The sequence below is a fragment of the Anolis sagrei genome, chromosome 4 (assembly GCF_037176765.1).
Source record: "Anolis sagrei isolate rAnoSag1 chromosome 4, rAnoSag1.mat, whole genome shotgun sequence".
Classification (NCBI taxonomy): domain Eukaryota; kingdom Metazoa; phylum Chordata; class Lepidosauria; order Squamata; family Dactyloidae; genus Anolis; species Anolis sagrei.
In genome coordinates, this window is record NC_090024.1 from 100,245,290 (window position 1) to 100,389,468 (window position 144,179).

Genomic DNA, 144,179 nt, shown 5'->3' on the forward strand with positions numbered 1-144,179 from the left:
CAAGAAAAATGGCTGTTACAATTTGATATTCCCCCCCCCCCTCCCCAGTTTATACATGGGAATCATATCATTGACCAGAAAGGGACCAAAGGCTTACACATGTACATAACTCTTACTCCCTTGACATGTGCTTACTTTCACCAGAGCTAAATATACTAGCTATAGGACTCTGGGAGTTGATATCCCCTGAAGTACTTTTTCTAAGTTCTGCTTTCAACTCATTGTTTTGGCCAATTTTATTTATTATTTACAGTATTTATATTCCGCCCTTCTCACCCTGCAGAGGACTCAGAGCGGATTACAATGAACACATATATGGCAAACATTCAATGCCAATTTTGACATACAACGTATACAGACATACACAGAGTCTATTTAACTTTTTCTGGCCGCCAGGGGAGCTGTCACTTTCATCGTCCATCTGCGACACTGATGAAGTACTTCCGCATTCCCCGCATGCTTTTGCTGGAGTGCTTTGCTGGAGTCTTTTTTATGGCCTCATAAATTAGTTAGTTTAGCCTCCCCACACAAGGTGGTACCTAATTTTCCTACTTGACAGATGCAACTGTCTTTCGGGTTGCAAAGGTCAACAACAGGCTACACAATTGGTTGGAAGCCCACTCCAACCTGGGCTGGCTTCGAACTCATGACCTTTTGGTCAGAGTGATCTTAATACAGCTGACACTCAGCCATCTGCACCACAATCCCGGTGCAATTACTTCCTCTGCTCAAAAACCTATATATGGTACATCATCAAGTTTTATTTAGCATACTTCTATTGTAGGGAAATTTCACAAATTCCAAAATAGTTTTAGAGACAGCAGTTAGGTCAAGGCTACCCAGTCATTTGATACGGTGGAAACATCAAGCTAAAGCCATGTCTACATGACCAAAATAATATGGACTTACTGCTCAGTTGTTGTGGTGAGCCCACATGATGCACAGCCTGGATTTGTACCATACCCGCTGCACTCAGATGTTATCTTTTGACATCGGGAAAAGGGATTTACTCTGGATCTTCCTACAGTGATTCCATCCCAATTTGCTGTCCGCAGTGCCAGCAGGCTCATCCTTCCCTTGCTGCCAGCAAACAGTTCTTTGACAAAACCTCGCTTATGACCATGCATTTTGGGAAAGGTCATGTTGGGCATGTGACCATATGACTAGAAATGCAATATTGGCAGCGTGCAACAGGGAGAAAGCTGCTTGCCAGTGGTGAAGCATCAGCTCCATAACACCTTCAGTCTGGCCAGCTATGTGAATAGATGCCCTCTGTATGTGGATGATGCTCAGCTCTATCACTCCTTTCCACTATGTGAATAGCCAGAAGACTCTAGGGGTTGCATCAGAGTTTTCTGGTAAGTGCAGACATGGCCTAAAACTCCCCATCTTGGCTACCCATCTTGATGGCTATTTATAATCTCTAGTATCAGAGGCAACATACTATTCTATACCATTTGAATGAAAAAAAGGTCAGAACAGTGTTATTGGATTCATAATCTTTTTGTGGACTTCCCATAGACATGTTATTGACTCACTTTGAACAGATGCAAAACTAGCTTTGGAAAAGTTCCTGCATTCTGGAATGTAAGTCCTAGGTCTTATTAGCTGTACTATGATGTTATTTATTTAATTATTTGCGACATTTATATGCCGCCCTTCTCACCCCAAAGGGGACTCAGAGCAGCTTACAAGGTATATACAATACACCGGGATTGTGGCGCAGCTGGCTGAGTGTCAGCTGCATTAAGATCACTCTGACCAAAAAGGTCATGAGTTCGAAGCCAGCCCGGGTTGGAGTCGGTTTCCAGCCAATTGTGTGTAGCCTGTTGTCGACCTTTGCAACCCAAAAGACAGTTGCATCTGTCAAGTAGGAAAATAAGGTACCACCTTTAAGTGTGGGGAGGCTAAATTAACTGATTTATGAGGCCATAAAAAAGACTCCAGCAAAGCATTCCAGCGGGGAAGCATGCGGGGAATGCGAAAGTGCTTCATCAGCGTCGCAGATGGACGATGAAAGCGACAGTCCCCCTGGCGGCCAGAAAAAAAGTTAAATAGCCTCTGTCTATATCTGTATATGTTTGTATGTCAAAAATTGGCATTGAATGTTTGCCATATATGTGTACACTGTAATCCTCCCTGAATCCCCTGCGGGGTGAGAAGGGCGGAATATAAAAGCTGTAAACAAACAAACAAACAAACAAACAAATATATTTATTAGCATAGTACAATATCAGCATTAAACATTGCTATATTGCACAATACCACTATATTAGTGGTTCTCAACCTGTGGGTCCCCAGATGTTTTGGCCTACAACTTCCAGAAATCCCAGCCAGTTTACCAGGTGATAGGATTTCTGGGAGTTGAAGGCCAAAACATTTGGGGACCCATAGGTTGAGAACCACTGCACTATATCGTAATATTATTAGTAATGTTACATGTAATATAAATATATAATTATAATATCATATTGTTCTTGTTATTATTATATAGCATTACATTATAATATTATAAATATTATATGTATATACTATTATATTATATTATATTATATTATATTATATTATATTATATTATATTACTAGAATAGCACAGGAGACAAGGTGGAACTGTCCCCTGGCCCCTCTCTCTTCAGTCTGGCCGAGAGCAACAGTAGGTGCTAGGGAGAGGGGTCTCCAGCTTATAGCATATCCAGGAGACAAGATGGAACTGTCCCATGGCCTCCCCTCTCTTCACTCTGGCCCAGAGTGTTACAAATGTTACAAAGGTTCTTTTAGCAAACATTAACCTATAATGGCTCATGCACCTATGCATGTCATCTCTTGATGTGATGACATGAATGATGTCCTTTTACCAGTGATTCTTAACCTGTGGGCCACAGACCACCAGTGGGTAGCGAGGACTAAAATCTGGTCCACAAGCCTCCATCCTCTTTATTTTGTTTTATTTTATTTTATTTCCACTCCTTTCATGCCATCTGCCACTCCTTCCCTGTTGCTGACCATGGCATATGTTCTGCATCAGAAACTAGAGCTGATATGGTCCATCCAATGCAATCCCGACAAGACAGAGGTCCTCCTGGTCGATCATAAACTGGATCGGGGTATAGGGTGGCAACCTGTGTTGGACGGGGTTACACTCCCCCTGAAGCCACAGGTCCACAGTTTGGGAGTCCTCTTGGATTCATCGCTCACGCTTGAGGCTCAGGCATCGGCGGTGTCCGGGAGGGCTTTTGCACAGTTGAGATTCGTGAGCCAGCTGCGACCGTACCTTGCGAAGGCTGATCTGGCCGGGGTGGTCCATGCCTCGGTCACCTCTAGATTGGATTACTGCAATGCGCTCTACGTGAGGCTGCCCTTGAAAACGGCTCGGAAATTCCAACTGGTCCAACGGGCAGTAGCCAGGATGTTAACCGGGGCTCCTTACAGAGAGAGGTCAACCCTCCTGTTCAAGGAGCTTCACTGGCTGCCATTTATCTTCCAAGCCCAATTTAAGGTGCAGGTGCTTACCTTCAAAGCCCTAAACGGTTTGGGACCATCCTACCTGCGTGACCGCATCTCCGTCTATGAACCCACACGTTCACTTCGCTCATCCAGAGAGGCCCTGCTCGTGATTCCGCCTGCATCACAAGCACGCTTGGTGGGGACTCGAGACAGGGCCTTTTTTGTGGTGGCCCCCCGACTCTGAAACACCCTCCCAAAAGATCTCAGACAGGCCCCTACATTGGCAGTCTTCAGAAAGAAGTTGAAGACCTGGCTGTTCCCATGTGCCTTCCCAGATTAGGAATCTCCAATACCAAGTCCTAGAAGCACTTTAGTAGAACTAAGATTGGTGCACACCGCACACTGCACTTACTTTATAATCCTACATACCCCCTACCACATCAGCACTTTTAATCTTGTACCCATTACTCTGGCCCGGCCCAGTTTTTACAGTGTCTTGATGTATTGTTTATTGCTTGTTGTTCATATTGCTTAACTGTTTTTAATTTGCTTTAGGTGTTGTATTGTTGTGTTGTGTTTTGTTTTGAGGCCTTGGCCTATGTAAGCCACATCGAGTCCTTCGGGAGATGCTAGCGGGGTACAAATAAAGTAATAATAATAATAATAATAATAATAATAATAATAATAATTTTCTGAATCAGCACCACAAACCAAATCTAAAGTTGATCAAAAACTGATTCATAATCCTTTTGGTACTAATGTTGGAGAGTGGTTCCTGGTCAAAGTGGTCCCTGGTCAAATAGTCCCTGGTCAAGTGGTCCCTGGCCAAAGTGGTCCATGATCAAATGGTCCATGGTTAAAGTGGTCCCTAGTGATGTGGTCCCTGGTCAAAGGTTGGGAACCACTGCCTTATACAGATGAACCACTTTGAAGGAATAGGATTATATGCAGGAATTAGGATTGGGACCAGGGAATCTGGACCTGGGAAAGGATATCCCAAGAATACAAGTGAAGAAGAGGCTTTCTATATTATGCCATATCCTGTTACCTTTCATTCAAACAACTGATCCCATCTTTAAACCATGGGGGCAAAACCTATGGATCCAGAGGGACAACTGCTCATATTTTGCTCAGAGTCTACAAAGCAGAGATATCCTCAAACAAGTAGAGGATATCTGTTAAAAGTTGTCATATCTGCATATTGATAATCTATACTCAGACTTCAGTGGATAATAATAAGATATTTAAATAATAACATCAGAAATCATGGCCCTGTGAAAGGTTATTTGGGTTTAATGGAGGCTTAAATTGCCATTTTATACCCTATTGACTAATAGCTACTATAGTTCTGCTTCTTTGAACAAGAAAACGCTAGCTTGGTAATACATCCTTTTATATCAGGAGGAAAAAAAACCTACACAGGGTGCAGCTGACCAAATTAGGATAATCTGATAGAGCAGCAGGGCTTAAAACAACAATGTGTTTGGCTCATAGACATGTGATATCTTTTGAAATCTCTTCAGGGACGTGTCAGTTTGTTAAATGCTCTCTCGAAGGCCAGGGTTATCAGAAAATAAAAGCATTGCTCTTTTAACCTTGTGCTGATATACATCAGCATAAGAGTCTCTAACCTCTGCCACATGCACTGTCCTAACATTTGACTTGCCTGCTCACATAGCAAGGAGAATGGCTCTGGATTCCAGCTGTTCTACAACATAATCATATACTAAAGGTAGAAAAAGTAAAATCTAAACAAAAAAACTGCCCATATATATTAGCTTTCTGTCTCCAGAACAACTTTTCCTTTTGTTTTAAAGGGGCTTACATTGGGGAGAAGCTTGCAACACACTATGGATTTCCCCTTCCTTCTCTCTCCTTTCCTATGTCTTCTTTCCTACCCTCTGACCACAGCCACTGCTCAGCATGAGAAATAAGATAATGGGGGCAAGTGTAGTAGTAGTAAGGCTGGGGAAATTAACCCATTAAAATGTCACTTCCATAGCATTCCACTAAAAATTCCCTTGAAATCATAAAAAAATGGAAATGATATTCCTATATATTATATATATATATATATATATATATATATATATATATATAATACCAACACGTAAGTTTTGATTGCTGTACTGTATCAGATAGATCTTGGGTCTGATCCAGCGTGTATCTGGTAATGTTCTCATATGATTGCAAAGTAGTTCCAATTATATATTAAGCTCCCCCCCTCCCCCAATTCAATAGATGACTGTGGTGAAGTGTACATTTTTAACTTGCAGTTATGGGTAATTATTAGGCTTGGGTAACAACAGAAAAATTTTGTTCTAAACTCGTTTCGTTTTTAGGGGGTCCTTGCGTTTCGTTTTTTTTAAGAATTCTGAAATTTTCCTTTAAAAAAGTTCGAAATATACGAAATTTCATAAAATTCCAAATCAATTCGTTAATGGCGGACGCGATTACGCAATATGCTAAAAAACCCTCCAAATGGGACAGGGGGAACTTCTGAAGCTTCCCTCTCCCTCTGTTGTTGACTGTTGGTGTGATAATTTATATTTTATCATTGATAAAACAAACAACAACTATAAAACTTGCACCAGACATACGGAAATAATTACGAAACAATTACGAAACAATTTCGAAACAATTTTGAACCAATTACGAAACAATTACGAAACAATTACAAAACAATACGAAATAAATTGGAAAAATTGTTTCGATTTTTAATTACTCCTCACAGTAGTCCTGCATGGCTCAATATTGGATCGTAAGCTAATTTAAATACGAATTAATAACGAATTACGAAATTAACGAACGAAACCGCCCAAGCCTAGTAATTATAGATGTTATGTATAATTATAGACAGATGTTTAAAGGATTAGTAATGGTAATGGTAAGTATATAGTGTTGTATAACCAAGGAAGATGGCAGCTAGTTCAGCTTATGTTGAGCTGGGTTACCATGGAAACAGGGGCGGAGCCAACTGCCACTTGGCAGGGCTGCCATTAGTCTGTAGTCGGAGAGCTACGGGAGAAGACTGATACTCTAGGAGGAGTATCAGGGAAATAGTCTACAGTCTGTGAACTGTAGGAGAGGCTGTTCTGTTGGGTAGAGAGAACCAGAAGGGATCTGTAGTTTAAAAACTACAGGGAAAAGACTGATTCTACTTAGTAAGAATCAGGGAGGTTTGGGCTTTTAGCCTGAGTAGTTAAATAAGTTGAGTTGGCTTATTTATATCAATAGTTAGTGTTGAGAGTCTCTATTGTAACAGAAACATCATAAAGAAAGGTTAAGCGTGTAACTGAAGTAATCTATTAAAGAAAGAAACCCAGTTTGAAGAAAAATAAGTGAAACCTGTTTAGTGGAAGGAAGAGTCTTTTCCAGAGTTGTTTAAGCAAAGTTATAAATGTAACTTTTGAAGATCTGTATCTCTAAGAGAAGAAAAATATTGAATCCATCACGTTTCTTCTACATTTCAATAAACTTGTTGCTGTTCTTTTACTAAAGCCTTGCCTCTGATACAATTTCTTTCCAAGTTAAGTCATGCTACACAGAAGAAAGACCAAATCAATATTATTAGCCATAAGCTACGCTATCAAGTTAATAAACCCTCACAAAGTGGTGGCTCCTTTACAAATGGTTGCAAATTGGTGGCAGTAATCATACGCTTCGTCACAACACAAGCACAATGCAACAGAACTCAAGTTCTAAATCTTTTTTAAAAGAAGCATTGGTACTACTTCTATAGAAAGGCAAATATATTTAACTTTCCATGCAAGTCAGAGTAGAAAATAATATTTTTTCCTACCAGTGGCACTACCTTTTGTGGTGATGAGATTGTGTGGTCCTATGTGGCAAGCAAGAGGTTATGCGGATGGCCACAATGCTGATGGTAGGGTCTCCCATATAAAGCTGATGTCTGCTAAGGAATCAGGCTATGGATCTCATCGTATTGAAGTCCCTAACACACGTGACAGAGGGGATATTTGTTGAGCAGCATGGCAAATCCATGGGGCAGTGGGAGAAGCCATTGTCCCATGTCCCACAGCACTACCTTCCCCATCACAGGGGAAAATGTCACCACCCAGTTTTCCCCAACTGGCTCCATTGTAGGCTATCAGAACATAGCCACCCATGCTCTCGGGGCTCTGTCCTATGACATTTCCAGGAGGGAACTAGGACAGAGCCCCACTGGAAGTTACCCTGTGTTGAATAAAGGGCTGTGGCAGACTCCGTCCCAGCTCCATCCTGGAAGCATCCTAGGACTGAGCCAGAAGTCATGTGATGGGGTCGTAAGTGTGAAACACCTACTAGACGTCAGCAGTAGTAGAGGACAGCACTGGTGAAAGGTTTCTCAGATACAATGGCAGTGGCAGTATGGCTAAGTAAGAAGCACAATGAAACCCTCTTGAATGTCTTTTACCATGAAAACCTTTTAATTGAATAATCCATTATAAACCAAAGGTGATGATGAAATTCAGAGTGAGATGACACTCCATGAGCAACTGTGGAAGAATAGAGAGCATGTATGAGGAGCACTGTGGCTAATGATGCAACAGAACTCAAGCTGAAAAGATGTCAGCAATTAACATGCTCAGAGCTGAAACTCCAAAGCTTCACCACACATTATAGGAACATGGAATGTGAGAATCTGAGGAAGCCTGGCATAGTTTTAAAAATTGAATGTATAAACAATACAATACTTGGGATGATCCAGTTAAAGTGGACAGCAATAGGACATTTTGGTCAGTTAATCACACAATATTTTAGTCAACAAATGAAGATCTAAGAAGAAATGGGGTAACATTTCTAGTGAAGAGAAATGCAGCAAAAGCAGTCTCTTATCTCTCATCTTTTCACATTAATTGTTTTTTTAAGTATGGCTGTAATCTTATATGAATGGTATGTATGTGTGTGCACATAGTTACAGTGTAACTCAGTGAACCCCAGTCCATCCATCCCTAATCCCAAATTACAACAGTCACAGTTATCAATGGAAGCCAGTTCCTTTGTTATTTGGAAAGCTGATGACTATCAATATTCTTAAGTTTTTAACAAATGCTCCATGCAAGTGTGCTCTTAGAAAAGTAGCAAGTGTCTAACCAGATTATATATAATCTCTATGTGTTATCTAGCTGCCTGTCTCTCTATCATCCACCATCATCTGTAATGGCTTAAATACTTTAAAAGGCACCATCTGATCTTGGAAGCTAAGCAGGGTCAGTTGTGATTCATACTTAGACAGGAGACTGTCAATAAATACCAAGGATTCACCTCTGAGGATGCTTGCCATAGATCCAGGCAAAACGTCAGGAGACAATGCCTCTAGAACATGGCCATATAGCCCGAAAAAAACCCACAAGAACCTAGTAATTCCAGCCATGAAAGCCTTCGACAATACAATACCAAGTGCTGTGGACTATAATTCAGAGGAAGGAAATGGCAAAAGCATTGTATTTCTTGCCCAAGAAAACCCTATGAAAATCATAGGATTGCAATAAATCAATAGGGGATGTGAAGGCACACACACTATCTGTATATACCAGGGATGGGGAATCTCCTTCCCACAGATTTCATCCATCCAGCTGATCAAAGGGCATTTAGAGATATGCAACTTTTAAGTAGCATACCTGGAAGAGAATTATACCTATTAGATAGGAAAATGGTTGTATGGAATTGACTTCTGCTTTGCTGGAAGTAAAGATATTGCCTTTGGACTTTTCTTCATGTACATTATCACTGTTGGAAAAATTTATGGGGAAATTACATCTGATCACATTTGTTTTTCTTTGGCCCAGTGACTCTAGTCCTACCATGAAATGTCATCTGTAAATCCCCTTCAGAACTGGAAATTTGTCCAGTCATTTTCTAGTGGTTTCTTGTAAGAATCTCTTTTCGCCCTGCCAGGAGATGTCAAAGATTGGGCATTGTGAAACCCTGACAAGTGGTTTGTCCATGGTGTACAACAGAATCCAAATAATAATGAAGTGTATTGCTATTGACCTCTTTATGTACAATGTATGTATCTTGGGAGGTAGCTTTCTTGAATCCACTCCAACCCAGCAACATAAGGTCTTAAAGCTATGATCCAAACCCCAGGCATGGAGAAGCACCTAGAGGTAACAGAATATTCCCTGCATGCCTGAGCACGGAATACAAGATAATAGATAAATAAGGATTCTTTGAGCCATGAGAAAGAAATGGATCATCTTTCACACACTTCCCAAAGAGAGTTTTCACCTGAACTAGTTGCTGAGCACAGTTCCAAGTTTACCAAAAGCATGTGTGGCCTTCAGGAGTAGCCCGAGCTCAAGCAAATGAAGCTGTTCAAGGAAAGACTACGGCACTTTCTCTCTCACCACATCCATTTCATTGTAAGGAAAGCATAGGCATGTTTGTAGGCAACAAATATGTCTAGGCCCCTGACATTCTCCAGAAGATGGTTTAAAAAGCTATGTTGTGGCTGATATGAGAAATACTCCTGGCAACAGCTTTAAACAAAAACTGACAAATAGCCATTGATTCCCATTAGTTAACCCCCACTCCTTTTTTTTACTTCTTTGGTTGCTTACTACCTTAAATGGTGTGGATTCCTTCCTGGATGTTTATTCAACGGGGACACTGAAGAATGAGAGCTCTGCCATATATATTTCCAGTGGTGAACTCAGAAAAGAATGATGACTTTGTGAATGGTGTTTTCAGCTTCTGAAAAAAATAGACTCAACCCTGAAGGACTTGCCTACATCAGTAGAGAGAAGTTCTCTGGCCTGTTGTAATGCTTGGATTGTTATTATAACTGTGATTGAGAGGATGGATACACCTTTACAATGAACAGAGTTTGGGGAAGTTATTTTTCAACAACTCCCAGAATCTCTCAAACTTGGGAACTGAACCAATAGACTGAACCATGGAGACTGAATCTATTGATGAAGCTCAATTGTACAACCCCACCCTGACAGTTTCTTGTTTGATCATGTTTTGCAAACAAGGAACACAAACATAGATCTCTTCTGAATCTGACAATAGTGTCCAATAAGGTTTTCACTCTCTGACTGATGGGTTGATAACCATGTGGACTTTCTTTCATGGGACTATCAACTCAATTCTTTGACTGAAAATGAATCCTAGTGCTGAATATGAGCTCAGAGGCACCCTGCTATTTAATTGCCAGAGCTTGCAAAAATTACATCCTGGGTTACAATTCTCAGAATACCAAGGAGGTCATAATAAATGCTTGACAATAACAGATTACCTCCTATTGTAGAACAAGGGAATATATATACCTATTCTCCCCTATGAACCATCAAGATTATTAAGATCGTCTGGAGAGGCCCTGCTCTCGGTCCCACCGGCCTCGCAAACGCGTCTGGTGGGGACGAGGGACAGGGCCTTCTCAGTGGTGGCCCCTCGACTCTGGAACTCTCTCCCACCGGAAATCAGAACTGTCCTTTCTATCCTGACATTCAGGAAGCAGGTGAAGACGTGGTTATGGAGACAGGCATTCGATGAGTGAGCCAACACCCTGAGATATGGATGGAGGATGATGAACATCAAATTTAGTGGGACGACTGACCATTGTATTTATTGAATGTAATTGCTGTTTTGCTGTTTTAATGTTTTAATGTAATATGAAGTATGATGTTTTATTGACTGTATGTGATATTATGGTTGGAAACCGGTCTGAGTCCCTCAAGAGAGGTGAGAAGGTCGGTATATAAAACTTTTAAATAAATAAATAAAACCCCTGTGCCGGCAGGACTGAAGACCAACAGGTCGCAGGGTCAAATCCAGGGAGAGCGCAGATGAGCTCCCTCTATCCACTCCAGCTCCTCATGCAGGGACATGAGAGAAGCCTCTCACAAGGATGGTAAAACATCAAAACATCCAGGCGTCCCCTGGGCAACATACTTGCAGACGGCCAATTCTCTCACACCAGAAGCGACTTGCAGTTTCTCAAGTTGCTCCTGACATGACAAAAAATGGATCTCCAGATGTTTTGGACCATAATTTCCCCAATTTCTTATCAATTGTCATACTGGGTGGAACTGATGGGAATTGCAGGCTGAAACATTTGGAGTTTCCCCAGTGGTTCCCACACCCATCCTGGTCCTTGACAACAAATTCATATTTTATTATTTGGACTTCATGAGTTTATCCCCAAAAGTGTTTCTTGTGGTATTTTAAAACATCTCTCCACAGCATACAGCTGTTAACTTGCATAGTTGATATGCATTTCTTCACATCCATAGATAAGGATCTTGGAAATAGCTGAGTTACAATTCAACCCTTAACACTTTTCCTCATGAAGGACTAGCCACAGTAGCCAGCAGGCTAGTTGACACTTGTTTGTGAGTAATTCATACTTTTTAAAAAGAAACCGTAGAGCTTTCTGATCTCAGCCCTTATACCCAATTCCATATTTTCTGTCAACTGCCATGGTATTCCAGAAAGCAATGATTGAGTGATTGCAACTGTCGGGTGACTGATGATTTAAATCTCTTTCATTCTGCTTTTTTTTTAATGTGTGTGCAAAGGGACTGGAAAAATACTTTGTAAAAATGTCACATCCCTTTGAAACTTAGAAGCTAAACAGCACCAGTTCTGGTTAATACTTGAATGGAATGATAACAAATACTAGGTGCTGTAGGCCAGATTTCAAATGAAGGAATTAGCAAAATGCCTCTGATTAGTTCTCAACTAAGAAACTCGTGTGAATTTTTTTCGTGTCAGGAGTGACTTGAGAAACTGCAAGTCGTTTCTGGTGTGAGAGAATTGGCCGTCTGCAAGGACATTGTCCAGGGGACGCCTGGATGTTTTGTTGTTTTACCATCCTTGTGGGAGGCTTCTCTCATGTCCCCGCATGGGGAGCTGGAGCTGACAGAGGGAGCTCATCCGCATTCTCACCAGATTCGAACTTGTGACCTATTGGTCTTCAGTCCTGCCAGAACAAGGGTTTAACCCATTGTGCCACCGGGGCTCCTCTCATGTGAAATGAATGGGTTGCAATAAGCCAATGTGGAGACACATACAATATAGTTCACTGGGCCCTCAGGCCTTGTTGAGGATAGCAGCAACTTTTATTGCTCTGGTCGACAAATGGGGCTATTGGGGGGGGGGGGCTACAACAATTCTTTGTTTTTTGCGCTTCTCAGTGTCAAGTTAAGAGTAGAGATCCTGGCTGAGCAGAAGTTCCATTCCTTCTTGGAAAGCAGATCCAGGAATTAGAATATTGTGCTGGGAAACGGTTGTTGCTCTCCAAGACAATTATTATATATGGAGTCAACAGTTTTCAGCTTTGTCTCATGTGCTTTTTTTCATGAAATTGTTGAGAAAAATCACTTGATAATATGAAGCTTCATCAGTATGCTGATAAGTGTCTTCTTTTCATTGAAGAGAGATGGCAATCACTCCTCTGGAAAATGAAGCCTTCAGGAAATTGAAATTAGCTGCTAAGAGAAGGGTTTTTCCATTGTAGCCTGAAGCGATTTAATACAACCAATGTTTTTTCTCTTTTTGAAAATATTATTTTGCTTTTAAAATTGCAGTTTATCTAGCAGTGTGTTTCTCTTAGTTTTCCCTTTGAATAAAGAGGCTCATTGGGAGATGAACCAATTAAATCTCCATTCAGGGAAATCTAAGCAATGTTACTAAAGAACTGGACGAGCTGAGAAATTCATTGTTTCATATGGAATCAAATGTTGCCCTATGGAGGCAACGTGCTTGCAGATAGAGTTGGACTCCATGTTTCTGCAGGACAACTGCGATCCACAATGTTTTTTTATAAATGCACTGATACCTTGCCTAAATGGCACCTAATCACTGTGCTTTTTGAGTCTTTAGGCTGGACTATTGCAATGTAAGATTGCCTTTGAAAATGAATCAGAAACTTAAAGTGGTATAGAATGTGGTTTAGTTTAGATGTGTGCTGGAGAAAATCTTCCCAGTTCTGGAACATAGGCACTGTTTTTGCAAGTTGAGTGGAAAGTGCTGGTTTTGAGCTTTAAAGTCTCACATATCTGGAGCTTTAGTTCTCTTCCTTATATAAGCATTTGGAGATTAACATCTGCCAATGTGGCTCAGTTTTGAGAGTAAACTTAGTGGAAATCAAAATTAGCAGCTAAGGGCAGGGTCTTTTCAGTTGTAGCCCGGAAGCTATGAATACAGCTTGTTTTCTCTTTTGTAAAACCTTCTTATTTTGCTAAGAATTCGTAGTTTTATCGGAAGCATGCTTTTCTCAGTTGTATTAACTCATCCTATAATTTAATGTAATATATTTGTCATGTTCTATTCCACAAAATCTGTTTTTAGAACTAGGTTGTTCTAGATTTTTCGTGCTATATGGCCCGAAGAACCTACAACAACCCAGTGATTCTAGCCATGGAAGGCTTCGATAATACATTGTTTTTGGAACTGTTATATTAAAATGCAAAAAAAAATATTCAAAAATAAAAATATGAAAGAAGAGTTAAAGCATGGCTGTCCAGAAGTTTTGGCTAACAGCTCTCATAAGCTCTACCCAATCATAAAGGATGGTGGGGATTATAGTCTGGAACGTTTGGAAGAGCAATGCTTTCCCAGTATGGATTAATGAAAGCAATATATAAGCCTCATCAAAATGTTATGTGATTATAAAGCTCACCGTTTATTTCAATGTACCAGTCCCTGATGCTCTCTGAACATTATTTGTATCTCCTAAAATCACATCACGGTGAATGGTATTTCTCAAAGTTTAGGACATAGCAAAATACAAGCGAGAAAATCACACACACACAACTTTATGCTGCCTTGAATCCCATTTTGGAAGAAAGGTGGGATATCAATTCAATAAATAGATAAAGTAATGTAGTGATTCAGAACACCATGAGTCAGATTGTCAATGAGGTAGCCCGACTAACTTGCTTTCCCCCCCAGAGATGTGCAGTGTGTCTGCATTGAACTGCAGAAAGTGACCTGAAGATACTGTCGAAGGCTTTCATGGCCAGAATCACTGGGTTGTTGTAGGTTTTTTCGGGCTATATGGCCATGTTCTAGAGGCATTCTCTCCTGATGTTTCGCGTGCATCTATGGCAAGCATCCTCACTACCTCTGAGGATGCTTGCCATAGATGCAGGCAAACGTCAGGAGAGAATGCCTCCAGAACATGGCCATATAGCCCGAAAAAACCTACAACAACCCTGTGACCTGAAGATAACTGTTTGGATGTATCCATTCTTTACACCACAATAAGAAGAACTGCCCACAACAATCAAAGAAGTGGGTCACCTAAGTCAATAGCAGGAAAGTAGGCTTCTTCAGGAAAGTCCTCAAATAGATTTCCATCACGTTCTGTAAATTGCTGTCAGAGCCATAAGTGAGAGTGGAACTAAACTGGGTATCTTTGGTGACCTGAGATGGAGCCAGCGCTTCTCCAAAGAAAGCCATAATGTTCAAGGGGCCTAAAGACTCATACAGGTACTATATCGTGCTCCTTGCCCTTCATTCCAACTGGTATCTGCTTGTTCTTGCCACAATACAGTCAACCCTTCATGCTGTCTGGATTTAGGGTACAGGACTCCCATGAAAGTGTTTCCTAGGGAGAACTAATAATCAAATCTGCAATTTGTCAGCTATAGCAGAGTATAGCAGAAGCTTTTGAAGTTCAGAATAATGGACTCTGGAGTCTCCGGTAAAAGCAGGTTAACTGAAAAAACCTGAAAATGTAGAGGGCTGACTATAGTTAACAGCCAGGATCCAATAGGATTGTTCTACTAATAGCTTTTCTCATCAGAATCTGGAGGAGAGCCAATTCCTCCTCTCTTTAGCAGTCCCTCCCCATAGCAATCCCTGTGATATCTGGATCATTAGAAAGGGAACCTTCCAGAGCATATTTTTAAAAAGTACAGAGGTTACAGACATGAGGGTGATGGGGGATAGAAGAGGAGGGCATGAAGTGCTGTTTCAGTGGGAGTCAACTGCCAAAATGATACTAAGATCAACCAGAACTTGGGAAATTGCTCTTTTGAACTACAACTCCCAGAATGCTCGCACATTCTGTGTGTATTTCTATGTCTGTGCATTTATTCTTATGCCCGTGTATGTACTGTGTGGAATTCACAGGCCGGTCTGTGGTCTGCTTCCTTTACTTCAGCAGTATTTCTTTCTCTCTGCACATACGTTGACTGTCTTTTGCAAAATAGCTTGTTTGGTTCTCCTGATTTTCAGGCAAGTCCTCAAATAGATTGTCCATCATGTTCTGTAAATTGCTGTCAGTGCCATAAGTGAGAGTGGAGCTGAACTGGGTATCTTTGGGGACCTGAGATGGAGCCACAGACCGGCCTGTGACTCCATCTTGATTTTCCCTCACTCTTCAGGCATCTCAGTTTAACTAACACATCAAAGTGGAAAAACCTAAAATTGGAAAAATCTAGATCCATCTACTTTCCTCCTGAGAAGTTCTCAGGATCCGTCCAGTGGATAATATCGTTGGCAGAGTTTTGCTATCTCTAAAAAGGAGGGACGCTATTTCTTGACTACTAGAATTCCCACATGTATGCAAGAAGAGTTCACCTAAATAAATTTGTAACCAGTAACACTTAAGATGTTTTTAAATTATTTAACTTTTATTACTGTTGCACCATTTATACAATTACATATAATTTCAATGCATCCATTTTACATTTTGCTTTTTTTCTGTTGTTTGTTTGTTTGCTTTCCCAATGAGTGGTGTATTGGTGTCTGTGACACAGAATGGAAGAGAAACTGCAACTGCAAAAAACGCAGACTTTTTTTTTTCATTTTCACTGACCAATAAACAGAACTACAGGTGCACCCAACCACGGACATGCATTAAACTCGTCATGAGAAATCTAGGAAGGCTAAGTAGGATGAGAATGCTTTTAAATTTTTTTAACTCCCAAAAATATTTGGAGAGGAAGAAGTATCAGAGGATTGGCATTGAGAAAAAATGTGGACAGCTAGGTGAGTTTTGTCTGAAAGTTGTCATTCATCCACTGCATAAAAAATACAAAATGATAAAAGGCTGTAAATTAAAAAAAAACCCACAGGAAATACTGCTTTCATAAAGATCTGATTGGTGTGGCACTGGCCCAGAGGGCAGAATCAATTATGTTGTCATTCCAAAATCCCCTTTAGAGAAAAAGAAGAAAGGAAAAAAGATCAAAGGACTGGTGGAGTGCATTTATACAGCAGTTCAGGTACCAAAAAAAGAAAAGAAGGAGGTAATGCACTTTCAGACATCAAGGTTGTCATCTGATTTTAATTCTTGATTGAAATACAGGACTTTGCAAAGTTGGCAGAAAGTATATTAGCTATTTCCCCCACAAAAATACTATTTGGATTCCCCGCCACAGCCACAGCCCAATCCCACCCCACGCCCACTTTCCCTCCCTCCCGCTCACTTAATGGGACGATCCAATTACTTTTTTTTTTGTAATTTCTTTCCTTTTTTAAAATTTTTCCTGGGCAATACATATTGTTATTTCAGATCTGAAACAAGTTAGTAGAGCTGAAAAAAAGAGAATTAAAAAAAAAAGAAGACACAGGTTGTTTTAAGTGGTTAATTTTGTTTTTTTGTTTGTTTTTGTTTTCCCCATGGACTGTCCAATTTAATCTTTCATTGATATGGTTTGATCAGAATTTGCTGCTGGAGCTTCAGAGGGTTTTGCTTCCTCTGGCGGGGCCACGGGCTCTGAGGCCTTAGCAGTAGAACTAGGGGCTTCTGTGGTTGCTGGAGTCTCCTTGGAAGAAGGCGCAGCCTCACTGCTGCTAGGTTTTGAGTCTGAAGCTGGGGCCACGTCACTTTTAGTTTCTTGGGCTGTGGGTATGGCAGGAGCCTCAGTCTTTTTGACTTCTCCTTTCTCTTTGCCCTTGTCATCTACTTTACTAGTAGCTATGGCTTCTGAAGGCTGGGAAGCTTTTGCATCGCTGCTAGGCTCAGAGGGCTGTTTAGGCGCATCGCCAGCCGGAGCAGAAGCAGAGCTCGGCTCCTCTGCCTTGGCTGCCTGGTCACTCTTCGGAGGCTCCACCTTGGCATCCACCGCAGCCTCTGTTTTCTCAGCTTCTGGTTTCTTGGGCTCTTCCTGGCTCGCTGCTTTATCTTTCTCCTCTTCTTTCTCTTCTGTCTTGTTGGCAGCCACCTGAGCATCTGGCTCAGTCTTCTCCTCTTTGCTATTTTCCTTCACTTCTGTAGTCTCCGCTGTAACCTGCTCACTCTCTTTCTGAGCCTCCCCTTCCTCAGCAGCAGCCCCCTCAGCCTTCTTGTCCTTGTCTTTGGCCTTTTCATCATTCACACTGTAGCCCTTCTTCTTCTTGCTCAGTTTGCCTCCCATGTTGGAGCCCTGGGAACAAGAAAAGCGAGAGGGTTACCCTCAAAATACTGTCATTTTGTATCAACCAAGAAAAGAAACATACACAAGAGGGTTCATATACAGTGGGGAGGTGCTATCTGCTATGGTTTGGTCTCATAATCCCTAGAGGTACCAAAATCCATCAATGCTCAACTCCCATCATATACAATAATGCAGTAAAATGGTGTCTCTTATATAAAATGGCAAAACTCGACATTTGATTTGAAGGATTTTTTTGAATAGAAATGAACTTCTTGCCTCTTCGTAGTGTATCTTACACTGTCTACTAGGCTTGGGTAACCACGGAAAAAATTGGTTCTAAACTCGTTTCATTTTTAGGGGGGGGGGGTTGCATTTTGCTTTTTTAAAGAATTCTGAAATTTTCCTTTTAAAAAGTTCGAAATATACGAAATTTCGTAAAATTACGAATCAATTCGTTAATGGTGGACGCGATTGCGCAATATGCTAAAAAACCCTCCAAATAGGACAGGGGGAACTTCTGAAGCTTTCTTCTCCCTCTGTTGTTGACTGTTGGTGTGATAATTTATTTTTTATCACTGATAAAACAAACAACAACTATAAAACTTGCACCAGACATATGGAAACAATTACGAAACAATTTCGAAACAATTTTGAACCATTTACGAAACAATACGAAATAAATTGGAAAAATTGTTTCGATCTTTAATTACTCCTCACAGTAGTCCTGCATGGCTCAATATTGGACCGTAAGCTAATTTAAATACGAATTAATAACGAATTACGAAATTAACGAACGAAACTTCCCAAGCCTACTGTCTACCTAATGACCTGATCACATTGTCTTCTGGCTCCATCCTAGGAAGCTTCCAGGATGGAACCAGGACAGAGACTGCTGGAGTCCTTCACACGATACAGAGCTATTTCCAAGCAAGGGTTCCATCCTTGCTCCATCTTGGAAGTGTCCTAGACGGAGCCCAGAGAACATGTAAAGCTTCCTGTGTTCTCATTGCTTATAATGGGGCCAGCACATGTGGATGCCAGGTGTCAATCCTTTCCCCAATGTGATGGGGAAAGCGGTGATGTCAGAGATGTAGGGTTATGCTTTCCCCCGCTTTCCCATGGATTTGCCATGCTGCCCGATGAATCCCCCCACTGTCACCCATATTTGGGATCTCCACATGATGAGGTCTTAAGTCTCTGTCAGGATCCTACCCTTGCTAAATGTATTTATTTATTTACGACATTTATATGTCGCCCTTCTCCCCCCGAAGGGGACTCAGAGCAGCTTACAAGATATATATACATACAATATATTATATTATTAGCATATCAGTATTAAATATTACTATATTGTACTATACCATTATATTGTAATATTATTAGTAATATTACATGTAATCTATATAAATAAAAATGTAATGTTCATTTGTGGGATTAACAGAACTCAAAAACCACTGGACGAATTGACACCAAATTTGGACACAAGACACCTAACAACCCAATGTATGTCCTTCACTCAAAAAAATTTGATTTTGTCATTTGGGAGTTGTAGTTGCTGGGATTTATAGTTCACCTACAATCAAAGAGCATTCTGAACCCCACCAACGATAGAATTGGGCCAAACTTGGCACACAGTTCTCCCATGACTAACAGAAAATACTGGAAAGGTTTGGTGTGCAGTGTCCTTTGGTTTTGGAGTTGGAGTTCACCTACATCCAGAGAGCATGGTGGACTCAAACAATGATGGATCTGGACCAAACTTTACACAAATACTCAATATGCCCAAATGTGAACACTGGTGGAGTTTGGGGGAAATAGAATCTTGACATTTGGGAGTTGTAGTTGCTGGGATTTGTAGTTCACCTACAATCACAGAGCATTCTGAACCCCACCAACGATATAATTGGGCCAAACCACCCACACAGAACCCCCATGTGGGCCACAGCAATGCGTGGCAGGGGATGGCTAGTATAAATATATCATTATAATATAATATTATTAGTAGTAGTATTATATTGCATTCCATTATAATATTATAAATATTATATGTATATATAGTATATTAAATTGCATTATATTATTTCTGTGGTTCTCCTAATCACCTTTCAAATTACTACACTGGGAACTTGTAGACCTCCAGACACTACTGCTGCCATTCTCATGAGCCCTTAGCTTTTATCAGTTGTATTCCAACAATGTCCAGGAGTCCCGGCTCTGGTTAAGAGGGAATGAGCATTCCCCTTCATTTACTAACAGTAGTGTGAGGAATTATTCATTATTCTCTAGGTACAAATGCACACAGTGACATTTGGAAAGCAATATGCAATTCCTTCACCATCAAGAAATGTAATGAGTATTAGTTACAGTGTCCCTGAAAATTTTTAACTGGCATTTCTTAAGTAGAAATTTCCACATGTCACACATTTCACTTCAGGCAGATCATTTTTGTTTCCCTACTTCAGACATTACCTGACACAGGCTGAAACTATAAAGACTGGACAACCATAATCTATGTATGTAAGCAATAAAGCAGTGGCTCTCAACCTTCCTAATTGTGTGACCCCTTAATACAGTTCCTCATGTTGTGGTGACCCCCAACTATAACATTATTTTCATTGCTACTTCATAACTATAATTTTGCTACTGCTATGAATTTTAATGTAAATATCTGATATGCAGGATGTATTTTCATTCACTGGACCAAATTTGGTGCAAATACCCAATACACCTAAATTTGAATACTGGTGGGGTTGGGGAAAATATTGATTATTTCACTTGGGAGTTGTAGTTTCTGATATTTATAGTTAAAGTACAATCAAAGAGCATTCTGAATTCCACCAATGATGGAAATGAACCAAACTTAGCACACAGAACCCCCATGACTAACAGAAAATACTGGAAGGGTTTGGTGGGCATTGACCTTGGGTTTTGGAATTGTAGTTCTCTTACATTCAGAGAGCACTGTAGACTCAAACAATGATGGATCTGGACCAAACTTGGCATGAATACTCAACAGGCCCAAATGTGATCACTGGTGGAGTTTTGGGAAAATAGACCCTGACATTTCAGAGTTGTAATTTCTGGAATTTATAGTTCACCTACAATGAAAAAGCATTCTGAACCCCACCAATGATAGAACTGGGTCAAACTTCCCATATATTGTGCTTTCTGGTGGTCTTTGGTGACCCCTCTGACACCCCCCTCACCCCCCCCCCCCCAAGGATCCTGACCCCCAGGTTGAGAAACACTGCACTAGAGTGTGGGCAAGTTCATACACAGCTATTCTCCCCCAGTATCCCATAACAATATGGCAAAAATATGTGGCTCTCACTCAGTTTGTCCACCCAGATGACTTCAGGTCACTTATTCTCTAGAGACCTTGGAAAAGCTGCAGTTTGAGCCAACCAGATTCCACACAGAGTTTCCCACACTTTAGCTACTCCAAAGAAAGGTAATGAGGATAACAAATGTCATGAGAATGACTGAAAAGTGTACTCTTCCGAACCAGTATGGGTGCTATTGTTATCTACCTTCATTTCCAACTTACAGCGACCCTAAAACAGAGGTCCTCAAACTCTTTAAACAGAGGGCCAGGTCACAGTCCCTCAAACTGTTGGAGGCCCGGATTATAATTTTTTAAAAAAAATATGAATGAATTCCTATGCACACTGCACATATCTTATTTGTAGTGCAAAAAACACTTAAAATAATACAATAATTAAAATGAAGAACAATTTTAACAAATATAAAGTTATTACTATTTCAATGGGAAGTGTGAGCCTGCTTTTGGTTGATGAGATAGGATTGTTGTTGTTGTTGTTGTTGTTGTGTGCTTTCAAGTTGTTTCAGACTTAAGTTGATCTTGAGTAAGGGCCGGGAAAATGATCTTGGAGGGCAGTATTCGGCCCCCGGGCCTTAGTTTGAGGACCCCTGCCCTAAAACAACCCCATTACATACTTCCCTGGGCAAGATTTGTTCAGAATCTTGCCTTCTTCCGAAGCTAAAAGAGCGTGACCTAGCGGCATAGCTGAGTAGGGATTTGAACCCTGATTTCCAGAATCTAATGCAATGCTCAAACCACTACACATGCAGGACTCTCAACATAAACACTTCACAAGCCCTAAAGGACACCAATTTTACTTTAGTCAGGAGCACTATAACGCTACAGCCCAGAGCCTAATAACGTTACAGCCACCCCATTTCTCACAGCTCACCCATGTAGGTCATGGTGCACTTATTATATAAAGAAATCAATGCTTTCATGCCCATCCAGTCACATTGCACTTCAGAGCTGTTTTGCAAATCAGCAGGAGCAAAGATTTTAAACAATAGTGAGAGCTATAGTTGCTTCCAGATAATCCCCAATTAAGCCTCTATTTGTTTGCTTGGTAATGCTTGGATAACACAAGCATGCTTTTGTTTGATGTGCCTCTTCCACTCTTCCAAGTTTTTTTTTTTGCTTTTGACATGACCAGCCAAACGCCTTTCATTATGATGGGGGCAGGAGGGGGTGGGGAGAAGAAGGTTAAGAGTGCCCCCCCCCATTTAAAAAGACATAGGCATGCAAAAGATATCTTGGCACATCACAGGGCCACAGCCAATGTAACCTAGCACCGTATCCCTATAATGGTGTCCCAGTAAATTCTATCCCCTTTGTCATGTCTGTATGATTATTTTTTTTGTCGTGTCAGGAGCGACTTGAGAAACTGCAAGTTGCTTCTGGTGTGAGAGAATTGGCCATCTGCAAGGACGTTGCCCAGGGGATGCCCGGATGATTTGATGTTTTTATCATCCTTGTGGGAGGCTTCCCTCATGTCCCCGTATGAGGAGCTGGAGCTGATAGAGGGAGCTCATCCACCTCTCTCTGGATTTGAACCTGTGACCTGTCGGTCTTCAGTCCTGCCAGCACAGGGGTTTAACCCACTGCGCCACCGGGGGCTCCATCTGTATGAATGAAAGATAACCATGCATTGGGTTGGGATAAAATAACACAGCATGCTATTGGGATGTAGTTAAAAGATGGTGGGATGGTAGCATAGCCTTCCCAAATAACAACTCTGTTGCTCTAAGTACAATTTTCCTTCTATCTAAATCTCTAGCATTGTAGAGAGTGAGAAACTGGAAACTCATCATACCTATTATTATTATTATTATTATTATTATTATTATTTACAGTATTTATATTACTCCCTTCTCACCCTGCAGGGGACTCAGGGCAGATTACAATGTACATATCCATGGCAAACATTCAATGCCACAGAAACACAACATATATAGACAGACACACAGAGGCTATTTAATATTGCAGCTTCATGAGGGTATTCTGGCCACCAGAGGAGCTGCCGCTTCACTGCCCATTTGTGACATTGATGGAGTACTTCCTCATTCTTTTTGCATGCATGCTGGAGATTTTATGGCATCGTAAATTAGTTAAATTAGCCTCCCCGCATAAGCGGTACCTAAATTTCCTACTTGACAGATGCAACTGCCTTTCGGGCTGCAAAGGTCGACAGCAAGCTACACAAATGGTTGTAAGCTTTAATGAAACATTTGATTATGATTTTGGACATCTGTCAATTTATGCAAATTGGGTTTTTGCAGTTGTCCATGCCTGTATATGTAAAATAGTCAGAAAGTTCTAGTCACAAGAGAGTACTTTGTTGCCTGCTCCCATTCTTATGTTTTTTTAATTAATGTGATATCAGGATATATTTGGACATACTCTGAAACTCTCTTGATCATGAAGATTTATTTCTTAGGAATTTCCTAAAAAAATACATTGGGATTTTTTTTTGCATATGATATGGGGGCGGGGAGAAGTAGCTGATGGCACTATTGCTGTTATCTAGATGGAAACAGTTCTAGTTAGGAATAGTTTGCATGGATTTTCCGTCGAAATGTCTTAAACTTGAATGAATGGTAAAGTATGTTATACTTATTTTGTACAAGTTGCCACCTGCATACAGATCTAGACACGTTTCATTATTTTTGAATGTATATTTTCTGATTATACATGAGATTGTTTGTGTCAAATAATTAATAAAAAATAATTATTAAAGTAAAAAAAAAAAAAAGAACAAATAGTCGTAAGCTCTCTCCGCCCTGGGATGGCTTCAAACTCATGACCTCTCAGTCAGTAGTGATCTTAATACAGCTGACTCCTAGCCAGCTGTGTCACAGTTCTAGAACTTGTATAATGTTGTACTCCCATTCCTTTGGTAACTTTCTTTGTCTATCTTCTTTGGAGGTCTGAACTTTATTTCTAATGTCAACTGAAGCTTTAAGTGACTGCAATGCTAGAAATTTAGTCACTGAAGGAAAATTCAACAGAAGGTGAATTTTGATATTTGGAATCAGTAACCCTATGGGTTGGAGCCATTACATTGTGAGTTGCATGTCTCAGCTCTACTGCTGTTAAGAAAGAGAAAGAAGTGGCTTCATTTCATGCACTATGTCCAGAAACTGCGATGAATATGTGGCTGTTGTAGGGGGGGTCATACACCATGGAGACTCTAATTTTGATAGCATCCCATGGCTAATGTAATGTATGTCTCTATCATGAATCATGCTAATTGCGAGGAATAGTTAAAATCATTGTCAGGAGTGACTTGAGAAACTGCATGTCACTTCTAGTGTGAGAGAATTGGCCATCTGCAAGGACGTTACCCAGGGGATTGTTTGATGTTTTACCATCCTTGTGGAAGGCTTCTCTCATGTCCCCGCATGGGGAGCTGGAGCTGACAGAGGGAGCTCATCCGCGATCTCCCCTGCGACTTGTTGGTCTTCAGTCCTGTCCTGCCGGCACAAGGGTTTAACCCACTGCAACACCGGGGGCTGCATGTACATGGTATATTGGCATCCAATGGCATTTGGTTCCAGGACCTCCCATCCATATCAAAATCTGTGGGTGCTGAAGTCTAATAATATACAATGGCATATCAATGTAGCATCCCTAATACAAAATAGCAAAATCAAGGGTTGCTTTTCAAGCTACTGACGGTTGAATTCATGAAGAACCCATGGATTCATAAGGGCAGCTGTAAATAAACATTAAAAGCTGCCTTCCACTGAATCACCTTACTGAGCTACCTACTTCAGTACTGTCTGTTGCGGTTGGCAGTAATTCTGGAAGGGGTCAGGCAAGAGGACCACTGGAAGTTCTACCAACCAAATGGTTAAAAGTGTTGACTTGCCAACTGGCTGCTTATTTTTTGACTGCAGACAAATGTTGTCAAAATATTCAATGCAGATTTCGGGTTTTTTTTTTAATTGTAAGTGGCAACTTTTTTTAAAAAAAGTATGGAGTCATCTAATATTAGTAGTAAGAATGAGAACCTTTCAGGATGAATCAGGTTAACACGTCACTTAGCAAGCCTCTCTCTCCTCACCCATTCTGCAGTTCTCATCAGAAGGCTTCTGCTCTCTCTGTTTCTGTTAAACAACACATCCCATGTTTCTACTGTTGCTGTAACTGTAGGTATCTCAGAACAGGAACAAAAGAAGCAGAAAGACTGGTGAAGGAAATGGGTGCAGGAAATCATGAGATGACCCCACAGCTGGGGAAAGGGGAAGAGATCATCTGAGGAGCTGGGTTACAGCCTTTCCCTGAAGTTGTTTCCGTAATAAGCATTACTCTGTCCTTTGTGGTTATTCTTAAAATTTAAAACAAATCATATAGAATCATACAATCGTAGACTGGAAGAGAACTCATGGCCCATCCAGTCCAACCCCCTGCCAAGAAGTAGGAAATTTGCATTCAAAGCACCCCCGACAGATGCCCATTCAGCCTCTTTTTAAAAGCTTCCAAAGGAGGAGCCTCCACAACACTCTGCGGCAGAGAGTCCCACTGCTGAACGACTCTCACAGTCAGGAAATTCTTCCTAATGTTCAGGTGGAATGTCCTTTCCTGTAGTTTGAAGCAATTGTCCCACATTCTAGTCTCCAGGGCAGTAGAAAACAAGTTCACTCCCTCCTCTCTATGACTTCCTCTCACATACTTATACATGGCTATCGTGTCTCCTCTCAGCCTTCTTTTCTTCAGGCTAAACATGCCCAGCTCTTTAAGCTGCTCCTCATAGGGCTTGTTCTCCAGTCCCTTTATTATTTTAGTCACCCTCCTCTGGACACATTCCAGCTTGTCAATATCTCTCTTCAATTGTGGTGCCCAGAATAGGACACAGTATTCCAGAAGTGGTCTAACCAAGGCAGAATAGAAGGGTAGCATGACTTTCCTGAATCTAGACCCTATATTCCTATTGATGCAGGCCAAAATCCCATTGGCTTTTTTTGCTGCCACATCACGTTGTTGGCTCATGTTTAGCTTGTTGTCCATGAGGACTCAAAGATCTTTTTCACATGAACTGCTCTCAAGCCAGGCATCCCACATTCTGTATCTTTGCATTTCATTTTTTCTGCCTAAGTGGAGTATCTTGCATTTGTCTCTGTTGAACTTCATTTTGTTAATTTTGGCCCATCTCTCTAATCTGTTAAGATGGTTTTGAATTCTGCTCCTGTCTTCTGGAGTATTGGATATCCCTCCCAATTTGGTGTTTTCTGCAAACTTGGTGATCATGCCTTCTAACCCTTCATCTAAGTCAGAGGGCTCAAACTTTTTAAACAGAAGGCCAGGTCACAATCTTCAAACTGTTGGAGGGCCAGATTATAATAAAAAATGAATTAATTCTTATGCATACTGCACATATCTTATTGTAGTGCAAAAAAACACTTAAAAACAATACAATAATTAAAATGAAGAACAATGTTAACAAATATAAACTTATTGGTATTTCAATGGGAAGTGTGGGCCTGCTTTTGGCTGATGAGATAGGATAGTTGTTGTTGTTGTTGTGTGCTTTCAAGTCATTTCAGACTTAGGTTGACCCTGAGCGAGGGCCGGGCAAATGACCTTGGAGGGCCGTATCCGGCCCCCGGGCCTTAGTTTGAGGACTCCTGATCTAAGTCATTAATGAAGATGTTGAACGGGACAGGGCCCAAGACAGAACCCTGTGGCACTCCGCTCATCACTTATTTCCAGGATGAAGACGAAGCATTGGTGAGGACTCTCTGGGTTCGTTCGCTTAACCAATTACAGATCCACCTAACCGTAGTTTTGCCTAGTCCACATTTGGCTAGTTTGTTTGCCAGAAAGTCATGGGGGACCTTGTTGAAGGCCTTACTGAAGTCCAGATATGCTACATCCACAGCATTCCCTGCATCTATCCAGCTTGTAACATGAGCCAAATTCAGCTATCCAAAGGATTCTCCCCTTCCCTTTTTAACACATCAAAAGCCAACATTAGCACGTTCCTCTGTTCCGCTACATGATCTGGGATGAAGATGAAACTCAAAATCTGTACAACGTAAGATCCATAGGCTTCCCTGAAGTGGACTGCAAATAGGGGAAGGGCTGACTAGTGAGAGGTTCACTGGTTGGCCCTTTCCCTGCATGCCTTCCTTGTTAGGCAGGCAGGGAAGAGTAGCCTGGAACTTTTTTTATATATTGGCCCTTTACAACTGCCAAGTTGTACATGCCTGCTATAAATGAAGAAAACTGTACTCTGTACTCTGCAATGTCTGGTGGTTCTATGACCCCCGCAACATACACTCCTATTTGTTGCAGGGATCATAGATAGGATTACCAGAGAGTCATTTTGTTCAGAATACCAGAGTGAGCAGAACTTCACCTAAAAAGTCTCAGACTCACAGGAACACACACAAGGTGTTTATATCATCTCTTTATGCCCAAGCATGGGGTGAGGGATCAAAGGGCACAGCAAATAATGGGCTAGAGCTCCCCTTCCTCACTATATATGCATCTCTTGGCTACAGTAAAAACATCCATTTCAAATGGACTTCATTAGAGAAAGTTCCTAGTAAACAGTGATTTGAAGTTTATATGAAGCGTGCTAAAGCAACTGGAGACAAAGACCATGGAAAATCACATAAAGCACGGCTAATTTTGAACACACTGGGAGAGCTCCCTTTCATTATGCCTACATTGATGCAACAGTGAATAAAACTAACCTGTTGACTATTGTCATAACTATTACTTTGAGGGTCTGACTGTAAAGCCAGATTTTCTATGCAAGCTTCGAGACTTAGGGGGTATTAATGGACTTGCCAGATACAGTAAAATCAAAACCTAAAATAAATTAAAGAGGTTTCCCAAATGAAATACAGTACAAATCCCTCCCCTCCCAGAACTATGGGAGATATGTTTCCAGGCTTTGATGGATATGCAAAACTGTAGATAATAGTGAACACTATTGAACAGAAGGACCTCTGACCCAAGAATACCTTGTGTTGAACGACCTAGAAAATGCATTTCAATGACATAGTTTGTCTGACATGTATAAATGAAACCACAGATAGGGATCCCACAGGTGAGGAGGTCATTCTGTTCTACAATCCACCAAGGGAGACACATATTAAGCAATGATAATATAAAAATATTAAACAATGATAATATAAAAGTCCGTATTATGATTTTAAAAATCCTCAAAGTAGTGTGCAAGGTCTTCTTCATGTGCAATGTTGAAATTCCCACAAAGGAAGCTGAGCCGTTTCTAACCTCTCATGTTTTCTTACTATGTCTTCATTTTTTTCCTTACAGGAAAAAAATATTTATTTATTTATTTGCCACACTTTTATCCCGCCCTTTTCAATCCGAAGGCGATTCAGGGTGGCATACAGACTGGCAACAATTAGATGCTGAACACACATAAATATATAATTTAAAACAGGTTAAATCACATTAAAAAATTCACATAAAAACAATTTAAAACTATTAAAATCAATGACTTCTGGGTTTAAATCCATGTCCATTTGCATTGTTAAGCCATTCCATATTCGTTCACAATACTGAGTTTATCTGGTTACAATGAGGTTTCAAAAGCTTGCTCGAAGAGCCAGGTTTTTACTCTTTTCCTAAAGGTTAGGAGGGAGGGGGCCAATCTAATATCCCCAAGAAGGGAGTTCCACAGCCAAGGGGCCAACACTGAGAAGGCCCTGTCCCTTGTCCCCACCAAGCCTGCCTATGAGGCAGGCAGAATCAAGAACAGGGCCTCCCCAGGTGATCATTTAAAGCAGAAAAGATGGTATTCTACATGTTGTCTTTTATAACTGGTAGTAATAGGAGCCCTTTGGATGGAAGCACCTTGTGTTCATGCTCTTGGTTGGTCTACAGTCTTTGTGGTGCAGAATGTGGGGCCACTTGCCACCAAGCATTAGGGAAGACAGCTTTTGCAAACAGCTTGTGACACTAATATAACTGAAGAAAGTATTGGTAGAGAAGAAGATTTAACAATGTCAGTAAAATGGAAGTCTCATCTAAATCTCTTGTCAGCAATTACTCTGTCTGAAACTGGAAAATTAAGAAATACTTTCTCCTGTATGGTAATCCCATGACTTCCATTTTTTTTGTTATTCTGTCTCCCATAGAAGGTCTGTCAGACCACATTTCTCTATGTGCTCTTTTACGGTTTCATTACACATTATTTTGGTGTTCCCCCACCTCCACTACTTTGGTTTCGTTCTGCTCACCCTTGTCATTTGCTTTCTAAACTAATCTCAGCCAATTTTGTTTGCACAGTGAAAATAACTCAGTCCTCCCATTTGCTCATTCTGCTAATGGATAACCCCCGTCCTTCAGAAAACACCATCCTTTGAAGCTACCGCACAACCCAGTTTCTGCAACTCCCAGTACAAATTGTTCAAATGGAGAAATTAGACTTATTACATAGTGAACAGTGTTACACAAATCAAGCATTATCATTATCATCATTCATGCTTCTGCAAAATATTCTCTGGGAATTTTCTAGGCCCTCTAAAAGGACACCTCTGGTTTAAGTCATTCATTTCCATAGGGTTTGCAATTATCCAGAGTTTTCTATTTCCATTGTAACTTTAAGAAAGCATCCCCTTTGGGACCATAATGTAGATAAACTATGCAATGGATGCCACAAGATAAGTGATGGCCCCCAATATGGACAACTTCAAAAGGGGAATGAACAGTTTCATGAAGGATAGGATTACCAAAGGCTACAGGCCATGACGACTCTGGTATCAGTATGCCCCTGATAAACAGCTGTGGAATTCATAGTCTGCTTATAGGTTTCCCATAAGCCAGTAGTTCTCAACCTTCCTAATGCGGTGACCCCTTAATACAGTCCCTCATGTTGTGGTGACCCCCCCCCAACCTTAATATTGTTTTCATTGCTACTTCGTAACTGTCATTTTACTACTGTTATAAATCATAATGTAAATATCTGGTATGCAGGATGCATTTTCACTCACTGGACCAAACTGGGCACAAATACCCAATACACCCAAATGTGAATGCTAGTGAGGTTGGGGGAGGATTGATTTTGTAATTTGGGAGTTGTAGTTGCTGGGAATTATAGTTCACTTATAATCAAAGAGCATTCTGAACTCCACCAGTGATGGATTTGAACCAAACTTGGCTTCCTCAACCAATGGAAAACACTGTAAGGGTTTGATGGGCATTGACCTTGAGTTTGGGAGTTGTAGTGCACCTATATCCAGAGAGCACTGTGGACTCATGCGATGGTAGATCTGGACCAAACTTGGCACGAATACTCAATATGCCCAAATGTGAACACTGGTGGAGTCTGGGGAAAATAGATCTTGACATTTGGGAGTTGTTGTTGCTGGGATTTATAGTTCATTACAATCAAAGAACATTCTGAACTCCACCAACAATAGAATTGGCTCGAACTTCTCACATGGAATCCCCATGACCATCAGAAAATACTGTGTTTTCTTATGGTCTTTGGTGACCCCTCTGACACCCCCTCAGGGGTCCCGACCCCCAGGTTGAGAAACACTGCTGTAGGCAATGGCTAGCCACTCTGTGAATGGAAGGCTACACTAGGCAAGCCTTTGGTTTGATCCAGGCAAGCACTTCTTATGTTCCCTATAGTACAGTGTGACAGATGCTATTAAACAACTTTGCCTTTCAGATGTACCAATACAGATAAGATCCCTTTGCTCACTGATATTCCATGAGCAACATTTGATTTGCATGAAGAATGAAGACTTCAGTGGTATAATTTACATGTGAGCGGCCTAATAATCCATTGTGAATATTGTAATCTACTGAACATTATCAGTACAGTATTTGACTTTCTGTATTGGTCAATTGGCATCTGTATCATAAACCTTTACATTTTGAACAGGAAAAAAAGACATACAAAAAGATCCCTACATCTAACTTGCAAAATAGTCTTGATGCCTAACTCTACATATGTTTATCGTAAAGAAATTCCACTGAGTTCAAATGTGCTTATTTCCAAGTAGGGATGTTTGTAACTACAATTTAGACTGGAATCCTAAATTTACTAGAGAGCAAGCCTGTTGGAGAGGGTAAAGTATATCTCCAAGTAAACACATACAGAATTATTTTCTGGCAAGCCTGTTCAAGTTATTTGCCAAGACCTACTCAAGGAAAGGCAACTGTCAGATTGGTGTTTATTTTTTTCCATGCCAGTTTCTAGAAACATACAACTAGCAATTCCAGTGACCATGCAACCTAAAAGATTTTGGGAAATGGAGTACAAAAAAAATAATGCCCAACCTTTATAATGGGGCATGCAGAGACAACTCTTATGCACCTCAATCTCTATCCCCAAGATTTGGACTTAATCTATTATAAACTCCAATTCCTGTTAACTAGACTTTGGTAGAACTCTTCTCTTATACTGCTGCATACAAGCTAAGGCATAAATAAGTAGCTAATAGTCAAATTATCTACAAAGATTACTGTAGAGTTCACATTAAGCAAAGGCAAATTAAGGTCAGAATCCTTTCACACAACCAGGGGGTAGACTAGCATAACATTTTTGGATTTGCACAGAGGTATCCAGTAGCTGTTTGTGCAAATCCATCTTCCTTCCCATACAAAGGACCCACCAACTGGATGGAGACATGCTAGGAGAGGGTTGTAACATCATCTTACCAAAGTGGCACCCAAAGTGGATAAGTAAGCTGGCATTAGTGTTTTACACTCTACTAATATTAAAAATAGAATCCTGGCATAACAGCCCTTGAATTCTGCTTTAGAAGGGTCCGTAAGGTAAGTTTATGTTCCTAACTCTTCTTCTCTCAGTCAATTCAATTTATGGCCTCCATCCAATCCTAATTTTGGGGTATGGAGTACAGAGCGCAAGCACAAAAATCATGGTGCTTCATTTGCCAAAAAAACAAAAACCCTCAGGCTGGATTGCTGTGAGCTTTCTGGGATGTATGGCCACGTTCCAGAAGCATTCTCTCCTGGAGTTTCACCCACATCTATGTCCGGAAAACTCACAGCAATCCAGTAATTCCAGCCATGAAAGCCTTTGACAACAAATCCTTAGGCTTTCCTGCATCAGAGTTTTTTTTTTCCAAGGGATGAATTCCTGTTCTTGCAACTAAGGAAATTATGCACTAAAATACAGTTTTGCAAATGTTCAGAAATGCTACTTCTTGCAAGTAGGGTGGTCTACTTGGCAACCATATTTGTCTTGGGCTTTCCCATTTGTTCCTTCTGTTTTACTTCCAGGAAAGAGATTGATTAAGCAGTTAATTTAAGTATCTCTCTATCTCTGCCTGCATTTATGTGTAAAAGTGTGAGCGTGTTCCTGCTGTTTGGGATGTTTATAATGTATTGAGGCCACACATTTCCTTACCACCTACTCCTTAAAGTAAAGAATATTCATTGCTCAAGCCAAACTCAAAATTCAATATTACATCAGGTTCCCTATAAAGAATGACAAGAAGGCATGGAGAGGAGAGGAGAAGGAAAAAAGAAACCATACATATTAAAAAGGCAAGAGGATTGCCAATTGTCTTTGCCTTTCTTCCCTTTCCTTTCCTGACTTATTATTTCTGTAACGCAATCTTAATGATGATGGCTCTATTGATTGTTCCACATAAAAACAGCAAAGTACACATGGAGAGCTGTAAAATGGAAATATGGAAAGATAACTATTCATCACATGATCTACACTGGCCTGCACATATTTTGATGCCTCAAATTTTAGACTTCTTTCTGGGTATATCTGCCTGCTGATTCAAAGAATGGTAGCAGTTTCCCCCTGTCAGCTCTATTTTTTGAGCTAGAGAACATATGGCATCTACAAGTCGCCAACTGCTTGCCCATGAAAACCATGATAACCATATCTAAGAAAGTAGAGTTGACGTGATCTATCCATTAGAATTCTTTCAATCAGTGCCTCAAATAACCCCAGAAATTGGCCTAAAAACAAATATTCCAAGAAATTATGAGGGTTGGACTGTGCTTTTCTTGATCAAATAACCCCAGGAACAGGCCTAAAAACTAATATTCCAAAAAATTATGGGGGTTGGACTGTGTTGTCACAGACCCATCACGCATTATACAAATTCCTATTTCTTGCCAGGAAAAGACAGTAATATTGTGTATAACCACTGGGGTTTTGTGTGCAGTTACAGCAGCTGTATTGCAACATAGCAATATCAACAGTAAGTAAATGTGAGACTTCGGTTTGCCTTTGCCTTCTTCTCCATCATTTTCTGCACATGAGCGCCGAAGATTAGGCGCATCTGCTTTTAGTTTACTTCTGGCGATTCATAGCTGGTCTTGCACCAACTGCATTGGTTTCCAATTTGCTTCTCAAATCAATTCAAGATGCTGGTTTTTACAGACAAAGCCCAAACTGGCTTGGGCTCAAACTATCTGGAGGATTTCACATGAGTCAGCTCGGAATTTTAGATCTTCCGCAAAAGTCCCTACTGCTTGTTCCACCATCCCAAGAGGCGAGGTTGGTGAGTTCAGAGGGCAAGGCTTTCTCTGTAGCAACACCCCAGCTGTGGAATAACCTCATATGAGATGTCAAGATGGCTTTATGGATCTTGAGCCAAGACCGCAATGCTTCATATCAGATTTGGTTCTCCAAACCAGGAGTCAGCCCCCCCCCCCCACTATTTTAATTCATTATGTGTCAAGTGACATTAAAATAATACTTTAACAAAACAGAAGTGTAACTGGGATATCAAAGCACAATTTGAGCTTGATTTGTAAAAAAAAACCCCTCTGATTTGAGCAAAACTTAGTTCTTGATTGTGTTGAGAGCCTCTATGTATTAAAAAAGGCTTTTCAACTTAGGTTGTCATGGAAGAACGACAATGGGAGGAACCTTCGTGTGCATACTTATTTAGGTAACATAATGACTGAATAGGGTTTAGAAAAGGAAGCTTTCAGCTAAGGATGCAAATAATCTTTTAAAAATATTTGATATTTAATAGATGGTCAAAAAGTGTTTCTCAAGTATCAGGTAGCCCTGAGGACTAAAATCCTGGAATGATGAGAATATATGGTGTCTTATGAAGGCATACTGTTTTCTACATACATACAAAAGTTTGGAGTTTGCATGAAAAAAATCCCATACTTCAAAAACTGAGCTAACAAGCAAGAGAGATAGAGCACAAACCTGAGAATCATACCTTTTTTTGCCCTCATTACAGTGAACTATATAATAAGAACCCAATAACCATGGGAGATATATATTTCGAGCTGGATAGTGATTACCTGAAACAATGTATATGACCAAATACCATTAAGTGCCCTAACTCCCAGCACATCATAGAATTGTGGTGGAGGACCTGGAAATCCCTAGAAAAGTATTCAGGATAATCATATCATATAATCGCCCTGGAGGACCACACAGACTTCTATATAGACCAGATGTGGGTGAGTAAAAAAGTACAGATATGGTTTCCACAATTAAAAGGCACGATGTGGAAGTTCTGTCTGTGTTGTTAGGCCCTTGATTGCTACCGACATGCATGTAACCTTTTGATGCATCTCATTTAAATGTTTTACATCTCAGCCTATCAAGGTATCTACTCATCTAGCCCCCCTCCCATATATGTATGTGTGTGTGTTACATCATTTGTTGGCACAAAGGGTTCACCAGCCTTTCCTATGCACAATTGGGTGCAGAATAGAGAATTCTCAGTCATCCAGATTTTGACGACTATCCCAGCCATACATAACAACTGGCCGGGCTGGCTCAGGCTGAATCCAACTATATTGACAGATTCCTCAACCCTGTTTTGATGTCACAATTATGATGGTCCCTTGATATGTGCTGCCATTCAGTTCCAGGACAAATAACCCTACCCTTCTCCTCCTGTGGATAACAAAATCTGGAGAAGCTCAATTTCCATTACATAAAATGTCACAGTAAAATTATGCCCCCTATAAAAAATGGCATAACCTGAGGATCTGTGAAATGGAAGGAAGCCACAGCAAGGCATGCCTGCTAGGCTTGTCCAATTCGGCTGGAGGGCAATCCATTTTTAGCATCCGAATTTCATTGGGTACCCAGATCCATTTTCGGAAGCCTCTCAAAAATTGGCTAATGGAAAATCTGTTTTTGGCTAGGCAGCCAAAAGATCTGTGAAGCTCCAACCCATTGGTGGAAGTGGGAAACTTATAAGCCCCCCCCCACCCGCCCGCCTTTTCCATTCCTGTGACTCTTTCCTATCTTCCTTTCAAAGGAGTCTGGGTTTGAAAAACAGGGTTAAGTCAACACCCCTCCTAGGACCCTTTCCTTTCTTCCTTTCAAGGAAGTCTGGGTTTGAGCAACAGGGTTAAGGAAGCAGTGCATAAGACACATCACAGCATTCTTCTATTCTGATTGGCCCAACAGGCAGGGCTCACAGGGAAACCCTGTGTGCTGTGTGGTGCTGAATAGGGGAGCTAAGATCAGTTGCCATGTAGTCCCATCATGGACAGAAAAATGTGATGGCTGAACTCTTACCGTTATGGCCATTTGACCAAGCCAAATAAGCCGGATTGGCTGAAGAGAACTGACCATTCCGAATCCATGCACAAACATTATGTTTACACATCAAAATAGGGATTGACAAAAAGCAAAATAAATATTCTCTTCTTGGAATTTTTATTTCTGGATATTTTTGAGCCAAGATTGGTTCTACCTTGAATGCAGAACCTGTGGATATGGAGAGCTGCCTTCAATTTAGTCTTACTCTAGAGTAAATTGGACTGCAATATTCTAGTCACTCTTGTCTATGTTCTTCCATCCAAATCTTCTGCTTTTGTCTATTTTCTCAAAATTCTGAATATAAGATTCTCATGGCTTTAATTTGTGTCACACTATAAAACACCATGCACAACACTGATGATTCTACGTATCAGTAACACTATCATCAACATATCACATGGAACAAACTGCTACCCTGTCATAATAAACAAGTTATTTCAAAGTTTTTTCAGGAGATAAGTATTCTAGGACAAATAACCCTTGTTCTTTCAACCCCATATAGAAATATATACTGTTAAAAGAAAAGGAAAAGTAATAACAAATCTAACACCATGAATATTGCAATGCTGGAGTCAGAAGTTTATGCTAATGTCATTCAGGAAGGATTTGAATGAAATGGTCCTTTGGATCACTTGGACCAACATGCCTTTGCTTTGCCAAACATGTTTCCAAGCAAAAAGACATTTTACAAAGTGTCTTGGGGCTTTAACGCGGAACGTTTACAATTGCAGGATGTCCCCAGTGATTTCCTAATGAGATAAGAGTTTCCTGCTCATAACTGTCTAGAACATGTGTTGCATTTTACGATCCAGCTGCTGAGTGTAATCAAACATTTACACCAATGAAACTTGCTATTTGTAAAGCCACAAATGACTATCCCCAGTTTATTTTGTCACAGCAAGATGAAATATGAGATAGGAGCCTATAGTTCTTCTATACAATAGCATGGGTGGTCAAAATGAGCAATGGGGTAACTGTAGACCTCGCCATTTTATTGCAAATTCCAATCGGACCATGAAAGGGCAAGCAAAATTGCTCTTAATCCTAAAGCATTCATACAAGTAGGAGATATGCCACAATATGGCACACATGAATTCATTACACCATTCATCTAAGTAAGCCATTCTATAGAGCATATATTCTACAAGTGCATCATGTAACTGCATAAATAGGCACTAGAGACAGAATCTGGCATATGACTGTCTCAAGTTTCTTATCCTTTTCTTTTTATGAAGTTTCAAAAATAACAGGCCTTTCAAATATCAGGGCTGGACAAGACATTTAAGTATACACAGACATAGACACACACCCTATAAATAGAGAATAGAGGCAACAGATACAGAACTAAAAAGCAAGAGGCATTTTATTTGCATAATTTATCCACACCACATAAATTGAGTCACCTTGGCACTAGGCTTGCGCATTTCAGCTAAATCTCAATCCATTTCTACTGGCCAGATCCTGGTAGACCCCCGTATCCATTTTTGCATACCTCCCGAAAACAGGTACATAGCCAGATAGCCATTTTTGGTCCGTAGCTGAAAACTGTGGCTAGATCCAGCCCACTGACAGCAAAGGGGAACTTACGAGGCTCCCCTTTTCATTCCTGGGATCCTTTCCTTTTTCCCTTCAAGGGAGCACCCTTCCACTCTTTCTGTGATCCTTTCCCTTCTGTCTTTCCCTTTATTATGGCAGCTCCACTTGCTGCCAATAAGTTGCTGGTCCCAATTCACAATGCAGGTTATGACATACAAATCCCAAAACGATTCAAGCCCTACCTATCTTTGTGATCGTATCTCTCCCTATGAATCACGTGGGCTTTGCGATGAGCCAGGGAGTCCCTCCTTTTGCTTCCGCCACCATTGCAAGCATGGTTGGTGGGGACAAGGGAGAGGGCCTTCTTTATGGTGGCCCCCTGAACTCCCTTCCCGGAGAGATTAGGCAAGCCCCTATACTGTCCTCCTTCGTAAGGACCTGAAAACCTGGATGTTCCAGCAGTATTTGAGAATGATTAATTCCTAGGCCCTTTCCCTAGACCATTAAGATAGTACTCTGCTCAGCACTTTCTCCACTTCCCCGACCCTATGATACACTGGTGCACTATCTCTTGTTCGGCCCTTTTATAGTTGGTTGTGTCCACTTTCTAATTCTGGCCACTGGCATTTTGAACCTGTCTGATGGAACTATAATGAAATCAGTTTTTAAGTGTTTATGTATGTTTTAGTAGAATTGTATGTTTTATGATATTTATTTGAATTTTATTTATATGTATGGTTTTCCTTTTTTGGCAATTGAATGTTTTGCCTTATATGCTGGAAACCGCCCTGAGTCCCCTTGGGGAGATAGGGTGGTATATAAATAAATTATTATTATCATTATTATCATTATTATTATTTTACTGACATAAAAACACAGTATGTCACAGCAAACAAGATATATATGCTATTATTATTATTATTATTATTATTATTATTATTATTCAGTTCTTGTGGGTTTTTTCAGGCTATATGGCCATGTTCTAGAGGCATTTCTCCTGACGTTTCGCCTGCATCTATGGCAGGCATCCTCAGAGGGTGAGGTCTGGAGCTGGGAAAAAGGGGGTTTATATATCTGTGGAAAGACCAGGGTGAGACAAAAGGCTTTTGTAAGATGGGCTAGGTGTGAATCTTTTCAATTGACCACCTTGATTAGCATACAATGGGCTGACTGTGCCTGGAGCAAACTCTTAATGAAGGTGATTAGATGTCCCTGCCTGTTTTTCTCTCTGTTGTTTTAATTTTAGAATTTTTTAAAACTGGTAGCCAAATTTTGTTCATTTTCATGGTTTCTTCCTTTCTGTTGAAATTGTCCACATGTTTGTGGATTTCAATGGCTTCTCTGTGTAGCCTGACATGGTGGTTGTGAGAGTGGTCCAGCATTTTTGTGTTCTCAAATAAAATGCTGTGTCCAGGTTGGTTCATCAGGTGCTCTGCTATGGCTGATTTCTCTGGTTGGAGTAGTCTGCAGTGCCTTTCATGTTCCTGGATTCTTGTTTGGGCGCTGCGTTTGGTGGTCCCTATGTAGACTTGTCCACAGCTGCATGGTACACGGTAGACTCCTGCAGAGGTGAGAGGATCCCTCTTGTCCTTTGCTGAACGTAGCATTTGTTGAATTTTCTTGGTGGGTTTGTAGATTGTTTGTATGTTGTGTTTCCTCATCAGCTTCCCTATGCGGTCAGTGGTTCCCTTGATGTATGGCAGGGACACTTTTCCTCTGGGTGGATCTTCATCTTTACTCTTGTGGCTTGTTCTTGGTCTTGCAGCTCTTCTGATGTCTGAGGTGGAGTATCCATTGGCCTGTAGAGCCCAGTTGAGGTGGTTCAGTTCATCTTGGAGGAGGTGGGGTTCACAGATTCTTTTTGCACGGTCTGCCAAGGCTTTGATGGTGCTTCTTTTTTGACTTGGGTGATGGTTGGAGTTTTTATGTAGATATCTATCTGTGTGTGTGGGTTTTCTGTAGACGGTGTGACCCAATTGTTGATCTGGTTTGCGGATGACTAGGACATCTAGAAAAGGCAGTCTTCCTTCCTTTTCTTTTTCCATAGTGAACTGGATGTTTGGGTGGATGCTGTTAAGACAAGAGGGATCCTCTCACCTCTGCAGGAGTCTACCGTGTACCATGCAGCTGTGGACAAGTCTACATAGGGACCACCAAACGCAGTGCCCAAACAAGAATCCAGGAACATGAAAGGCACTGCAGACTACTCCAACCAGAGAAATCAGCCATAGCAGAGCACCTGATGAACCAACCTGGACACAGCATTTTATTTGAGAACACAAAAATGCTGGACCACTCTCCCAACCACCATGTCAGGCTACACAGAGAAGCCATTGAAATCCACAAACATGTGGACATTTTCAACAGAAAGGAAGAAACCATGAAAATGAACAAAATTTGGCTACCAGTTTTAAAAAATTCTAAAATTAAAACAACAGAGAGAAAAACAGGCAGGGACATCTAATCACCTTCATTAAGAGTTTGCTCCAGGCACAGTCAGCCCATTGTATGCTAATCAAGGTGGTCAATTGAAAAGATTCACACCTAGCCCATCTTACAAAAGCCTTTTGTCTCACCCTGGTCTTTCCACAGATATATAAACCCCCTTTTTCCCAGCTCCAGACCTCACCCTCTGAGGATGCCTGCCATAGATGCAGGCGAAACGTCAGGAGAAATGCCTCTAGAACATGGCCATATAGCCCGAAAAAACCCACAAGAACTGAGTGATTCCGGCCGTGAAAGCCTTCGACAATACATTATTATTATTATTTGAAACACAACAAGATGAATTCACAGCAGACACTCTGTTGGCTGTTGAATTGGATCACACGTCGGACACTTCCCAAGTGTCTAGGACTGTATGATGTATTGGCGAATAATGCATGCAGATCCCAGTAAGGTGGTCTTCTGCAACTGGCAGATGGTAATTTTGTAAGCGCCGATTGTGTTTAAGTGCAGGCCAAGGTCTTTAGGCACTGCACATAGTGTGCCGATCACCACTGGGACCACCTTGACTGGTTTGCGCCAGAGTCTTTGCAGTTCAATCTTTAAATCCTCATATCGTGTCAGCTTTTCCTGTTGTTTCTCTGCAATCCTGCTGTCACCTGGGATTGTGACATCGATGACCCATACTTTGTTTTTTAACACGATTGCGAGGTCAGGAGTGTTGTGCTCCAGAACTCTGTCTGTCTGAATTCGGAAGTCCCAGAGGAGTTTGGCATGTTCATTCTCTGTAATTTTTTCCGGCTTGTGATCCCACCCGTTCTTTGTTGCAGGCAAATGGTATTTGTGGCACAAGTTCCAATTAATCATCTGAGCAACGGTGTTATGCCTCTGCTTGTAGTCTGTCTGCGTGATCTTCTTGCAGCAGCTGAGGATGTGATCTATTATTTTATCTTCTTCATTTGGGATGTGTTGTCGACTTTTCAGTTCTGGCTTTGATGGCATTGGTGGTTATTATTATTATTATTATTATTATTATTATTATTATTATTATTCCCTCCAGATTGGCCAAAGGAAAATAGCTAAAACAGATCCACGTTCAAGCCTACTTGGCACAACATTTTGATTTATTCTTTCATTTATTTCTCTAGGGCTCAGGCTACACATAAAACCTAGGGTGCATCTACACCGTAGAATTAATGCAATTTGACAACCTGTAGTTTTACAAGTAGTTTTTAGCATTCACTGCCAAAGAGTGCTATTGCCTCGTCACACTAGAACTCCTACGATTCCATTGCATTGAGCCATGGCTATTAAAGTAGTATCAAATTGCATTAATTCTACAGTGTAGATGCACCCTTAGAGGTAATAGAGAACACTCAAATAACAGTGGCAGACATATTATGACATCATGACATGTCCTCCTTTAACTTAGTTCCCATGCATATTTTAAAGCAATAGTAGCACTTAAAGAACAAAGGAAATGGCAGGATTTGTAATATTGAAACTGTGATTATGTGCTGAGAAAAGTAAGAGGATATAGTCTTAACACATGCATTTTATAGCTTTATGGTGGAACAAAAATACTTTAACTGATGCCCACAACCCTATCCAATCACTACAGAACTGCAGTAATGACCAGCCATTCAAGCATAACAGAATATGTGTAATAGCAGTCAATTTTACTACCTGAAAATTGCTTTCAGCATTCAAAGAAAAAGATTCATGCAACTTTTAAAACTCTTTGTAATAGAAAGATGACAAGTGGGTTTCTGTGAGTTTCCCAGGCTGTATAGCTATGGTCCAGAAGCATTCTCTCCTGACGTTTCACCCACATCTATGGAAGACCACTCAACCTCTAAGGATGCCTTCTATAGATGTGGATGAAACGTCAGGAGAGAATGCTTCTGGAACATGGCCATGCATCTCGGAAAACTCACAGCAAGCCAGTGATTCTGGCCATGTAAGCCTTCGAGAACACATAGAAAGATGAAAATTTTAAAAAGTAAATTAGAATATTTGAACAAAGCATGGGTGTCATTATTTCTATAGGAAAAATCAGATGGTGTATCACCTTCTCCCATGGAGAGGCAAATGTCATTCAGGCAGGCAGGACGTAATATCCTATAAAGTTCCCCATATAGGTTTGTTTAGTTGTTTACAGACAGGCAAAAATTGAGACCAAAATATTCCCCAATAAATGTATTACATATTTGGTTATATATTTTTTCAAGAACAAGAGTGTTTTACGTCAACCGCTCTATAATGTTTGCGTTCTCCAGCACAACTCATCTGTTGGAGATTGACCACAGAATCATGTTGGAGTATCTAGAAAAGTGTTTACTCTAGAAATCCCTAGATCCTCCTGTCATAATGGAGGACCTAGAGATTCCGAGAGAAAACATATTCATAAAATCTATGAGTAACACTATGTAACCAAATTTGAAATATTTTCTGTTCCTGGTTTGAAAGTGTCATTACTGTTTAATTGTGCAGTACCTTACTTTGAAAGTAGTTGTTCTACTCCAGAAAATTCCTTTTTGTGACTGCCACAAACTATGTTGAATGGGTTGAGACTTGATGAGATATGCATTAAAAAAAACGAGAGCAAAATGTGCTGCAGGATGTCCTGCAAAAACAAAGTTTTCACATGTATTGTCGAAGGCTTTCATGGCTGGAATCACTGGGTTGTTGTAGGTTTTTCGGGCTGTATGGCCATGTTCTAGAACAGTGGTTCTCAACATGTGGGTTCCCAGATGTTTTGGCCTTCAATTCCCAGAAATCCCCACAGCTGGTAAACTGATTGGGATTTCTGGGAGTTGTAGGCCAAAACACCTGGGGACCCATAGGTTGAGAACCACTGTTCTAGAAGCATTCTCTCCTGACATTTAGCCTGTATCTATGGCAAGCATAATTGTGTGTTGTATTATTGTCTTTGTATATTCCTTTTTTGGTTATGAGTTTTATTTAATTTGTTTTACTGTTGTTGTTATTGCTTGCATTGATGTATTGTGGGCTCGGCCTCATGTAAGTCACACTGAGTCCCTTGGGGAGATGGTAGCGGGGTATAAATAAAGTTTAATAATAATAATAATAATAATAATAATAATAATAATAATAATAATAAAAAGCATCCTCAGAGGTTGTGAGGATGCTTGCCACAGATGCAGGTGAAACATCAGGAGAGAATGCTTCTAGAACGTCGCCATACAGCCGGAAAAACCTACAATAACCCAAAATTTTCACAGTTTAATAAACTTTTTCCATGTTTTCATGACAGAACCAATTAGGAAATGACATGCATAACCCAGGAACAAAAATTGTATTACATAGTGTAATCAAACCTACAAAAAGTGATGTGGAGGACCAACTGTATTCAATTCATTCATACACATACCTACAAGCATGGAACATCTTTATCCCTGGTAATACATTTGAGTTCTGGCTCAGGTTAAAAAATCCCTAAGTGAGGCACTCAGTAGCACTTTTGATCTGGCTGGCAATGGGTGAAAGAAACTGCATGGCTGGCACATACGCAAATTACTTTTTTCTATGATTTTGGATTTCAGTTCTGAATGTGGGTATCCAGCTGTGCCTTAAGAATGTTTATCTGCTGACAAAGTAAACACTATTTAAAAGACACTTGTTTACAGAGAACAGTTGAATAGGAGTGGTTGAGCAAGAGGAAGTTCTAACCAGCGTCAAGCATGCCGAGCTCGCGCAATGTTACACAAGTTCCACAATAAACAGTCACATTTCTATACTGCATAGCCACGAGACCATCCCGTCTCCCTATATGGTGTGCGGGTAAGTTGACCCCAGGCTTGTTTGAAGGAACAGTTTATGCTGAAACACAACAGTTTCAGCTTCACAGTCTATATTACTAGATCCTCAGTAGTTCAAAGCCATGTTGCTGTAAACATGCCACGGAAGATTTAATTTTGTTTGAAGTGGCATTCCCATCACAGCTGCAAAATGGACTCCTCTTGCAGCTACAAGCAGCAGTGGAAAATTCCACAAATCTCTTCCCACACCTTCCATCTCAGAAATGCTTAATTTCATGAATAGCTAAGAAATGGGAAATCTATTGCATTGATTTCCTACTACCTGCCTCGGCTGCTTGAGATATTTTATGGATTCATAATGGTATTGTGATGATTTGAAATAGCCAATTTATAGCCTGAATTCCAAATCTTAAATTCTATCTACCATGAAAAAGGGTGGGGATCTTCAAATTATTATTTAATATCCACAATGAGGGAGGTGGCGAGGTGAGTTAAACCACTGAGCTGCTAAACTTGTTAACCGAAAGGTCGCAGGTTCGAATCCGGGGAGCGGTGTGAGCTCCCGCTGTTAGCCCCAGCTTCTGCCAATCTAGTAGTTCGAAAACATGCAAATGTGAGTTGATCAATAGTTACCGCTCCGGCGGGAAGGTAACAGCGCTCCATGCAGTCATGCCGGCAACATGATCTTGAAGGTGTCTACGGACAACGCCAGCTCTTCGGTTTAGAAATGGAGATGAGCACCAACCCCCAGAGTCGGACATAACTGGACTTAATTTCAGGGGAAAACCTTTATCTAACCTTTACCTTATCCACAATGAGAGCTGAAGGGGCCTGAGGACTGTGGCACAAAAGTCTATAAATAACAAATGATACTTCCAATACTGGAGAGGTGTCAGTAGGCCCTCTCAGCCCAGGGGAAGAACGGAGGGTGCATCTACACTGCAGAATTAAGCTAGTTTGATAGCACTTTAACTCCCAAGGCTCAATGCTATGGAATCCCGGAAGTTATAGTTTGGTGAGACACCAACCATCTTTGACAAAGAAGACTAAAGACCTTTTAAAACTAGAACTCTCAACATTTCCTAGCAATGAGCCGTAGAAGTTAAAATAGTGCCCAAATGTATTAATTCTATATTGTAGATGCAGACTGAGTCCCCTGAAGTACTGTGATCACTTCAGTCTTCTAAAAAAAAATCAAACATTGCAAAATCAAATGAAGCCTGTTTGACACCCAGACAGTTCTTCCAGAGCAGTGGTTCCCAACCTTTTTTTGAACAGGGACCACTCTCCAACATTAGTACCAAAAGGATACTAATATCAGATCACATTCAGCATAAACCAATAAACGGATTTCTAAGATGGACCTTGCCAAGCTAAATAAGGGCTGGGCAGGGGTAGTGCAAATAGCAAACCATACGGCCGGGCAGGCATGTAGCCGGGGGGAGGGGGGGTTGGGGGCTTCAGCCCCTCCCCCACAAATTCTCATGGTGGTCTGCGAAAAGGCCTTACTGGTACATTATTTAAGCTTTTATGTTTATTCATATCATGATCTGATCACATGCTCAATATATCTCATATGTATGGGGGTATTGGGGCAACAATAGAAAAGGTTTGCTAGGGTAGACCCTCTTTCACTCAGACTCAGCCCCCCCCCCCAAGCAAACTCACCCCCCCCCCCCCCCGAATCAAAATCCTGGCTATGGGCCTGGGGCCAGGGCAATGCATGAAGTGCAAAACAGAGTGTTATGTAGTGATCTAGGAACTAGGAATATATGGCTAGGGACTAATCTCTCTCAAAAGCTAGCTATATTTTGCCCCATCTCCCTAAAGAAACTCGGGACAACTTACAAGGCAACAATAGTGCAATACAAAACATTTGCCTATACAAATATTTGTAAGTAAGCAGCTGAAAATGCACTACCCTGCAATTCTTTGCAATACTTTTGTGGTTTAGATTTGCCTACAAGGGCAGAAATTCTTCCTGCAATGAAGTATTGAATGCTAGCCAGTGCCACGTATATTTTACAAGGGAATTGTTTACTAAAGGCCTGTTCTGGTATTATAAATTTCAGGGTCAGATAAGCTCTGAATAAGAAAGCATGTTTGTGCTTGAAATAGCAGCACCTAAATACTCTAACACTCTAACGCAGGCATGGGCAAACAAAGGCCTGGGGGGTAAATATGACCCCTTTGGGCACTTACCTCAGGCCCTCCTCATTTTCCCTGTCCTCTTGGCCCATCACATCCCTATGCCAAAAAGACGGGGGAGGAAGGCACACAGCAGCTGAGAGCCCTCTTAGCCTCTCAACCACTGCATGTCTCACTGTCCTCCTGACATAAAGACAGTGTGAGCGGCCCCGTCCTTATGCCGGGAGGATAGCTCAAGGAAGGCATGCAGTGGCTGAGAGCTCTCTGGAGCACTCCCAGCCACTGCCTGTCTTACCCTCCTCCTAGGATAATGCCAAGAGGACAGCTCGAGGATCAGGGGAGAAGGGTTGGGCAGTCGTCGCATGTCCCGCCTTCCTCTAAGGATGTGCTGACCAGTCTCGTCCTTATGCCGGGAGGACAACCTGAGGATGACCCAGGCCCTGCTCTGTCCAATCTTGGCTCTGCTCTCTCCTGGGCCCTCCCCTTCCAGGGCCCATTCTTCCCAGTATGTACCCGGCCATTCTCCCTCCATGCAAGGCCCATCCCAGCCCTTCTGACCGGACCCACGATGTGGCCCCAAAGCAAAAAGGTTTGCCCATGCCTGTTCTAAAGGTACTACCTGATCTTGTAAATTAAGCAGGTTCAACCCTGATTATTATTTGGATGGGAGACTGCCAACAAAAACCAGATGCTGTAGGCTATGTTTAAGAGGAAACATCTGGCAAAACCAACCTACTTGCCTATGACATTCATAGGGTTGCCAGAAATAAACAGGCAACTTGAAAGAATACACAGATAAAAGTGCTACAACAGTGTCAAGAATTCATTTTCCAGTCCCAATTCAAGGTGCAGGTGCTTACCTACAAAGCCCTAAATGGTTTGGGACCCACCTACCTGCGTGACCGCATATCTGTGTACGAACCCACATGATCTCTTTGATCATGTGGAGAGGCCCTGCTCGCGCTCCCACCACCATCGCAAGCGCGATTGGTGGGGACGAGGGAGAGAGCCTTCTCAGTGATGGCCCCTCGACTCTGGAACTCACTCCCCAAGGATATTAGGCATGCCCCAACTCTGGCAGTCTTTAGGAGGAGCCTGAAAACGTGGTTGTTTCAGTGTGCCTTCCCAGAATAAGGACACTTCCAGCAATATGTCCCTAAACTCACTTTATTAGTGATCTAGGTTTGTCTGCACATTTCATCCCTCTCCAAAACTTCTATCCTAGTTATATGTCACCTTGTCATGCCCAGCATTATTTTTTTTAAATTTCAATTATTACATTTGGCCCAGCCATAGGTTTTTCAACGTCGTCATGTTATTGTTAATGTTTATTGCTTATTTTCTGCTTATGAGTTTATTTATTGTTTTGTATTACTGTTGTTATTGTTTATTGTTGTATTGTGGGCTCGGCCTCATGTAAGCTGCACCGAGTCCCTTGGGGAGATGGTAGTGGGGTACAAATAAATTATTATTATTATTATTATTATTATTATTATTATTATTATTCTAGGAACCAAGCAGAATAAAAGATGCATAGTTTTACACTCAAAAACCCTCTAGACTGAATCACACACCCTGGCTACCTGCCTATTGCTGAACTAGTTTATCATTTGTTTCTGGGTGATGCATATCTCACAGGTTTAAGAGTGAGAAGTGATGGCATACCATACAGATCAAAGCAACTCTAGGATAGAAGTGGTGATAAAGGGTCTCTGCATTCCTGAAATCAGACTAATCACATTTGTAAATTACCCTCTAAGTCTTGAGGGGACTGCTTTGATGAAAGGATGAGTTTGTTGCAATACTTTCCTTAGACAAGGCCCCAGGAGTGTGGTCTATGATTCCTCAGTGAATCACCACCACCCAGAGATAAAAGACTCAGATATGCTGGAATGCAGGGCACTGTGACTAATGAAATGTCTGAGCAACAGATGTGCCACACGATCCTAAAGATAGCCCACATCTTTCTTGAAAACCTATGCCAGAAAAGCTTTAATTTCAGTCACTCCAAAGCTCACATATATTCCATGCAAATATGGATTTCAATGGAGGGAATCCACCTCTTTAATGAACCACATGGTCATGACAACACCGATTGCACCAATGCATATTAATTTACCTTAACTGACTTATGATTTTCCATGGCAAATTCGGGAATGTTAGTGTGCTAACACATCTCTAATTCCCACATCAGTGAGGAGTAAGAGGACAAAATCTCTAGAACCCAGATCTCTGGAGAGAGACTGAACAGCAAAAATAAATAAATAAATAAACAAACAGTCTCACTTATCCACAGACCAGAAAGCAGCTATAATAGGTAAAGGTAAAGGTAGTCCTTGATATTAAGTCCAGTCATAGCTGACTCTGGGGTGTGGTTCTCATCTCCATTTCTAAGCCGAAGAGCCAGCGTTGTCCGTAGACACCTCCATGGTCATGTGGCCGGCATGACTGCATGGAACGCTGTTACCTTCCCACCGGAGCGGTACCTAATGACCTACTCACATTTGCATGTTTTCAAACTGCTAGGTTGGCAGAAGCTAGGGCTGACAGCGGAAGCTCATGCCGCTCCCCGGTATCGAACCTGCGACCTTTCGATCAACAAGCTCAGCAGCTCAGTGCTTTAACCCACTGCGCCACCGGGGGCTCCTATAATATCTACAGCTAAATTTAAGACCTGTCCCCTATTCCTTACTAGGGCTATAGGTTATATGCACTAAACCTAGCCGATGACAAATCTGGACAAAACTTGGCATGCATACTTGTCTGAATGTATCTCCCTCTACGTTCCACCTCGTAATTTAAGATCTACTGGAAAGGCCCTGCTCTCGGTCCCACCAGCTTCGCAAACACGTCTGGTGGGGATGAGGGACAGGGCCTTCTCAGTGGTGGCCCCTCATTTGTGGAATTCGCTCCCCAGCAAGATCAGATCAGCGTCCTCCCTCCTTCCTTTTAGAAAAAAGCTAAAAGCGTGGTTTTGGAGCCAGGCCTTTGGCTAAGTAGGCATGGCAGCACTTTAAATACAGAACCCGGACCACAGGACTGTTACGACAATTGGAAACGGATATGGGACTTCGTGACTTTGCGACTATGTGATTATGTGATTTTAAATTAATGTAACTGTTTTTAATCTGCTATGTATTATGATTTTATATTGTGTTAGTGATATAGTGGCATCGAACTGCTGCCTGTGTTAGCCGCCCTGAGTCCCCCCTCAGGGGTGAGAAGGGTGGGGTAGAAATGGTGTAAATAATAATAAATGCATACCCAGCATGGCCAACAATGAACACTGGCACGGTTTGGAGGTGATTGCCCTTGGAATCTGGGAGTTGTAGTTCTCCCTTATCCAGTGAGCACTGAACCTAGCCAATGACAGATCTAGACCACACGTAAGTGATATTACCTAACATGCCAAAGCAAAACAATGCCTTCTAATAATCTGGGCATCACTGGGTCCCCTAGCTTGTGTGTATGTATCTTTTCTGCCCACCAAGATCTCAAATGTGGTGTGTAAAAAACATGTAGAAGCATTATTTTAAATATATATATTTGTAACAGTTTTAAAGCATTTTAAATACAGCTTTTGCCTGTCTATCATGGATGGAGCCAGGCCAAGACCTACTACAGACTCATTAATAGTAAAGGAAAATTTGCAGGAGGCAATGCTGGTACATACACAGCCTGAGTTTTGCTCTGTCAACTCTTATGTCTTCATAAGCAAATTCATGGAATAATTTGGGGAATAACAGCAGGAGAGGCGAATGGCCTTCATGTCTTTCCCAAAGGCATCTGGCTGGCCACTGTGGGAAACAGGATGCAGGACTAGATACGCTTTGGTCTGATCCAGCAATGCTCTTCTGATGTTCTTATCTTTACTGACTTGAAATATTTTGCACCAACAGACACATCATCCCAAATCTAGAAAGCATAAGTCAGAAACATTATCTGGTCCCTTTTTTAAAATAATGGACAAAAATCACAGTGGTCTTTAAAAAAAGTCACATACCCAAATAGCAAAGTCGGAATTTTAAATATAGTTGATTATAATATAGGTTGAGTATTATGTATCTGAAATGCTTGAGACCAGAAGCATTTTGGATTTTGGAATGCCTATATTTGTTTATGCATAATGAGGTATCTTGGAGATAAGTCCCATGAGGAGAAAGGTGGGGTAAAAATAAAGTCGTTAATAATAATAATAATAATAATAAGTCTGAATATTAAATTCATGTATATTTCATACACAGCTTATACACACTGCCTGAAAATAATTTTCTATGTGATTTAAAAAAATGTTTTGCAAGAAACAAAGTTTGTGTATACCATCAGAAAGCAAAGATATCACTATATGGACAATTTCAGATTTTGGAGTGTTCAGGACTTTGCTCAACCTGTAATCGAATGCCAAGCTGTTTACTCTTGGTGAAGAGGTCAGTTTACACTACTCCCTATTTTAACTAAGTAGTAAGTTATTTCAGCAAGGTGTAAGAGATATTTCTGAGGAGGCAAGTATAAGATTTTATTCTTATTTTAAAGAATCAGTTGGGTTTTACTGGAGCTTAATTTCTGTTGAGATGTTCACAATAAGATTATAGTCCCTGTGTCCTGAACAGCCATAGTGTGGAAAAGCTACCCTAGATGGCAAATGTTCTAGTATATGTGTTATTGTAATTTTGTGCATGAAACAAACTTTGTGTAGAAATAACCATCAGAAAGCAAAGTCCTCCTTCTCTCTCCTCCCAGGCTCCTTTGTCAGGACCTTTCTGCTTTAAACTGGAATATATGGCAGTGCGGACTCACGTAACACAATTCAAAGCAAATAGTGTGGGATTTTCTGCCTGGATATTCTGGGTTATATGGCTATGTGGAAGGGCCCTCAGTCACATGGCAGGGACTAGGAAGAGAGGATGCCAAAAATGAGGCAGGTCCCTTTGTTGTCCTTGGACCTTATCACATTGATGAGGGGCAGAGGGGAGATCTGCCATGCTGTGTAGCAAATCCGTGCGGCAGCCAGGGGCGGGAACTGTTGCCCTGTTCCCTGCATCAACCACTGCATCCCTTACCACATTCCATGGGACAAGCATCACCACCCATTCCCCCCCCCCCCCCATTAGCCTCCTGTGTTCCCAGGGAACCCTCCTAGCACACTGTCAGGATGCTTCCTCCATGGATCCCCGTCAGAAGTTGCCTTACGTTGTGTGATGGCATCTGTCAGGCTTCAAGGAGGTAAGTTTTCCTCCATGTGATAAGGTTGCTTGTAGCAGCAGCCAAAGGGTGGGAGAAGGGAAGATGGAACAGTCATCCCACATCCCGGAGCCACCTGAGCCCAGGAAGCACAAGATGGCTATCGAAACAGCTAAAGCTAATAGGAATTGTCAGTGGGTGTCTGCACTTCCCAAATACAACGGGGAAATGTACTGTCGAAGACTTTCATGGCCAGAATCACTGGGTTGTTGTACGTTTTTCGGGCTGTATGGCCATGTTCTAGAAGCATTCTCTCCTGACGTTTCGCCTGCATCTGTGGCAAGCATTCTCAGAGGTTGTGAGGATGCTTGCCACAGATGCAGGCAAAACATCAGGAGGGAATGCTTCTAGAACATGACCACACAGCTCGAAAAACCTACAACAACACAACAGGGGAAAGCTTGAATCCTGTTTTTTTCAACACAAGCTACAGCACATTAATTGCTGCTGCCCCCACTCCCCACCCCAATTAAATCGGATCAGCCGATGTGCATTTTGTAGACACTCATAGGTTGATCTGACCCCACACCAACCTACATGGTCAGTGCAAATGAAGCCAGAGTATCCATAATAATGGCCCATTTCTCTCTGTGAACTGTTGCAGGATAAGCAAGATTTGGTGTCTTGCTCCACAGGCCGTTTCCTTCACCACTGTTGAAAACAGTGTTCCATGTATTGTGTGATTTTTTAAAAAAAAATTGCACATTATCATGAGCTACTTTCAAAACATTTTCTCCCTACCCCATCCTGTAAAAAAAACAAAATAGAGATCCTCTGGATAACAAAACACACACAAAAAATTCCTTTTCTATCTAGAATACCCTGAATGAGCAAGTGTGAGGACTTGTACTCAAGATCCACTTGTGATGGATAAAATGATCTTCTGAATCACAGCTTTGTAAACACTTCAGGTAATTAAAATAACTAAAAGCAAAGAAAAATTATATTCGACTTCAGAGAACTGCTCTAAAGAGCACCTCCTTCTCACTGAGGATGTTGTAGAAATGCAATGACAACCAAGTGAATAACTGGCTTACCACACATTCTTGTTAGTACTATAAGCACTTGTGTGGTTGACACTGAAATGCCCATTACATTAGCCTCGAATCAACACAGGAAAGCATTTGTGTGAAGTGGTTCCTTGTGCAGTTTTAAGAAATGAGAAAAACACAAAGAGAGTTGACATAGCTACAATTGCTTTGTCCACAGGCATGTGAGGCACTTCATACAAATGGCTTCTCAAACAATTAGTTGAAGTATTTTAAATACATGTTGCCTTTCCTAGGTGGTCAAGGTTGCTTTTTGCTAGTTTATCAGCATGCATGGGTCATCAGTACATAGTAGGAAAGCTATAGCTGCACTTTTGAGGATATTTGGCAATAGAGAGTCCATACAATTCAAGCTATAGGGCCTTCAATAAGGTAGTGCCACCAGATTTGCCCCAAGATGCTCCCCATGGTGCCCTTCCTCTTTACCATTATTTTTTTCATATTCCCTCCTGCCTCTTTGGTGATTTCCCCTGTTGCTGGACAAGTTCTGCTCCAAACAAAGCAATGAAGCCAGGGTGAATCTATACTGCATATTGAATGCTATTTAGTGCCACTTAAAATGCCACAGCCCGTTGCTATGGAATCCCAAGAGTGGTCATTTTTGAGGCACTAGCACTCTTTGGCAGAGAAGACTAAAGCTTTTGTAAAACTACAGCTCCCATGGTTCCACAGCATTGAGCCATAGCAGTTAAAGTGGTGTCAAACTGCATTAATCTTACAGTGTAGATGCACCTCCAGACTTTCATGTTTGCACTGAAATCAGATGACTTCTTCCTCCCCACCCCTTCTTTCTTGTACAGTGGCTACTAAGAGAGAATCAAATTTCTGTGTGTCTTTGTTTCCCCTCACATTTCCTAATCTAGCATGAATCTGGTTCATATTAGATAAACCAGAGGTATATGATATCAAGCAAATTAAGCTGCTTGCAAATGCACCTGAGAAGTAAGTTGTCTTGAAATGCTTGGGAAAATGTTGCAGCAAAGAAGCAGAGGAGAAGGAAAGAGGAGGAAGGGAAGAAAAGGAGGAATAGGGGGCAGCGAATTAAATGATAGAAAGTCTTTGACTTTGGCTGCTGTACTACATGGTGCAGAAGGACCGTGGGTGGCAGCAGAAACATTATCGCGTAGGTGATACAGTGTTCCCCTTAGCAACCACAAAGCCTCCTATTGCATCTGTTTGAACACAGTTCTCGCCTTTCCAGGCCAAATGGAGATAGATCCCCACCCATTTCTGAGGCTTGAATAATGGTCACTGCGTCTCAGGTTGCTGCTTGTCTGTGCCAATTCAAATAGCCTTTTCCCCCCTGCTCAACAGAACAACCAACTGCTCACATCTATGTAAATAGGCAATCTGAGAGAGTATTTTGCAGAAGTGCCATGGACAGCTCCTGACTTGGAATGAAGGACTGAAAAACTCCATACATAGAAGCTGCTACTGTGATGACTGCAAATATCTTTGTATATTCAAGAGGAACAGAATCTCCCTGAAATTGAAGTACTATGATGAAAACACCCGATACTTCCTTTACCTGAGAGATTAACTCTTTAAGAGAACTGTTTGGCTAAAATGTTCCCTCTGGGAATCTCTTGATCTTTCAGACTAGTGATATGGCCCAGTCTTCCTCCTCTGCGTTGTCCAAAAACGTACACTGGAGTTTGACCATAGAATTGCACTGGAAGATCTACAGATTCCTTGAGATAACATTTGAAATATATAAAAAATCAAATCTGCAAAAGTCAAATCTGCAAATGTGGAAGGCGAACTGTACAATGTGATATGTTACACCACAGATTGGGATTGTGGGGCCCTTCAAATATTATTGGAGGCAGCTCTAACCAGGCTAGCCAATAATGGGCAATGATCAGAGTAACTTGATGGAAGTCAGCGTGAGTCTCACACCCACCCTAAACTCAAGAAGACCACTCATGTGAAGAGTATTAGTGTGATATACAAATACACTGAAGAAAAACCAATCTAAATTGATTCAGATTCTAAACTATCCCAATAATTTTGGGAGCCTCAGAGCTTGGGAAAGTTCCCTTTTGGGGAAAGCCCCTTAGATCTGTGATGGTGAACCTATGACATGCATGTCAGCACTGACACACATGGCTATTTTTGATGACACGCGGCCACATGTGACCGCATACAGAGAAGTACACCTTATAAGAGCCAATCTAATTCCATCCTTAAATTTGTAAAAGGCTCTACAAATTTAACATCTGTACATTTGAGCATTGTTCACTCCATAACTCAGCATGGAATATACATTTTTCTTATTTAAACTGTAAATATTGCAAAATTATGGGTTTTTTTCTCGAAGTTGACACCCCACCCAAGTTATGCTCAGGTTTTTGGCAAATTTTGACACACCAAGCTCAAAAGGTTGCCCATCACTGCCTTAGATGGTCACCAAAGCATTATGAAATACCTAATTGAGAACTGGTGTGCACAACACAGTGAAGCAACCAATGAAAAGGTGGGGGTATTCCAACAAAAGGTAGTAAGTTAGTAGGCTTATGAAATTGTTCTTCACAAGCATCTCCAATTATGGAAATAGCAGAGGTCATCCCAAGGATTCAACTCTGGCATCAGCAAAGAAACATAAAATAATCATTGGGGAGGGCTCCCTAGAGTCCTATTAGCTACAAGGTCAAGCAAAAGTGGCCACTTTAATATTCCTCCAAAGTTCCCCAAATCCCCAAATGCAATTCCTGGCTTTCTGGAATGGCTGTTGGTGGCTTCCGTGGAGTGCTGAATGTGTTTAGATTGCTTTTAAACTGAACTTTGGGGGAGCTCTCCAAGGTACCTATTTGGGGGTATATGGCTACCTCAAAAGCTAGGACAGAAGACCTACAAGATCAGACTAAAGGCCAGTGATATTGCAGCTGCCAACTCTTACTGGGTTTCTCAGAAAAGTGCATTTCTGAGAAACCGCCATCTCTGCAGATTCTAATCTGTCTGGGTAAGAAATCCAGCAATGGTCTGAGCTGCAGATAGAAACACAGTAATTTCTGAACACATTTCTTTTATCATTCTTGACAGCAATAAACACATTACTTTATCCCTTGTTCTTGTTTCTTCTTCCCAGAAACTGATTCTTACTGCAGGTTCATTGGTCATTGGTTGGTTTTTGCTTTTATATTTTGTTATAATGTTTGTTTTATTCTGTTTTATGTTGTTGTTTATGTATTTTAATGTGTTATATTTTAACTATGGTGATCAGCCTTGTCCCCATGTGAGCCGCTCCAAGTCCCTTTGTGGAAATGGAGGCAGGGTACAAAAATAAAGTTGTTATTATTATTATTATTATTATTATTATTATTATTATTATTATTGGAAATTGTGTAGTTAACGTAAGTATACCTCCAGATCAGATATGGGCAAACCAAAGCCTGGGGGCCGGATGTGGCCCCTTGAGCTCTTTTCTCAGGCCCTCCTCTCTCTTACCATCCTATCCTTCCTGCCTTCTCTCTTTCCTTCTTCCTCCTTTCCCTCCCTCTTTCTCCCTCCCACCTTCCTTCCCTTCTACCCTTTTGTCTTTCCTTCCCTCTTTCCTCCCTCCTTCCATCTCACTCTTTCGCCTTCCTTCCTTCCTTCCTTCCTTCCTTCCTTCCTTCCTTCCTTCCTTCCTTCCTTCCTTCCCTTTTGTCTTTCCTTCCTTCTTTCTTTCTTTCTTTCCTCCCTCCCTCCATTCCCTTCATCTCTTCCTTCCCTCCATTCTTCTCTTCCTCCCTTCCCTTTTTCCTTCCTCCTGGGGAATATTTAGCTGGGAGAAAAGAAGGTAGAGAGGGAACATGAAAAAGATGTTTCAAGATTTCAAAGGGTGTCCCATTGAGGAGGGGGGGGGACTGCCTTTCTGCTGCTTTAGAGACCAGGGTATAAGGGAGCAATGGGCTCAAATAGAAGGAAAAGATTCGACTGAAAATATTAGAAAGAACTTTCTGAGAGTAAGAGCTGTTGGAGGGTGGCATAGGTTGCCTCGGAGTGTGGTGGAGTCTCCTCTGGAAGCTTTTCTGCAGAGGCTATCAGGAGTGCTTTGATTGTGCCTTCTTGCATGGCAGAGGGTTGGACTGGGTGACCCTTGGGGGTCTCTTCCAGCTCTAGGATTCTAGGATTCTAGATCAGGAGAAGCCAATACGGGAACTAATGGATACAGTTTTCTCTCCAATACACCATCTCATGCTGACTAAGGCTAACCTTTTTGGGATCCAACAATTTCCTTTCTTTCCTCCACTTTCTTCATCTGAAAGAGAAGAGGAATGGGAGAAAAGGGCAGGGAGGGGACTTGGGGAGAAACTTTGGCCCGCCCACCCCACTCCGGCCTGCCAGGCGGCCCCCGGTCAGAAAGTTTGCCATGTCTGATCAAGATAGTGAGTATGAGACGCAGAAAAAAAATAAGATTGGCTGGAAAAGTCATAAAAAAGTAACATTTCAAAACTTTTGCCCCCTTGGGGACAATAAACAAATATTTCATACTCCACTTTTCTATGAGTTCTCCCTTGCAAATAATCTGCTCCTTTTATCTCACCCTGAGTTTTTAATCATGTTATTGTACAGGCGGCCCACTCACTGTCATTATGATTGTTCATTGCATTCTTATGTTTTGTGTACATTGCTTATCGTTTTTTATTTTACTATGTTGTTGTTTGCATTTTGGTTTTTTTGGTTTTTGTTTTATTGTATTTTATTTCATTGTAATTTGTTGTTTGGGCTTGGCCTCATGTATGCTACCCAGAGTCCCCATTGGGGGAGATGGTGGCGGGGTATAAATAAAGTTATTAGTAGTAGTAGCAGTAGCAGTAGTAGTAGTAAACCTCACTACTATGACAAGTCAAAGTGAACAGAAATAGTACATTACCCTGATTTTGGAGAATTCACATATTTGCCAAAAAATGTCATGAAGTGAAATGCCATATTAATTTACAAGGCACATCTCAGTTTTGCTGCAATTCAACACAAAAATTATTCAGTTTTCAGCTTACTCAAACTTTATTTACTCGTATTGTCAAAGACAATACTCTCCTTCTCTTTCTAATTAGCAATTAGCATTTACAACTGTTTCATGGACCATAAATATGCACAATAAAAATACAAGATAGATAGGATTCATTATTTTTTTGCATTGGTTACAGTTTTCTTGACATATTAAGATATCACCACAATTTTAAGGAAGCCTCATCTGATGGAAGAAGAAATTCCTTCAAGCCTTGTATAAATGTATCACCACCCACTGTCATTAATTTTAATTGAGATAATTTTTATTAAGAGACAACTTGCAGGCTCTGAACCACAACATTATAAAACTGGACTGCAGAAATCACAGTTATCTCACCAAAAAATTGATCATTTAAATGATGAGATATCCATGGGATTAGATTACAGTAGTGTCTTGCTTATCCAACATAAACAGGCCGGCAAAATGTTGGATGAGCAAAAATGAAAAGAAACAAGAAAGTATATGAAGCTGAAACACCTTCTTTACTCTGAATACAGCAGAGTGGGGGTGGAATTAGCAATATTAGAAACTTATCTTTGTGTACAAAATTTTCAAAAAAGAAGGCAGTACGGGTACAGATGGAAATAAAAAAAGTAAAAGAATTCAGTATTAATTAGATAAGCATTGTCTTTAATCAGAAAGCAAGATCTGTACAATAAGAAACCATTGGGAAGTGGAATTATGAGAGTGTATCTGTCCCAAATGCTCGTAAGGGACATTTTGTACATTGTAGCTTTTCTGGTAAGGCACACTTCGTACATTGTAGCTTTTCTTAGTCAGTGTCTAAAATATAACGTGTGAACAAATGCAGATAAATCAGTGTCCATGAACAGGTGCATTACACAGGCGTTAAGTAAAGAGAACAGGACGGGTTCTTAAGCCCTATAAAGTAAGAAACTAAAGTAAGAAAGCTCCATTTATGATGGTCAGAAGGCCCTTCCTGACTCTTAAGGCCATGATTCAATATTTTAAAAAGAGGAATGTGTGCACACTCTGCAACTGCTAACTTGCAGTCACTGGTGATTTATAGCCTTTATTTATTATTATTTGATGCACAAGACTAGTATACAGCAAACAAGATCACTTTGTTAGCTTTTGTATTCAATCACATGTTGTACACTTCTGAAGTGTCTAGGACTATGTGATGTATTAGCAAATAATGTGTGCAGACCCAAGCAGGGTGGCCTTTTGAAGCTGACAGATGGTGATTCTGTCTGTGCCAATTGTTTTTAAGTGCAGGCCAAGGTCTTTAGGCACTGCACTCAGTGTGCTGATCACCACTGGGACCATCTTTACTGGCTTGTGTCAAAGTCTTTGCAGTTTGATCTTTAAATCCTCATATTGTTTAAGCTCTCCCAATTGCTTCTAATCAAATCTGTTGTCACCTGGGATTGCACCATCGATGATCCATACTTTGTTTTTTCCCATAATCGTGAGGTTAGGAGTATTGTGTTCCAAACTCTGAATTTGGAAGTCCCAGAGTAGTTTGACGTGTTCATTTTCTGTAACTTTTTCAGGCTTGTGATCCTACCAGTTCCTTGTCATGGGTAGACGGTATTTGTGGCACAAGTTCCAGTAGGTCATCTGAGCAACAATATTATGTCTCTGCTTGTAGTCCATCTGCGCAATCTTCTTGCAGCAACTGAGTATGTGATCCATTGTTTCGTCTGCTTCCTTGCTGAGTCTACACTTTCTGTATATATTTAAGATTTCAATATTAATGTCAAAAATACGTAGCATGAATTTACATAGGATTTGTGCTACATTAGAACGGTAGAGACAAATGTCACTTAAGTAAAATAAACATCAAATATTAAATAACCAGAAAAATAAAATAAGGTGTAAACACTAAACTAATCTGGGAATCTGCTATTGCAACACATCCAATGAAGTGGTTTAAAACCAGTATAAAAAAAGATTAGGACTAAGTACGTTCCAAGTACAAAGGTATTTGTGGCACAAGTTCCAGTAGATCATCTGAGCAACAATATTATGTCTCTGCTTGTAGTCCTTCTGCACAATCTTCTTGCAGCAACTGAGTATGTGATCCATTGTTTTGTCTGCTTCCTTGCTGAGTCTACATTGGAATCTGTCGTCGACTTTTCAATTCTGGCTTTGATGGCATTGGCTTTAATTGCTTGTTCTTGGGATGCAAGAATTAGGCCTTCCGTCTTTTTTCAAAGTTTCATTTGTCAGTCACATCCATGTTTTTTCCTTGTCATATTTATTTTCAATTTTCCCAGGAACTGTCCACGGAGAGCCTTGTTTTGCCAGTTTTATCTTCTGCTCTGGATTGTGTTTTTATGGTATTCATTCTTTGTCTTTTGCACTTGAAGCAGTTTACTACTATTGACTTCCCTCAATGTTGGTTTTTGACAGACTTTCACATAATCTTCCAGTGCATGTTTCTCTTCTTCTACCATTTTTTTCACTTGCAGAAGCCCTCCGCCTCCTGGTTTTCTGGGCAGGTAAAGTCTGTCAACATCACTACAAGAGTGTTTTTCTGTCCAGATTATTATTATTATTATTATTATTATTACTACTACTACTACTACTACTACTACTGAGTTTCCCTTTGTTTTTGTATTTTTTTTTGTTTTTTGGTCATGTCAGGAGCGACTTGAGAAACTGCAAGTCGCTTCTGGTATGAGAGAATTAGTCGTCTGCAAGGATGTTGCCCAGGGGACACCCGGATGAATTGATGTTTTTATCATCCTTGTGGGAGGCTTCTCTCATGTCCCTGCATGAGGATCTGGAGCTGATAGAGGGAGCTCATCTGCCTCTCCCCGGATTTGAACCTGTGACCTGTCGGTCTTCAGTCCTGCCGGCACAGGGGTTAGACCAACTGCGCCACTGGGGGCTCCGTCTCCCTTTGGTAAATAGTCTCCCTTTGGTAACTCAAGGTGGCTAAAAAGCACATAACCCAATGACCATTTAAAACAAAGCAAATAGAAACATTGTGTGGATGTAAAGTTAAAATATAATTCAAATACCTAAAACAATTAAAATTACATTTAAACGTCACCACCCCACCACACTAAACCTTTAACCTCTATGCATGTATCACCCCCTCTTTTGAGACTTAGGTTGCTTGAGGTGTCAGGCATCCCAACATTATTTTAACAAGAGGAGTTAAGGGCCAAATCCAGATCCTCCCATATATAAGCAAATACCTACATTAAGGTGTGACCTTAGCCAGTTTCCATTTGCAGAGCAATCAATCAGTGGAGAATTCCTACCTTCCCTCCCTCCAATCTGGTTAGAAGGGAAAGAGGCTGGTGGGAAAGAAAGAAATGAGCCAATCCTACTCTCACTCCTGCATAGCATTCCAGCTCCGTGAGCCAGGCCGACAGGGTGCCCCAATCTGTCATGTTCAGAAACCACAAGAATGCCATTCCAGCTTTACTGCTTCCCTTCTCACTTCCTTATCTGATTTTTGTGGGCTTACTTTAAATGTGTTTACTGCCATTTCTGCGAGGAAAATATAAATCTTGCACTGGCATAAGGACAGCTTTTCTATGGACTTTCAAAAAAGCAACCCATGCTTGCAGTCTCAGAAAGTTCAGGGCCTCCTCTTGTTTCAATAAGGAGACTTATTATTAGTAGAAAGAGGATTAACTTTAAACTTAGAAATCGGGCAAAGATTTGGGGTTGAAGGGGGAAGTTGTAAACAACCTTAGTTTTGGCCTGGCTTTACTGACAGAGAAGTATAATTCTCTGGCCGACTTCAATAAATATTTGACCAAAGTTCACCAGGCACAGAAATGGCAAGCTATTCATAATAAGATTTCATTGTCCCTCCAGCTGGCTTTCATTCATCTTTATACAGTGGACCTAGGAGGCAATTCCTTAATGGCTCCCAGTTTACAGATTCAAGAGTTGAGACTATGCGTTAATTGCTTAGTGCAGTGGTTTTTAACCTGTGGGTCCCCAGATGTTTTGGCCTACAACTCCCAGAAATCCCAGCCAGTTCACCAGCTGTTAGGATTTCTGGGAGTTGAAGGCCAAAACATCTGGTTGAGAACCACTGGCCTAGTGTACCAAAATAGGTGAAATAGGTGACCAAACAACCTCTGAGGATGCTTGCCATAGATGCAGGTGAAACGTCAGGAGAGAATGCCTCTAGAACATGGCCATATAGCCTGAAAAAATCTACAACAACGCATAGGTGAATTGCTCCCCTTTGTCTGCCTCACATCTTGATGACTTCCAGTGCTTCAGGTTCTGTAAGAGATGGGATGTTAGAAGGCCAAGTTTCCCCTTCCTTTTTTCTACATTGAGAAATGTATCACTGCTATATATCTGTTCTCTCACCTAACTGTTCAAGGCACAGGAGTACCACACATGTGAGTGTGTACCTTCAAGTCACTCATCAACTTATAGCAGGCATGTAGCCAGGGGGGGGCTCGGGGGGCTTCAGCCCCCCCCCCCCGAAATTTTCATGGTGGTTCGCGAAAAGGCCTTATTGGTGCATTATTTAAATTGTTATGTTTATTCATATCATGATCTGATCACCATACTCAATATATCCCATATGCATGGGGGTATTGGGGTAATGATACAAAAGGTTTGCTAGGCTAGACCCTCTTTCACTCAGACTCAGCCCCCCCGAAACTCAGCCCCCCCCGAAACCCCCCCTGAAAAATTTTTTAGCCCCCCCCCCCCCCCGAAACGAAATCCTGGCTACGGGCCTGACTTATAGAAATCATCATGAATATTATAAGGTTTTCCTAGGTGAGAAATATTCAGTACAAACTAGTTCTGGCCCTGCTTAGTTCTCATGTTCTTACAGGACCTGTGGGCTTAAAAACTGCTGCCTCTAGTCCACAGAAGAGAACTGGAATCAAGAGCAGTGACATTCAAATCTAAGTTCAACTTGTCACCAGGATACAGTAGGATCGGTGGGGCAATGGGTTAAACCAGTGCTTCTCAACCTGTGTTTCCCCAGTTGTTTTGATTACAACTCCCAGAAATCCCAGCCAGATTACCAGCTGTTAGGATTTCTGGGAGTTGAAGGCCAAAACATCTGGGGACCCACAGGTTGAGAAGCACTATATGCCAGCAGTGCATTAGCATGGGAGAAAATCCCCATCTGAAGAGGTGGTTTGACTCAAGCAAAAGCAAACTGCTGTAGTCTGCCAACTTGTGTGTACTTTTTCCCATCTTGACCACATTGATGTTGCTTGGCATCATCTCTCCTGTCTTCGGCATCATTGATCCCCTGGTGGTGCAATGGGTTAAACCCTTGTGCTGGCAGGACTGAAGACTGACAGATTGGCGGCTCAAATCTGGGGAGCGGGGTGAGCTCCCATCTCAGCTCTAGCTTCCCATGTAGGGACATGAGAGAAGCCTCCCACAAGGATGGTAAAACATCAAAACATCTGGGTATCCCCTGGGCAATGTTTTTGCAGATGGCCAATTCTCTCACACCAGAAGTGCAAGTCGCTTCTGACACACACACAAAAATGTTATGTACTTTATTTATATGAATCCTTTTACATCTGCTGGAACCCAAGGCAACCAAGTGTTGATTTAGCAGAAAGAAAATGGTGGTTCAATAGACACAAACAAAGAGAAATCTGGGACATGTCCTATATGGCTGGGAAAAGTCACATCTACTGAAACCCCTTCTTTTACAGTCCAAAAAGCTGCACCATTCCTACTTTTCTTAGTGTCTCTTCTTCCAAAACAGCAACCACATCAGCTCTGCAGCCTTGAGCAGCAGGTGATTTTGCCCAGGTGGATTATTTATTAACTTCACAATGTATTTTTCTTTTCTCCAAGGGAAAGAACAGATTACACCTGACGCTCAGGTTGTTTCCTATGTAGGCAGTTTGGGTTTTGTAGTTTGAGAAACACACAAGATCAGTGTCACGTATTTACTTATCCTAAACATCTAAGCCTTGAATTAGAAAAGGAGGAATGTCCTCACATTTCCATAAGAATGCAATGTTGTGCTTTGCTTCAGACTGGGGAAGCAAAAACCATTCAATCTACTGTAATGTCTATAAAATTAGCATGTCAATTCCCATGAGCTAAAAATAAGGCAGGAGAAGAAAGAAAGTGGTATGTGGCTTATAACCTTTGGTGCCTTGCCCTAAAGGCAGGTCTTCTTGAGAATATCCCTGGTGGAAAGGAGGTGTTTCATGAAGGCTGACCTTTCACCTTGGGTTTGAAAATTATAGCATGACAGCAATCGGTTTTCCTGCTTTGGCCATAAAATTCCTGGAATGAACGGAATGCATTCCAAAATACAGCACCCTAGGGAGCGACCCTGAAATGGAATTGTCTGCTTCTGAGTAATAGATAAGAAGAAAAGTTAACATCCACATTTCAAGTCAAGGATTAACTTATAGGCCACATTAAGATACATACTGCTGGAGGATATGCCCCAGGCTAATGACTTCTTGAAGACTTCAAGTAAAATACAGGGAGCAATTTTATTGGATACTTTGGAAGCTGGATTTTATTGGATAAGTTTTGAGCCAGAATATGTCTGATCATGGAAGTCCTTTTTTACACATTTGTCTTCTGGATAAAGAGCATATGCAGGTTTCAAATAATTTGGGTTTCCTATTTGGTGATGAAATTCCAATTTGGGTCTATGGTCCTTTTTGATAGATGTTACCAAGTTAATACAGCTGATTCCACTTCTTCCCAGACCTATGAAATGTTTCAAATCATCGTGTCAGTTCTCTCCTTAGAATCTTGATTTTTTTTTTTGTGAAACAAGTAAAAAAAGGCTACACAGTTAAGAAGACCCATTTTCAGGAACTCTGAAAAGTTTATTTTATTTATGTATTTATTAATTCGGCATCCACAGATCACATCATCCATGGCTTGCTATGAGCATCTATGGACCTTGGTACCCATGGCCCGTTGGACATCTGTGTCCTGGAACCAAACCCCAACAGCTCCCAGAGGATCCCAGCCAGCAGAATGATGTGGGGCTTCTGGAGGCTATTTTTTGAAAAAAGTAATTTTTCCAAGCTGTTCCCTTTTCCCATTATTGAAAGTTTGCATGGGTTACTATACCGGCATAAAAACATGGACAGCGCTTTTCTCACAGGAAGTGCAGTGAGAAAGCATTTAAAGAGTTCTGCTTTGCAATAGGTAAAGTCAAGGATTTTGCACCTCTTATTCAGCTGTAGGGTTTAGCAGAAACTAGGCTGGCATCTATTTATGCTACACTAGCCGCTCCCTGCCATGTGTCGCTGTGGCCCAGTCTGGCGAACTGGAAAATAAAGTAATGAGAAAGTATATATAATTTTTATGCTTGTGGGTAAACAATATTTCTTGCTGTTTCTTTGTCAGTGTTGATGTGGAGATTGTCTGGTTTGCCTACTCTGGAACATGCAACATATAATTGTCCTTTTTCGCGGTCCCTTTCAAATCTATCTATCTATATCTATGGTTGGATGGCTCTTTGTCAGGAGGGCTTTGATTATGTTTTCTTGCCCTGGTGAAGGAAGTTGGGTTGGATGGCCTTAAGTGATTTCTGTTGGTCATGGGGTTCAGTGTGGGAAGTTTCCCCAATTTTATCATTCGCGGGGTTCAGAATGCTCTTTGATTGTAGGTGAACTATAAATCCCAGTAACTACAACTCCCAAATATCAAGGTCTATTTCCTCCAAATGCCATCTGTGTTCATATTTGGGCATATGAAATATTCGTGCCAAGTTTGGTCCAGATCCATCATTTTTTGAGTCCACAGTGCTCTCTGGATGTAGGTGAACTACAACTCCCAAACTTAAGGTCAATGCCCACCAACCCCTTCTAGTGTTTTCTGTTGGGTCATGGGAGTTCTGTGTGCCACATTTGGTTCAATTCCATCATTGGTCGAGTTCAGAAGGCTCTTTGATTGTAGGTTAACTATAAATCCCAGCAACTACAACTCCCAAATGACAAAATCAGGGGTTTTTTTTGAGTGATGGTCACTCCTTGGGTTAGTAGGTGTCTTGTGGCCAAATTTGGTGGCAATTCATCCAGTGGTTTTTGAATTATGTTAATCCCACAAACGAATATGACATTTTTATTTATATAGACTTACAGTGTGACCATCCTGGGATCCGTAGTTTGGGCAGTATTTAGATTGTTAATTTGTTGCTCCAAAAAGCTCTAATGTTCAAGGGAGGCTGATTTCAAGAAGAAAGGATCAAGCTACAAGGCAGCTGAAAGTGGGATCTTCTATAATTGTGCAGTGAAGAGACATTCAAGAGCCAAGATGTCAGTGGTTTGAGCACTGGATTATGACTTTGGGAAACAAGGGTCAACAACAAAAACCCAATGTCACACACACTTAGCTTTAGAAAACCCCATGGCAAGTTGTTGTAGATTATAAATGACTTGAAGACACACAACAGCAAAAATGCATCCAAGATTCAACGCTGGGATCATTGGTTGTGGTAGGGATAAGGAATGTTTAACTATGCAAATATTTTGGGCTACACCTCCCATTATGCTTTGCCACTAGCTATCCTTCTGGGAATTGAAATCCAAAATACCTGAAGAACCAAATATTCCCTCCCTAACAGTTAAAAGGTCTTAGATAACAGAGCTGGGAAAGCCTCTTTATCAGTCACAAAGGACAAATTACCTATTAGTTTAGTTCAGTTACATTCAGTTCTTGTGCTTCAGACAAGCAATTGGAGGCTGCACTTGTAGTGCTGCCAGGCTTGCAGGGTTGATGCACTAGGATTTTTCTGATTAGCTAAGACCATGTTGCTCAGATGATCTACTGGAACTTGTGCCACAAATACCATCTACCCATGACAAAGAACTGGTAGCAGGGTTGATGCACTAGGATTTTTCTGATTAGCTAAGACCATGGCACCGTCTGTCACCCTTCCTAGACTCCCCTGTTCTTTATGAACATAGTTTTTACCTTCATAGTAATTGGAATTGAGATATTCTATATTGTTATGAAAGTGGCCATGGTGGAGCAGCAAGTTAAACTGCTAAGGTTGGCAGTTTGAATCCGCAGTACAGGGTGAGCTCCCATTGCTAGCCCCAGCTTCTGCCAATCTAGCAGTTTGAAAACAACGCATATGTGAGTAGATCAATAGGTACCACTTCAACAGGAAGATAAAGGTGCTCCATGCAGTCATGCTGGCCACATAACCTAAGAGGTTTCTAGAGACAATGCCGGCTCTTTGGCTTAGAAAGGGAAATGACCACCCCCACCCCAGAGTTGGACTCAACTAGACTCAATGTCAAAGGGAAACTTTTACGTTTATCTTTATATTGTTATGAGCAATCTCTGTAGTAATCCTGAGGGTTTGGGGTACCCTTGTCTTGCATGGACAAAGCCTATTAATAATACAGAAAGCCTGCTTCTGCTGAGTATGAAAACTGCTAGAACTGCTTTGCTGGTAAGATTCAATACAACTGCTGCATTTTTGGACTATGTTTGGAGGCATTGCTACAAACTCTGTCATGACTAATGTCAATACTACAAAATTTACCAATATACCAAGATGGATTCTCTAACTGAGACCTAACCAGCTCTTTTTTCTGCTTGGAACAGGGTTTGTATTTGATTTTATTGCCATTTCATTGGTAGCTAGTTACCTTGATGGCAGAACAGAAAGGTGGGCTAAAATTGCTTTAAATTCATAATGCAATAAACTCAAATCACCTGTCTTCACTGACCATTATTTCACTTCAATATACAAGCCTGAATTTATCTATCTATCTATCTATCTATCTATCTATCTATCTATCTATCTATCTATCTATCTATTTACACTATTTCTATCCTGCCCATATCCGCCCAAAGGCGACTCAGGGCGGAATACAAAGTCGGCACAATTTGATGCCATACATACATTGATAAAAATCGAAAAAGAAACATTACCGTACATTTAGAAACATAAAAACAATGAATAATAAAAAAATTTAAAAACTATGTCCTCTCGTTCAAATCCTCATCCGTGCCATCGTCTTGGCTGTTCCTGGGTCATTTTCTGATTCAAGTTTGTCTGTTTATCCTGAGGTTCCAAATGCTGGTTTTCACTCTTTTTCGAAAGGTCAGGAGGGAGGGGGCTGAACTAATATCCCTAGGCAGGGAATTTCACAGCCGAGGGGCCGCCACAGAGAAGGCCCTCTCTCTCATCCCTGCCAAACGTGCTTGCGAAGCAGGCGGGATCGAGAGCAGGACCTCCTACGACGATCTCAAATTCCTGGTGGGTTCGTAGGAAGAGATGCGTTCGGATAGATAAGCTGAATTTCTGTGACTAACACTGCAACATCCATTTATGTGGTAGTATCGCTAAATCCCAATAGTCCTCCTCTCCCTTCTAAGTAGAGGGTTATGGCACCAATGTATTTCAACCTCACCAGACAGGATAATTTGCCCCTTTTGCTATGTAGCCCACTGCATGATGCTCATCTACTTCTGGCCAGGCTCCATGGCTAAAGGGGAGAGCAAGCGGCATGCTTGCAGTGAAACCTGACTTTAAGACCAGTGTATAATCTACCCAAAGTAAATTTTACTCTTCCTTTCTAGACCAACATGAACTAATTTGAAGCTCACATAAAATGAAATTTCCTTAAATGAGGGAATAAGCTGAAAAAATGAAATAAAATAAAGCCACTTTACTACCTAGTTTTTCAGAATGTACTAGTAATGATTACAATTTGGAGTAAAAGTTTTACTTTTCCCTTCCTCCACCCACAAACATTTCAGCACTCTTTGTTCCCCCCTCAGGACACAGCCATCAGTAGAAAAACATTTGCATGATAAACTGAAACATTTTCAGCATAGTGCCATTGGCTCAGTAAGACAGGATGTCGGTAAACTTTGCTGCTGTTGTGTGCCTTTAAGTCATTAAATTGAGTATTTGAAGTTCTGCTATATAGATTTAAAATAATCAAGTGGGGGGGGGGACCCAGCAAGATGCAACTTCTTCACAGAGAAAGAGAAAATAAAAATGCAAGGGTTTCCTGTAAGAGAATATTTTACAAACTACATGATAACCCATGATGATTTCTGTAATTTTAAATGGATTTTTTATAACTAATTGTGTTTTATAACTAATTGTGTATAACAAATTTATAATTGTGTTTGGCATCTAATGGTCGCCAGCTGTGAACCGCTCTGAGGTCCCGTCCTCCCCAACCCATGGTGAGAAGGTCGGGATATAAATGATTGAAATAAATAAATAAATAAAGTGTCAGAGTGAATTCCAGTTTGTTCTTCAAGCTGTTGTAAAGTGAGTTGGCCTTTATGCATCTTTGGTGAGTTTGGTCGAGCCAAGGACTGGTCCTGGTGGAACATCATGATAATGGTTCTGGCCCCGACGATCTGTCCGAACGTATCTCCTGTTATGAACCATTACAAAATTTAAAATCATCTGGAAAGGCCCTGCTCTCGATCCCACCGCCATCGCAAACGCAACTGGTGGGGACGAGGGACAGGGCCTTCTCAACAGTGGCCCCCCATCTGTGGAATGCTCTCCCCAGGGATATCAGACTGACCACCTCCCTCTTGTCCTTTAGAAGGAAACTTAAGACTTGGCTATGGGACCAAGCGTTCGACCAGTGAATGGCAGCAAGTGAAAGAAGACTTAAGCAACTCAGGACAATGAATTGAGCCGGACTTGGATTTTGGATTCTGATTTTTAATAGGCATGTTTTAATCTATTGTTTTAATTATTGTTTTAATATTTTTAATGTATTATTAAATGTTTTATGATGCTGGCATCGTATGGTGCTTCTGTGAGGCTGCCCTGAGTACATTACAAATCAGGGATAAGAAGGGTGGGGTATAAATATAGGAAATAAAATTAATAATAAATAACTAACCTAATGGTGATACCTGTGCTCTTGCTCCTGATTTCTAGTACAGCTCATTCACTAGGCACCAGATGAACCTAGGACAGGGATGGACAACTGTGGTACTCCATATTTTTGGTCTACAACTCTCATCAGACCTAGCGAGTGTAACCAACATTGAAGGATTTTGGTGGCTGCCTTCAGCACACCACTGCAGCACCATAGTTGCCCATCTTTCCCCTAAGTGCATTTGACAAAGCCAATCACAGAAAAGACAAAAACTTTTTGCTCTTCGCTCATGGCTATGCTCATCCTGAAATCTGTCAAGCATCTTGAACTTTCTTCTCACCACGATCAGATGCCAAAATGTTTAATAATCAAAATCACTCCTATCATTTCACTTTCTTTTCTTTAATGATGAACACCGAGGCCCCTTCCACACAGCTGAATAAAATCCCACATTTTCCGCTTTGAACTGGAATATATGGCAGTGTGGACTCCGATAACCAGTTCAAACAGACATTGTTTATTTTCTGCTTTGATATTCTGGAATATAGGACTGTGGCGAAGGGCCCCTACATTTAAAAGAGTAATTTAAACAGAATGAAAGTTTTTCATGTGAGATTCTTTAATAATTAATCCTTCATGTCATGTCAAATGCACATAAATAACTACTTAAAACCTCTGCAAGGATCCCTTTTTACAGATTTTATGTTCCGACAAACAGTTCCTGTATATTCTTGACACGGTGGAGTGACAAAATACTGTTTGAGAACAGTGAAGTTCTTGTTTCTAGTAAATCTTTCAACATCTGCTCAGTCTATTTCTAGAGCCTGGAAAGTTACTTTGAGGAACAATAAAAATAAGACCAAGCTGAGGAAAGTCCAGCCAAAAACATACATGTATAATTCTAAATGTTCTCTATCCCCTTGGGCTGTAGGGAGAGGCAATTTCCATTTATGCTCAGGGGAGTTTAGATCAAGGCAAGGCCTTTTTGTAAGCAGGAAGTGAACAAGTGGGAGATAGTCAAATTACATCCTGTGCCATCAAAAGGAGTGTTTTTAGCAAAATAATTTATTTTTAAAAAGTGTTTAAATAATTTCAGGAGTGGGAATATTATCCTCCATAGTTTCAAGGAATTCAAATTATGCCTAATAAGATGTTTATTATTTATTTATTTATTTATTTATTTATGTATTGTATTTGTATACCGCCTTCCTCAGCCAATTGCCGACATAAAACATAATAGATAAAAATATTAACAGTATAAGACATCACAAAAACAATAAAAGCAACATCAGTGTCTCATTATTCTCAAGCACTGTCCAATTCCATTGTCAGGTCATTCGATTTCCTATATTAGCTACTATGTATTTGTAAACGCTTGCTCGAATAGCCACGTTTTAACTTTCCTCCGAAACGTCAAGAGGGAGTGAGCAGATCTGATTTCCCTAGGGAGGCCGTTCCATAGCCAAGGGACCACCACTAAGAAGGCCCTGTCTCTCGTCCCACCAAACGTGCTTGTGACAAAGGTGGGACCAAGAGCAGGACCTCCCCAGATGATCTTAAAGTCCTCTGTGGTTCGTAAGGGGAGATACGTTCGGACAGGTAAGTTGGGCCAGAACCGTTTGGGCTTTATAGGCCAAAGCCAGCACTTTGAATTGGGCCCGGTAGCAAACTGGCAGCCAGGGGAGCTGGCGCAACAAGGGGGTTATATGCTCCCTGAGCACCACTCCTGTTAACAACCTGTCTGCCAATAGTTGGACTAGTTGAAGCTTCCGGACCGTCTTCAAAGGCAACCCCACGTAGAGAGCGTTGCAGTAGTCTATACGGGATGTAACTAGAGTGTGGACTACTGTGGCCAAGTCAGACTTCCCAAAGTACGGGCGCAGCTGGCGCACAAGTTTTAACTGTGCAAATGCTCCCCTGGTCACCGCTGAAATCTGAGGTTCCAGGCTCAGCGATGAGTCCGGAATTACACCCAAGCTGCGAACCTGCGTCTTCAGGGGGAGTGTAACCCCATCCAACACAGGCTGTAACCCTATGCCCTGTATGTTGAATTATATCTTCCAACCATCATGATTCGGCACGGACAGTCCCGATTAATACCCAGTTTTTCAAGTACTATGAAAGTTTCCTCCTTTGTCTTCATTTTACTTTAATTGCTGTAAAATTTGAAGTGCAAAAGTAATTTGCACTCAGTTCAGTGGGGATAAGTGGGAAGGAGAGGATGGGGCAGAAATTTGGCCGTCACACCAGGCACAGGCAAAACCAAAGTGCTGCAGCTTTTCCTAGCTTGAGTGTTCTTGGTTGGAAACAACATGTCCAAGTTTTCTTCTGTGAAATGCTAGAGCAGTGGTTCGCAACCTGGGGTCCCCAGATGTTTTTGGCCTTCAACTCCCAAAAATCCTAACAGCTGGTAAACTGGCTGGGATTTCTGGAAGTTTTAGGCCAAAACTCCTGGGAACCCACAGGTTGAGAGCCACTAATTTAGCTGATCCTACTGTAGCCACATGTGCCTGCCTACAAAAGGTAAGGGAAACAGCCATTGCAACCAGAATCCGTTACTGAATATATATTAACAGTACAACAATGAAAAAGGGGAAAGAGAATAAGCCTGCCACCTCGACAGGTTAAAAAAAGCCTACAGTAGATCACCAACAACCCTGCAGTATAGCATGTCTTGTCTGGTGAAAACTCTCTGATGACACTCAGGATGAGTAGTAGAGGCTGAGGGAGGGCCAGGGTCAATGGGATTCTTTGGAAAAGCAGACTCTAATCCTCCATAGCCTAGATTCCTCCCCTGAACCTAGTAAGGTACAAGGAAGAGCAGCATTAAAGCCAGACTACCAGGAGAAATCTCAAACTTTCCTCCCTTCTTCAATAATGGTGTAAGATGCTCGCACTACTAGCAAGATGTCACACATTCTAAGCATCTTCAGTAGCATGATGGATGCCTTCCTGTTTTAGTTTTCAGATCAAGACCTAGTGTCTTGGATATGAAGTAGAAATGCTTGTTGATAAAACACTTTATTTCCCAGTCCTCTTTGCTATCCGTTTACTACTCTGCTACTACTTTTTTTAAAAAAGTATTTCTTCTTCATTAGTGTTTTCTTCCCATGCATGTTCTCAAGTAGAAGGACATAGGATGGTGTGACAAGGCTGCATTACAAATCAGACTTGATTACTGTTTATAATGGAAAGAAAATGAAATGAAGCAAATTGACAACTCTAGCAATATTTCCTGGTTAAGACATAGAAATAATTCAAGTCAATCAGGAATCACGTACTGAACGGGACAATATCTCATAGCCAATCAGTGTTGGCCGCAAGTGGACATCACAAAGAGTTATGCTTGTAATTTCCGAAAGAAGTTAATCTCTATTTGATAACAAATCAAGAAAAAGCCACTTTCCAACATGGCTGAAAATGATTATTTTTACTGCATTCACCTTGGTGAGACATGTTGTATATATTCTACACACTTTGAGTAGGTTACCTTCAAATATTTTATTTCAATAACAAATACACTGTAATGTGTTTCTAATCTCTTGGCCTCAGTAGTTTCTTTTCACCATGGCCAAAAATCATAAGAGACACTGATTAAAAAAAAACACACACACACACATTGATCTTTCAAAATAAAGCCACTCAAATAAAGGTCCTGGCATGCAGATGTATTTGGCAACCATAATAAATGCCAGAGAGCAGATGATATATCGTATTGAAAAACGCACATGGCAGTGAGACAAAACAGATATCTAATGTTTGGAATCCTGGGTTCCTTGCTACCAAATCTGCAGAGTAGGTCAATGACCCCAACTACATGAACAAAGTGAACCATTAATGAAAAAGTGTCACTAGGAATGTGTGAACAGTGTAATTAATTAATTTCTGGATTTTTTTAAAAAAAAATTGGCAGATCCAAAGTAAAATACCAGCCTCAAAAGAAACAATTTTCAATCAATGTTCTGCAAAGCTTTGGATAACTCGAACACTCTGGAACTAGCTGACATCAACACTGTTTTTCAAAGCTGGCTTTGTTTCTAACGAAAGTCTGAGTAGAATCCACCAGGACATTCTTCTGCAAATGGTGCACTGACATGAATGGGAACTGCCTGGGTCAGGCTAGGAGATCCTGGTTAAGAGTTAAAACCTGAGCAGTTCTAACTCTTAATAACAATGCTGCCAGCATATCCTTAATTTAGACTGGCAGGTAGGATTTAAATGAGAGGGAAAGGAAGGTACATATGACCTTGAGCTTCATTTCAGATCCTTTATTCAAGATTAATGATTACATCTGTAGTGACCCTAAGAATGAAGGCCTTGATGGCAACATTCATAGTTCTAGGCTTGGAAAAACCTGGCTACCATTGTTGATAACTTCTGGCTTTGTTCCACTGTAATCCTTGTACAAACAAATCATTGTCCATGTTGCAAACTGGTCAGACCAGGTAATGCATTTCATGCAGGGAGTAGCTTCCACCCACTTCCCTTCCTCACCCACTCTCACAAATTGCCAAAACATGGAATGTTTCAAGCCACTTTTGGAAGGAAAGCTAAGCAACCCAAATGAATCAAAGAGATTTACAGAGGGGAAATGTTCTTTATACTTCTCTAATTGGATAGACACATCAGCCTTTGTTAGAGCACCTCACCAAATCATGTGTTGTTTACTGAAGCATGGGCTGGAAGATTTCATTGACATTCTTTCAGGGGTCACCAAAAACCTTTTCCCATTGAAATTAAAAATGTGGTTGTCTTTAAAGAGCTATTTAAAATAAGCACCATTTGGATTTAACTCATATCAGAGACCTGTATTATTTCGGACTGTTGTCTTTCCTTTAGAAAGTTGAATATGCCTTTACTAATAATTACTTTTTTCTTTTCGAATTAACTTTAGATAAATGTCAATTGTCACCTCTTTTTGTCATCCCTGCTCCTGCAACTTTAACCGCAGTTTGATCCACAAACATTAGCAAGTAACTGTTCTTACCTGAAATCCATTTGAAAGCTATATCACTGATTCCTACATATCAAATTATTTGTCTTTAGCAGTCTTTCTACAAAGCTTGTCACAAGCAAAGCATAACATTTTTGCTCATTTTTCTTTCTGTACTCATCTTTTTGAACACTTCATGTTGAGATTGAGTAACTTCAAGTTGTTTCAATTTATGGCAACTCCCAGATGAGCCTACGAAAGTGGTTTCCTGGCAAGACTGGTTCAGAGGTGGGTTTGCCTTTGCTTCTTCTGTGGCTAAGAATGTGTTTCCATGACTGAACAGGGACTCAAACCCTAATCTCCACAGTCATAGTCCAAGGTTCAAACAACTACACCAGTGGTACCCAACCTTTGGTCCTCCAGGTATTTGGGACACCAACACCCAGAAGCTCAGTCAACTGTCAGGAATTCTGGGAGTTGAAGCTCAAAATTCCTGGAGAACAAAATATTGGGAATCACTGTAATACATCATGCTGATTCTCATATACCCATCTTTTTGTTCAACCCTGCAAAATAAGACATAATGCCACTGACTCAAGGAGGACTTCAATGTGATAGAAAACCATAAATATTTGACACAGAAATAACAGCTAGACATCAAACATTTTCTGTCTGTAACATATATTTTGAAACATCCTCAGAACTAGGTGCTTATCTTTAGATCTGAATCAACTATCTACAAGTCCAGACTGGGTATCCTTTACTCAAAATGCTTTGGACCAGAAGTGCTTTCAGAGTTTATATAAAGTTTGTTTTAAAAACTTAGAAATTAATTTCCCAGCACACCATCAGATGAGGAGTAAAATCAAGCATGATACTAAAACAACATTGACAGAAAGCGTTAGGTTTTAATTACCAGTGATAATTCTTTAATTCAAAAGTCTAATTCATGATGTGCAGTGGTTTTCAACATGTGGGTCCCCAGGTGTTTTGGCCTACAAATCCCAGTGAGTTTACCAGCTGTTCGGATTTCTGGGAGTTGAAGGCCAAAACATCTGGGGACCCACAGGTTGAAAACCTCTGTGTTAAAGCATCTCCTTTGCATGTCAGGGAGCCTTTCAGCTCAATCTTAGCAGCTCCAGTCTGAGCTAAAAGAACTTCTGTCTGAATCCCTAAGAGTCTGGCTCTCTATAAGCTTCCAATGTGACTGCATTTAGTATTTATTTGTAACATACCTGAAAAAGTGTTGAACACTAATTAAAAAGTTTGCCTAAAAATAAAATCACACATTGCTAATTACATTAGCAATAGGTTTCCATGTTTGATATGACTCTGCAACCATCTAAATTGTGTCTCCAGGAGAAGACAAAAGAATTTCTGGCTGTTCATTTCTAGAGATTACACCACTGTTTCATTATTTTTCAAACAAAATCAGAACAATCACCGAGAAAATACAAGGGGACTCAGACTAGATAATAAAATCATATAAATCCCTGTAAAAATCAGTGGACACATAGCAGTTCCATACTAAAAGTCTAACATGGAAGAACCCATTGCAGCTACACGGACAGCTGTAGTAACTGTAAAATCATGCTGGTTTATTCCTCTGTGGCTCCTCCAACAAATGGATGGTCAATTTTATCCCACTCCACCACAAGCATTTTTGCAATCATTATCCACAAGAGGTAACAGTTCTTCCCCTCAGTCTACTAGTCTATTAAACTTGATATCTTAGGTCACACCACACTTTTTAACAATGGAATTTTTGAATACAATTTGAACTGCATTTTGAATTTGAATTGATATTTTCTTTGCATTATTGATCATTAATGTCCTGCAATTCTCAAATCTCTTACTCTGCTGTCTTCCACTAAGCTTTGAACAGATTACTAGCAATAGAATTAATAGTATGAGAAACACACTGCATATTTTGGTAGCAAATGTGGTATTCCATGGGTAAGTAAAATAATACATTTAGTGTAATGAAGACTTCCATCAGATATCCAAACTCACCAGTCTTACAGATGATTTATAGTACATATGATCATTCTGCTGCAGGACTCTTTTTCTAAGGCATGTTTATATTTAGGTTTCCAAGATCCACTGCAACAGAATTACTGTAAGTGGCTATTGCAGCGACTGAGGGTAGGAAATTCTTTTCAGTAGGCTCTCTGTTTTCCATGATTAAACACTTCGGTCTGTGTAAGATGAAGTGGATGACTATTTCTCAAGGACTAAGCTAAGCATCTTAAAGGAGTAAGCAGATGATGAAAAGGAGTTCTCACCAGATGTTTCCACAACAATCACAGCAGCTAGGTCCTTGTATGTTCACGTACCCAGGCCCAGTTTCCTCTGCTTGGAATCAGCTATTCGAGATTCTTCAGAAACCAAATACTGATGTTTTCATTGTCCAAAAGATTATTAAAGTTTTTTGCACCTCACTGTTAAAAAATAATCCTTCACTATATCACTCGTTTACACTATGTTTATAAGGATATGAAATCATTGTCACTCATCCAGGTTTAGAAGGATCACATCTGACATGGTGAAGAAAATGCTCTAACATAACTGCCTATATTCATCCAAGTGTCGTATAGTCAGGTGCGAGTTTTTATATTACAGGAGTAGTGTGGTGTTCATTCCCAGATGGTTCTACTCAAGACAGTAACATCTGATCACAAGGGAAATGGGGAAATGATGATCCCACATACAATGCTGATATGAGAAACAGTCAAGCCATCACACACAATTTTCTGGAAGTCAGGTGTAACCCAGAGCTGCATGGGACAGATTAACTTGACTGTCACACCACTCCAGTAAAATCTGAGGGTACGAACTGTGAAAGAATCATCCCACAACCCAGTTTTTCTAGTAACCAGATAATCACAATGGTTGTATGGGCGATGCAGATCCCTCACAATAGTTGTACAATGCAGACTCATCAGTAAGCTTTGAATTTCATGAGAATGAGTACAGCCTACACTTTTTGCTGGAATGGAAAAGGATACAATTGAGGACTCCTGAATAAGCTTCACCTATAGCATAGATCCAGATCCAGACATCAGTAAGTCAACGTGCTGCTGGTTGACAGAAACTATTCACCCACCTCATCGGCTAGACAGTACAGGAAGAAACAGATGCTCCTGTTACTTTATAGGTGGGACAAAGCCATCTGACTCCAAGTACAGCATGATCTTATTGCCTACACACTGCATATGACAAGCACATCGCCCATGTCTATCACATAGCCCATGGCACCTGGCGCCCATTCAAAGCCACCTACAGTTGTGACAATCAATGTTAGCAGTGTAATGCCACTAATGAAACAATCATTAATAGAAAAAAACGAGGGAGGGTGGTCAAGGAGGCCAACAAATTAATAATATTATGGAGGACATTGCTTATGGACCAGGAGCAGGCTTGAGTGAAATCTCTGCTTGCCAGTGGCCCTATATCAGGTATGGGCAAATCCAGGCCCAGGGGCTGGATGCGGCCCCTTGAGCTCTTTTCTCAGGCCCTCCTCTCTCTTAACATTATATCCTTCCTTCTTTCTTTCTTTCCTTCCTTCCTCCTTCCCTACTTCCCTCCTTCCTTCCTTCAACCCTTTCATCCCTCCTTTTTCCCTCTCTTTCTCCTTCTTTTGCTTTTGTCAATCCTTCCTTCTCTCTTTCCTCCCCACTACCTTCCCTACCTTCATTTTCTTCCATCTTTCTCTTCCTCCCTTCCTTCCTTTCATCCTGGGGGATGTTTAGCTAGGAGAAGAGAAGGTAGAGAGGGAACATGAGAACCATGTTTCAAGATTTCGAAGGGTGTCCCATTGAAGAGAAGAGGGAAAACTGACTTTCTGCTGCTCAAGAGACCAGGGCACAAGGGAGCAATGGTTTCAAATGGCAGGGAAAGAGCTATGACTGAAAAGATTAGGAAGAACTTCCTGAGAGTAAGAGCTGTTGAAGAGCGACATAGGTGGGGGTCTCCTTTTCTGGAGACTTTTCCACAGAGGCTGTCTATTGGGATTGCCTTGATTGTGCCTTATTGCATGGCGCGGGTTCAGGCCTGTAGCAAGGGGGTGGTTTTAGGGGTTCAACCCCCCCCCCCGAAATGTTTCAGATTTTTTTAAAAAAACTGGTTTACTTATGAATTTTAACTGGTTAACCAAATCCCCGTGCTAAGTCTATGAGATGCAAAAAATTAAGAGTCCCTCCAGAACTGTAAGCACTATCTCAAGCAAATATTGACAATTTATTCACACTGTCATTACTTGCAGCAATAGCCGATGTAGTGAAGCAACCAAGTTGGGTGTGTGTGTGTTGAATGCTCTCATTAAGGAGGCCAGACTTGGTGGAGGTGGTTGACAGGGGTGGAGCTGCAGGCTATGGAAGGTTGCTCTGCCCCCTGCTGTGCTCTTTGCTTCAGCGTGAGCTAGGAGGCAGGCTTCAACCCCACTCCCACCCCAAATTTTCAACCCTCCCAGAAATTTTCAACCCCCCCCCCCCCAAATTGTCAACCCTCCCCGGAATTTTTTTCTGGCTACGGCCCTGCACGGGTTGGACTGGATAACCCTTGGGGGTCTCTTCCAGCTCTCGGATTCTAGGATTCTATATCAGGAGGAGGCAATACAGGGTCTAATGGATATGCTTTTTTTCTCCTGTTCACCATCTCATCCTGACCAAGGCCAACCCTTTGGGGATCCAAACATTTCCCATATTTTCTTCACTTTCTGCCTCCAAAAGAGAAGAGAAAGGGGAGGAAAGGGCAGGGAGGGAGCTTGGGAAAAACCCCTTTCCTCCCACCCTGCTCTGGCCCACCATGAGGCCCCTAAGTTAGAAAGTATGCCCATTCCTGCACTATATGATTGAAAAAATTCTGAACAGACTGAGATAACCTCTGAAAGTTCTCTGAAATGCCTTCAGAGACATATAATGGAATAGCGGAGACCTTCCAAACTGTGACATAATTTCATCTATGAATAACCAGTATGTCTCAGCCCAACCTCCTGGTGCAAATTTCCATTATTCAAGCAGAGGCAGTAATAAAAGTTAGTCAAATGGTACATTTTCTGCAAATAAGTGCTAAAATGAACACTGCAAAGAATCATATAGCAATATCTGACATAGTGATGGTTTGGGTATGCAGCCACATCAAGGACTTATCTGAAGCTGGAGAGTTATCCTTTGAGTGATATATGATTACACAGGAAGTTGACAGAAGGTGCCAGATGTTTAGACAATTCAAACTGTTTCAAAGCAAACACACCAAAAATGCAATTTCTTTCTTTCACCAAGTTCTGCCTCCCCCCATCTTTGAGCACAGTTATATTTCATCCGCCATGTGTGCTAAATGTTTGCATAGAGCTTAGTTTCCAATAAATGTGTCACTCCACAAAACTCAATGCATTTGTACATTTCTTTTGTCTTTGATAGGAAAGGCCAAGTGTAGCTCTCCAGATTTCTTTGGTCTACAATGCCCATCTACTCTAGCCAGCATAGTCAATGGTGAGAGATTATGAGAAAAATGGGATTTAGCCTGGCAACTAACAATGGGATCTAGCATACTGCTTCAGCCATTCCTAAAATAATAGCACAGTTTAGCAAAGGAACAGTATTCTTTGCCTTGCACATATCACAGGACTCCTTTTGGACCAAAGTCTTATTTGGTCTAGAGAAGGAGTGTCAAACCCTTTTTCACCAAAGAACCCATCAGCCTTGGGGGGACGCATGGCTCAAGAGCAGTACGTGCGAAAAAGATCTTGGGGTCCTTGTGGATGACAAGTTAAACGTGAGCCAACGAAGTGATGCGGCAGAAAAAAAAAGCCAATGGGATTTTGGTCTGCCTCAATAGGAGTATAGTGCCTAGATCCAAGGGAGTCATGCTGCCCCTCTATTCTGCCTCGGTTAGACGACACCTGGAATATTGTGTCCAATTCTGAGTACCACAATTGAAGAGAAATATTGACAAGCTGGAATGTGTCCAGAGGAGGGCAACTAAAATGATCAAGAGTCTGGAGAACAAGTCCTATGAGGAGCAGCTTAAAGAACTGGGCATGTTTAGCCTGAAGAAGAGAAGGCTGAGAAGCGACGTGATAGCCATGTATAAATATGTGAGAAGAAGTCATAAGGAGGAGGGAGCGAACTTGTTTTCTGCTGCCTAGGATGCGGAACAATGGCTTCAAACTGCAAGGAGATTGAACATTAGGAAGAACTTCCTGACTGTGAGAGCTGTTCAACAGTGGAACTCTCTGCCCTGGAGTGTGGTAGAGGCTCCTTCTTTGGAAGCTTTTAAACAGAGGCAGGATGGCCATCTGTTGGAGGTGCTTTGAATGCAATTTTCCTGCTTATTGGCAGGGGGTTGGACTGGACGGCCCATGAGGTCTCTTCCAACTCTGTGATTCTATGATTCTATGATTATGGTTGCCTTCAAAGGGTCAGTTGTAATTATATGGCTGTATAAATGTAACTATGCTGCCCTGGCATCGAAAGCCTTGCTGGCCACATAAAATGACATGGCGGGCCAGATTCGGCTTGTGGGCCTTGCATCTGACACATGTGATTTAGGAAATCATTCATGCTATACAATTAAACCCCTATGATTCCACTCTAACATCTTATGAAATCCTATCACTGGCAAGTTAGGGAGGGTCATTCAGACTTCTCAGCCAGAGAGAGCTCAAATGTCTCATCAAATTACAAAACCACAGGATTCTTGTTGTCATGACAACTAAAGTAGAATCATGATGCTATAATTATAGAGTATGAAGGGCCTTAGAATTCTGTTCCCATAACAACCAGTCACATGGCTTTGATAAGCACACAAGCAGAACCTGAGAGCAAATCCTTTCCCATTGTTGTCTCCAAGCAACTGGCATCCACAGGCATGGTGATCCTGCATTGAACTCACTGCCATTATGAGATCCTCCATGACAGAAACCTCTTTTAAGGAGAAAATGACCTCATGGCTGTCTGGGAGGAGAGAACATTCTTTAGACAAAGTGCTTGGTCAAGTCAAAATTGCTATGGTTTGTCAAAGGTCTGGAAATTCTTTCTACTTTCCATAGGGGTAGCTGTGCTAGTCGGTGGCAACTAAAACTTTAAAAATCAATAAATATATTTTTCTTGAGCTATATAGCCCACTTTGAGGTTATCTATATGAGCCACATAATGCAGGAGCAGGCCAGAGTGGTAATATTCCAGACTGGCCCCAGAGGCAGCTAGACCATCCACGTCTGCCCTACTGCAATGGCATGATGGAATCCCAACTCTCCAGTCACGCTGAACCCAGTTTGGCCCCTTACTTTTGCTTTTGGTTGTCACTTCAGTATGGCCCATAGAGCTCCAATGAGCCCCTGGCCATTGCTAAACATCTTTGCCAATGTCAACAAAGACACCATGCAACCAGAGGTGGCCCAAGGTAATTTTCAACGGTAAGCAAACAGTATTTTGGCACCGCACCCCCCAACCAATTGCTGATATATATTTTCTGTTAGTCGTGGGAGTTCTGTGTGCCATATTTGGTTCAATTCCATCATTGGTGGAGTTCAGAATGCTCTTTGATTGTAGGTGAACTATACATCCCAGTAACTACAACTTGCATATGTGAAGGTCTATTTTCCCCCAAGAACGCCTCAAAAATGCCCCAGGGCAAAATCAACTATACTGCAAATGCTTACTTTGCGTAATGGGTTGAGCTGCCCCTGCATGCAACTTTGAGATCGCGGGTGGGAGAAGTTCCAAACCAATTCATAACAAATGTGGGGTGCAAAACCAGGCTAACTAATTTTACTCTGCAATGGGGGCTGGAAGCTCTGGAGTTCATGTAGACACCCAGAAAATACTTCTGGTCCACTTCGGGTTTAGGCCATGGGAACATACCTTTCATCAGATGCAGGAATCTCAAGTATATATCCTTCAAGATCTGCTGGGGAGGCTCTGCTCTCAGTCCCACCCCCTTCATAAGTGCGATTGGTGGGAACAAAAGACAGGGCCTTCTCAGTGGTGGCCCTTCAGCTGTGGAACTCCCTCTCCAGTGACATTAGATTGGCCCCATCCCTCTTGATCTTCAGGAAAAGGCTAAAGACATGGCTTTGCACACAAGCATTCAGGGAATAGGGTAATTGATTTTAACCTTGCAGTTTGAATTCTATCCATGGGAAAACTTGAAACTTGGAAATTATGATCCGCTACTTTGTTATGTTTTTATCTGTTTTGTTGTTTTATACGTGTTAACTGTTTATATGTTTTAATTGTTTACAATTTAATGTGGTATGTTTAGGTTATTTCTACGATAAGGCATTGAATTTTTGCCACAGTTTGTAAAGCCGCGCTGAGTCCCCTTCGGGGTGAGCAGGGTGGGGTATAAATAAAGTAAATAAAGAAATAAATACATTTTTATTGTTATTTGTGTTTACTCCCTATGTGATCTAAGGCTTTGGCAGAAGAAAATAGCTTCCATTTCTTTTAAAAGGATCGAAGGGGGCTAATCAAGTTGGCTGCCTTCCTTCCCTGATATTTCAAAAGCTGACAGATTTGTTCTCATTCTGTTAGGCACCAGAATACCCTCCCACCCTCTCAGTGTAAGAATTTATCATCCATTAAAGACAATGTTTTATGACATCTTCCACTGCCTAATGCTGAACCAATGTCTTGGGAGCAGTCCATCTGCAGCAAATATACGGACATACTTGCCCTTAACCTGGAGACAAGATTTATCCTCCTTCCCTTGATTTGTTTCTTTTCACCTCTCAGAAACCCTCAATTTTTAAAAAAATGGTATTGTACTTTTGCTCCATCCAGTGCAGAGGTTATGTCTTAATTGGGCATGATGGAAGTGTCAAGTTGTTGGAGCGAACCTGGAATAGGTGCGCTGCTGCTTCAAGTTGTGCTACTAGCATTCATGCCAGCAAAGCATCAAAAACAAAAGGCCTTTAATGAATGTGCAGTCTTGCAAAGCCTCTGCCTGGCAAAGCAAACCTCCTGACTCAAATGTGATGTCTGTTTCTGTTATGGCAGACACTTTGGGAAGTGTTTTGACAGCCACTGTTGCATGGTTAATTTGCAATTGTTCGGCAATTGCTTTTAATGCACTACAAAAATCACAAAGGTGTATATTCTGGTAGAGAACGTGCCAGTTTCTGTCAACGTCTGCTCAGCCAATTAGATAAGTTGACCATTGGCCCTGAAAACAGGATACAGGCTCTGGTAAATGAGCGCAGAACTTGCAAAAATTCCCTCCAGAATCCCCCGGGAAGCCCTGATCATGTTGCCTAGAGCACTATGCGAATTGTAATCCTAAATTGTCAGTGCTCCAAGTGTGGTGTCCATTCTCCATCTTAAAACACATGGTACCGGTCTAAAGCTAAAGGTAAGGGTTTCCCCTTGACATTAAGTCTAGTCATGTGTGGGGGTGGTGCTCATCTCCATTTCTAGGCCAAACGAGCTAGGATTGTCTATAGACACCCCCCAAGGTAATGAGGCCAGCATGACTGCATGGAGTGCCATTATCTTCCCGCCAAAGTGGTACTTATTGATCTACTCACATTTGCATGTTTTTGAACTGCTAGATTGGCAGAAGATGGGGCTAACAGCAGGAGCTCACCCCACTCCCCCGATTCGAACCACCGACTTTTTGATCAGCAAGTTCAATAGCGCAGCAGTTTTACCCACTGGTACCAGACTAGAATCCAAAAAAGACCAACAGGACCATTTATCCCTATACATAATTGAAACCCCCACCATCCCAACATCTTTTCTCATAAGGAGTTTACATTGACATAAACAGTACTGACTGCTTGATTTACCATTACAGCAAAAATGGATCTGGAATACAATTTCTCAAATTCTCCTAAGCCAGTGGCCAATGGTGAAAACTGACAGCTCTGGGAGTTGTAAGTCAATGAAGTATCTTTTACAAATTCTGGAAATCAGTTAACCTACCCTGCCCCCTTTAGAAACAGGCCACATGGGATCATGCACAAGTCTCCCTCAAGCCAAAGACTGTGCCAACAATGCTGGCTTTGCTCTGTAGTTTGGGCTAACAAGGATCAACAAAGGGATCAAGAGAGACCTGGCATGATGAGAGAAGGGGGGTGACACCAACTGAACTTGATGAATGTGTAGGACTCTTAAAAAAAAGATTCCTCATATAGGAGCTACTTCTGAATAGCATTAGTTCCTCTGTTTAGCCTGAATAAACCATCCATAGCAAAATATACCATCCTGTTTACTTCACACAGTGAAACTGCAGCATGAAAAACAGGCAAAGGTAAATTACATTGCCTTTTGATTGTAATGAAACTAAGTGCAACCTATGAGCATAATCCAGGCAAAACTGAGCATTACTATATCTCAATTATTTCAAAAGAAAATCCTTTGGACCAGTTTTCCTTGGTTGGATTGTTCTATTTGTTAATGCAGAAAATTGGGAGGGATTCACCCAGCTAAGATGCGTATACCGGTATTTCCTCTTTTTCTTTCTTTCTGAAGTTCTTCAAAGGATAAGAATTAGAAAATGTTCCAGGACTAGAATCAAACTTCTGCCAGGAAAGATTTCAAAATGTACATTCTGCCCCAAGTCTTCATATTCCGGCTTGCCTCTGGCAGGAATTGAATCAATCTGTTCTTTTGAACTGAAACCTGTCCATCTGGAAATCTCGATCATGTGAGTTGGTGCAGAAATGTTTACAAAAGGAAAAAAAGATATATTTCTGTGGTCTCTAATATATGTGCATGTAGTGGGAAAGGCAAAACAACAAAGCAGACTCTTAAATACAGTACAGTATGCACCTCGTACCAGCAGAACTAGTACCTGGAGTTTAACCTACGAATAAAACATGCCCTTCTTTAGGAATTTTCTAGGTCCTCTAGGTGATTCTATGGCAGGCCTACACAAGCTGTGGCCTTCCAGGTATTTTGGGCTTTTAGCTCCCAGTATTCCTGACTACTGAGCAAGCTGACTAGGGCTTCTGGGAGTTGGGAGTCCCAAACACCTGGAGGCTCGTAAGCTAGGCCTGTTCTATGGTATGCTTTTACCACAGATGCCTGTCTAGAAATTTTCTAGGTCCTCCAAGGGAACACAATGGTAACTTCTGCTGGAAATTGTTCATTTCAATAGTTTACTATTACTCATGACTTCCTGTTTCCACTGTAAATTCAGGAACATATCCCCATGGATACGGGGGTTGTATGGTATAACAGTCTGGATCCATTAAGCTGCACAGAGTGACGAAGCCTGTCCCAAGAGGGCTACTTCATTCGACAGAAAGAAGTAGATATGACCCAAGAAGGATGATAAATGCATATATGTCTGCTTTGCCATTTATTACATGAGATATACCCACTCGTATCATATGCTGACACCTCTGTACTTCAGCCAAAGCTTAAAATCTCAAAGGTGTTGATTTCATTCCTGTTACATCCTACTTAGCCTTGCATTTACCACTCAAAAATGGCCAATCTACATCAGAGGAACAGAATGATTCGGTGGACTTCTCCTTATTTGAAAGTGTACGTGCAAAAAAAGTGTTATTGCCCCTAAATCTAAAGATGCAGTGAGGTAATGCCAAAAATAAAGAACTAATTCCTTGTTCACTGAAATCCATGGCATTTTGAATAGTGGAACTGGAATGTATCCAACTTGAACAAGACTTTGCAAAAGTTATGGATTATTTGATCTCATGTGGAACACATGAGACTGTGCATACATAGAAATATCAATACTTGAAATGTTATATTAATGGGACAGTTGAAATCATCGGGGAAATAACTTTGCCAACCACTTGTATAATCAAATGCCAACCAAGACATTCCATTAGATGGAATTGGCTCTGGTTTAGAGTTGGATAGATCAAGATTTAATCAATTTTCCCAAATCAATCTGATTATTTGCTCAGATCAATGGACTGGAAAATTATCTTAAGAGGCGGAGCAACAACCTTTCTTTGAAGGCATATGGTGCTTGTACAATTTCTTTGGTACAAGAGGTGTCACAAGGATCCATATCAGTATGCCTTGAAGGCCATTCCCCTCTTAAGAGAGCTATCTTGACAGTGCTGGCTGAGTCCAGTACATTCAGAGATCGTTGTTAATTGTTTAGACTTTCAACTTGCATAAAAGAGCTAGAGTTCTGTTTGATCAGTGTTATTTGTTTCTGGCCTAGGTTGTTTCTATTGCAACAAACCACACCTTTGCTTGCAGTGGTTGCTACTTCATATAGTTCCACCTGGACAACTTATCCCTTAGGTCAACTTTGCACTTAACCAACTACAGTTGACCCTCCACATTTATGTATTTAACTTGTGTAGATTTGTTTGTGTATTTGATTAATATTTCCACGCTATGAATCACTAGGCCAACTTCCACCAGAAATTTACCATAGAGTTGTATTGCAGAACCTAGAGATTCCTTGAGAAGTGTACTTTCAGGTAAAAATAATAGTTTTTAATCCAACTTCACAAGAGTCTTGTCCCGGCAAACATGGGAGTAACTTCCTTACAGAGGAATAGATTTATTCACAATTCATTCACATATGATAACTCCTATATACAGCATCCTGAGGAGTGTGTGGCTTGCAGCTGGACCATGTTCCCATAGAGATATTTATATAAATCTGTGACACCCTTCACATAGCAGGTGCTTCCTGATCCACCAGTTCTTCATTATGTTCTTCTAGCCCAGTGGTTCTCAACCTGGGGTCCCCAGATGTTTTTGGCCTACAACTCCCAGAAATCCCAGTCAGTTTACCAGCTATTAGGGTTTCTGGGAGTTGAAGGCCAAAAACATCTGGGCACCCCAGGTTAAGAACCACTGTTCTAGCCCTTTTCTGGATTAATGCCATAATAAAGGGCACTAGTTGTGGATACATCACCAAAATGGGGTCTCAACAGAACTAGGCTTGCTGCTAAACTGGATGACATATAGTTCCAGGGCAACTAGGGGAAGACTACTGGTAAACATGAAGTAGCCCCTTGGGTGTACAGTGACAATGTATCATAGCCATAGGCTGTTATCTCAATGTGTCAGGTTCTGTTTGGTTATCATTCACAACCAAGAAGATAATTGGAACGCAGTTCCTCTGAGAGGTGGCTAACAAATCTCTACAACTCAAAATGTGTCAGCATCCCAATTTTTTTGGCCCAAAACATCTCCAGTTTTGCCTAGTGACAATAACTGGGTAGAAATACTTTGAGGAAAGATGCTGAATGAAGGAAGAGTTAACACTGTGCGGTCAAGTTCAAGCACTTTTAAGATGATTACAAGCAACTACAGAGATGAGGCTTCAAAATCCAACTTCAACACATGACGGAAAGGACAGGATGCTCTAATAGACTCTGTCAATACAGTGCATTGTTTTGGTGAAGTTCTGAGTTGCCACAAGAAACCCTGCAGTTGTGTGTTGCCATCACGATCAATAATTTGTTTAGAAATCAGTTTGTCAGAGGGACTGACTCATCTTGAGAAGAACATGACAGCTGAACTCCCTGTGACCTGGTAATTATTCAAATGCCTGTGAAAAGCTACTGTGCCTCACATATTCTAGAGACTCGCTGGAGTCTTTATTCAAGGTTCTATGAATAGAATTCCCAAAAGCACGTTTGAGCAAACCACAGCACATCACTGTCCCTGCCAGACACCACCAAAGTCGCTTTCAAAATCATATTTATGTCCATGGTGGGAAGGAGCTTTTGACTAAAACAAGACATGCTATAATTTTTCTTGATGCTCTTTAATCCATTTCTCTTCAACTGTTGTGCCAAACATCTACAAATAGAAAATGTCATTCCTAAGGTAGATCACACAAGCGATACCACTGCTGTTTTTTTAAGGCAAAAAAAAAAAAACCAGAAAGAAGAAAGACAAGTATTAAAAAATCAAAAAGAAGGTAGTTACTAATGGAGTCTAAGCCTGGGGAGCATACAAAGACCCCCCAGCTAACATGACCAGTGTCCATGATGGTGGGAGGATTCTTGGAGTAGTTGTCCAAAAGTAATTTTTTTTCAAGCTCTACCCTGTATCAGATAAAGTGTTTACAATAACTGCTCAAACTGTTCTTCCATCTTAGCCTCCAGAAGTCTAAGACTTGTAACTGCAAAGTTACATATCTGCTTTTGGTCAACTTTGGTTATTTGGGGGTGCTGATTAAGAAAACTGCATTAGATGGACCACATCAGCCCTAGTTTCTGATACAGAACATATGCCATCTAATAGTTGCCATCTGCTCACCCATAGAAAACCACATTTAATAATCTAGAGCTGATGTAATAGTAGTACTCTTTCATGAGTAGTCAGCCTCTCTTTTCCTGACATTTCCTGGCACTATAAGAGGGTTTCGCAAGACCAGTCACTCTTGTTGCCATGTGGTTTTGAGGCAACAATGTAGTAATGGTAAGACTGAAGACCATATTTTTGTACTGGTGATCCAGAAACCACAGGTTGGGAACCACTGCATTAGATAAAGGTCCTTATGTTTTTGGCTTGCGGTAACTAAATTCTTCATTTTGCCTATAGATAGGCAGCCCTTTGAATGCTCAGATTACTAAGGCTTGTGGACCATGGCTTGTGCAAAAACCTGAGACGCTTCTATGTGACACTTCCATAAGTGGCCAATGCTAATCAGTGCTTTAGGTACGGCATTTGGCCAGTTTACCTTGGAACCCCCAGTTCACAAGATGCATGTTTCGGAGCCATTGTGTGAAGTGCCCAGAAGTTTACCAGGCAAACAATAAATCCATTACTATCTGCATTCAATACTGTCTACAAATGAAACTCAGGTGATTCAAGGGAAAAAAATCTCTCCTGTGCAATGTAAATATTTATTTAAGGCAGAGCCTAGTACATTTGTGCTGGAGGTAGGGAAGGGAGCATGAGCCAAAAAAGGTAGTATGTTAATTAAATGGGGAAAAGGTATGTTTGCATTCATACAACTATTCTACCCCTTGAAAGTCTCCATTCCAAGTGCGTAACCCATCCCATTTGGAGTTATGGATGTGAAAACTAAGAGATTAATATTGTTCAGTGTTGGGCAATTATTATTGACAGCTGTTCCAGAAATTATGTCCACAGTAAAAAAAAAAATGTAATTGTCATATCTCATAGACCCATCTACTGTGTCCTCTAGTATAGTACATCCAATTATAAATTCAAGCAAGTCTGACCATATGCAGCAATCATTCTTCTCCTGCCCAACCATAGCATAATTTCCCCTAGGAGATCTTTTGGACCTTATAGGATTCATGCTGCAGACTATCCAGCACATGTAGAACATACAGCCACAAAATGCCTTCTTTCTTTAGTATTTTGGACCTACATATTCTCTTGAATGCCAGTTGGAAAGAACTCTTCGCCATGTTCTTTCTACCTGGATAATGGCAAAAGTTATTCAATGTCTATGCCTTTGTCCAAAATGGGAAGCACTTCACATTGGGAGGTACAGATCAGTGTAAACTGCTTTCAAAGACAAGAATGGACATGTGTTTTTTTTCTTTCAAATATTCATTGCATTGACCATAGAGAGTCTGGACAGTATAGCATTTCAGTGTGTTTTGTGTGCGTGTTGTCAGGGTGTGTTTGGTCTTTTTGCAGAAAAGACTGCAAATGGTTTTGTGTGCAAAAACCATTGTTCTTTGTGCAAGATATATTTTGAATTGCAAATATTATATTTTGCAAAAGCAATGTTTTTGTGAAAGAGCCAAAAAATAACACACGAGAGCTCACCATTTTTCCCCAATGGGCTGTTTTGAGATCCTCTTTCTTGTTATGAATAAAAAACCTTTACAAATATTATGTTTACGTCCCTAAGCAACATACCATTACAAAAATAATGATTAAAAATAATAATCCTGGCTCCATTTTATACTGCAAGCTTATTAGAAAACAACTAAACGCAGGTATGTGCCAAGATCTTAATTCTTGATTCCTAAAGCAAATAAGACCCATAGTTTCTATTTGTCAGTGATGGGTTTCTGTTGCAATTGTTGGCTTTCCCTTTGTAGCTCTGTCTCAACTTACAATGCTCGAGAAAATGCTGGTTGTGAAAGACATTGGTCTTACCTGTGCTGTGTTAATTTCCAGCAGTAAAAGATGTGTTTCTCCTCTCTTTCACCCTGGTAGGCAGGAATGGTACAGAGCTTTGAGGAGCTCTCTCTAGTGAGAGCAACTCTTGGTTAGGCTAGTCGAATAGTCAGCTAATGCTCCAAAAAACAGTAGTATTCAACAAGATAAAACAAATAAAAACAAAGGAAGGCACAGAGGAACAAATGGGGCTTTACAATGCTGACAGCTAGTAATGCAATGAGCCAACGCCAGCAGTAACCGATGAGCCTTTATGCTAGATGAGGAAGATGTTCATCTTTCATTGCTGGAGATCAATATGTCTGTTTCTTTCCCAGCAATAAAAAGCTTAACATCCTGAAACATACCAGAGCTCACTATATCAAGGATATGTAAACCAAACTGCTTGTGTTTGAGGTATAAACTATTACTAACAGTCTGTTGAACACCTAATTGCCCATTGAGGTTTGGAAAGAGGCAAAGGCATCTGACTCCCAGCACTTCACAAAGGTAAGATTGACTTCCAGGTGGTTGTCTTATGACAGGTGTCCAGAAGAGGGGCCATAGTGGCAAGAGCCACTAATGTAACAGCAATTTACAGCAATTTCCCAAGTAATAAGGGCCCCAAAAATGTGTAGCATGAGGTGATTCAGGTCTTAAGCCTGAATCACCACATGGTATTGATTGAAAATATTCTTTTTTATGAACTGTAGCTGGAGGCAAAAAGTAAGAGAATTAAACAGGAGAGACTCCTTCATTGACTGTAGATAAATTTGGAACCCCCTGGTATCTTTGGGCAGAGACAAAAGATTATTTATTTTATTTTATTTGGAACATTTATACCCAATCTTATCTCGACCTCCAAGGAGGGACTCAGGATGGATACCAACAGGCAGCAATTTGATGTTGAAACAATAAAACGCATCATAAAATACAATCAAATGCCTAAAAAATAAGTATCAATATACATTAAAACAGTTTGCCAGGTTAAAATGTTATCCAAATCCATCTAAATTACGGTCCAATAAAATCTCATCATTGCCAGCAAAATCAATCCGATCTGCAAGCTCTTGCTGCCATAACCAGGATTTAGTTTCTTCCTGAAGGTCAAGAGGGAGGGGGCAGATCCAACCTCCTTAGGGAGGGAGTTCCACAGCTGAGGGGCTACCACAGAGAAGGCCCTGTCTCTGGTTCTCACCAAACGCGACTGCGATGGCGGTACAAAAGCAGGGCCTCCTCGGATGATCTTAAAGTCCTCGATGGCTCATAGGGGAGACACGTTTGGACAGGTAAACTGGAAAGATGCTGCTAACAGCATATTTCTTTGATAACATTTTTAAAAGGCACCTTCTCCAATGGACCATTGCTTTCAGTAGCACTGGTTCAGAGATTTACTGGGATATCTTGCTCCATGAAGCTTTAAGATTGCTTACTAGTCTAAAACACATGTTGTGTATTCTGCTATCAATCAAAATAAAATCTGATCCCCAAACTAGAAACTATTAGTTCACACATTATCAAATGGTGGTATTAACCACAGACACTCCACCTGATAAACAATGTAGATTCAACACTGTGTACGACTCTGAGGGCTGGTGCTCATCTCCAGTGTTGGGAGAAGAACATAAATGCCTGATATTCAACAAATACTTTAACCAAAATTGATGAGCCCATATAAATGCATAGATACACCCCATGTAGACAGGAGCTGTTTCTGAAATTATATCTGATTTTATATGACAAAAATTATCAGGCATTTTAAAACCCTCTAATTCTATGGCAACAGGTTATTGTTATCCTTTTCTAAGGCTGAGGACATTCTAGAATGAATAAACTATAATGAGCTAAATGAGTAGAATATCCATGTTTGTCTGGAATATCAATATGTAAAGAGATCTGAGAGAATGAACTTGGCAGGCTTTTGTATCTTAAGTCTACTTCTTCAGAGGTATTGACTAAACGATCTTAACAAACTAATACTTGCTAGGGTTATCCTGTTATAGAATAGCAGAGGGAGACATTTCTTCTAGAAATATCTGTCAAAGAAAAACAAATCAACAGAACTTTGCTACATATATATCTATATCTATATCTGTAGTAAAGGTAAAGGTATTCCCCTGACATTAAATCTAGTCATGTACGACTCTGGGGGCTGGTGCTCATCTCCATTTCTAATCAGAAGAGCCAGTGTTGTCTGTAGACACCTTCAAGGTCATGTGGCTACCATGACAGTATGAAGCTCCGCTACCTTCCCCCTGGGCTGTACCTATTGATCTACTCATATTTGCATGTTTTCGAACCGCTAGGTTAGCAGAAGCTGGACCTAACAGCAGGAGCTCACCCCACTCACCGGATTCGAACCACCAACCTTTTGGTCACCAAGTTCAGCAGCTCAGCAGTTTAACCCACTGTGCCACCAGCGGGCCCAGTACAGTCCTTTAAATCTGAATGTGTGTCCTAGCAGAGAGCATGGTGTACACTGTTGAATTAATGCTGTTTGACACAACTTTAACTGCTATTGTTCAATGCTATGGAATCCTGAAAATTGTAATTGGGAAGGCACCAACACTCTGGCAAAGAAGACTAAATACCTTGTAAAACTACAACACCCATGATTCCATAGTATTGAGCGAGGGCAGCTAAAGTGGTGTCAAGCTGCGTTAATTCTACAATGTAGATATACTCTGTGGTTCCGTACCCAAATTCAGCTCAGCTTTGGAAACCCATCAGAAACCATGGCCAAGTCAAACTCTCCCAAGCAGAGGTAGAGGCAATAGAAAAGCTCCTTTGAATAAATCTTGCCAAGAAATCCTACTCAGAAATTGCTCTAAAGAACACAACACCCATGGGTCAGCTCAAAGGATGTAAGCAGGAAGTTGCTGCAAGCTATATTTCAGAGGATGGAACCACGAAAACCACATCTGAATATTCCTTGCCCAAGAAAACCCTATGAAATTTGTGGGGTCATCGAAAGTTGTTAGGCAACATTAAGGCACACATATACCCACTGAATAATCTGATAACAGCAATAGGGACAAAGATATAACCACTGTGCTTGAACACTAAAGAAATGCAGGTTTCAGGAATTCTTGGACAAGTACTAAAAAACTGAACAAGCAAGGTTAGGTCTGAATTTTACCTAGAGCTATGCCAAGGACCACAAAGCCAAGGACTAAGAATGTGAGGTAATTCTTATTTAAAATGCAACTATTTAGACTAGTTAACACATTCCGGCTATTGTTCTCAGCAATCCCCCTGAGGGGTTCTGGCCATGGGGGAGAAGCAACTCTTCCAAGGAACAAGACTGATTATGTGTTCCTTCAAAGCAGGGGGTTGGGCTAGATTGCTCTTGTAGACTCTTCCATCTCTATGACCCTATGATTATTTCAGAGACTTCAAGAGTGCTGAAAATGTATTTATTTATTTATTTATTTATTTATTTATTTATTATGACATTTACATGCTGCCCTTCTCACCCTGAAGGGGACTACAAGGTATATATACCGGTTCTGGCCCTACTTACCTCTCCGAACGCATCTCCTCCTATGAACTGACTAGGACACTAAGATCATCTGGGGAGGCCCTGCTCTCGGTCCTGCCTGCATCACAGGCATGCTTGGTGGGGACGAGAGACAGGGCTTTCTCAGTGGTGGCCCCTCGGCTGTGGAACGCCCTGCCTGCAGATATCAGATTGGCCCCCTCCCTGCTGGCGTTTTGGAGGAAAGTGAAGACCTGGCTGTTTGCACAAGCATTTGATTAAACAGTGTAATTGAACATAGGAATACGGAATAATGGATGATGAGACTGGATTCTGATTTTTCTGTTGAGGCGCTAATGATTGTTATACTGATGTTAATGATTTATGTGATAATTGTTTTTAATTGCCCTATACTTGTTTTGTGATATTTTGTACTGATGTTGTTCACCGCTTTGAGTTGCGTAAGGGCTGAGAAAAGCGGTATAGAAATAAAGTAAATAATACATAAATAAATATTAGCATAGTACAATATTAGTTTTAAATATTGCTATATTGTACTATATCAATTATACTGTAACATTATTAGTAATATTACATGTAATATAATCCTTCTGAAATGTGAGTGTAAGTGTATACATTCAACTCGAGTCTCAATCTTATGGATAACTGTATGAATTTCTTAGTTTTCTTAAACAAGAAATACTCAGAGATTATTTTCCCAGTTCCTTTCTCTGAAATCAAATATTCATCGGCAGTCTCCCATTCAAGTACTAATGAGGTCTGATCCTACATAGTTTCCAATATCAGATGGGATCTGGAGCCTTTGGGATATTTGTAAATTCATAACCTTTTTTTTCTGCAGAGAGCTTCTCCTTGGCAGAATATATCTATACTTCTTATTCTCTTCCCTAGATAGGCAGTTCTCCTTTTGGGTAGGAGGCTGTCTTCCAAGAAATAGTCTACTAGGACTCCCTGTATTTCCATCCAGGGACTTGGCTGCCTTGGGGGACTGGGCTGTTAACCTGAAGTCCTTATGTGTTGATTTAAATCTCTCACAAAATAGCCTGTTGAAACCTATGTACCCATACTACATTGAGTGAGGGTTAACAGGCAACTTGTCAAAGCCTGCTGCCCAGGCAGCTGGAGGAACTGTTTTTTTCCTTATTTTCTAGTACAGTGGTTCTCAACCTTCCTAATGCTGTGATCCCTTAATACAGTTTCTCATGTTGTTGTGACCCCCAACCATAAAATTATTTTCATTGCTACTTCATAACTGTAATTTTGCTCTTGTTATGACTCATAATGTAAATATCTGATATGCAGGATGTATTTTCATTCACTGGACCAAATTTGGCACAAATATCTGATACACCCACATCTGAATACTGGTGGGGTTGGGGGTGGGTGGGTTTGATTTTGTCATTTGGGAGTTGTAGTTGCTGAGATTTATAGTTCACCTACAATCAAAGAGCATTCTGGAACCCACTAATGATGGAATTGAACCAAACTTGGCACACCGAACTTCCATGACCAACAGAAAATACTGTGTTTTCTAATGGGTTTGGTGACCCCTCTGACACCCCCCTGTGACCTCCCCCCCCCCCCCCGGGTTGGGACCCCGGTTGAGAAACGCTGTTCTAGTAAAACCGAGGGAGTGACTGCAGTAGGTCATGTCAGGCAACTAGAAGACTACTCCTGAGTAAAAATGCTTGTTGCCACTCCTAAGTAGCTGCAGATGGTCATGAGAAGGGAGGAGTATCAGCTCCAACTATTGGCTGTCAGGTTTGGAAGTAGAAAGGCTAGGAAGTCACACCTACTCATAAGTAAAGACTATTCTTGAGCAGACAGGCTTGTGAACTGCTGAAGGTTTAGTTACTCATGGGAAGAGATGAGCAGCAGCCCTAGCTGTAGGCTGGGATCATCTTCAATGGTAGAGGAAGAGAAAAAAACTTGAGTTGCCTCAATGAGGTCTCCTATGTACCTGATCCAGTACACAAGCTGAGAGTGCTTACAACTCAAGCAAGGTTTGAGCCCACTGCTTTTCTTGTCTGAGCTGAAGGAAGGGACTTCAGTCCCCCAACATGCCCGGACAGTTTCCTCCTTTTGGGTCTACATGGCATTGATAGCAGGGGTGATGTCTTCTCTTTAGTCCCATTCCTGGTAATGCAAGGATGCTACATAGTGACTACACTTCCCCTCATCTGCTAGCCCAGCATGGATCCCCTTCCCTTTCTTCGCTGAGCAAAGCAAAGCTCTTGATTTGCCTGGTTTAGTCTGCCTCATAGGACATGAGGCAATAATGGCAACTGGCCTTGCTATGAGTTGCTCTCACCAGACAGAGCCGTGGCGCAGCTAGTTAGTAGCCAGCTGCATTAAATCGCTACTGACTGAGGGGTCATGAGTTTGAAGCCTGACCAGGTTGGAGTAAGCTCCTGACCATTAATAGTCTAGCTTGCTGCTGACCTATGCAGCCCAAAAGACAGTTGCATCTGTCAAGTAGGAAATGTAGGTACCGCTTTATGTGGGGAGCCTAATTTAACTAATTTACGGCACCATAAAACCTTCCAACAGCATGCGTAAGAATGAGGAAGTACTCCATCAGGGACTCGGTGTCACAAGTGGATGGAGAAGAGGCAGCTCCCCCGGTGGCCGGAATCAAGCATACTCTCATGAAGCCAGAAAGCTGAAATGTTAAACTGCCTCTGTGGCTGTCTCTGTCTATATATGTTGTATGTCTATGGCATTGAATGTTTGCCATGTATATGTGCATGGTAATCCACCCTAAGTCCCCTGCAGGGTGAGAATATAAGGCAGAATATAAATACTGTAAATAAATAAATAAAATAAAATGTGGTGCTCCTCACAGGCCTATGTCATTCCTGCCTGTTGGGGCAAGAAGAAAGCGTAACTATATCCTGATGTTCAGCCTTTCACTGACGTGAAATGACTCGACTTCTCTCAGATGCTAGAATAACTCTGTGTAGAAAACACTAGCTTTTGCTTTTGTGTTTTGCCGATCAGATGAACAAGGGATAATGTTTACGAGGCAGCCAGGAGTGGCCAACAGAAAAGACTAGCGATGTAAAATGCAAAACAGCATAATATATTATTTCCCTGGGGCAAGCTTATGTAACCTGCCACCTACCAAGGCCAATGCAGTAGCATTCAACCAATATTTCAGAAAAGAGAATGCAGGTCCACAAACACTACTGGAACTGAGCAAGAAAGATGCAACACAGGCTAAAATGAATTCTCTACCTCTGATCTATCTATCATGGTTACAGTGTTATTTTATTGTTACTGTTGCAGTTTTATTACTTTCATGTGAGACAGAACACACAGCGAAGCTACAGGTTTTACTCTTAGGAGTATTATTTTTCAAGATATCTGCATACTGTATTTTAACAGAATATCTTTCCCGTTATCTTCCTATGATCTTTGGTTATGAGGTCCATTTTTCTGTTATGTAACTTGGTCTGATAGGAACGTTTTGAATATGATTTTTCCTACTTCTTTGCAGGTTTATTTTATTAAACACCCCACAGGCCTCTCAAAAGTTTTAATTCTCATCCTGTGCAGGAATCAGAGAGATGGAAAGTAATTATTTATGAGCTTCAATTAAACCCTACTGAATTACATTGGACATACACAGAGGAAAAAAACCACCACCACCAATTTTTTCCAGGTATTTCCCCTACTGTTTTAAAATCAAAGGGAGTAGGAATTAAACCTACTGAATTACAAATCAGACTCACAACAAGGACAGAGATAACACCATTTTTGACTACAAAGTTCACTGAAATAAATGCATGTCTGAACGTATAATAGGAAAAAATATTTAGCAAATTTAATTACAAGAGTATTTGTCAGAAAGTATAGTAGTAACTCCAATCAGTGTTCATCTGCACTGGGGCCGTGAGAGAACATAACATACTATATTCATTTCCAATAGTAAACATACTTTAATTCCATCATTATTCTTACTCACAATGAGTCCTTTAGGTAAAGAGATTGAATAAATATATATCAACATTTTATTACATTTTTTTGGTGTCAGGAGCAGCTTGAGAAACTGCAAGTCACTTCTGGTGTGAGAGAATTGGCTGTCTGCAAGTACATTGCCCAGGGGATGCCTGGATGTTTTGAGGTTTTACCATAATTGTGGGAGGCTTCTCTCATGTCCCAGCATGGGGAGCTGGAGCTGACAGAGGGAGCTCATCCCACTCTCTATATTTATTATTTATTTGAAGCTCCAACCTGTCCATCTTCAATCCTGCAGGCACAAGGGTTTAATCCATTGCACCATTGGGAGCTCAATGATGCCAAAGAAGGACAGATGATGCCAAGCAACAGCAATGTGGTCAAGATGGCAAAAAGTATTAATGTGGAAGAACACACAAGCTGGCAGACTGCAGCAGTTTGCTTTTGCTTGAGTCAACTCTTCAGATGGGGATTTTTCGCCATCCTAATGCACTGCCAGCAAGCTACGGGAATGGAATCCACCAGAGCTTATCATATGGCGCAGGGCTACTTCCGGCAGGATTGCATTTGGCTCCATCCTGGAGCCAAATGGGAACCCTGAGGATATGGGTGATCTACCCATATCCTCATTCAAGAAATCAGGGATAGCATGGGAAGAAGCTGGGGACAACCTGGAAGCATTGTGGGATGGCACAACCAATCACAGTAAACAGACTAGGCTGGGAACTGCCCCACCATTTCCCATGCTGTCCCTCAACTTCTGGACCACCATGTGATGAAGTCCTACATGGAATGAGAGGAAGGAAAATATTTTGCCCCTCTTCTTCCCTCTGCTGAGTTAACTGAATGCCAACTACTTTGGCATTCAGTTAGAATTCATTTTCTGCCACTGAACTAAGCTGAGGACAAAGGAAGAAAATGGGAAGAGAAGGAAGCAACTGAGCCGATTTATCAGCAGCTGAAAAAAATGGGACAACAGAGGATTAATCAGGACTGTTTCTGGCAAACTGGGACAGTTGAAGGAAATGAGATTTCCACATGTCTCCCAGCCACACATCCCTCCTTTTGTTTGAATCTTAAGTTATACTTCCATTTAATTATGGGTAGTGGCTGTGTCCATCCATTCACAACATCAATATCCACAGCTTCCTGCACTATTTCCTTCACCATTAACAAGGGTTACCAACATCTATGCACAGGAGAGTAATTATATTTGGTTGCAGATGAAAAGTGGAAAGCCTTATTCTAGCAATGTGAATTGCACTCCACTAGTGAAAGGATAGCTGGGAGCCAACCTGTTATCTTGTATATAGAAGTGCGAAGAGCTATATTATATTTAAGTTACACCATTGATTAAGTCTAGTACTGCAGACATAACAGAAAATGTCTTTTCCAACTCTGCTGATCTCCATCTCAAGGATTTAACCTGGGATTTTCTAAATACAATGCATCCGCCATGTTTGAATTCTCTCAGTTTTTCCCCATTCATTTCTTGTTTCATGTGAATGTCTAGGCTCTGTTACCACCTATTTGTTGTTACTTAATGAATCCTTGGATTTCTTGAGTCACTTACTGCCTTTCTGCAAAAGACAGGAAAAATCTGCAAGTGGCCCTACTGTTTTGTAAGTATTCCAGTCCTATGTCTTCCCACAGTGAATAAAATCCTTGGCTGGGATCCAAAGGACTAATTTATGTGCAGTCAAGGCCCATGGAAATTTGAATTTTTTGCCTTTAAACAGCAGCTGTCCCTAGGCTACAAGAAAACTGATTCGGAAATTTCCCCCAGTTTCACATCTTTGCCACATGAAGCTTGTATGCTTTTGTTTATGAAGCTGAATTGCAAACCTTTCTGGACTGTGCAGAATTATTTGTGTTTCTGGACCTCAAGTACTGGCACAATTATATGAAGGAACTGCTAAAGCAGTGTTTCTCAACCTGGGGGTCAGGATCCCTGTGGTGGTCATGAAGGGGTGTCAGAAGGGTCACCAAAGACCATCAGAAAACACAGTACTTTCTGTTGGTCATGGGAGTTCTGTGTGGGAAATGTGGCCCAATTCTATCATTGGTGGGGTTCAGAATGCTCTTTGATTGTAGGTGAACTATAAATTCCAGCAACTACAACTACCAAATGTCTAGGTCTATTTTCCTCAAGCTCCACCAGTGTTCACATTTGTGCATGTTAAGTATCTGTGCCAAGTTTGGTCCAGATCCATCATTGTTTGAGTCCACAGTGCTATCTGGATGTAGGTGAACTACAACTCCAAAATTCAAGATCAGTGCCCGTCAAACTCGTCTAGTGTTTTCTGTTGGTCATGGGAGTTCTATGTGCCAAGTTTGGTTCAATTCCATCATTGGTGGAGTTCAGAATGCTCTTTGAGTTAACTACAAATCCCAGCAACTACAACTCCCAAATTACAAAATCAATCCTTCCTGATTTGGCACAAATCGGGTATTTGTGCCAAATTTCATCCAGTGAATGAAAATACATTCTACCTATCAGGTATTTACATTATGATTCATAACAGTAGTAAAATTACAGTTATGAAGTAGCAATGAAAATAATTTTATGGTTGGGGTCATCATGACATGCGGAACTGTGTTAAGGGGTCGTGAAAATTTACCGACACCCCTCAGAATCCTATAACAAGCATGGATCTGGGCCATGCTGGAAGGGAATTCAGGGAATTGTAGTGTGAAAAAGTAACTTTTCTAAGACCTGTACAAATGTAGCTCATGCTTGCCAAGTACACAACAATGCAACCTCTTGCAAAAGTAGTTTCTTCTTATCCTGTGCCATAAACACTGCAAGTGCTAGATTACTCAAGAGAAAAGATATTCTGGAAGGAGGAGGAGAGAGAATTAGAAGATTTAACTAAGACCAGAACATGCAGGATTAATTTTCCCAGCAGGAGACATCAAATGGGATAAGAGGAGCTGAGTGAAAGAGCCGGACTGTAACAGACAAGAACTTTGGAACAGATGATGACTGCAAACAAATCTGTTTTATGCCAGTTCACCATCATGGCTTCCCCAAAGCTTCCTAAGAATTATAGGATAACAAGGATGTCAAGAATTCTCAGAAATTTTTAATTGATCTCTTAAGAATTATGGTTGCTTGGATTCCTTAGGGAAGGAGAAATGTCATTATTCAACCAGTCTATGCAGGTAGTCTGGGTGCTAACATTTAGTGAAGCAGTGTGGAGGAAAAGGAAGGTAGCAGGATACTTTAGCAGAAAATGACACATTTAGCTGTAGCCATGATAAATTCAATAAAGCAAGGAAGGAGGCATATTATTCAAGACAAAAGATAATAAAACTATGAGCAATAACTTCAACAGAAGCAAAAGAAATGAACAGAGGGATTTTTTATCAAAAGAAAAGAAAAAGAAAAGCAGAAGCAATAATAAAATTTCTCAAGGTTCCAAAAATGACTAGTGTGGAAACAGAGAAACCACAAATGTCATCAAAGCAATGCATTCTTGGTGGAGAGAGAGGAGCAAGAGAGGACAAGGAGGTCACAAATGGCAAAGTTTGGAAGGTAGCAAGAAGGAAAAGAAGAATGATGACAAAGCAAGAGTGGTTTCACAGAGGAAAGGACACAGAATGTCATGGCAGACTGTACACTGAAGGACCTCAAGAGTCCTAGACTGAGGTTCTCTCAGCTAAAGAAAATGTTTAAATTTGTGTTTTTCCTACTTTGTGCAGGTTCTATGTCCCAACCCCCATCCAAAAATAGTGTAGTTGTAGCTACACTGGGAAAGATCTCTCCAGTTAAAATCATATAGCAGCCCGTTCACCATCATGCCAGTTCACCATCATGGCTTCCTCAAAGCTTCCTAAGAATTCCAGACATAAATTATTTTAATGTGTTGTAATCTGATGTCTATGTCTTCTAAGATATGTTTTAATAGTTTTATTTTATGTATGTTTTATGTTTTATGTATTTATGTTTTATGTTATGTATGTTGTACCCGATATCCTGCCTCAATCCTTGAGGAGAACAAGGTAAGAAATATAGATTATTGTGGGAGGCCCTACTCTTGGTCCCACCCCCCTCACAAGCACAACTGGTGGAAACGAGAGATGGGCCTTCTTGGTAGTGGCCACTCATCTATGGAACTCCATTCCTGAGTGAAATTAGATCAGCCCCTCCCTCCTGGCCTTCAGAAAAACTAAAAACATAGCTCTGGGATCAGGCCCTTGGTCAGTAATGGGAGCAGTGCAATAAAAGACTATGAATTATTATTGACAACTCGGACTAGCCCTGGATGATGACCAGAATTGTATGATTATACATTTTTGTTTTAATATGATGTTTTAACTGGTTGGTTTTAATGTTTTGTTTATTTATTAATGATATGTGTACACACAACATCAAATTCTTGCCTTTGTAAGGCCGCTCTGAGTCCCCTTTGGGGTTGAAAAGGGCAGGATATAAGTGTGGTAAATAAATAAATAAAATAAATTATCATGAGATTGAAGTCCAACATCACAAATTCCCAGTCTCCATAGTTTTCTCTGTATCATAGTTCAACATATTTGAAGATTGTTTAGTTGGGAAAGATTGCAATAAGTTGCTCTTAAGCACATACTTATAATAGTATGAAATACTGGATAAAAAGAAATTGTAATTACTATTTCAGTGGAAGTACATTATGTGTGTGAAATTGACATTTTAAAGGTTTCTTTTCGATAGTCTGTATATGTGTGCCTTTCGTTGGAATGCAATACAGGAAGTGGAGGATGATTTACTAAATTTTCTACTGCCACCCAAAAAAAAACAAACCCATCATTCACTTATCTTGTTGGCACCACAAGTTGTTCCTTTTAGAAATGGACTCTATGCCTGAAAAGGTTTTAAAGGAAATTCATCACAGCAGGTTAACTTGGAACCAGTCGCCTACAACCTTGCTTCACTGGAGCATCAAACCACCTTGTTCATTTGGCAGCAGAAGGAGCAAGAGTTTTTCACTCTGGCACATCACCCAAATCTGTTCTGGCCTCAGGCCCCTGAGGGATGGAAAGAGAGGAATGGACAGAAACCTTTTCATAGTTTCGGTGTTTTGTAGAAAAGCCAGTTCCACTGTCGCTGAGCTTTCACACATAAGGTTGAAACGACCAATTCTGAAGCACGTGCACAGTAAGAATGTGGGTAGTGACAAGCTAGAACTGTCCAGAGAAGGATGACCAAAATGATCAAAATTTTGGAAACCAAGCTCTATAGGATGGCTTAAGGAGATGGATACCATATGTTTAGCTTGTAGAAAAGAAGACTGAGATGGAACATGTTTAAATATTGAAAGGATGTCACATTGAGGAGAGGGGAGCTTGTTTTCTGCAACTCTGGAGACTAAGACACAGAACAATGGACTCAAATTGCAGGAATATTCTATCCAGCCCAGTAGGTTGATGTTGAGAGGTAGCAATAGCACCCCACCCCCCATTTCTCCTTAACTCATTTACCTTCTTCCTTTGCTGGAGTACAGAGCTGTGCATGAACTACATGGTATCTCCTATATTTTCCCTCAAAGCAATCTGTTATCCTCAGCTATGGTAGTGGGCAGTGTCCCATCATCAGTGTTGAAGTAAGACTCAACTGCCAGTTCAGTTTGCTTCTGTACATGCAATATCCATCATTTTGCCTCATACATCAGGTAACAAAATATCATGATCCGACCAGGAAGCACCCTTATCACAAAGCTCTGCTAAGCATAGCTCTCTGCTGACTGTACATTGGGAGCACATCAAGATTTTCAAACGCATGACATGTCAATGGAGACCTCTTTCTCTCACTTTCCCCTTTATGGGCCCTTCCAGACACACCCTATATCCCAGGATCTGATCCCAGGTTTTCTGTTTATCCCAGATTATCTGGAAGGGGACTCATATAATATAGTTTAAAGCTATCTATTAATTAGAAAAAGCTGTTGTATGAAATGATATAAGTTTTCTCATAATATTGGATCCCAGAGTCATTCACTGAAGCTAAAATGGAGATTCATGACAAACTGAAAGAAATAATTTTTTTTACACTGCTGTTACTGTAAGGCTCCATCTACTCTACCATTATATTGCAAATTGAACTGGATTATATGAGTCCAGTCCTGACAGGAGCCCACGGTGGCGCAGTGGGTTAAACCACTGAGCTGCTGAACTTGTTCACCAAAAGCTCAGCAGTTTGAATCTAGGGAGCAAGGTGAGCTCCCATTGTTAGCCCTAGCTTCTGCCAACCTAGCAGTTCGAAAACACGCAAATGTGAGTAGATCAATAGGAAGGTAATGGCACTCCATGCAGCTATGCTGGCCACATGACCTAGGAGGCATCTACGGACTATGCAGGCTCTTTGGCATAGAAATTGAGATGACCACCACCCCCCAGTCAGACACGACTAGACTTAAAGTCAAGGGGAAACCTTTACCTTTACTAGACTCGTATAATCCAGTTCAATGCCACAGCTCAATACTATGAAATTATGGAAGTTGTAATTTTACAAGATTTTTGCCTTCTCTGACAAAGAGGTGTAGTGGTTTACCAAAGTACAAATGCTGGGATTCCATAACTTTGAACAATGGCAGCTAGAATGGTTTCAGTGCATTAATTCTACAGGTGTAGAAATATCCATAAATAATGCTGCTGGGATCAGATCCTGGGATATAGGACCTGGGCCTTTAATGATCTGGGAACTGTGATAAAAGGAATAAATATTAAAAGTTCTGCTCTCCCCCAAGAGCTTCTGCCTGATAACTTCCCATAGATTTATTTTATCTGTCATTCATCTCTAACCAAGGGAGCAATCAATTCAGGAGAAAGCAAACATAAACAATCACAAGTAGTCAACATATTTTATTTGTTAGTGTTTCATTAAAAACAAACAAACAAAACTGTAGGACAGTTTCTCAACCTTCTACCCCTTAATACCACCATGTTGTGGTGACCCTCAACCATAACATTATTTTCGTTGCTACTTCATTATTGTAATTTTGCTACTGTTATGAATAGTCATATAAATATCTGCTATGCAGGATGTATTTTCATTCACTGGACCAAATCTGGCACAAATACCCAATATGCCCAAATTTGAATACTGATGACGTGTGGGGGGTTGATTTTGTTATTCGGGAGTTGTAGTTGCTAGGATTTAGAGTTCACCTACAATCAAAAAGCATTCTGATGGAATTGAACCAATCTTGGCACACAGAACTCCCATGACCAACAGAAAATACTGGAAGGGTTTGGTGGGCATTGACCTTGTGTTTGGGAGTTGTAGTTCACCTACATCCAGAGAGCACTGTGGACTCAAACAATGATGGATCTGGACAAAACTTGATAGATACTCAATCTGCCCAAATGAGAACACTGGTGGAGTTGGGAGAAAACAGACCTTGACATTTGGGAGTGGTAGTTGCTGAGATTTATAGTTCACCTATAGAGCATTCTGAACCCCACCAACAATAGAATTGGGCCAAACTTCCCACACACAACCCCTATAACCAATAGAAAATACTGTGTTCTGTAATGGTCCTTGGCAACCCCTCTGACACCCCCCCCCCCCCGCGCGACTCCTCAGGGGTCCCAACCCCCAGGTTGAGAAACACTTCCTTAGGATCTGTGATGAGAAGGTAGACAGGACTCTTCCAGACAGGACCTATATCCCAAGATCTGATCCCAGCTTTATATGAGTCCACACTGTCCGATAATCTGGGATAAAGAGGAAACCTGGGATCAGATCCTCGGATATAGGATCTGTCTGGAAAGGCCCAGAGAGTTTCAGATTGTTCTATAAACATTCACATAAAAAGGATTAAGAGGATTGACACAAAATAATCCATGCTATGTAATATAGTGTTGCGAAGTTTGCACACATGTCATAAACTAGGCTTTTTATGTTTCTCCTCCTAGCTGTTAAAATAATCTGAAACTTTGTTTTACTTTTCAGATAGGAACAAAATTACAAAATTGAAACACATTATGCATAGAGTTACATGATTTTAGCGTAATCTTTGTTTTCCTGAAAAACCATCATATACTTTGTAACTGTTTCTAATGTAACTCTCTGAAATAAAGGATCTCTCTGAAATAAAGTGTTTAGATGCAGTCAGATTCTGGCAGACAACAAAACTGTGCCATGTGTGACATTAAAAAGCTGCAGGGGAAAGATTAACTTTACGAGTGCTTTCCATTCCTCAAAAAGGCTCCCCCCTCCCATACCATATCTTGAGACCATTTCTTAATGCATTAAGCCTCCATTGCGTTGCATCTGGTTTCTATTTTCAAATCTCTGATGCTTTCAAGAATTTGATCCTTGACTTCATTCATTGTTGCCTGGCTGCAGTTTGCATTGACTGACAAGAAAAAGGCCTCGTTCCTGCAGCCCATTCCCCCAAAAAACCGTATTTCCTGAATCAGCTCAACAACTTAATCCAAAACACTCATCCCCCTAGAAGAGAGAACTGGCTGCGAGGAAGACATCTTCTCTAACCCTTTTCTGTTCTAAACATCCTGTTTTTCCACAAGATGGAGACAAAATCAGACAGAAAATCAAATAATATCCATACTATGGTGAACAAACATGTCTCTATGAAACATAATTTATGATCTGTCAGAAATCAGTCCTTTAATAAGATGCCAGGGCTGTATTTATTTATGTAATATAATAAATTATTACATTACATATTCTTGCTTTTATATTTTTCTCATAAACAGAGGGATGCATATGTATTTTAAGCACCAGAAACAGTGAAACTGCATTGTTTTGAGTTCTGTTGAGTACACACATCGGAAAAAACAATATGAAAACTAGCTTTAAAGAAGAGCACCAATGACCATAACATCTCCACAGTGATGTTTCTCCATAGAATTGCTTGTGTGCCACAAGCATGATATTTATTAAATAAACTCAGCCAACCACATGTGTGGGTTTAACTTTTGTGGATCTGGTTATTAGTGGATTTGAATAATGTGGTCTTTCTGGTGGAAGTTGACTATGGAGTAGCCCTGGAAGATGGACTTCATCATACTAGAGAATGACTCCACTTTAAATCCGGTTTCTGCTTCTTGCAGAATTCTGGGGTTTGTAGTTTAGTGAGCCTGTTAAAGTCTCCTCCCTAAACTACAAACCCCAGAATTCTGAAGGAGGCAGCAACCAGATTTAAAGTAGATTCATTCTTTAGTGTGATGAAGTAACTAGAGAGTCCTAAAAAGGTATTCTCTGGGTTTTTAAAAGCAGAGTTTTTATTCACAGTTTTCCCAGTTTCATTGAGGTCCTGTGCCCCAATCCCAAAGAAAATGAAGGGCGTATTGTCAAAAAATATTTGAGTACCCAAAGTAACCATCAAGGTAGGCACCACAGTGTAGAATCTTAGGATAATGGAGTCACCCAGCACTTGATGTCAATGTATACAAGTTGATGCATTTGGTTCTGTGTCTCTGTCATTTGCTGATCACATTCCTTCCCTTATGGCTATGTTCTTGCTGGGTATAATACTTGAGAGTTGTGGTGGTGCAATGGGTTAAACCTTATGCTGCTGAACTGCTGATCTGAAGGTTGGCTGAATGGCTGACCTGAAGGTCAGTAGATCAAATCTGCGAAACACTGTGAGCTCCTGTCTGTCAGCTCCAGCTCCTGCCAACTTAGCAGTTCAAAAACATGCAAATGTAAGTAGATAAATAGGTACCACTTCAATGGCAAAGAAAAGGCAAAGAGACACTCCAAGCAATCTTGCAGGCTACACAACCAGGAGGTGACAACGCAGGCTCCTCGGCTTGAAAATGGAGAAAGCACCTTCCCAGAGCCAGAAATGAAAGGAGAAGTCTCTACCTTTGTTTGTGTTTGTGTGCCTCATTGTATATGATTGTAAAGGCATTGAATGTTTGCCTATGTAAGTAAATGCTGTAATCCGCTCTTAATTCCCTAGGGGAGAAGGGTGGGATATAAATAAAGTGTGTTTTGGACTTCAGCTCCCATAAATCCCAGACATCTTACCATTTTGGGAGCTGAAGTACAAAATATTTGGAGGAGCACAGTTTGAGAAACACTGGACCAGACAATCACCCCAGAAACCTCCTATCAAATCAAGAACAGAGTGTACATTGTATTTGCTATGCCCACTTCCCCATCACTAACCTGCATCATCTACTGGCCTTTAGTCCACACAATACTGTGATAACATTGAGGGTCTCTGGGCATATAACTCAGAATCGCAAGGCAGAAAATCCCACAATATCTGCTTTGAACTGGGTTATCTGAGTCTATACTGCCATATATATGTATATTTTAACTATTTTAATGTATATGGATGTATTTATTATGTGTTTTATATTATGTTTGGTATTGAATTGTTGCCTGTTTGGAAGCCGTTCTGAGTCCCTCCTCAGAGGTCGAGAAGGATGGAGTACAAAGGATTGAAATAAATAAATAAATCCCAGTTCAAAGCAGATAAACTGGGATTTTATTCAGCTGTGTGGAATGGGTCTCCATGCCACTGATTTATATTATTGAAAACCATTAACAGTAGTATGGTGAGCACTATGTACAATCCATTGCAGTGCATTGTGGTGGTTTTTTAAGTCAAAACTTTGTCCCCAGAGGGTTTTGGACTTCAGCTCCTGGCAACTGGCCAAGCTGGTTAAGGTTTCTAGGAGTTGAAGTTACCAAAGATAGGGAACCACAGCTCTAGGAGACCAAGTGCTGTGTGTTATGGAAGAAAATTGGAGGCCACATCATAAAATGCTGATGCCAGTGCCATCTCCATGGTACTTGTTCTGGCACAAGGCCAATGGTTCTCTCACATCAAAGATGACAGCAGCAGATGGATTGATTGAGAGGAAGAACTGATCTAAAAGTTCCATCACTTGTTCAGTCATGATGCAGCTCATGAAACTCAGAGAGCATTTTTGAATGCTCAGAGCCTTATGCAAGACATGGGCATTTAGTAACTCATGGGTTGCCAAAGACAGAGATGGGTGAAAGGACTCATCCACTTCTGAAATTTCAACGGTGTTCAGAATAGTGTTAATTACCCTTTATAGCTGTTAACAGGGAGCTGTCCTTTAACCCTTGGCAACTTCCCAACTCCTGCTTTAGAAGGATAAAGGAACTGTGAACTTGCCCAGAAGCACTCTCTTGTGAATTTATTTGTTCTGAGGTAGACTTTAAGCACCGCAGATTCAAAACTGAAATCTTGTTAGATGAAGAGATATATGGAACTTGTTTTTCTGTGGTTAAGTAAATATTCTAAGGTGTTTCTAATACTTCCCCTATAACATATGTAACAAATGTACAGTGTGCCAAATGATGGCAGTTGGAGGTTTGGCAGGGCACAGTAACATTAGGTTGTCTAGCTTCCTGTTCTTAATTTTAATGATTTTTTTCTATCCCCTTATTGCATACCCTAAGAAGAGTAATTCGAGTACATTACACCTTTACCATCTTTAACACCGGGTACACCTCACCTTTAATATCTGAAGTGTAGATGTAAAAAATCCAGTTTTGGGGAGAAAACATTTGTATTTTCAGTGGGCATTGAGCCTGGTTCTGGCTTCTGTGCTAGGTCCTGGAAGGAGGGAGAGGGAGAACAGAGCTTTGCTTCTTGGGCTACATCACTTCCAGATGTTTAATGCACATTTAACATCTGATTAAATAAAGGGTTAGATATACTCACAGAAGAATGTCCTGGCATTGTACCAGCCAAGTTGCAAGGCCAGCCAAGTATCATGGACAGACAAGATTCCATGAACCAGCAGTCAATGATAAAACTATAGTGCATGGTGCCACTCTAGAAACCACAAGTTCTATCTTTCCAGGAAGCAACACTAATCTTTCAATAGAAAGACACATGACTGACTTACACAGTGCTTTCTAGTTCAATGTAGTATATAGCCATGGGATTTTAACCACCTGATGAACAACAAAAAAAGGAAAGGAGAAGCATGAAAAGCATGAAAAACATGAAGAGAACCAGGCCCTGGGAGTCACTGAGACAATACGTTGTCTAAAAAAGATTCATTCTAACACTATTGATGTGTTAGGGGACACTATTTAATGTCTCTACCTTCAAGGGTAAATCCTGTGGGGTAGAATAGTGATCATGTGGGGTAGAACTATAAAGAAAGTCCATGTCTAGACCAGTGGTTCTCAACCTGTGGGTCCCCAGACGTTTTGGCCTTCAACTCCCTGGCTGGAATTTCTGGGAGTTGTAGGTCAAAACACCTGGGGACCCACAGGTTGAGAACCACTGGTCTAGACTTTCACATGGGGTGCCTCTACAGCTGTGGTTCCCAACCTTTTGTCCTCCAGGTGTTTTGGACTTCAGCTTCAACAATCCTTAACAGCTGTTAAGCTGGCTGGGATTTTTTGGGACTTGAAATCCAAAACACCTGGAGGGCCAAAGGTTGGAACCACTGCTCTACAGTGTAGTATCAATGTAGTTTGACACCACTTTAATTGTGTCCAATGCTATGGAATCATGAGTCTTTAACCTTCTCTGTCAAAGAGTGCTGATGCCTCACTAAACTACAACCTTCAGGATTCCATAGCATTGAGCCATGGGAGTTAAACTGGTGTCAAGCTGCATTAATTCTACAGGATCCTAAGTCCATTTTTTCAAATCACATTGAATTAATGATTTATCTATATATATTAGATTAATACCCCAGTTCGTATAATGTTTATTTGGAAGGAGGTCTCACCATTAACCATGGGACATATGCCCAAGTATTCATGCTTAGAAATGTGTTGTTTCCTCACTTTTTGGAAATGAGCCCTTCCAAATGTGCTCAGATTTCCTTCTAAGCAGATTTCTTTCATTACAAATATGTAATGGGTTCAGTCAAATGATTGCTTTAAATCACACTTACCAGGAATTACCTTCTCTTACACTCAGGTGGCATCTCCTCTATGTAAATATGCCTAACACATGGCTATTTGCGGCTAACAATTCTAACATAACAGTTTCATCACTCAACATGTGCCCAGTCCTGAATAATTATCTAGAAGCAAGTTCCACTCACTTCAAGTAAATAGACTTCTATGTTGCTTTGTTGAAAAAGATCTGACACCAGTCACTAGCACAGAAGTGAAACTGCTAATGAAGTAAAGAGAGAGGAGGTTTCATTTTGTTTGTGGGTTTCAGCAAATGTTCAGGGTTTTTTTTAAAAAAAAATACTTCTGTTTTCTATATGATGTGTTTTTCTAAAGTCAACGACACAGAAAGCTATATTATCAGATCAGATCAGCTGTAAAAAGGGACTGAAAGACAGAGAAACACAGAATACTGTAGAAAAATACATTTTATTCGTAACACCCGGATACAGTTACTATTGCTGGTATCTCAGTGGATGGAAATGGTTTTAGATAGTAAATGTTCTTGGCTTAACTAAAGGTTCTGAATAATGTAATTTCAGGATTCCTTAAGAAGAATAGAATGATTTCTTATCTTACAGTTTCTCTTTAAACATTAAGAATTGAGAAGGAAGGGACCAATAGAAGGGGAAAGTAGGTAAGAATATAAACATATTTTTTTTACAAACTGCCCATTTGAGTAATCTTAGATCATTTGAGCAAGATTTCATCAGCTTGCAGTTGGATGGTGTAGAAAAGCAATGTGGTGTGATGCATTTCCCCAACAGTTATTTCACTGCCAAATTTCCTGAGTTACCCAATCAGTGGTTGGAGGACATATTAGCATGAACTAAGTCAAATGAGGAATGGGGCAGTTCACTGAGGAAGAGGCATTGGAATTGTTTTGGGGGGGTTTATTTGACTGTGGATCGTAGCCTTCTAAACCTTAAAGCACAATGGAATAAAACGTGGAAGAGGTTTTATTAACTGAGTCTAAGTACCAGATGTGCCAAAAGCACAAACACGTTTTTCCCTTTCTTCTTCTTCCCAGAGACTGTTTGGCCTATGTGTATACAGGTGCTATCATTATTATGAGGTCTGTAAAAGAAAAACCACAAGAAATGCTTTCAACGTGTACTACTTTTTCTGGCAGCTTATCAGCTTTTAAAGAAATAGCTGTGTTTGTCAGTTACACTGTACCATAAAAAGGAAAGGTAAGATGGGAGAGGAGAAAATCTAGCTGTGTCTAAGTCTAAGTAAGTCCCTTTTCACACTTTATAATTATAACATGATGATTCTACTTTAACTGTCATGGTAACCTAACATGGATTCTAGGGATTTGTAATTTGGTGCAGCAGAGCTCTGTGACTGAAAATATTAAATATCTCTTCCTGAATGCAAATCCCAGGATTCCTTAGAGTGGAACCATGGGAGTTAAAGTGGAACTGCGGCACAATAATTGAGAAGGGCAAAGGGGCCTTAATTGATTTAAAGTTCAACTCAAACTGAAATAAATCAGTATTAGAGGTCCTGTTAGATTTACATCCCTCCCAACACACACTTGGAGTGGAGGCCTGGGGGAGTAACGAAATATGGTTACCTCTCCACATTTCTGGATTTACGAATATTATTATTATTATTATTATTATTATTATTATTATTATTATTATTATTATTGGAGATATAACAAGATTAGTACACAGCAAACAACATCACCATGCTGACTTTTGTACTGGATTACACGTCGGACACTTCCCAAATGTCTAGGACTGTGTGATGTATCATTATTATTACTATTATTTACTCTATTTCTATCCTTTCTTCTTACCCCGAAGGGAACTCAGAGTGGCTTGCATAGTTTAGCACAATTCAATGCTACAGGTCAACAATATATAAACAATACATTATATAAACAATAAAGCAGATAAAGCATATACATATCATAAAACTTTAAAACATGGTACCTAGTCTAGCAGCCATCATTTGTGCTGCTACATTATGTCGAATCCATATTGCACTACCCAAATGCCTGATTGCATAACCAAGTTTTCATCTTTTTCCTAAAAACCAAGAGGAAGGGAGCCAGTCTGATCTCACTGGGGAGGGAGTTCCACAGCCAAGAGGTCACCACTGAGAAGGCCGTGTCTTTTGACTCTACCAATTGCGCCTGCAACAGAGGTGAGACCAAGAGTAGGGCCTCCCCAGAAGATCTTAACACTCTGACAGGTTAATGGAGAGAGATATGTTTGGACAGATAAGTTGGGTTGAAACCATGTATTCATGTATTTGTTTAATATTTGTATAATATTATGTTAATATCTTTATAATGGGGGGGGGGGGTTCGGGAGGGTAAAAAAACTCTGGAGGACCTTGAATGAACACCTCTCTGGGCCAGTAGTTCTCAACCTGTGGGTCCCCAGGTGTTTTGGCCTACAACTCGCAGAAATCCCTCCCAGTTTGCAAGCTGTTAGGATTTCTGGGAGTTGAAGGCCAAAACACCTGAGGACCCACAGGTTGAGAACCACTGTTCTATGCATTTATAGGTTCTCCAGACAATTCTACTAGACCAGTGGTTCTCAACCTGTGAGTCCCCAGGAGTTCTGGCCTACAACTCCCAGAAATACCAGCCATTTTACCAGCTGTTAGGATTTCTGGGAGTTGAAGGCCAAAACATCTAAGGATCCACTGAGAACCACTGTAATAGACATTGATTATAGAGTCGAACTGGAGGACCTACCGCTTCCTAGAGATGTGTACTACCAGGTTTAAAAAATAGTGATTTTATTCACATTTTTCCACTTTCACGGGGGCCCTGTGCCCCAAAACCCAGCAACGTGGGAAGCTTACTGTATCTCTAGAAGTTACTGGGAATCATATCCCACTCTTTCTTAACAACCATGCCCTTTCCCTAGACTGAAATCTTTCAGATAAATGTTGTCACTGCTTTGCTATGTCTTGTGGTCAAGGAAATCTTCTGTTGACTGATGGACTGATTGTTTAGGAGATTGTGGACAGAGGTTACCCAATCTGCATTCCAGGCAACAATCTTCAGTTGGCCAAAGCACGTGCACAGATACACAGGGCCTGGATGTGATTATTCTTTTCCAGTTTGACAGTTCATCTCATCTGACAAAGCCTTGAACAGATCCACGTTTGGATGAACCCTGCACACTCAGCCAGTTCACTGCTATTATTTCCACTACGGTGATTATGCTGATATAGGCAAACTAATCCAGGACACTCATGGGTTGTTTTTTTCAGCTTCCCATGAAGTAAGGAGAATATTACAGGCGCTGATGGTACAATTTTCACATTGATGCACAAGTAAGAGTAAAATATTCCTGGTCCTCTCAAATTGTTACATTTCAGCCAATGTTATATGCCCAAATCCTTGGATTGTTGACTGATAAGAGAATATTGAGCCGCAGAAATTGTTCCAGGAGGTCTGAGTTGACAACAAGAGCTCAGGATTCAAGACTGTGCTGGTGACCAAGACACCCTGGGAGCTATTCAGTCATCCTGCTAAGGAGTGAAGAGGATTTTCTCACAACATCTGTTGCAGAAGTGTGGGGGGAACAGTCATTCGTAGCCACCGCACATCCTGGTAAATCACATTCCTCGAACCAAGCGGAGAGAAGAAGTGGAACGAAGGGGGGAAATGAACCAGATGTAAAGAGAAGACCACACAAATGTGAGAGATGTTTGAATATATCTTCCTCCTCATCACTCCTGGAAACCATCATAGAAGAAAAGATTGGAGAGAAGAAAAGGTCGGAGAAGAAAATCTCCCTCTAGACAGAGAAATCTGGCAAGCCCGGTTAGTCTGAGTGCCTCCTACAGCGACAGCTTTTTTCACAATACCATTAAACACAGGATTTAATGGGACGAGGTACACTGAAGTTGCCTAATTGTCCTCCCCTAATGGATTGGCCTAATTAGTACCCTTCGTGGAGACACAATCATCCCTCCGTTTGCAGACAAGATGGCCAGCCTCACAGACAGGAGGGGGAAGCGCTGCGAAATGGATGCCCCTGTTTGCAGCAGAATTCTTCTTCCACATCAGAGGGAGGAGATGTACAGCCAATCCTCCACATCCCCAGATTCTACATCTACTGATTCAACCATCCATAGCTTGAAAATATATTTTTAATCCAAACAGCAAGCTTTGCTTTGGCCATTTTATGTAAGGGACACCATTTTACGACGCCATTGTATCCAATGGGAGTTGAGCATTCATGGATGTTGGGACACACAGGGATTTTGGGACCTAACCCCAGCAGATCCCAAAAGCTTCTACTTTCTTCTCTTCATTCCTTTACGGTTCATTTTCATTCATCTCAGAGTGCATCTACATTGTAGAATCGATGCAGTTCAACATCACTAGCATGGCTCAGTGCTATGGAATTGTGAGCATTGTACGTTTTGCAAGCTCTGCCAAAGAGTGCAGGTGCCTATCCAAACTCCAAATCCCTGGAATACTTCAGCATGGAGTTAAAAGTGTTGTCAAGCTGCATCAATTCCTCCTCAGTGGCAGATGAAAAGCATTTCCTTTTTCTTTCCCTGCTTCAAAAAGCATTTCCCTTTTCTTCCTGCCACAAAAAAGGAGCTGCATCTGGAGTAGTAATACTATTGTCACACTGATGACTGTCTTAGCCAATCTAAAGGGGGGGGGTGGATTTCTTCCCTCCTTTTTGGTATTCCAGGCAATTTCATTCACAGATGTGAGGCTGAGCACATCAGCACCACCCTTTTTCAAAAATCCATGCAGAATTAAATGCCAAAGAGAGATCTCTGTGTCTTTCTTCAAAGGGGCGAATGGCTGACCTGCTGGCCATCTCTAAACGCCCGGGCCTTTGTTCCAAGATGAGCCCCCTTCCCAACTAAGGATGAAGGAGGGAGGGAGGGAGAGAGAGAGTCCCTCTTCCCCACCCTGCTCTGCGCGCATGCGCTAGACGAAGACAAAGGAATAGGTAATTACAGGAGAAGGTTCCATTCATTTTTCTCCTGCAGTACTGCAAAGGGAGAAAGCCTGGGTGGGTGTGTTTCCTTCCTCAATCCCCTTGCCTTTCTTCTTAGCAGATGGGGGCTGAGGGCCCATGCTCTGAAGGAATAGCCATCATTGGGAGTGGCGATGGTCCTGTTAGCAAGGCTGGAAAACCGCTATCTCAATGCAGGAGGAGGTGGAGCAGGGTGTGGAAGGAGGAGGAGGGAGGGAGCCACACTGCAGGAGCTACACACAGAGAGATACACACATACACACACACAGTATGGCTACATTTGCTTGGCACTGAAGAGAGGAGAGGCTGAGATGAGGAGGCGCATCTACAAGGCTGAGACCATGCTACACATGCTATCTATCCATCCAGCTATCTATATGTCTATATATCACACACAGATCCATTGCACATTTCGCCATGTGTCTGTAGCTAATGTGGGAGATTACGGCTCCTTCCACACAGCAATATAAAATCCCACATTATCTGCTTTGAATTGGGTTATATGGCAGTATAACCCAATTCAACTCAGTTCAAAGCAGATATTGTGGGTTATCTTCCTTCATATTCTTGTTTATATGGATATGGAAGGGTCCTACAACCCCTGTTGTCTTTCATTCATTCATTCTATCATGTTCCCTTATTAAACCATCTGCCTTTTTCTCCCCCATACAATTGCCCAAGGAAGGACTCAACCATGTCAGAAAAAAATGGGTGGCAACAAGCATCCCTTTGCTGGGAGGAAGGCGATTGAATCATCTTCTTTTGCTTCCCATCCTCAAATTGTATTAAGAGCGCAGAGCAAATGATGCTTGCCCTCTTTTTTCAACAAAGCTCCACAGGTAATGATGGAGGAGATCGAATCCCTTCCCGTTTCCGAAGTCAGATCTTCTCCCTCCATCTTCCCTCCTCCTCCTCCTTTTCTTCTTCCTCCTCCTCATCCCCCTCCCCTCTTCCTCCTTCCCATGATTTCAACATGGATGCAGTCCTCCCCCCTTCCAAGACCCAGATGCCTGCCTCCGATCATTTTATTCCCTCCTAAAGAAGGATCAGTCTCCAATAGTACTGTGGTGTGTGTGTCTCTATGTGGACATATGTACATACACCACCTTCCCTACATATATTACACACATCCCTATCCACGCCTATTTGCACAGAGCACATCCCGCAGATCTTTGCTTTCCTCCCTATTTTTCCCACCATTAAAACATGTCTAAAACAGAACATCTGGACCCTTACTTAGGGCGGGTCCCCTCAAGATCCTTCTACTGTCGCTTCTTTAGAGAGGGAAATGGGAACTCTTCCTCCTCCACACATATTAAATACATCGAGACAACAGTGATAAATTCCTGCTCACACACACTTGTATTAAACATTTCATTGGAAATCTTCCCCCTCCAGACACACAGATAGCCATTAAATGCTTTGAGATAGACACACAATTGGAGATCTTTTCCCTCCAATCCCACACAGATATTGTTTCAAGATGTGTCTCCCCTTCCATACACATCTATTAAATGTTTCAAAAAGAAAAAGAAAAAGATAATCGGAAATCTGAACCGCCTCCACACACACCCATTTATTATACACACATTCAGTATTTTCAAAAGGCTCCCTTCAGACACATGTACCCATGAAATATATTTCAACATCAGAGATCACTAGAAACCTTTTCCCTATATATCTATCCCTAGATAGATAGATATAGAGCTATTAAATGTTTTTTAAAGATCATCGAAAATCTTAACCCCTTCCACACACACCCATTGGTTATACACCCATTCAGTGTTTCACACACATATACCCATGAAATATTTCAACATCAGAGATCATTTCCTCCCCCACCCCCATATATATGCCGAGGAAGGCAGGAAATAAGGGGTTATCTCCCCTCTCTCCACACACACATATGTGAAATGTTGCACACCCATGTACGCCCATTGAGTGTTCCAAGAAGAAAGGGACAATTGGAAGTCTCTCATAGAGATCCATGCAATGTTTCAAGAGAAAGAGAGATTTGGACATCTTTTCTTTCCACAGGCACTAAACATGCATGTGTATATATAATATATAGAGGGGGGGGGATATATAGATATATAGTCTGAAGAGAAAGGATCTCCAACCACCTATAGATACAGTTTGAAGAGAAAGGATCTCCAACCACCTCTATAGATACAGTTTGAAGAGAAAGGATCTCCAACCACCTCTATAGATACAGTTTGAAGAGAAAGGATCTTCAACCACTTCTATATAGATAGATATAGTCTGAAGAGAAAGGATCTCCAACCACCTCTCTCTACATATTGTGTGAAGAGAAAGGTTCTCCAACCACCTATAGATATAGTGTGAAGAGAACGGATCTCCAACCATCTATCTCTGTATATAGAGTGTGAGAGAAAGGATCTCCAACAATTTCTCTCTATATAGATATATGGTGTGAAGAGAAAGGATCTCCAACCATCTATAGATTGATAGATGGTTCTCCAAACCACCTATATAGATAGATATAGTGTGAAAAGCAAGGCTCCAACCATCTCTCTCTATATAGATATATAGTGTGAAGAGAAAGGATCTCCAACCATTTCTCTCTATATAGATATATGGTGTGAAGAGAAAGGATCTCAAACCATCTATCTCTCTCTATATATAGTGTGAGAGAAAGGATCTCCAGCCATCTCTCTCTATATAGATATATAGTGTGAAGAGAAAGGATCTCCAACCACCTCTCTCTCTCTCTCTCTCTATATATATATATATAGTGTGAAGAGAAAGGATCTCCAACCACCTATAGATATAGATAGTGTGAAGAAAAAGGATCTCCAACCATTTCTCTCTATATAGATATATGGTGTGAAGAGAAAGGATCTACAACCATCTATAGATATAGATAGATGTTTCTCCAAACCACCTATAGAGATATAGTGTGAAGAGAAAGGATCTCCAACCATCTATAGATATGGATAGATGGTTCTCCAAACCACCTATATAGATAGATATAGTGTGAAGAGAAGGATCCCCAACCACCTATAGATATAAATAGTCTGAAGAGAAAGGTTCTCCAACCACCTCTATAGATATAGTTTGAAGAGAAAGGATCTCCAACCACCTATACATAGACACAGATGAAATGTGGGAACTCTCCCCCTTTCTCTCATTGACACACACACACATATATGCACACCATTAAGTGTTTCAAGACAAGTAAGTACTGTAAATCCTCCCCCTACACCCATTGAATATTTGGGATCCCATCAACGTGAGACCAAGGGAATCAGATGTGGGGGACAATACACCCATATGGAGCCCAGGGATTAGAGATGGGGCGAAAGAGAGGGAAGGGGGGTGCCTCTTACTGTCTTGCTTCGCTCCTGCCGCCCCCTTTGTGCCCGTGGGGCTGTCGCGTGGGGTGGTGGTCACACAGAGAGAGAGAGAGGAGAGGGTCCCCGGCTTGCTTGCTGCTCGCTGCTGCTGCCGCCCAAGTGAGTGGGTGGCCAGAGCTGGCCCTGCGTGGCTGGGGAGTGGAGCGAGTGGCGCTTCTGCTGGAGCCGGCTGATTGGAGCAAGCCAGCAACGCCGCCGCTAGTGCTGCTGCCGCCGCTGCATTTCTCTCCCACTCCCCTCCGCCCTCCCCTCCCTCCTCCCGCTGGGTGACAAGCCTGGGGGCCGTTCGAAAGCCGCGCATGCGCCCTGCGGAATTCGTCCCCCCTCCCGCTCTTTTCTTTAGCACCCTCACTCCTCCTCTAGGGGGCGCCTCCAGCCCGCCGCGTTAAATACCATAGCCTTGGCCCGCTCTGAGGAGAGTCCGTTGTGGGAAGGTGGGCGCCAGATGCTCTTCCCACCTGAAGGTGGAGGAAAATACTGGAATTTCCCCTCAGTTTTTCACTTTGACTCCTTCTCAGGGCGCTTTTGGATCTCTATTGTGGAAGAGGCATGGCTTGGGAGTGGAAATACTCCTGAGAGGCTTTCAGATTGTTTGTTTCTTTCACTGGCAAAGGAAAACCATCCTGGGAAGCTTGGGATATACAAGATTCTTGGGAAGCTTGTCTGCCTCCCTGCAAATACTGCCTTTTTCTGAGACTTTTTGAAAGCCCACTGCTTTTCAACCAGAAGCTACAGGAGGGCGAGAAAGGGACAAAGCCTCCCTCCCAGGATTTCTTGTCGACTTGGTCAGGGCAGCAGCTCATTCTTTCGCTCATAGAGGTTTCCCCTCTCAATCGTCGCAAATCCTGAATCCGAAACGTGCAGGCAATCATCTCCTTTCCCCAGATTTGCGCCCAGCGCGCGCGCTCCCAGGGTCCAGCCTTATTCGTTGTTCTCTGGCGCCCTCTAGTGCCCAAAGAGCGGTAGCGCGGGACGTGCTTTTTCAGTAGCCCTTATCCGTGAGCAGGTTTTCATAGACCTGTCAGCAGCCTATGATACTGTGAACCACCGCCTCCTCCTGAGAAAAATGTATAATATCACAAAGGACTACCACCTCACCCGCCTCATAGGAAACCTGCTACAAAACAGGAGCTTTTTTGTTGAATTCCAGGGCTAGATGGCGGAAACAGAAAAACGGGGGAGCGTGCTTGCTCCATCCATGTTCAACATCTACACAAATGACCAGCCACTACCAAAAGGGACAGAGAGTTTCATCTATGCTGATGATCATGCCATTACTGCTCAAGCAGAGAGCTTTGAGATGAAGGGCTAGAAGGCATGATCATCAAGTTTGCAGACGACACCAAATTGGGAGGGATAGCCAATAGTCCAGAGGACAGGAGCAGAATTCAAAACGATCTTGACAGATTAGAGAGATGGGCCAAAACTAACAAAATGAAGTTCAACAGGGACAAATGCAAGATACTCCACTTTGGCAGAAAAAATGAAATGCAGAGATACAGAATGGGTGACGCCTGGCTCGAGAGCAGTACGTGTGAAAAAGATCTTGGAGTCCTCGTGGACAACAAGTTAAACATGAGCCAACAATGTGATGTGGCGGCAAAAAAAGCCAATGGGATTTTGGCCTCCATCAATAGGAGCATAGTGTCTAGATCTAAGGAAGTAATGCTACCCCTCTATTCTGCTTTGGTTAGACCACATCTGGAATATTGTGTCCAATTCTGGGCACCACAATTCAAGAGAGATATTGACAAGCTGGAATGTGTCCAGAGGAGGGCGACTAAAATGATCAAGGGTCTGGAGAACAAGCCCTATGAGGAGCGGCTTAGGGAACTGGGCATGTTTAGCCTGAAGAAGAGAAGGCTGAGAGGGGATATGATAGCCATGTATAAATATGTGAGAGGAAGCCACAGGGAGGAGGGAGCAAGCTTGTTTTCTGCTTCCTTAGAGACTAGGACGCGGAACAATGGCTTCAAACTACAAGAGAGCAGATTCCATCTGAACATTAGGAAGAACTTCCTGACTGTGAGAGCCGTTCAGCAGTGGAACTCTCTGCCCCGGAGTGTGGTGGAGGCTCCTTCTTTGGAAGCTTTTAAGCAGAGGCTGGATGGCCATTTGTCAGGGGTGATTTGAATGCAATATTCCTGCTTCTTGGCAGGGGGTTGGACTGGATGGCCCATGAGGTCTCTTCCAACTCTTTGATTCTATGATTCTATGGTAGAACAGAAGCTTTCCCAAGCTCTAGGTGCTCTTACTGCCTACTACAGGGAAAATCAGCTGATCCCCAACCCATCTAAAACACAGACATGTGCCTTTCATCGCAAGAACAGACAAGCATCCCGAGCTCTGAGGATAACCTGGGAAGGAATCCCACTGGAGCATTGCAGCGCACCCAAATACCTGGGAGTCACTCTGGACCGTGTTCTTACCTACAATAAGCACTGCCTGAACATCAAGGAAAAAGTGGGTGCTAGAAACAAAATCATACGAAAGCTGACTGGCACAACCTGGGGATCACAACCAAATACAGTGAAGACATCTGCCCTTGCACTATGCTACTCTGCTGCTGAGTATGCATGCCTAGTGTGGAAAAACATCTCACCACACTAAAACAGTGGATGTGGCTCTTCTTGCAGCAACACCAGAAACACTCCAAGTGGCCAGATACTGGTCAAAGGACATTTAATCAACTACCAAACTCACAAATTTTGTATTTTTCTGGGTTTTTTTGCTTTGTTCTGTTAGAAATGTAATATAATTGATTGGTTGCACTGACACGATAAATAAATAAAAATCACAACCCAAGAAGTAGGAGCCCCCAGTGGCGCAGTGGGTTAAACCCCTCTGCAGGCAGGACTGAAGACCGACAGGTTGCAGGTTCGAATCCGGGGAGAGGTGGATGAGCTCCCTCTATCAGCTCCAGCTCCTCATGCGGGGACATGAGAGAAGCCTCCCACAAGGATGATAAAAAACATCAAATCATCCAGGCGTCCCCTGGGCAACGTCCTTGCAGACGGCCAATTCTCTCACACCAGGGTGGTTCTATACAGACACTACAATATAGTTCAAGGCTGGCTCAAGAGTGGGGTGTTCAGAAAATGCACAACAATCACTCGCCACATGACACAAATCAAGCCTCAAACAGAACCTTTAAAAAGAACTCACCAGACAGTCTGGAACAAGCCAAATGATGTGTTGCAGCCAATCAGCATATTTTCTATGCAGGTCTCAAAACCGGGACCAGAAAACACAGAGCGCTTGTCATTAATAGCTCTGAAGTACTTTTAAAATGCCAAAACACTGCTGTCTAGAAGGTAAACAATTACACTCCTGAGAGAGGAAACCACAGCATTCCCATAGGAACATGCACTTTCCTCTTCTTTGTTCTCATTTCCGGTGCTCTGCCATGATCCAGTGTGGATACCAAATGGACAAGGAGATGCACATGTCAGCAGTCCGGCTGTCTAGCTGCTACAGTTCCTGGGTTCAGTTCTGATCTGCATTCAGTGGATACTGGAGCCACCGTCCCAATCCCAATCCCAAACTGTTTTCTGGGGTAGTTGGGTTTTAATTCACATCCAAACTGGATGATTGTGTTTGTGTGAAACCACCCTTGAGGAAATTTGGCAGAGAAGGCTAAAGACCATCTAAAACTACAACTCTCCCAATTCCATATTCTTGAACCATGGCAGCTAAAGCAGTATCAAACTGCATTCATTATGTAGTGCAGATGCACGCTAACTCAACGTACCTGTAGAGCAGCATTTCTCAATCTGGGGGTCGGGATCCCCGGAGGGGGTTGTGAGGGGGGTTTCAGAGGGGTCACCAAAGACCATCAGAAAACACATATTTCTGATGTCTTGGGAACCCCTTTGGCAGCAACTACAACTTCCAAATGACAAAATCAATCCCTTCCACCCCAACTCACCAGTATTCAAATTTGGGTATATCAGGTATTTGTGCCAAATTTGGTCCAGATCCATAATTGTTTGGGTTCACACTGCTGTCTGGAGGTAAGTGAACTACATCTCCCCTAAATCACTGTCAATTCCTCCAAAATCCCTTCAGTGTTTTCTGTTGATCATGGGAGTTCTGTGTGGGAAGTTTGACCCAATTCTATCATTGGTGGGGTTCAAGGGGCTCTTTGATTGAAGTTGAACTATAAATCCCAGCAACTACAATTCCCAAATATCAAGGTCTATTTCCCCCAAACTCCACCAGTGTTCACATTTGGGCATATTGAATATCTGTGCCAAGTTTGGTCCAGATACATCATTGTTTAAGTCCACAGTGCTCTCTGGATGTAGGTGAATTACAGGTCTCAAGGTCAATGCCCACCAAACCCTTCCAGATACTGATGGGAGTTCTATGTGCCAAGTTTGATTCAATTCCATCATTGGCGGAGTTCAGAATGCTCTTTGATTGTAAGCTAACTATAAATCCCAGCAACTACAACTCCCAAAAGACAAAATCAATCCCACCCACCCCCCAACCCCACCAGTATTCAAATTGGGGAGTATAGGGTAAATGTGCCCAATTTGGTCCAGTGAATGAAAATACATCCTGCATATCAGATATTTACATTACAATTCATAACAGTAGCAAAATTACAGTTATGAAGTAGCAACAAAAATAGTTTTATGGTTGGGGGTCACCACAACTGTATTAAGGGCTTGCAGCATTAAGAAGGTTGAGAGCCACTGCTGTAGAGGGATCTTGGTCTCTTTTGCTACTGCACCAAATCTTGCTGTCATCTCAAATGAGCATACCATCTGAGCCACAGTACAATAGTTTCAGATTGGTCATTCTAGCTTCTAGAAAGAGTTCAGGCTCCATGTACTCTAATATTCATTTATTGGTCATTTTGGCCATCCACAATACTCATAGTTTTCCAGCACTGAGTTGATTCTCTTCGGTTGAGCTATCACATTAAAGAGGAGATAATATCCAAACATATGTGACTAATCTAATATTGATTAATGTGTTCTAAGAATCTAGGGTATTTGTTTCTCTTGGCTAGTAAGTATTATACCCAGAATACGCACACACTCAAATCTTTCTGCATCTTTATAACATTGATTAAAACATATACTTTTTAAAAATAGCTATGTCTTTGTACTTTGTATTCTTCATAACGAATCTTCCCGCAAGTGAATATACATATGAAATACTCAGAGGGGCTTTGTTTACACAGCATATTTACTCAAAAATAAGTTGCACTTTGTTCCGTGAGAGTTACTCCCTGGTAAGTAAACAATTTAAGATCCTCTTCATGTTTGCTTAAAAATCCCATTGTGTTCAGTAGAGGACTTACTCCCAGGTAAGTTTGGTTTTGAGGCACAATGCAGATCCTAACAGAGGTTCAGCCGAAACCAAGAAGGATTTGTTTTGGTGGCTGACGTCAATGGGCTGAGAGAAAGTTGACATGTTACACACAGATTCCATACACTGAAGATAAGGCACCTGGAAAGAAGACAAAACACCCATGAATACTTTCATATCAGAAAGGAGAAGGCAGATAGCAGAGCTGGAACAAATTGTTCACTTGAGATTCACAGATACAGACTTACATATGCACTTACTTGAAAATTTACTCAGGTTTCCAACATAAGGTTTGTTAGCTGTGAAGTGTTTCACAAGTACTGACTTTGTTGTGTGACCTTAAGTAATTTCCAATTTATGGTGGCCCACTAAGGGGGTTTTCTTGACAACATTTGTTCAGAAGGGGTTTTCCTTTGCCTTCTTCTGAGCAGCATAGCCTCATATAATCCAGTTCAAAGTAGTTAATGTGCATTCTGAAACTGGATTATATAGCAGTGCAAATCCAGTTTGAGACTAAGAACATGTGACTTGCTCAAGGTGACTTCCGTGACTAAATGGGTATTCCAATCCTGGTCTCCAGAGTCATAATCAAAACCTCAACCTGGTACATCATTCTCTAAGTATTTACTTAACCTCTAGTACATAGATCCAAGTTGAAAACTACACTCGCCCCTCCACATTTGTGAATTTGACTATCCACATATTTTAACATACTCTCTAGTAATCTCTGTATCCTCCAAGAGAAGTCCATGGTCAACTTATGCTGGATGATCTAGAAATAACACTTTTCTAGGCATTTTGTAGAGTCTAGCACGATTCTAGATTCAACTTCGGGAAGAAATTGTCCATAGAGCTGTTCTGGAGGACGAAGAAATTCCTAGAGAGATGTTCTCAGGTTGAAGAAAGGGTGTGTGTGTTTAATTTATGCTTTCTCCAATGTTGTGGTGGTCCTGTATGCCAAACTTTAGTGAATGTAGAGGACTAACTGTAATGGTTTGGGCCTTGCCTCTCTTCATGACTACACCTCCCACCTCCCCACCCCCCCCCCACCCCCATGAACCTGCATGAGCATTAACACCTGCCAAAGAGGCTCTCTTCTCGGTCCCACCACCATCACAAGTGTGATTGGTGGGGACAGGGATAGGGCTTTCTCGGTGGTGGCCGCCTGGCTCTGGAATGCCCTCCCCAGGGAGGCCCCCACACTGTCCTCCTTCCATAGGGATCTGAAGACTTGGATGTTTAAGCAAGCTTTTGAGAACATCTAGTCCCTAGTAGTTTATGCAATAATGACATAGCACTGCTCTTCTTCCCATGTCCTTGTTCCATGGCTACAATTTTGCACTATCCCACTCCCTTGTCTTTTTGTTTACAATCTGGCCATGTTCTTCAGTTGCTTGTCACCATAGGTTATTGTATACTGTTTTTAATTGTTGTTTTATATGCCATATGTTTTTATTTTGTTATACAGTACTTGTATTCATTTATTATATGTTCTGTTTTAGGCACTTTGTGCCATTTGTAAGCTGCCCTGAATCCCCTCGGGGAGATGTAGGCAGGGTACAAGAACAGAGGAGTTGTAGTAGTTGTTGTTATTATTATTATTATTATTATTATTATTATTATTATTATTATATACATAACAAGATTAGTACACAGCAAACAAGATCACTATGCTGGCTTTTGTATTTGATCACACGTTGGACATTTCCGAAATGTGTAGGACTGTGTGATGTATCCGCAAAGAATGCATGCAGCTCCGAGTAGGGTGGCCTTTTGCAGCTGACAGATGATAATTTTGTCAGTGACGATTATTTTTAAGTTCTGATCTTTAGGCACTGCACCCAATGTGTCAATCACCACTGGGACCACCTTTACTGGCTTGTGCCAGAGTCTTTGCAGTTCTATCTTTAAATCCTCATATTGTGTAAGCTTTTCCAGTTGCTTCTCATCAATCCTGCTGTTGGCTGGGATTGCAACATCAATGATCCATACTTGCTTTTCCCCCCCCACAATTGCGAGGTCAGGAGTATTGTGCTCCAAAACTCTGACAATCTGAATACAGAAGTCCCAGAGTAGTTTGATGTGTTCATTTTCTGTCACTTTTTCAGGCTTGTGATCTCACCAGTTCTTTCTTGCAAGCAGATGGTATTTGTGGCATAAGTTCCAATGGAGCTTCTGAGCAACTGTGTTATGACTCTACTTGTAGTCTGTCCACGCGATCTTGCAACAGCTGAGGATGTGATCTATCGTTTTGTCTGCTTCGTAAAAGACTTATTATTATTATTATTATTATTATTATTATTATTATTATTATTATTATTATTTGAAACACAGCAAGATGAGTCCACAGCAGACAAGATCACTCTGCTGGTTGTATTGGATCACACATCGGACACTCCCCAAGTGTCTAAGACCGTGTGATGTATCAGCGAATAATGCATTCAGATCTCAGTAAGGTGGCCTTCTGCAGCTGGCAGATGGTAATTTTGTCAGCGCCTATTGTGTTTAAGTGCAGGCCAAAATCTTTAGGCACTGCAGACAGTGTGCTGATCATCACTGGGACCACCTTTACTGGCTTGTGCCAGAGTCGTTGCAGTTCAATCTTTAAATCCTCATATCATGTCAGCTTTTCCATTTGTTTCTCTTCAATCCTGCTGTTGCCTGGGATTGCAACATGGACAATCCATACTTTGTTTTTTAACATGATTGTGAGGTCAGGAGTATTGTCCTCTGTCTGTCTGAATTCGGAAGTCCTAGAGGAGTTTGTCATGTTCATTTTCTGTAACTTTTTCCGGCTTGTGATCCCACCAGTTCTTTGATGCAGGCAGATGGTATTTGTGGCACAAGTTCCAAAGAATCATCTGAGCAATGGTGTTATGCCTCTGCTTGTAGTCTGTCTGCGTGATCTTCTTTCAGCAGCTGAGGATATGATCTATTGTTTCATCTGCTTCCTTGCAGAGTCTGCATTTGGGATCTGTCATTGACTTTTCAATTCTGGCTTCGATGGCATTTGTTCTAATGGCTTGTTCTTGGGCTGTTGTTGTTGTTGTTATGGAAGAAAATCTCTTTTCAAAGATCTCTCTATCAACTCCATTATTTCAATTTACACTTAAAAACACACAAAAAACACAAATAAGGAAAAACAATGATTGCATATGTAAACATGGATACATACTTATGCATGCATGCATGGATAAACAGAGACATACTTAAACAACAATCACATATCGAACTACAAAACTTACTTCTCTAATTACATGTAATTCACAACTACAAACATATACACTGTGTGTATATATATGCGTGTGTGTATGTGTATAGACACACACACATATATACAAATATATATTCTAAAAGAGGATTTCTTTTTTATATTATAACTATATATATGTGTGTATATATTAGTTTTAAAAGAGGCTTTCTTTTTGTTGGTTTTATTGCAATTTAATATTTTTTCTCCCACCTTATCTACAACAAATTGTTTACTTCTGTTTGTTTTTACATGGACATATAACAGATTGAAAGAGTGGCAAAGCTTTTCGGTGTCGTTTAAAATGGGTCCACATGTTAATTCAATCCCATGACCACCAAGCATGTTACACTAAAAGCAGATCAGGTGGCAGCAGGTTTGGAGGGGATTTATGGCAAGAAGAATGCAGCTCAGATTTGCTGGGGAAAATAAACAATTAGGAAGCTTACGTTTCTCATTTGTAATAAGCCTGCTAGACAAGTTCCAGTTGCCAAAAACTATGCCAATAAAGCAATATGCAGCTAATTAAGACTGTAATAAAATAAATTCTGTAATGAAGAACCACCGTTCTGCAAAAGTGCATGTAATAAACATGCAAAATAAATATATCCTGATACAAACACATCCATCTCCATTCTGATAATTCTTTTTTTAAAAAGAAATTAGAATCCAACATGTCATATTGTTCCCAAAAATTCACCCATACTTAAGTAACTGGCCCCGCTCTCCATTTTCCCGATGGAGACAACAAGCCAGGAACGGCGTGATTGGAATATAGATCCATTCATTGCTATGGAAACGAGAGACAAAGCCTGCATCGGGATTAAGAAATGCAAATCCACCAGAATGTGGCCTGTGCGTTCTTTATTAAGCTGTCCCTACATGGGCTGTAAAAGAGCCATAATATGTTTTATGTACAGCTAAATGGCTGGTATGAATTGCTAAGAGGTTAACTCCAGTGTTCAAATTATTGTAAATCAGTGCTTAATGTCATTTATTTGTTTCTGCTTGTCACCAAACAACAGTTAACAGCCTTATAAAATCTTCTCGGAAGTGCCCTGAACATATACAGCTAATACACTATTGTTCAGCCCTTCTCAATACATTTCAGAGAAGGATTTTCCCCCTTTATCCTCGCAGCCATAGTTATTACATTTCCTCTGAACATCAACTACTTTTTCCTTTGAAAATTAACTGTTTTTAAATTGGTTTTAGAACTGGGTTGCTGTGAGATTTCTGGGCTGTATGGCCATACTCCAGAAGCATTCTCTCCTGACGTTTTGCCCACGTCTATGGCAGGCATCTTCAGAGGTTGAGGGGTCTATGGGAAACTAGGCATGTGAGGTTTATATATCTGTGGAATGTCCAGGGTGGGAGAAAGAACTCTGCTTGAGGCAAGCGTGAATGTCACAAATGGCCACCTTGATTAACATTGAATGGCCTTGCAGCTTCAAAGCCTGGCTGATTTCTGAGTTCTGGTTTCAGAACTGTGGTCTAAACATAGAAACACAAATTGGTACCACCCCTACCATTTGGCAGTGTGAAGGAGCGATCACAAGCAATGGATATTGGCCATCAAAAAAGCAGAAAACTATTATTGTTATTACAATATTCCAATAAATTCCAAAATTTAAAAATTTCCAAAATTTAAAATTGTCCACATGGATGGCTAAAGTAGTGACACCTTTGCTTTTTGATGGTTTGATGTACACAAAAGTTTCTGCATGCACAACATTATTAAAATATTATATAAATACATTCAGGTTATAAGGTGAATCATGAATGAAACATCATGTTTAGATTTAGGTCCTATTTTCAAAATATCTTATTGTGTATATATACAATACACCAGTATTCCAAAATATATATACCAGTATTCCAAAATTTTAAAAATTCCAAACACAAAAAACTAGAACTCATAGGGGTTGTAGCTTTACAAGGTCTTCAGCCTTTTCTGCTAAAATTTGTTGGTGTCTCACCAAACTACAATTCTCATTATTCGAGAGCATTGAGCCATGGCAGTTAAAGTGATATCAAAATCCATTATTTGTACAATGTGGGCAGGCCCATAGCCAGAAAAAAAAGACATTCGGGAGGGGTTGAAACTTTTTTTTTTAGCTAATCATGAAAAGTAGGTCCATAACACAAAATCATTTAAATTCTATGACATATTCTATATTTTTATATAGACTCAATTAAATCAAATTTCTATTTTAGCTGCAAAGTTTCAAGTCTAAAAAAACCCTGAAAATTGCTCTTAATTGATAGTTTAGTGGTTACAAAAGAATACCACAGTGCCTGTTGGAAACACTTGAAAACTGTGTCAATACAGTGGGTTGTTGTAGGTTTTTTCAGGCTATATGGCCATGTTCTAGAGGCATTCTCTCCTGACGTTTCACCTGCATCTATGGCAAGCATCCATACACTTTGACAGAAATCAGGCTCCCTCGATAAACTTTGGTGGACACTCAAGAGTGCAAGTCCAGTCAGGCTTTCTTGCCCCATTGTGTATCTTATGTATGTTTTCAAACGTTTAAGAGTTGAAAACAACCTTTCATTTGTAACTGTTGACACTGGTACTGTTGTAGAAATCTGAAGAGGTTTCTTCCCAGTTGGAGAAAAAAACCTGTCTATCACAGGCAAGATATGTTTCCAGTGCATTTGATGGTTTTTCTGCAGGTGTAATCTTTTCCTATATTCTACACCACAGGTCAAACGCTTCCATCAGCATGTCAGTATTTTGAAGGCATTCATTGCAAAGTTCTGTGCACTTATTCAAGTCAGATTTTAAATGGCCACATTTAACAGGAAGGAACACTTGCAGTTCCTGAACTACTTCCCTGTGCTTGTAACCTGTCTTGAAGCTGACTGCAGAAAAAGTCCAGAAATTGGATGTACACATTAAGCCTAAAATATTCCATTGGTGTTGGTGAAGTTGCTTGGATGTTGGTGAAGTTGCTTGGATGACTTGTAAGTCTGCCTTGAATAGATGTGAGGAATCCTAACTTTGCCACCCATAGACTCCACCACTGATCTTGCTGTGCCAAAGATCTCCTGAAATTCTTTCAAAAATTCTATGTGCATCTCCCTAGCTTTTTCTAAGAGACTGTTGAAATGCTGCAGACTACAGAAAATGTCCATATCTGCTCTTTGTAAGGTTTTACTAAGCTGACAGGATGGTGACAGAAGCTTTCTTAGGATGTATATGTTTGGTGGGACGTCCTGACATAGATGACAATGTCCTGACAGAATGCGATATTCAACAGAAGTGAGTGGTCTTGATGTCCCGATGGAATTTGACCATCCTGACAGAGGTAGGATGTCCTGACAGGAGGGGACAGTCCCGAAAGGTTCCAACAGAGGTGGGAAGTCCTGACTGAGATGGGATGTCCCAATGTAGCTGGACCATCCCAATAAAGGTGGGATGTCCTGATGTCCAAGATGGGATGTTATAACAAAGTCAGACCAATACTAAGTCTACGTGTTATTATGGATACGGAACATCCCAATGGAGGGGGTCCATCACATCTCTGACTTTGTATCACTAAGTAGGCATGACGTCCCAATGGAGTTGGAATGTCCTGACAACAATGGGTTTCCTGACAGAGGTGGGACATCCCAATGGAGGTGACACATGAATGCAAAAGCAGGTTATGACTCCATTTGTGCATACATTTATTTTAAAAGTTAAAACATTTATACGTTACTTTTTCTCCCAGGAGTTGATTCTGGGCTAGCCACAATAACCATTTATTAATCAAAAGCTCACAGAATCATCTTCTCAATTTATAAAATAAACAGTAGACACAAATATATGAAAACTCTCAAGTGGAACATCTGTAAAACTGATACACATTTATTCAATTACTCGTGCTTTTTAGAAATTTCTCTCTATGCATTTCTAGATCCTCCATCAAGATTCTTTTGTATACCTGGGCTGAAAGCCTTCAGTTCAATAGCATAGCTATTATCCATTGTTTGGCATGAACCTCATCAGATGGCCCTTTGTAAAGCAGGGGACAGCAGGGGAAATTGTGGAGCAGCATAGGGAAACATCTCATGATGTTCTCTACGGTTGAGGACTGTAGTGTCCCTTCCCACTATGTAGTGTCACTCACTTCCTATTTGGCTCCTCTGACTATTTTTTATGAGAAGTCAGGTATACATCCAAATCCTCTGGGCCCTTCTACTGCAACGCTGCCAACATGGAGCCCCACCGAGTCCTTCCGGAAATAACTGTGGGCTCCGGAGGACTCTGTGTCAACACAGAGAGAAATGGGGAGAAGACACTTCTCTCCCTGCATGTGATGAAATTATATATTCACACAAAGCCCAGGAATGTATCCCCATAGGTCTGGCGTGGACTCTACAAAATGAATAAGCAAGCAGTGGCAGAACATTTTCCTAGGCAAAATCTTTGTTCCATTTGTTCTTGACACTGTATATCCCCAGCACATTTAGAAAACGCTATTAAGAGGGAATTGGAAAGAAATATCTTCAAGTGAGCAAGTGCAGGTCAAGATATAGCTCCTATCCACATATGCTGTGTTATTTACATCAAACATCTCTTGCTTTATAAGAAATCAATGGCAACTCAGTTCGGCATGCACTGCCATATCTAGCTTGCCAAAAAGACACAGGGAATCCCATATTATCAGTCACGCTAGCCCTGTATCAATTTAAATTGTTCAGTACCAATCATAATTCAGAATTTCAGGTGCGGCTCTAAATGTATCATGCAGTCTTGCCAGATAAAACCTCTAGAGGCCACCATTGGGTTATCCTAATTGGGTTAGAATGAAGAAGTGTACAGTCAGTCTTCCATATCTGTAGATTCTGCATCAACAAATTCAACCATTTAATCCTGGCATTTACTGTATATACTCAAGTATAAGCCTAGTTTTTCAGCCCTTGTTTTAGGCTGAAGAAGTCCCCCTCGGCTTATATTCGAGTCAAGGTCGTGTCGTGTCAGGAGCAACTGCTCCTGTTGTCAAGTCAAGGTTATTTATTATTTTACTCTGTCTTTATTATTATTATTATTATTATTATTATTATTATTATTATTGCATTTATTATTTTATTCTATTTATTACTATTATAATTATCATTTTACTTTATTATTACATTTATTATTTTATTTTATCAGTGCTATCATTAAATATATTCTTTTACTCTATGGTTGTTATTATTCCACTCTATTATTATTCCATTTATTAGTTTACTGTCCTTATTATTACTGGAAGGATACGTAAGCACATTTATATTGAAGAAGGTTAGGGTAGTCTTATCTTAAATTACAATTTTATATAAATATTCAAAAACATTTAACCTACTGATGCCTCAATTAGATGCCTCAATTAATGTAATTTTATTGGTATCTATTTTCATTTTGAAATGTACCAGTAGCTTCTGAATTTCTCACCCTCGGCTTATTCTTGAGTCAATCCGTTTTCCCAGTTTTTGTGGTAAAATTAAGTGACTCGGCTTATATTCGGGTCGGCTTATACTCGAGTATATACGGTAATACAAGGGACACCACTTCATTATACCATTGTATATAGTCACAGATTTTGCATCCATGGTGGCGTGGGTGGGTCCCGGAGCCCAATTCCATGGATATCAAGGGCCCACTGTAGTCAATTCAGCTGTCACATGAATGTATGAGTCTCCATCAGAGGCGGCCCTAGGTAATTTTCAACTGTAAGCAAACAGTATTTTGGCGCCCCCCCCCCCCAACCAATCATTTCTGTTCATCGTGGGAGTTCTGTGTGCCATATTTGATTCAATTCCATCATTGGTGGAGTTCAGAATGCTCTTTGATTGTAGGTGAACTATACATCCCAGTAACTACAACTCGCATACGTCAAGGTCTATTTTCCCCCAAGAGCTCCTCAAGAGCGCCCCTGGGCAAAATCAACTATACTGCAAAGGCTTACTTTGCGTAATGGGTTTGCCGCCCCTGGTCTCCATTTATGTAAACATAAAGGAAAGTAAAGGAAAAGGTTTTTCTGAAACTGGCAGTCATTTCCATGCATGTTAAAGGAAGGAGGAGAAACAGATATACTTACTGTTGATGAACAATCATCCAAAACAGGAAAAGATGTAATCGTAAAGGAAGTGGGATAGACACTTGCCAACTTTTTTGCTTCCTTAAGTAGCAGCTAGCCCCTTAGCATGTAAATGTTTGGTACAGCATACTTTTCCTTAAATAGCTACTCGTTCTGGTTCTTTAACAGATACAGGTTGAACATCCCTTATCCAGAATTCCAAAATCTGAAATAGTCCAACATCCAAAATTGTCCACATGGGTGACTGAGACAGTGACAAAAATGATAGTTTTTTGGTCATTCGATATACACAAACTTTGTTTCATGCAAAAAAAATAATCAGTGAAACAGTTATAAAATTACCTTCAGGCTATGTGCATAAGGTGTATATAAACAAATGGATTTTGTATTTAGACTTGGCCTCATTTCCAAAATAAATAATTGTGTTTGTATGTGCAAACACAAGTTTTCCAAAGGCACACAAAACATTTGAGGGGAGAACCTATTTCTGTCTTTCTGCACATATAGAAAATGATTTCCTGAAAAAAAGAGTTCCTTCTGTGTCTGAAAGCTCTTGAAAGCAATTCAGAACACTATTTCTCCCCAATGATCTGAATCACATGGAGTACATCCATGGAGGAAAGAGCCTCTTGTTTTCAGAAAATCATTTTCTGCATGAGAGAGTGAAGGGAATAGGTGAGGAGATGATAGTGAAATCATGCTCCTTCACTTCATGTATTTTTTCTTCTCATTTTATAATGCCTAACTAAGACCCTGCCATGCAAATATACAATTGTGGAGTTTGTTTCCAAAAGTTATCAAATCCATCTGAGCAAATTTTACAGGAATTAAAAAGTTCTGAGAATATGCATTGTTTTGCTATGAAATGCAATTATTCCAAGCCCTGTTTTGATGTGTACATCATATTCTACTCCTAGCCCACAGTGTGGTATAACTCTTTTTTTTATTTTCTTGAATTTTGTACCCTTTGGAAACAAACTTTACAATCATGGCACCATGATTTAACATTAATCTGTCATAGTTTCATCCAGGGAATGAAAGGACCAAGGCTTTGACATCTCTGGCCCATCCTCTGTTTGGATATCAGCCAGCACGTCAATGTCTTAAATCAATAAACAGCTTCCTAAGATCTACAGAGATACTTGCAGGAACACCTCAGCAAGCAAGAGTCCAAAAGTGGCAGGCCAAAACCCAGAACCTCAATGAGTGGCTGATCTGGAAGGCGTTGAACAGACTGAGATCTTATACCACGAGATGCAGAGCCAATCTTAATAAATGGAGTTCTAAAGTGGAGTCCATGAAATGTGAGTGTGGAGAAGAGCAAACCACAGACCACTTACTACAATGCAACCCTGCTATGTGCACAATGGAGGACCTTCAATGGAGGTACTCTAAGTGGCCAGAAATTAGAGTGGGTTCATTCTCTAGCATGAGGAAGTATAATTTGGTAATTTGGGCCTATAAAGCCCTAAACGAATTACCCCAATTGGGCCCAAATTATCTATCCGAACGCATCTCCCCCTATGAACCATTGAGGAGATTAAGATCCTCAGGGGAGGCCCTGCTTTCCATCCCGCCATTGTCACAGGCACATTTGGTGGGGACAAGAGACAGGACCTTCTCAGTGATTGCTCCCCAGCTATGGAACTCCCTTCCTGGTGATATCAGGTCGGCCCCCTCACTCCTGTCCTTTAGAAGGATGGTAAAAACTTGGCTGCGGGACCAAGCTTTCGGGACAGGGCAATAAAGCGGCAGTAGGAAAGATGACCAGGCCAATTAGATTTTACGCGGATGACTAGGACGGTTTTAAATGGTGTATTTTAATATTTTGATAAATGTTTTTTAATGTTTATGTATTGTATGTGAATTTGGATTGAATGTTTGCCGTGTATATGCTGTGCTCTGCCCTGAGTCCCCTTCAGGGTGAGAAGGGTGGAATATAAATGTTTTAAATAAATAATAAATAAATAAGTAGATAGGCGATTCATCCCACTTTCTCCCCAAGATCCCCCCCCCCCCCCCCTGCTCTGGACACAAATTATATGTGCTTACCAAGAAAAGAGTGGGGAGCAACAGTAGGAGATGGCAATCATTGAATCTAAAATGAATTATTCCTTTTAGAGCTGACAAAAACCTGGAGAACAGAAAGACAGATGGAAGATTATTTTTCGAGAAAACATCAAGAACATACATAGGATAAAAATAAATAATTGGCATCTGAGAAGTAGGAGCTGGGTAAGCCAGGCTGAAGGTTGCCAATCACAGCTCAGGGAGTGCTGTGAAGGCAGTTACAAAACAGAGCCTGTCAGAGGTTAGATAGGATTTTGAATTCAGAAGAGATCTCGAGCATTTGAGAGACAAGAAGAGCTGTAACATAGGCAAGATAGTTAGCCAGATGGGCGCAGGGGGGAACTGACTATGGTTTTGAGGTATTGTGGAGGAATAGACTGTTAATATGTTAACAGGGGTTAACATGTTATTTTTGCATCTTAATAAACTTCCACTTCTTTGGGTTTTTTAATAACTTTCTTTATCTATGCATATAAAGTTCGGTGGAAGACCTGATTATGCCACAGCAAGCCCACCATAGCAACATATCCACTGGTCCACATAGGGGTTCATTTTGGCCCAGGGAGGGATTAAGTTGGGGGCGGGGAGGAAAAGCAAGGTCAATGACAAGAGCCTAAGGGTTGGGACTGAGTGGGCCAGGCTGGAAAGAGAATCTTTCACAATTTCAATTGTGTGTGTGTGTGTCAAAGTATGTATGTCCTATCCTATATGTGATCATTTGTGGCCGAGTATGATTGTCTTCCAAGGGTAGAGTCTTGACAGTCCATATGCGACTGTGAAAACCTATTCTGGATCTATATGGTCTATATCAGGTATGGGGAAACCCAGGCCCATGGGCTGGATGTGGCACCTTGGACTGTTTTCTCAGGCCCTCCTCACTCACACCACCCTATCCTTCCTTCCTTCCTTCCTTCCTTCCTTCCTTCCTTCCTTCCTTCCTTCCTTCCTTCCCATCTAACCTTTCATCCTTTCTTCCTTCCCTCTTTCCCCCTCTCCCTCTTTTTCCTTCCTTCCTTCCTTCCTTCCTTCCCTCCCTCCATAGAATCATAGAATCAAAGAGTTGGAAGAGACCTCATGGGCCATCCAGTCCAACCCCCTGCCAAGAAGCAGGAATATTGCATTCAAATCACCCCTGACAGATGGCCATCCAGCCTCGGTTTAAAAGCTTCCAAAGAAGGAGCCTCCACCACACTCCAGGGTAGAGAGTTCCACTGCTGAATGGCTCTCCAGTCAGGAAGTTCTTCCTCATGTTCAGATGCAATCTCCTTTCTTGTAGTTTGAAGCCCTCCAATCACAACCTTCATTCCATCCATCTCTTCCTCCCTTCCTTATCTTTTTTCTTCCTCCTTTCCTCCTGGGGGATGTTTAGCTGGGAGAACAGAAGGTAGAAAGAGAACATGAGAACCAGATTTCAAAGAGTGCCCCATTGAGGAGGAGGGGAGTAATCAGATTGTCTGCTGCTCTAGAGACCAGGGCACAAGGGAGCAATGGGTTCAAGTGGTAGGGAAAGAGATTCAATTGAAAAGAACTTCCTGAGAGTAAGAGCTGTTGGAGAGTGAAATAGGCTGCCTGGGAGTGTGGTGGAGTCTCCTTCTCTGGAGGCTTTTCCACAGAGGCTGTCTGTCTATGAGGAGTGCTTTGATTGTGCCTTCTTGAATGACAGGAGGTTGGAGTGGATGGCCCTTGGGGTCTCTTCCAGCTCTAGGATTCTAGATCAGGAGTAGGCAATACTCCATCTCATCTTGACCAAGGCCAACCCTTTTGGGAGCCAAACATTTCCCATCTTTCCTTCAACTTTCTGCCTCTGAAAGAGAAGAGGAAGGGAAGGAAAGGGCAGGGAGGGGACTTCGGGAGAACCCCCCCCTTCCGGGCCCACCCATCCAGCTTCGGCCTGCCATGTGGTCCCCAAGTTAGAAAGTTTGTCCATGCCTGGCCTAAGGGATAGGACTGAGTGGGCCAGGCTGGAAAGGGCATCTGTCACAATTTCAATCTTCTCTCTCTCTATATATAAGTCAAAGTATGTATTTCCTCTCCTATAAGTGATCATTTGTGGCCAACTATGATTGTCTTCCAAGGGTAGAGTCTTGAGAGTCCATATGTGACTGTGGAAACCTATTCTGGATCTATATGGTCTATATATGGTAAAAGTTAAAAGGGAAATACCTTGATGATTGCCACATTCTATTATTTCTCCCTTTCTGAGAAAGGTGATGATAATGGCCTTCTCAGTTACCCACATTTTTTTCAATGAGCTTTGTCAGGTCAGGCCCACTTCTTTAAAGATTTTAGCAGAAATTCTATCAGGTCTGCAGACTTTGTTATATTTTGGTTGGTTGGTGACTTTGCTAATATCCTCCAACTTAAGTAGTGTTGAAAGCTCATCACTGATTTGTTGCTGCAGGAAAACCTCTTCAGCCACACTGGAATTGCAGTTATCCACGTATGTATGTATGCACATATGTATGTATGTATGTATGTACGTATGTATTGTTTGAGCCACAAAAGCTTCTACATGGCTTGATGGAGCTGGACCAAACTAGTGATACATATCCTTCACGATTCAATATAAAATACTGACAGGGTATCAACTAAAAACACCCCACTTTGGGAGCAACCCCCCCCCCCCCAAAAATAAAACATTCTGATGCAACCATATGAAGGAAGTATATAGATAGAAAGGCTAATTCACATTGCCAGCCCATGAGGCTCACACTGCAGCATTCAGCTACAACCAGCAGAGGGAAGTATATAGATACAAAGGCTAACTTTGTAACTATATATTGGAAAATCAGGGAAAACTCTATTGGGTGCTTCTTTTCTCACCAGGGCTGAAAGGACTCTCTTTGATGGATCTTGCTTGTCTCTGCCTCCTGGCAAAGACCCCTAAATTCTTGCTCGATATCAGATGCACCCCCGGAAGTTGATCCGACGGTGGAGATGAAGTTCCCGGCCAGGAAAGCACCATCCTTGAACCAAACCAAGAGGCAGGTTTTGCCAACACCAGAGTCTCCCACCAGGGAGGCATGGTCATAGAACTCTCTGCTGCTGCTGACGGAGGGTCTATCAAGGGGGTCAACGTTGGAGGGCTTTTGTGGGGCTGCTGCAGGAGGGGCCCCTTTGGCTCAGGCAGGGAAGAGGAAGGGGCTGTGGAGGAGGAGGAAGAAGAGGAGGAAGAGGAGGAGGACCCCTTGCTTTTGGGGCTCTTCTTGCAGGACATGGCTTGGCAGGGGATCAATGGGAGGAGGAGGAAGAGCAGTGGCCTCCCAAGGGTCCCGGACCCCCCGGAGGCATCGCGACCCAGAGAGAGAGAGAAAGAAATAAAAACACTCAGAGATAGAGAGAGAGCCAGGTTATATATAGAGAGGGGGGAGATGATAAATGGAAGGGGTGGCCATTGACATGGAGATGTTTAGAGATGTCTTAGGGATGTGTTCTCACAGGGCCTGACAAAAAAAGCAAGCTGAAGCCCAGATTGAAACCAAAGCTGCTTAGATATGAGACAAAAGCACTGCCCTAAAGGTCACAATGGAGATAGCCACCCCATATAAGGAAGTAAGTAATTCAACAAAGATTTATATTTGTGGGAATTTGTGAAGTTGAGGTAAGGCATGAGGGTTACATGTGAAGGCAAATGTCATCTGGACTTCTCTCCAGCCATCCCAGTAACAACTTGTGAATAAGGAAAGGCAATTACATCACAAAAAACTTCATTCACAATCACCCAGTGACATGATAAATGGAATGTTACCAGTTACATGTAACACACACACACACACACACACTTTTTCATTTATATCCATTCTTCATTTGCTCTGCTCTTCAGTATCAAGGGATCAAGTCAAGGTCCAGTTGTCGGATCTCATCTTATTTGAATATGTTTTATAGTCTCCCGAAAAATCGCCAAGAGCTTTAAAGACAGAAGGATGGCTTTCTGATAATATATTGTGCTAGTGGTATCATAGTCACATGCCAGATTTCTACCACAGTTCTCCAAGATGTCCATATGTGTTGACTCTTAAGTCAATTGGATTGTGATGAATGCTATGGAAATCACTAATTATTATTGTGATACATGTACCCTGTTTTTTTTCCTGTTTGTCTGCTTCTGAGAGCACACTTTGAGCATCTAAATACACCTGTAATTTCATTATGAGCATGAAGAACAGTTTCATTTCTCTTTACTGCTGCTTGAGCAACTCAGGTTGATGAACTTATACAGTGGTAGAGGATAAACATGAACTTTTCCCATATGGTGTTCTATAAGGTTTTTCATCACTTTCATCTCCTGAACTTGGTGAGCTGTGTGAAGTGGTACCAAGATTTCATCAGCTTAATTCTTCATGGTATAATATGCTCACCGGGTAAGCTTTAGATATTATATGTAAGCTGGAGACTTCTCTGAATTGGTTGAAATACCTAATCCACTTAGGCCACATTCCAAAGGACTTGAAATCAAATGAGTCTGACAGATGTGGGCCTGAATACTTTTGGGGTTTTTTCAAACTGGGGAATATTGTGATGTAGAGTCAGGACTTGCTGAAATATCCTCCACCATTCCTGTCCTATTCCTTTACAGCGTGGTTCCTCCCACCCTGCTGTGCAGTCTGCACTCACTGCTGCTGTACTATGATAGTTTTTGACACCTGCACGTTAAAGCCAATAAGAACTTCTTTGCACTGTGAGAATGTGGTTGTATTCCGGAGAGTCGGAATGTAGCCCTTTCTGATAGCATTATGAATGGACACCACTAAGAAACAGCTTTATTACAACTTATTCATGAACAAAGCAGTCTATTCCTGATGAACGGCTCTAGCTAAAGGGTGGACAATTGAAGGAGATAAGGAGACTACAATTCTACCTCTGGGGATGTCTGAGGACTACATAGATTTCCCAAATTAAAAATGTGGGAGACAGAAGTAGCTACTGCAACACGCTTTACATGGGGATGCCTTTGAAGACTGTTCGGAAATGGCTACGGTGGTCCACGCACTTGTTACATCCCAAATAGATTACTACAACGCACTCTACATTGGGCTGCCTTTGAAGACTGTTCAGAACTTGCAACTAGTCCAACGGGCAGCAGCCAGATTGCTAACTGGAGCAACATACAGGGAGCATACCACCTCTTTGTTGTGTCAGCTCCACTGGCTGCCATTCCACTTCAAAGCTCAATTCAAAGTGCTGGTTTTGACCTATAAAGCCCTATACAGTTCTGGCCCAGCTTACTTGTCCGAACGCATCTCCCTCTATGTCCCATCTTGCAGTTTAAGATCATCCAGGGACAGGCCCGTAGCCAGGATTTTGTTTCGGGGGGAGGGGGGCTGAGTTCGGTTCAGGGGGGCTGAGTTCGGTTCAGGGGGGGCTGAGTCTGAGTGAAAGAGAGTCTACCCTAGCAAACCTTTTGTATCGTTACTCCAATACCACCATGCATATGGGATATATTGAGTATAGTGATCAGATCATGATATGAATAAATATAGCAGTTTAAATAATGCACCAGTAAGGCCTTCTTGCGGACCACCATCAGAATTTCGGGGGGGGGGGGCTGAAGCCCCCAAGCCCTCCCCCCCCCCCGGCTACATGCCTGTCCAGGGAGGCCCTGCTCTCACTTACTGTCTGGCGGGGTCGAGAGGCAGGGCCTTCTCGGCTGTGCCCCCCCCCCCACCTGTGGAACTCACTTCCCACTGAGGTAAGATCGGCTCCGTCCCTCCTGTCATTTAGGAAGAAATTGCAGTCATGGTTCTGGGACCAGGCTTTTGTACAATAGACATAGATCGCACTTTGGACATGGAATTGAATATGGAATTGACTGGAGTGATGTTACGGCTATTAATACTGTTTTTTACTGTTTTAATGAATGTTTTACTTATTGTTTTAATTGTTTTAATTGTTATTATATTGCTGTGTTATAAGTAGTAGTTGCATCGAATTGCTGCCAAATGTAAGCCGTCCTGAGTCCCCCTTCAGGGGTTGAGAAGGAACAGGATAGAAATACTGGAAATAAATAATAAATAATAAATAAATAAGCTCGAAGTAGTCCAACAGATGGCAGCCAGGCTGCTCACTGGAGTGGCGTTCAAGGAGCTTACAAACCCCCCTGCTCCATCAGCTCCACTGACTGCCAGTTTGCTACCGAGCACAATTCAAAATGCCGGCTTTAACTTATAAAGCCCTAAATCAGTGGTTCTCAACCTGGGGTCCCCAGATGTTTTTGGCCTTCAACTCCCAGAAATCCTAACAGCTGGTAAACTGGCTGAGATTTCTGGGACTTGTAGGCCAAAAACATCTGGGGACCCCTAAATGGTTCTGGCCCAACTTACCTGTCCAAATGTATCTCCCCTTATGAACCAGCTAGAGCACTAAGATCAGCCAAGGAGGCACTGCTCTCGATCCCATCCCCCTCGCAAGCGCAACTGGTGGCATTGAGAGACAGGGCCTTCTCTGTAGTGGCCCCTCGGCCTTGGATCTCCTTCCAAAGTGACATCAGATTAGCCCCCTTCCCTCCTGACATTTAGGAAAAGCTAAAGACCTGGCTCTGGAGCCAGGTATTCAGGGAGTAGCCATAGGTTTTTAAACATCATTGTGTTACTGTTAATGTTTATTGCTTATTTTCTGTTATAAGTTTTATTTTTATTGTTTTTTTATTACTTGTTATTGTTTTTATTATTGATGTATTGTGGGCTCGGCCTCATGTAAGCCGCACCGAGTCCTTTGGGGAGATGGTAGCGGGGTATAAATAAAGTATTATTATTATGATTATGATTATTATTATTATTAATATGGAACTTGACTTAAATACAGCATCACGAATAACGACTTGGGACTAGGCATTATGTTTTAATCTGTATTGATTGTATTTTATATATTTTGTGGGTTTTTATTGCTTAATATGTTGTATTTGTCTATTTGTATTCACAATTCGGCAATGAATTTTGTCTTGTCTGTAAGCTGCTCTGAGTCCCCCTCAGGGTGAGAAGAGAGGAATTGAAATATAGTAAATAAATAAATAAATAGGTAGAACTATTATTTTGCTGTAAGCTTCTGATTTACCTATATTTCATTTTACTGAAATATATTCCTTATAGCAGACACTTCAATGTTTCACGGATAAAAATTGGAACACATCTGGCCAAGCACATCAGAGTGTGGTTAAGATGACGAAAATTATTAATGAGGAAAAACATGGGGTTCTACGTGGGGTTGCCCGTGAAGACTGCCCGGAAGCTTCAGATGGTCCAGCGTTCGGCAGCCAGGTTGTTAACGGGAGTGGCTCTCAGGGAGCACACCACTCCACTTCGCTACCGGGCACAATTCAAGGTGCTGGCTTTAGCCTATAAAGCCATAAACGGTTCCGGCCCCACCTACCTCTCCGAACGCATCTCCTCCTATGAGCTGGTAAGGACGTTAAGATCGTCCCGGGAGGCCCTGCTCTCTGTCCCGCCAGCGTCACAGGCGCGGTTGGCGGGGACAAGAGACAGGGCCTTCTCGGTGGTGGCCCCTCGGCTATGGAATGCCCTACCCGTGGACATCAGGCAGGCCCCTTCGTTGCTAGCGTTCCGGAGGAGGACCAAGACGTGGCTCTACGAACAGGCATTCGGTCAACAATGCAATTGAACTCACAATGACGGCATTACTGAACAAGGAACGGCTAAAGGATTATGAGAACGAGATCTGATTTCATTCAGGCGTAGATGATTATTTGTTGTATGTCTGTGTATGTTATGTCTTATTTATTGTAATTGTTATTAATCGCACTGTAAACCGCATAGAGTCGCCGTAAGGCTGATATATGCGGTATAAAAGAAAAGCAAATAAATAAATAAATAAATATATACAAAGGACAAGAAACTTCAGCAGTTCGCAACCTACTGGGAAGAGCAAAATTCTGCCTCTCCTCTCCTATTTACTGTCCTATTTAAATGGACTGAAACTACTTTTGTACTTTGAATGCTGTTTGTAGCAACTGAAGTAAGCTGTGGACAAAGGAGGGAGGTGGAGAGAGAGAGAAACTAGGCCATTGCAAAAGCTGCTGAAAAAAATGGAAAGGCAAAGGAGTAATTGGGACTCTTTGTCAAATCAGGATGGTTGGAAGGTATGGCTAGACTACATCTCTTACATGATGTGAGCCTAAACAACTCTCTGGAATATATTTTTGGTAAAAACTGCCTTATATTCTAGGATCTGTTGTCAGTAACCCCCTACCTTGTATGTCTTCTTTTCATGGTGGGCAGTTTTTCCCTCTGTTTCTGGAGTGGGCCGTTCAAGGCGTTCAGAAGGCCTAAATCTTCACGCAGTTACGTCTGATGCTAAACTGAACCTAATGGTCTCTAGAGCATCATTTATATTCCTGGATCTCCATGGAGACCAGAACTCAGGCATTGTGACAGAAGAGGGAGGGAGGACCCTGTAGCAGTATATGGCAATGCCAGGTCATAACGGTTGTTCAGGGAGACAGTGTCAGTGGCAACAGAAAGGCCTGTCATCAGGAACAGGAGGGGGAAACTATGTGAAGGGCTAGAGGCTTAAAGGTAGGCTATCTTAATCTAAAATGGTGATACATTCAGTTCAATAAGTAGGTGCCTAAATACCATAAAGGCACCAGATCCCATCTGATTGTGACGCTTAGCATCTAATACTTGAATGGGAGACTGCCAAGTATGCTATAGGTTATAATTTCAGAGGAAGGACCTGCAAAACCACAACTGAATATTGCTTTCCTAGGAATACTTTATAAAATCCATGGGATTGCTATGAGTTGACAGGTGACTTAAAGGCATTTGCACATAGTTAGCTGAAGTAGGATAAAAGTATATCCCATTAATTAGATCTCAAGTTTTTAATAGTTGTGTATAAGAGGGAACTTCAGAAGTTGTTCCTTATTACCTGCTTTACACGACAAGCAATGTTTGCTGAAATTCCCTCTTTGACACAACTATTAAAAGTTTATTATAGGGCTCATGCAAGCAAATAACAAGCATTCCCTCTTTTACACAGCTATTGTAAAAGTATAGGAGCCCTCTCTAATTTTCACTTTGGCAACCCTGTTCCACTCAAAGCACTTGGTTTGTAGAGTTTGTGGAGTTGGTGGACAAAAGGCATCCAAGGCCCCTTCTACATTGCCTTATAATCCAGATTATCAGAGCAGATAATCCAAGCTCCTTCTACACGATCATATAACTCAGATTATCAAATCAGATAATCTGCATTATCTGCTTTGAACTGGATTATATGAGTCTATACTGCCATATAATCCAG

At 41.3% G+C, this 144,179-nt stretch overlaps 1 protein-coding gene across 1 annotated transcript; it reads right to left on the reverse strand.

Annotated features, from left to right (window-relative positions):
• Positions 1-16,016: 16,016 nt before the first annotated feature.
• Positions 16,017-118,445, reverse strand: BASP1 (brain abundant membrane attached signal protein 1). The gene is made up of 2 exons (XM_060774680.2): positions 118,188-118,445; positions 16,017-17,774 (listed from the first exon to the last, which is right to left on the reverse strand). Exon 2 carries the CDS (start codon positions 17,763-17,765, stop codon positions 17,043-17,045), a length of 723 nt encoding a protein of 240 aa, XP_060630663.2. The 5' UTR covers positions 17,766-17,774; positions 118,188-118,445; the 3' UTR covers positions 16,017-17,042.
• Positions 118,446-144,179: the final 25,734 nt, after the last annotated feature.

Coding starts and splice junctions, on each gene's coding strand:
- BASP1 (XM_060774680.2), bottom strand. CDS start 17,765: ATGGGAGGCAAACTGAGCAAGAAGAAGAAGGGCTACAGTGTGAATGAT.